The sequence below is a fragment of the Oncorhynchus mykiss genome, chromosome 31 (genome assembly GCF_013265735.2).
Source record: "Oncorhynchus mykiss isolate Arlee chromosome 31, USDA_OmykA_1.1, whole genome shotgun sequence".
NCBI lineage: Eukaryota > Metazoa > Chordata > Actinopteri > Salmoniformes > Salmonidae > Oncorhynchus > Oncorhynchus mykiss.
In genome coordinates this window covers 8,089,769-8,233,947 of record NC_050571.1, presented here as the reverse complement: position 1 = coordinate 8,233,947, position 144,179 = coordinate 8,089,769, and the positions used below count along the sequence as shown (strand labels likewise).

At 43.7% G+C, this 144,179-nt stretch overlaps 7 protein-coding genes and 1 long non-coding RNA gene across 13 annotated transcripts; 2 read left to right on the top strand and 6 right to left on the bottom strand.

Annotated features, from left to right (window-relative positions):
- The first annotated feature begins 9,395 nt into the window (after nt 1–9,395).
- Nucleotides 9,396–60,727, top strand: LOC110504516 (complexin-2). Its single transcript, XM_021583273.2, has 4 exons — nt 9,396–9,505; nt 45,352–45,502; nt 56,912–57,099; nt 59,107–60,727. Exons 2-4 carry the CDS (start codon nt 45,472–45,474, stop codon nt 59,302–59,304), a joined length of 417 nt encoding a protein of 138 aa, XP_021438948.1. The 5' UTR covers nt 9,396–9,505; nt 45,352–45,471; the 3' UTR covers nt 59,305–60,727.
- LOC118945996 (histidine-rich glycoprotein-like) lies at nt 16,324–40,602 on the bottom strand. Its single transcript, XM_036969662.1, has 3 exons — nt 40,585–40,602; nt 17,491–17,930; nt 16,324–17,035 (listed from the first exon to the last, which is right to left on the bottom strand). Exons 1-3 carry the CDS (start codon nt 40,600–40,602, stop codon nt 16,324–16,326), a joined length of 1,170 nt encoding a protein of 389 aa, XP_036825557.1.
- Nucleotides 60,728–76,401: 15,674 nt separating the features above from the next.
- LOC110504515 (THO complex subunit 3) lies at nt 76,402–80,040 on the bottom strand. Of its 2 annotated transcripts, XM_036969985.1 has the most exons (7): nt 79,830–80,040; nt 79,344–79,500; nt 78,901–79,105; nt 78,432–78,593; nt 78,152–78,252; nt 77,139–77,264; nt 76,402–77,083 (listed from the first exon to the last, which is right to left on the bottom strand). In XM_036969985.1, exons 1-7 carry the CDS (start codon nt 80,007–80,009, stop codon nt 77,046–77,048), a joined length of 969 nt encoding a protein of 322 aa, XP_036825880.1. In that variant the 5' UTR covers nt 80,010–80,040; the 3' UTR covers nt 76,402–77,045. The 2 variants fall into 2 exon arrangements, with proteins under 2 accessions (XP_036825880.1, XP_021438945.2); XM_021583270.2 differs by having other exon boundaries at nt 76,402–77,264.
- Nucleotides 80,041–82,154: 2,114 nt separating this feature from the next.
- LOC110504513 (shootin-1) lies at nt 82,155–109,291 on the bottom strand. 5 transcript variants are annotated; one of them, XM_036970195.1, is made up of 17 exons: nt 109,005–109,291; nt 107,455–107,515; nt 99,580–99,674; nt 99,031–99,193; nt 97,654–97,751; nt 96,349–96,430; nt 95,211–95,305; nt 88,254–88,400; nt 86,665–86,818; nt 86,319–86,478; nt 86,132–86,205; nt 85,892–86,004; nt 85,729–85,743; nt 85,157–85,222; nt 84,878–85,013; nt 84,018–84,333; nt 82,155–83,640 (listed from the first exon to the last, which is right to left on the bottom strand). In XM_036970195.1, the coding sequence occupies exons 1-17, from the start codon at nt 109,080–109,082 to the stop codon at nt 83,463–83,465; spliced, it is 2,031 nt and encodes a 676-aa protein (XP_036826090.1). In that variant the 5' UTR covers nt 109,083–109,291; the 3' UTR covers nt 82,155–83,462. The 5 variants fall into 5 exon arrangements, with proteins under 5 accessions (XP_036826090.1, XP_036826091.1, XP_036826092.1 ...); XM_036970196.1 differs by having other exon boundaries at nt 84,878–85,010; XM_036970197.1 differs by having other exon boundaries at nt 99,037–99,193.
- Nucleotides 109,292–110,212: 921 nt separating this feature from the next.
- On the bottom strand, nt 110,213–111,561 carry LOC110504512. The gene is made up of 2 exons (XR_002470608.2): nt 111,118–111,561; nt 110,213–110,272 (listed from the first exon to the last, which is right to left on the bottom strand). It is a non-coding gene; the product is annotated as an uncharacterized LOC110504512 (long non-coding RNA).
- Nucleotides 111,562–114,947: 3,386 nt separating this feature from the next.
- LOC110504510 (matrin-3) lies at nt 114,948–119,481 on the bottom strand. Its single transcript, XM_036970058.1, has 8 exons — nt 119,151–119,481; nt 118,291–118,372; nt 118,128–118,171; nt 117,808–117,951; nt 117,557–117,687; nt 116,859–117,343; nt 115,766–115,887; nt 114,948–115,336 (listed from the first exon to the last, which is right to left on the bottom strand). Exons 5-8 carry the CDS (start codon nt 117,673–117,675, stop codon nt 115,304–115,306), a joined length of 759 nt encoding a protein of 252 aa, XP_036825953.1. The 5' UTR covers nt 117,676–117,687; nt 117,808–117,951; nt 118,128–118,171; nt 118,291–118,372; nt 119,151–119,481; the 3' UTR covers nt 114,948–115,303.
- A 7,320-nt stretch (nt 119,482–126,801) lies between these two features.
- LOC110504511 (polyadenylate-binding protein-interacting protein 2) lies at nt 126,802–129,255 on the bottom strand. The gene is made up of 4 exons (XM_021583266.2): nt 129,117–129,255; nt 128,500–128,642; nt 128,140–128,316; nt 126,802–127,582 (listed from the first exon to the last, which is right to left on the bottom strand). Exons 2-4 carry the CDS (start codon nt 128,635–128,637, stop codon nt 127,526–127,528), a joined length of 372 nt encoding a protein of 123 aa, XP_021438941.1. The 5' UTR covers nt 128,638–128,642; nt 129,117–129,255; the 3' UTR covers nt 126,802–127,525.
- LOC110504508 (matrin-3) lies at nt 129,203–142,914 on the top strand. The gene is made up of 20 exons (XM_021583263.2): nt 129,203–129,329; nt 130,363–131,367; nt 131,754–131,815; nt 132,039–132,077; nt 133,026–133,135; nt 133,607–133,671; nt 133,839–133,955; nt 134,889–135,014; nt 135,199–135,381; nt 135,855–135,979; nt 136,098–136,731; nt 138,476–138,602; nt 138,799–138,941; nt 139,043–139,171; nt 139,250–139,372; nt 139,486–139,616; nt 139,771–140,092; nt 140,332–140,491; nt 142,019–142,134; nt 142,292–142,914. The coding sequence occupies exons 2-20, from the start codon at nt 130,579–130,581 to the stop codon at nt 142,352–142,354; spliced, it is 3,564 nt and encodes a 1,187-aa protein (XP_021438938.2). The 5' UTR covers nt 129,203–129,329; nt 130,363–130,578; the 3' UTR covers nt 142,355–142,914.
- Nucleotides 142,915–144,179: the final 1,265 nt, after the last annotated feature.

The window sequence follows — 144,179 nt, the reverse complement described above, 5'->3', positions numbered from 1 at the left end:
ACTGTAGTTTCAACTGTCAAAACAACTGTTGGGCCAGTGGACCCCAAACATACTGTAGTTTCAACTGTCAAAACAACTGTTGGGCCAGTGGACCCCAAACATACTGTAGTTTCAACTGTCAAAACAACTGTTGGACCAGTGGACCCCAAACATACTGTAGTTTCAACTGTCAAAACAACTGTTGGGCCAGTGGACCCCAAACATACTGTAGTTTCAACTGTCAAAACAACTGTTGGACCAGTGGACCCCAAACATACTGTAGTTTCAACTGTCAAAACAACTGTTGGGCCAGTGGACCCCAAACATACTGTAGTTTCAACTGTCAAAACAACAACTGTTGGGCCAGTGGACCCCAAACATACTGTAGTTTCAACTGTCAAAACAACTGTTGGGCCAGTGGACCCCAAACATACTGTAGTTTCAACTGTCAAAACAACTGTTGGGCCAGTGGACCCCAAACATACTGTAGTTTCAACTGTCAAAACAACTGTTGGGCCCCAAACATACTGTAGTTTCAACTGTCAAAACAACTGTTGGGCCAGTGGACCCCAAACATACTGTAGTTTCAACTGTCAAAACAACTGTTGGGCCAGTGGGCCCCAAACATACTGTAGTTTCAACTGTCAAAACAACAACTGTTGGACCAGTGGACCCCAAACATACTGTAGTTTCAACTGTCAAAACAACAACTGTTGGGCCAGTGGACCCCAAACATACTGTAGTTTCAACTGTCAAAACAACTGTTGGGCCAGTGGGCCCCAAACATACTGTAGTTTCAACTGTCAAAACAACTGTTGGGCCCCAAACATACTGTAGTTTCAACTGTCAAAACAACTGTTGGGCCAGTGGACCCCAAACATACTGTAGTTTCAACTGTCAAAACAACAACTGTTGGACCAGTGGACCCCAAACATACTGTAGTTTCAACTGTCAAAACAACAACTCTTTGGCCAGTGGACCCCAAACATACTGTAGTTTCAACTGTCAAAACAACAACAACTGTTGGGCCCCAAACATACTGTAGTTTCAACTGTCAAAACAACAACTGTTGGACCAGTGGACCCCAAACATACTGTAGTTTCAACTGTCAAAACAACAACTGTCGGACCAGTGGACCCTAAACATACTGTAGTTTCAACTGTCAAAACAACAACTCTTTGGCCAGTGGACCCCAAACATACTGTAGTTTCAACTGTCAAAACAACAACAACTGTTGGACCAGTGGACCCCAAACATACTGTAGTTTCAACTGTCAAAACAACAACTGTTGGGCCAGTGGACCCCAAACATACTGTAGTTTCAACTGTCAAAACAACTGTTGGGCCAGTGGACCCCAAACATACTGTAGTTTCAACTGTCAAAACAACAACTGTTGGGCCAGTGGACCCCAAACATACTGTAGTTTCAACTGTCAAAACAACTGTTGGGCCAGTGGACCCCAAACATACTGTAGTTTCAACTGTCAAAACAACAACTGTTGGACCAGTGGACCCCAAACATACTGTAGTTTCAACTGTCAAAACAACTGTTGGACCAGTGGACCCCAAACATACTGTAGTTTCAACTGTCAAAACAACTGTTGGGCCAGTGGACCCCAAACATACTGTAGTTTCAACTGTCAAAACAACTGTTGGGCCCCAAACATACTGTAGTTTCAACTGTCAAAACAACTGTTGGGCCAGTGGACCCCAAACATACTGTAGTTTCAACTGTCAAAACAACTGTTGGGCCAGTGGGCCCCAAACATACTGTAGTTTCAACTGTCAAAACAACAACTGTTGGACCAGTGGACCCCAAACATACTGTAGTTTCAACTGTCAAAACAACAACTGTTGGGCCAGTGGACCCCAAACATACTGTAGTTTCAACTGTCAAAACAACTGTTGGGCCAGTGGGCCCCAAACATACTGTAGTTTCAACTGTCAAAACAACTGTTGGGCCCCAAACATACTGTAGTTTCAACTGTCAAAACAACTGTTGGGCCAGTGGACCCCAAACATACTGTAGTTTCAACTGTCAAAACAACAACTGTTGGACCAGTGGACCCCAAACATACTGTAGTTTCAACTGTCAAAACAACAACTCTTTGGCCAGTGGACCCCAAACATACTGTAGTTTCAACTGTCAAAACAACAACAACTGTTGGGCCCCAAACATACTGTAGTTCAACTGTCAAAACAACAACTGTTGGACCAGTGGACCCCAAACATACTGTAGTTTCAACTGTCAAAACAACAACTGTCGGACCAGTGGACCCTAAACATACTGTAGTTTCAACTGTCAAAACAACAACTCTTTGGCCAGTGGACCCCAAACATACTGTAGTTTCAACTGTCAAAACAACTGTTGGGCCAGTGGACCCCAAACATACTGTAGTTTCAACTGTCAAAACAACAACTGTTGGACCCCAAACATACTGTAGTTTCAACTGTCAAAACAACAACAACTGTTGGACCAGTGGACCCCAAACATACTGTAGTTTCAACTGTCAAAACAACAACAACTGTTGGGCCCCAAACATACTGTAGTTTCAACTGTCAAAACAACTGTTGGGCCAGTGGACCCCAAACATACTGTAGTTTCAACTGTCAAAACAACTGTTGGGCCAGTGGACCCCAAACATACTGTAGTTTCAACTGTCAAAACAACTGTTGGACCAGTGGACCCCAAACATACTGTAGTTTCAACTGTCAAAACAACTGTTGGGCCAGTGGACCCCAAACATACTGTAGTTTCAACTGTCAAAACAACTGTTGGACCAGTGGACCCCAAACATACTGTAGTTTCAACTGTCAAAACAACTGTTGGGCCAGTGGACCCCAAACATACTGTAGTTTCAACTGTCAAAACAACTGTTGGGCCCCAAACATACTGTAGTTTCAACTGTCAAAACAACTGTTGGGCCAGTGGACCCCAAACATACTGTAGTTTCAACTGTCAAAACAACTGTTGGGCCAGTGGGCCCCAAACATACTGTAGTTTCAACTGTCAAAACAACAACTGTTGGACCAGTGGACCCCAAACATACTGTAGTTTCAACTGTCAAAACAACAACTGTCGGACCAGTGGACCCTAAACATACTGTAGTTTCAACTGTCAAAACAACAACTCTTTGGCCAGTGGACCCCAAACATACTGTAGTTTCAACTGTCAAAACAACTGTTGGGCCAGTGGACCCCAAACATACTGTAGTTTCAACTGTCAAAACAACAACTGTTGGACCCCAAACATACTGTAGTTTCAACTGTCAAAACAACAACAACTGTTGGACCAGTGGACCCCAAACATACTGTAGTTTCAACTGTCAAAACAACAACAACTGTTGGGCCCCAAACATACTGTAGTTTCAACTGTCAAAACAACTGTTGGGCCAGTGGACCCCAAACATACTGTAGTTTCAACTGTCAAAACAACTGTTGGGCCAGTGGACCCCAAACATACTGTAGTTTCAACTGTCAAAACAACTGTTGGACCAGTGGACCCCAAACATACTGTAGTTTCAACTGTCAAAACAACTGTTGGGCCAGTGGACCCCAAACATACTGTAGTTTCAACTGTCAAAACAACTGTTGGACCAGTGGACCCCAAACATACTGTAGTTTCAACTGTCAAAACAACTGTTGGGCCAGTGGACCCCAAACATACTGTAGTTTCAACTGTCAAAACAACTGTTGGGCCCCAAACATACTGTAGTTTCAACTGTCAAAACAACTGTTGGGCCAGTGGACCCCAAACATACTGTAGTTTCAACTGTCAAAACAACTGTTGGGCCAGTGGGCCCCAAACATACTGTAGTTTCAACTGTCAAAACAACAACTGTTGGACCAGTGGACCCCAAACATACTGTAGTTTCAACTGTCAAAACAACAACTGTTGGGCCAGTGGACCCCAAACATACTGTAGTTTCAACTGTCAAAACAACTGTTGGGCCAGTGGGCCCCAAACATACTGTAGTTTCAACTGTCAAAACAACTGTTGGGCCCCAAACATACTGTAGTTTCAACTGTCAAAACAACTGTTGGGCCAGTGGACCCCAAACATACTGTAGTTTCAACTGTCAAAACAACAACTGTTGGACCAGTGGACCCCAAACATACTGTAGTTTCAACTGTCAAAACAACAACTCTTTGGCCAGTGGACCCCAAACATACTGTAGTTTCAACTGTCAAAACAACAACAACTGTTGGGCCCCAAACATACTGTAGTTTCAACTGTCAAAACAACAACTGTTGGACCAGTGGACCCCAAACATACTGTAGTTTCAACTGTCAAAACAACAACTGTCGGACCAGTGGACCCTAAACATACTGTAGTTTCAACTGTCAAAACAACAACTCTTTGGCCAGTGGACCCCAAACATACTGTAGTTTCAACTGTCAAAACAACTGTTGGGCCAGTGGACCCCAAACATACTGTAGTTTCAACTGTCAAAACAACTGTTGGGCCAGTGGACCCCAAACATACTGTAGTTTCAACTGTCAAAACAACAACTGTTGGACCCCAAACATACTGTAGTTTCAACTGTCAAAACAACAACAACTGTTGGACCAGTGGACCCCAAACATACTGTAGTTTCAACTGTCAAAACAACAACTGTTGGGCCAGTGGACCCCAAACATACTGTAGTTTCAACTGTCAAAACAACTGTTGGGCCAGTGGACCCCAAACATACTGTAGTTTCAACTGTCAAAACAACAACTGTTGGGCCAGTGGACCCCAAACATACTGTAGTTTCAACTGTCAAAACAACTGTTGGGCCAGTGGACCCCAAACATACTGTAGTTTCAACTGTCAAAACAACAACTGTTGGGCCAGTGGACCCCAAACATACTGTAGTTTCAACTGTCAAAACAACAACTGTTGGGCCAGTGGACCCCAAACATACTGTAGTTTCAACTGTCAAAACAACTGTTGGTTCAGTGGACCCCAAACATACTGTAGTTTCAACTGTCAAAACAACAACTGTTGGACCCCAAACATACTGTAGTTTCAACTGTCAAAACAACAACAACTGTTGGACCAGTGGACCCCAAACATACTGTAGTTTCAACTGTCAAAACAACAACAACTGTTGGACCCCAAACATACTGTAGTTTCAACTGTCAAAACAACAACAACTGTTGGACCAGTGGACCCCAAACATACTGTAGTTTCAACTGTCAAAACAACAACAACTGTTGGGCCCCAAACATATTGTAGTTTCAACTGTCAAAACAACAACAACTGTTGGACCCCAAACATACTGTAGTTTCAACTGTCAAAACAACAACTGTTGGGCCAGTGGACCCCAAACATACTGTAGTTTCAACTGTCAAAACAACAACTGTTGGGCCCCAAACATATTGTAGTTTCAACTGTCAAAACAACAACTGTTGGGCCAGTGGGCCCCAAACATACTGTAGTTTCAACTGTCAAAACAACAACTGTTGGGCCCCAAACATATTGTAGTTTCAACTGTCAAAACAACAACTGTTGGGCCAGTGGGCCCCAAACATACTGTAGTTTCAACTGTCAAAACAACAACTGTTGGGCCCCAAACATATTGTAGTTTCAACTGTCAAAACAACAACTGTTGGGCCAGTGGGCCCCAAACATACTGTAGTTTCAACTGTCAAAACAACTGTTGGGCCAGTGGGCCCCAACCATACTGTAGTTTCAACTGTCAAAACAACTATTGGGCCCCAAACATACTGTAGTTTCAACTGTCAAAACAACTGTTGGGCCAGTGGGCCCCAAACATACTGTAGTTTCAACTGTCAAAACAACAACTGTTGGGCCCCAAACTTATTGTAGTTTCAACTGTCAAAACAACAACTCTGGGCCAGTGGGCCCCAAACATATTGTAGTTTCAACTACCAAAACAACAACTGTTGGGCCCCAAACATATTGTAGTTTCAACTGTCAAAACAACTTTTGGGCCTCAAACATATTGTAGTTTCAACTACCAAAACAACAACTGTTGGACCCCAAACATACTGTAGTTTCAACTGTCAAAACAACAACTGTTGGGCCAGTGGGCCCCAAACATACTGTAGTTTCAACTGTCAAAACAACAACTGTTGGGCCCCAAACATATTGTAGTTTCAACTGTCAAAACAACAACTGTTGGGCCAGTGGGCCCCAAACATACTGTAGTTTCAACTGTCAAAACAACTGTTGGGCCAGTGGGCCCCAAACATACTGTAGTTTCAACTGTCAAAACAACTGTTGGGCCCCAAACATACTGTAGTTTCAACTGTCAAAACAACTGTTGGGCCAGTGGGCCCCAAACATACTGTAGTTTCAACTGTCAAAACAACAACTGTTGGGCCCCAAACATATTGTAGTTTCAACTGTCAAAACAACAACTCTGGGCCAGTGGGCCCCAAACATATTGTAGTTTCAACTACCAAAACAACAACTGTTGGGCCCCAAACATATTGTAGTTTCAACTGTCAAAACAACTGTTGGGCCTCAAACATATTGTAGTTTCAACTACCAAAACAACAACTGTTGGGCCCCAAACATATTGTAGTTTCAACTGTCAAAACAACTGTTGGGCCTCAAACATATTGTAGTTTCAACTACCAAAACAACAACTGTTGGGCCCCAAACATATTTTAGTTTCAACTACCAAAACAACAAAAAACAAACAAATACACACTCTGTACACTGACGCGTCCAAATCACATATTTATCCTTTTTGGAGCAGGATATTTTTGCTATTTAAAGGCACTGTGATGGACTAATGTAATTACATCAAGATGCTGTTGTGACACGTAACAGAGGGTCTGGGCTGCTTGTAATATTCTCCTCCACATTAGATCTGCTGCAGTCCACTGTACTGTCCCCTCTCCCCTCCTGCGGCGATAGTGTGTACATCCCAAATGGCACCCTATTCCTTATATAGTGCACTAATTTTGACTAGAGCATTATGGGAAAATTGTCCCATTTGGGATGAGTCCAGTGTCTTCAGTGGGAAGGAAGGAACTTTTCTTCAGGCTCTGGAAATGTCCGCAATTATTTTTACCTCTTCAGGTTCTCTCTCTCTCTCTCTCTGTCTCGCTCGTTCTCTCTCTCTCCGCACTAAAATCCATTAATACTTTGATTTAAATTTGCTCTGTGTGTAATTAATTAAAATATTACTAAATTAGAATATTCTGTCCTGCTGGAATACATCTCAAGAAGATATTATCAGATATTTGGATTGCACTGGATAACTTGGCAAAGATGAGAAAACGTACTCAAGTTACCCTTATATTGCCGTAGCAATTTCTCAGCACATATCAGGTTATAGTTAGAATTACACATTAACACCACTGCATTATTTATTACAATATGTTAATATCATATTGATTAAGATTGATATAGGTTCTTCAACTCATTACAGAAAAAAGGTAACCGAGTGGGAGGTAGTGGTAACTCCAGAGGGATTTTGACAAGTCATTCATTATGAGTTCAATAGTAAATAGCTGAAATCCACTTTCGGTCAACATTGTGTCTTCGTACTTATATGAAATGATGTCCGTAAATTGTAAAAGTATATCCCTTTAATGGAATTCATTTAATTCAAGTACATTTCTAGATTCAAAGTGAGCAGATATTTACATATTAACCCCCGAATGAGATGTGAAATTACTGGGATGACGTGGGTTCCATAATAAACAGGTGTGTAATCAGGAGAATAGGAGAGAGTTAGAGACCATCCAAAGGGAACTACCATTCCTTGACACTTTGTCTCTGAGCTCTGAATACGGTTGATGGTTGGTTCACTCACTGGTTACGACAACACTGTAGTCAATCTCATTTAACCCCCTCTAAACTAGGTTCATCATTTACATTAGCTACGTTCATGATTTCAACTAGCCTCTACAGGGGCATGATGTCATGAGGTTTCTATCTATTCACTGACCCTTTACTCTATTGGCTCCATTTCATACGGAATACATGTGAAATAGGAGACCTCCCAGACTGAGATACAACACATCATGTGAAATAGGAGACCTCCCAGACTGAGATACAACACATCATGTGAAATAGGAGACCTCCCAGACTGGGATACAACACATCATGTGAAATAGGAGACCTCCCAGACTGAGATACAACACATCATGTGAAATAGGAGACCTCCCAGACTGAGATACAACACATCATGTGAAATAGGAGACCTCCCAGACTGAGATACAACACATCATGTGAAATAGGAGACCTCATGGCTATGTGAGTTTGTCGTGTTTAATCTCCCCACTAATGTTCTCTCTTGTTGTATGTGAGTGTTGTATTACCTCAGCAGAACACCTGCTATGGGCTTGATGTAGGAGTTCTGCAATAACAGACAGACAATGGATTCCTTGGTTACACATGCCCTGCAGCCTCACACACCTCGCAGCCTCACAACAGAGGCTTGGTTACACACTGTCACACCCTGATCTGTTTCACCTGTCTTCGTGATTGTCTCCACCCCCCTCCAGGTGTCACTCATCGTCCCCATCCCCCCCTGTGTATTTATACCTGTGTTCTCTATCTGTCTGTTGCCAGTCCGTCTTGTTTGTTCAAGTCAACCAGTGGGTTTTTCTATCAGCTCTTGCTTTTCCCCATCTCTCTCTTTTCTCATCCTCCTGGTTTTCCCCATCTCTCTCCTTTCTCGTCCTCCTGGTTTTCCCCATCTCTCTCTTTTCTCGTCCTCCTGGTTTTCCCCATCTCTCTCTTTTCTCATCCTCCTGGTTTTCCCCATCTCTCTCTTTTCTCGTCCTCCTGGTTTTGGTGCAACATCAGTGCTCCCAAATCCCTTGGCTTCAATCTGATCAGTGCTCCTACAGTACCATTGGCTTCAATCTGATCAGTGCTCCTACAGTACCATTGGCTTCAATCTGATCAGTGCTCCTACAGTACCATTGGCTTCAATCTGATCAGTGCTCCTACAGTACCATTGGCTTCAATCTGATCAGTGCTCCTAAAGTACCATTGGCTTCAATCTGATCAGTGCTCCTACCCTTGGCATCTACAATATCAATTTAATGCATGTATCTATGTGTCACCGAAATCAATAATAAATTATATTGAATATCTCTTAATACCTCTTTGTTGTCACCCCGTAGTGTATTGTAGGCCTATAAGTTCTCTACTCAAGTCTGCCAAAAAGCATAATGGGTTCTAAATAACAATATAACAGCACATTGTAGACAATCTTTATCCATGAAAAGTATTTTACAATAAGTAATATACATTACCAGAAATAACCATTTGGTGTCCATGAAATCTACTAAATCCGGACTATATAAAGTTGACTTGAACTATTCTAGGGGATACAAAAATGCGAACCGTGTATGTTGTGATATTTTCAGTATCTTTCTTTGGAGAAGCTTGAAGTGGTAGTATGAATAGTGAAGGGGGCGGTAGGGAGAGGAAAATAGACGAGACTGAGGGCGTGCGATACTACTGGAGCATTTACCGGTGGAGGATACAGACAGACTGGTTGGTTGGGGACCGAGAGAGCCGCTGCCTGACTTTCTCCAGTCGTTCTAAGGTTTGTAAAACTACCGATCAATTCATTCTGAGGAACAACAATTTACCATAGCTGGAACACGTTTTGACTCTCCACTTGACTGGTACTGAAACCAGCTAGGGCTACTGGTAGTGCGAACTGAAGTCGAAGATGGAGAAAGGGTTGGGCACGCGATGGTTTCAAGGCGTGTTGAGCTGTTAGTTTCAGCACCGTGTTGTTGGAAGAAGACAAGAGTGCTCATGGTTGTTGCCTATTTTGACACCATAATCTCGCCGTAGGTGAGGGGGAATTTGTGTCCACCTCAAAGCTATTGAGCGCGGTTGAGAAAGGAGAGATGCGTGTGTGTAACGCTGATGTTTTTCCCGGAATGGGCAGTTGTTGTGCATGCATTAGATAGTCTATTGAGATGCTCTATTCGATGAGCGAATGGTTTGAACAAAATATTGACATGTCTATTGTGTTGTTTAAGTTGTACATGCATGTTATATGTTGTATGCGTAGACCAGCGTGTTTTTGTTGACGGTGTAGGTTACCAGTCTGTTGAAATGAGCCACATTCAGGTTATGGACACATTAAATATTTGATGTGATGCTAAATTGATTAGCCAATATATGCATGCTATATGCACTCACAACGTGTGTGTGTGTGTGTGTGTGTGTGTGTGTGTGTGAGAGAGAGAGAGAGAGAGAGAGAGAGAGAATGTAAACATAAGTATACAGACTACAGAAACATCTAGTACACTGGTACACCAATTAGACCATGTTAAAACCCTTGTTGTTGAGAACTGAAGGATGAGTTCAACATTTACAGTCAGTGTCAGTGTTTCACCATTAGCCTACCAATGGTAATACTTTTGACAGTTGCTTATAGCTGAAAGCAACATCCTCCAGCCATGTAAGTACAGTAGCCTATCAGAGCTTGGAGGCAGCCAACCCTACAGTTCATTCATGCAACCCTCATTCATGTTAAGTGCGAGAACCTTTTGGACAAAGATGTCATAATATGCAGTGAGGTCATATAGATTGCTTTGTTTGCATCCAATACTAAAATGTTCAAGTAAAACACCTACAGTGTATGTTGTGACAATTGTATAGCTGTAATATTAGCCTACAGCCTCCAGCAGCTGCTGAGGAGGAAATGCCACACAGGCTTGCCTGTCACCTAGTTGGAAAGAGATTAATTGTCTTGTCAGTAGTGGGCTGACGATGACAGATGTGGAGATGGAGAGTTTGATGATTCCTGTTCGAGTTCTATTCTGTTAGCAGAGGAGATAGAGGGGGAGAGAGTGAGAGAGGGGAGAAGGAGAGAGATGGGGGGGAGAAGGGGGGAGAGAAAGAAAGAGAGAGGGGTGAGAGAGAGAGAGAGAGAAAGAGAGGTGGAGAGAGATATAGAAAGAGGGAGGGGGAGAGAGAGAAAAGAGAGGGGGAGAGAGAGATAGAAAGAGGGAGGGGGAGAGAGAGAAAAGAGAGGGGGAGAGAGAGATAAAAAGAGAGGGGAGAGAGAGATAGGGAGGGGGAGAGAAAAAAGAGAGGGGGAGAGAGAGATAGAAAGAGGGAGGGGGAGAGAGAAAAAAGAGAGGGGGAGAGAGTGAGAGAGGAGAGAAGGAGAGAGAGGGGGGAGAAGGGGGAGAGAGAGGGGGGAGAGAAAGAAAGAGAGGGGTGAGAGAGAGAAAGAGAGGTGGAGAGAGATATAGAAAGAGGGAGGGGGAGAGAGAAAAGAGAGGGGGAGAGAGAGATAGAAAGAGGGAGGGGGAGAGAGAGAAAAGAGGGGGAGAGAGAGATAAAAAGAGAGGGGAGAGAGAGATAGGGAGGGGAGAGAAAAAAGAGAGGGGGAGAGAGAGATAGGGAGGGGGAGAGAGAAAAGAGAGAGGGAGAGAGAGATAGAAAGAGGGAGGGGGAGAGAGAAAAAGAGAGGGGGAGAGAGAGATAGAAAGAGGGAGGGGGAGAGAGAGAAAAGAGTGGGAGAGAGAGATAGAAAGAGGGAGGGGGAGAGAGAAAAGAGAGGGGAGAGAGAGAGATAGAAAGAGGGAGGGGGAGAGAGAGAAAAGAGAGAGGGAGAGAGAGATAGAAAGAGGGAGGGGGAGAGAGAGAAAAGAGAGGGGGAGAGAGAGATAAAAAGAGAGGGGAGAGAGAGATAGGGAGGGGGAGAGAAAAAGAGAGGGGGAGAGAGAGATAGGGAGGGGGAGAGAGAAAAGAGAGAGGGAGAGAGAGATAGAAAGAGGGAGGGGAGAGAGAAAAAAGAGAGGGGGAGAGAGAGATAGAAAGAGGGAGGGGGAGAGAGAGAAAAGAGAGGGAGAGAGAGATAGAAAGAGGGAGGGGGAGAGAGAGAAAAGAGAGGGGGAGAGAGAGATAGAAAGAGGGAGGGTGAGAGAGAGAAAAGAGAGAGGGAGAGAGAGATAGAAAGAGGGAATGGGAGAGAGAGAAAAGAGAGGGGAGAGAGAGCTAGAAAGAGGGTGGGGGAGAGAGAGAGAGAGATGAGGCCAGCTGCAGGCAGGGACTGAGCTGCTGAACCACAGAGGACTCAAACTGATGAATTATTAATACAATCTCCCACAGAAATAAACCTCAATCAAGATGTTGTGAGATGTTTATAATGCAATAATGAAAACAATAAAAAACTACTGTTACAATTACCTGGACAAATTGTCCCTGTGATGAGGATGTTACCATGCTGGTTCAAAGGATTTGCCTCGATCTGTATTTCCGTAGCCAGTAGACATAGTGTTTGCCAAATGGCACCTTATTCCCTATATAGTGCACTACTTTTTACCAGTGTCCCAAATGGCACCTTATTCCCTATATAGTGCACTACTTTTTACCAGTGTCCCAAATGGCACCTTATTCCCTATATAGTGCACTACTTTTGACCAGAGGAGCTGATTGTAATTGAATAGAGCTTCTAGAACTGAAATGAAACCAGGTAAATGATAATGATTCTAATCTATAGTTGAAATGGTATGCTGATGGTCCCTAAGACCTTCATGGATAGAGCTTCTAATCCATCTGAAATGGTATGCTGATGGTCCCTAAGACCTTCATGGATAGAGATTCTAATCTATCTGAAATGGTATGCTGATGGTCCCCAAGAACTTCATGGATAGAGCTTCTAATCTATCTGAAATGGTATGCTGATGGTCCCCAAGAACTTCATGGATAGAGCTTCTAATCCATCTGAAATGGTATGCTGATGGTCCCCAAGAACTTCATGGATAGAGCTTCTAATCCATCTGAAATGGTATGCTGATGGTCCCCAAGAACTTCATGGATAGAGCTTCTAATCCATCTGAAATGGTATGCTGATGGTCCCCAAGAACTTCATGGATAGAGCTTCTAATCCATCTGAAATGGTATGCTGATGGTCCCTAAAAACTTCATGCCTGCTCAAAGGATGTTATCTGTGGGCTTATCTTTCCTTGCCAGACTTGTGTTGCTGTAAAGTGCCTAGACCCGTGGTACATATATTTGAAAATAAAAATGCACGCACGGAGGTGTACACACACACACACACACACACACACACACACAGCACAGTAACACACACAGTAGTGAAATCATATACACGTGCAGACCAGGTGAGATATACAGTTTTGATGATGGGTGGTTCAACGATTGTATCCATAAGTAGTTAGCAGCACCTCGCTACGCCCACAGTAACATCTGCTAAACGCGTGTATACGACCAATGACATCTGCTAAACGCGTGTATACGACCAATGACATCTGCTAAACGCGTGTATACGACCAATGACATCTGCTAAACGCGTGTATACGACCAATGACATCTGCTAAACGCGTGTATACGACCAATGACATCTGCTAAACGCGTGTATACGACCAATGACATCTGCTAAACGCGTGTATACGACCAATGACATCTGCTAAACGCGTGTATACGACCAATGACATCTGCTAAACGCGTGTATACGACCAATGACATCTGCTAAACGCGTGTATACGACCAATGACATCTGCTAAACGCGTGTATACGACCAATGACATCTGCTAAACGCGTGTATACGACCAATGACATCTGCTAAACGCGTGTATACGACCAATGACATCTGCTAAACGCGTGTATACGACCAATGACATCTGCTAAACGCGTGTATACGACCAATGACATCTGCTAAACGCGTGTATACGACCAATGACATCTGTTAAACACGTGTATACGACCAGTAAATATTTGATTTGACCTCACTAATATTTGCCCTTTTAGTGTTTACAGTAGCCTAACAGTACAGAACAACACTGCTGTTGTTGTTGTTACACTAGGTTTTGCAGATGAGGACGATGAATCGTTTTGACGGAGGCTAATTAGACCCCACAGTGTAGAGGAGGGGGGGGGGGGTTCCCCAGGTGCCTCTCAGCAGGGGGTCAATAAGACAAGACCCCGCAGGAGGGGGGGGGGGGGGTTGTTCAATGAGCTGAAACATTCACATTCTTCACAACCTTGCAGATAGAATTGTATTGAATAGAACAGCTGACATGATGATTCCCCAATTATTATTACTTTTATCCGTTATTTAAACTAGGCAAGTCAGAACAAAAAAGAACAAATTCTTATTTACAATGACATCCTAACCCAGCCAAAACCCTAGGTTGCTGGCTAGCGGAGTAGAACACCTATTAAGACGAGGTGCTGGCTAGCGGAGTAGAACACCTATTAAGACGAGGTGCTGGCTAGCGGAGTAGAACACCTATTTAGACGAGGTGCTGGCTAGCGGAGTAGAACACCTATTAAGACGAGGTGCTGGCTAGCGGAGTAGAACACCCATTAAGACGAGGTGCTGGCTAGCGGAGTAGAACACCTATTTAGGCGAGGTGCTGGCTAGCGGAGTAGAACACCTATTTAGACGAGGTGCTGGCTAGCGGAGTAGAACACCTATTTAGGCGAGGTGCTGGCTAGCGGAGTAGAACACCTATTAAGACGAGGTGCTGGCTAGCGGAGTAGAACACCTATTTAGGCGAGGTGCTGGCTAGCGGAGTAGAACACCTATTTAGACGAGGTGCTGGCTAGCGGAGTAGAACACCTATTTAGGCGAGGTGCTGGCTAGCGGAGTAGAACACCTATTAAGACGAGGTGCTGGCTAGCGGAGTAGAACACCTATTTAGACGAGGTGCTGGCTAGCGGAGTAGAACACCTATTTAGACGAGGTGCTGGCTAGCGGAGTAGAACACCTATTTAGACGAGGTGCTGGCTAGCGGAGTAGAACACCCATTAAGACGAGGTGCTGGCTAGCGGAGTAGAACACCTATTAAGACCAGGTGCTGGCTAACGGAGTAGAACACCTATTTAGACGAGGTGCTGGCTAGCGGAGTAGAACACCCATTAAGACGAGGTGCTGGCTAGCGGAGTAGAACACCTATTTAGGCGAGGTGCTGGCTAGCGGAGTAGAACACCTATTTAGACGAGGTGCTGGCTAGCGGAGTAGAACACCTGTTAAGACGAGGTGCTGGCTAACGGAGTAGAACACCTATTTAGACGAGGTGCTGGCTAGCGGAGTAGAACACCTATTAAGACGAGGTGCTGGCTGGCGGAGTAGACAACTTGAAAATAAAGGAGAGCCGCACACTCTAGGAGCTCAGATGCAAAAATGTCAAATCCAAAGTTTCGACAGGCAAGCTGTCTTCATCAGAGTATAATGAGGCTGGAATCAAACCAGGGTCTGTAGTGACGCCTCTAGCACTGAGATGCAGTGCCTTTAGATTGCTGCTCCACTTGGGAGCCCCTAAATCTGTCTCTTCATTTCTGTCTGATTATTCTGTCATGTTGCCCCCTCCCCAACAGACCCCGGGAACCTGGTTCTATGGTCACTGATAGGCCACTAACAGACCCCGGGAACCTGGTTCTGTGGTCACTGATAGGCCACTAACAGACCCCAGGAACCTGGTTCTGTGGTCACTGATAGGCCACTAACAGACCCCAGGAACCTGGTTCTGTGGTCACTGATAGGCCACTAACAGACCCCGGGAACCTGGTTCTGTGGTCACTGAATGACCACTAACAGACCCCAGGAACCTGGTTCTGAGGTCACTGATAGGCCACTAACAGACCCCAGGAACCTGGTTCTGTGGTCACTGATAGGCCACTTACCGGTCAGCAGCACTTCGCTTTCTCTCTTCTATTTCACTAGAGGAGGAGGGAACCCCTCGTGGGCTCATTGAACCACTCCCGACAAACAAATTAGCGCCACAGTACAGTACCAGACAGATGACTGAGGGATGTTTTTGAGACCGCTCTAAACATAATTTCTGCTCTTATGCAGAGTAACGCTCCCCTCTAGTCCACAACCATTGTAGAAGCACTGATGTAAAGCAGCTGTTCAACATTTAAAAGTTCACTCTTAAGAAGGAAATAGAAAAACAGTGCCAAGTCAGTACGTGCCTACTAAGAGTCTGCCCAGTCAGATTAATGTAAACCCCTGAGTGAATCATGTGTTTGTATCACAATGTGTGTTGCTGATACTGACAAAAGGCCTCGCTAGGATGGGTCTCGCTAGGATGGGCCTCGCTAGGATGGGCCTCGCTAGGATGGGTCTCGCTAGGATGGGCCTCGCTAGGATGGAATTTGCTAGGATGGGCCTCACTCTGATGGGCCTCGCTAGGATGGGTCTCGCTAGGATGGGCCTCACTCTGATGGGCCTCGCTTGGATGGGCCTAGCTAGGATGGGTTTCACTAGGATGGGCCTCTCTAGGATAGGCCTCGCTAGGATGGGTCTCGCTAGGATGGGCCTCGCTAGGATGGGCCTCACTCTGATGGGTCTCGCTAGGATGGGCCTCACTCTGATGGGACTCGCTAGGATGGGCCTCACTCTGATAGTTTTTGCGAGGATGGGCCTTACTCTGATTTATGGGTCTCGCTAGGATGGGCCTCACTCTGATGGGCCTTGCTAGGATGGGCCTCGCTAGGATGCGTTTCGCTAGGATGGGCCTCGCTAGGATGGGCCTCGCTAGGATGGGCCTCGCTAGGATGGCTCTCGCTTGGATGGGCCTCGCTAGGATGGGTTTCGCTAGGATGGGCCTCGCTAGGATGGGTTTCGCTAGGATGGGCCTCACTCTGATGGGTCTCGCTAGCATGGGCCTCACTCTGATGGGTCTCGCTAGGATGGGGCTCGCTACGATAGGCATCACTCTGATGGGTCTCGCTAGCATGGGTCTCACTCTGATGGGCCTCGCTAGGATGGGCCTCGCTAGGATGGCTCTTGCTTGGATGGGCCTCGCTAGGATGAGTTTCGCTATGATGGGACTCGCTAGGATGGGCCTCGCTAGGATGGGTTTCGCTAGGATGGGCCTCACTCTGATGGGTCTCGCTAGGATGGGCCTCACTCTGATGGGTCTCGTTAGGATGGGGCTCGCTACGATAGGCCTCACTCTGATGGGTCTCGCTAGCATGGGCCTCACTCTGATGGGCCTCGCTAGGATGGGTTTCACTCTGATGGGCCTCGCAAGGATGGGCCTCGCTAGGATGAGCCTCGCTAGGATGGGCCTCGCTAGGATGGGCCTCGCTAGGATGAGCCTCGCTAGGATGGGCCTCGCTAGGATGGGCCTCACTAGGATGGGTTTCGCTAGGATGGGCCTCACTCTAATGGGCCTCGCTAGGATGGGCCTCGCTAGGATAGGTTTCACTCTGATGGGCCTCGCAAGGATGGGCCTCGCTAGGATGGGCCTCGCTAGGATGGCTCTCGCTAGGATGGGCCTCGCTAGGATGGGACTCGCTAGGATGGGCCTCGCTTGGATGGGTTTCGCTAGGATGGGCCTCACTCTGATGGGTCTCGCTAGGATGGGCCTCGCTAGGATGGGCCTCACTCTGATGGGTCTCGCTAGGATGGGCCTCGCTAGGATGGGACTCGCTACGATGGGCCTCGCTACGATGGGCCTCGCTACGATTGGCCTCACTCTGATGGGCCTCGCTACGATGGGCCTTACGTGAGATCTAACAACTGCTGAGTCATATCCTCATCTGGCTGTTTGGACAACCAGGGAGGGAGTTCTCTGATGGCGTGACCAGCTGGTGCTAGGATGGGCCTCGCTAGGATGGGCCTCACTAGGATGGGTCTCGCTAGGATGGGCCTCACTCTGATGGGCCTCGCTAGGATGGGCCTCGCTAGGATGGGTTTCACTCTGATGGGCCTCGCAAGGATGGGCCTTGCTAGGATGGGCCTCGCTAGGATGGGCCTCACTAGGATGGGTCTCGCTAGGATGGGCCTCACTAGGATGGCTCTCGCTAGGATGGGCCTCGCTAGGATGGGACTCGGTAGGATGGGCCTCGCTTGGATGGGTTTCGCTAGGATGGGCCTCACTCTGATGGGTCTCGCTAGGATGGGCCTCGCTAGGATGGGACTCGCTACGATGGGCCTCGCTAGGATGGGACTCGCTACGATGGGCCTCGCTACGATGGGCCTCGCTAGGATGGGCCTCACTCTGATGGGCCTCGCTACGATGGGCCTTACGTGAGATCTAACAACTGCTGAGGCATATCCTCATCTGGCTGGTTGGACAACCAGGGGTGATGGGGTGACCAGCTGGTGCCGATTCGCTCCCTTATCTTCCCGTTGGCCCCTTTCACCCCCCCGATCCATGTTAGCAGACCTGAAGGGCCTGAATATACACTGTATAAGTTCTGACAGGGTGACTGGTAATAGAGATGTACTTCTCCTGTTCCTCCTGCAGCCAGGACACCCACACTCTCACTGCCTCTAGTTGATGTAAGAAGTGGTTGTCCTGGTTACAACCCCTTAGACCTGTTGCTATGAAGCTAAACAGAGTGCTGTAGGAGGGAAGACAGCTAGGAAGACAGTTTGGAGCTCTGCACTGAACACAGTTCCTGGCACAGGTGCTGTATCCATTGTTTCTCCCTAAATATTGTCACTAGAGTCGTCACCCTTTAAAGGAGCATTGCTGAAGACAAGGTGTGGTACAATAAAATTACATCAGCTTCTGTTTGTAAAGAGGGGCAAAGTAACAAGCTCTGAAACACTAAACCATCCAACCTCCTTGTATCATTGTAGTGTTTTCATTTATTTATTTTTTAACCAGGAAAGTCAGTTAAAGAACAAATTCTTATTTACAATGACGGCCTACCCCAGGTCAATTGTGCGCCGGCTTATGGGACTCCCAATCACAGCCTGGATTTGAACCAGGGACTGTAGTGACGCCTCTCTTGCACTGAGATGCAGTGCCTTAGACCGCTGCGCCACTCGGGAGCGCAATATATGTCCAAGTTATGGATATTCATGAAGGGAATATTCTCATCCACCAGCTTGCTCTCTCTCTCTCTCTAGCAGTTGGTCCTGGGGACGACGCTAGTAGACAAGAGACAAGGAACCTTTTGTCATACATATTTATTAGACTACGCAACCTAGCCTGGTCCCAGATCTGTTGTACTGTCTTGCCACTTAGCTTGCCAATAGGAGTTTTCCTCTCTACACTGTTTCTTCCATAACCTCGTTTCCTCTCTATCCAGTTTCCCCCTTACCCAAACCTGGGTCAATTGTGCATCGCCCTATGGGACTCCCAATCACGACCGGATGTGACGCAGCCTGGATTTGAACCAGGAGATGCAGTGCCTTAGATCACTGCGCCACTCGGGAGCCTAACGTAAAAAAATAACTCCAGACAGGTTGTGTTCAGGACAGAGACAATTCACTTTCTGTCAGTTAGATGTTAATAGTTTTGTTTATTTGACAGGGACATTGACAATGTATTACAGATTGTAGCTACAGCTAATTATCATCTGTATAAACCTACCAAAACCAACAAACTATGAATTCATTCATATGGTTGCTCACAAATCTCACACATTGCACACGTCTGATGGAGTTTGCGTTGTGTTTTGCCTTTGTCACTGAAACATCTGTGGGCCTGGTTCAATGCACGACTGACAGGATATTTTCGATACAGCAATAGTTCAACCATCATTCTGCTATGAATTTTGTTTGAAGCCAATTTAGTCTAATTTGCTGTTTTGTATGCTCTGCTCTAAACATTTATGCACATCCGATTCATCAGGAAATCATAGACTGGAAATAGGTCAGACAATTAATTTCACACACTGCACTTTTATGCAGAATATAAATAAATATGTATTTTTATCTTATTTATGGATAGGCCTTCATATTCTTCAACATGGAGGTGTGCCATGTTGTCACATCATACACCCTATTGTGGCTAAGACCGGGCAGGACAGGACAGGGCAGGACAGGGTTGGACAAGGTAGGACAGGACAGGACAGGACAGGGTTGGAAAGGGAAGGACAGGACAGGACAGGGCAGGACAGAGCAGGACAGGGTTGGACAAGGTAGGACAGGACAGGACAGGGCTGGACAGAGCAGGACAGGGTTGGAAAGGGAAGGACAGGACACGACAGGGCAGGACAGAGCAGGGCAGGGTTGGACAGGACACGACAGGGCAGGACAGAGCAGGACAGGGTAGGACAGGACACGACAGGGCAGGACAGAGCAGGACAGGGTCGGACAGGGTAGGATAGGACATGGCAGGGCAGGACAGGGTTGGAAAGGGTAGGACAGGACACAACAGGGCAGGACAGAGCAGGACAGGGTTGGACAGGGTAGGATAGGACATGGCAGGGCAGGACATGGTCGGACAGGGTAGGATAGGACATGGCAGGGCAGGACAGAGCAGGACAGGGTTGGAAAGGGTAGGACAGGACACAGCAGGGCAGGACAGGGCAGGAAAGAGCAAGACAGGGTAGGACAGGACAGGACAGGGTATGGTAGAACGGGGATATATCCACGTCCAATAGGGAGGGCAGAGCAGGACAGGGTAGAGCAGTGTAGGACAGGACAGGGTAGAACAGGACAGGGTAGGACAAGGTAGGGCAGGGTAGAACCGGACTGGGTAGGACAGGGATATCTCCACACCCGATAGGGAGGGGAGGGCAGGACAGGGTAGGGCAGGGTAGGACAGGGTAGGACTGGACTGGGTAGGACAGGGATATCTCCACATCCGATAGGGAGGGCAGAGCCCTGAGTTTGAATCAATTGTAGATGATGTCAGATCCACTTTGTAAACCAGGGAGGGCTATTTTGAGTGTAACCTAATTACCCCCTTCCATTTCCCCTTACACACACACACACACACACACACACACACACACACACACACACACACACACACACACACACACACACACACACACACACACACACACACACACACAGTAAGGCAAGGTCTCCACACCTTTAACCCAGATGTTGCCAGAGACACAGATTCACTGATGCCACTAATTCACTGATGGCACTTATGATAAAATAAAATAAATAACAATAACAATAATAATAATATGTTTCATTTGCGACATTTAAGATACCCAAGATATTCATGAAGGTACCCAAATACCAGATACCCAAATCAAATAGCAAATATAAACATGACAATACTAAAAGCAAAGTGAATTACACCTTGGTTGATACGCTGTCAATAATGGCAATGGGTTACAGTCCAGTACTGTTACTAATGGGATACAGTCCAGTACTGTTACTAATGGGATACAGTCCAGTACTGTTACTAATGGGATACAGTCCAGTACTGTTACTAATGGGATACAGTCCAGTACTGTTACTAATGGGATACAGTCCAGTACTGTTACTAATGGGATACAGTCCAGTACTGTTACTAATGGGATACAGTCTAGTCCAGTACTGTTACTAATGGGATACAGTCCAAGACTGTTACTAATGGGATACAGTCCAGTACTGTTACTAATGGGATACAGTCCAGTCCAGTACTGTTACTAATGGGATACAGTCCAGTACTGTTACTAATGGGTTACAGTCCAGTACTGTTACTAATGGGATACAGTCCAGTACTGTTACTAATGGGATACAGTCCAGTACTGTTACTAATGGGATACAGTCCAGTACTGTTACTAATGGGATACAGTCCAGTACTGTTACTAATGGGATACAGTCCAGTACTGTTACTAATGGGATACAGTCCAGTCCAGTACTGTTACTAATGGGATACAGTCCAGTACTGTTACTAATGGGTTACAGTCCAGTACTGTTACTAATGGGTTACAGTCCAGTACTGTTACTAATGGGTTACAGTCCAGTACTGTTACTGATGGGATACAGTCCAGTCCAGTACTGTTACTAATGGGTTACAGTCCAGTCCAGTACTGTTACTAATGGGTTACAGTCCAGTCCAGTACTGTTACTAATGGGTTACAGTCCAGTACTGTTACTAATGGGATACAGTCCAGTCCAGTACTGTTACTAATGGGATACAGTCCAGTACTGTTACTGATGGGATACAGTCCAGTCCAGTACTGTTACTAATGGGATACAGTCCAGTACTGTTACTAATGGGTTACAGTCCAGTACTGTTACTGATGGGATACAGTCCAGTCCAGTACTGTTACTAATGGGATACAGTCCAGTACTGTTACTAATGGGTTACAGTCCAGTACTGTTACTAATGGGTTACAGTCCAGTACTGTTACTAATGGGTTACAGTCCAGTACTGTTACTAATGGGATACAGTCCAGTCCAGTACTGTTACTAATGGGATACAGTCCAGTCCAGTACTGTTACTAATGGGTTACAGTCCAGTCCAGTACTGTTACTAATGGGATACAGTCCAGTACTGTTACTAATGGGTTACAGTCCAGTACTGTTACTAATGGGATACAGTCCAGTACTGTTACTAATGGGATACAGTCCAGTACTGTTACTAATGGGATACAGTCCAGTCCAGTACTGTTACTAATGGGATACGGTCCAGTCCAGTACTGTTACTAATGGGATACAGTCCAGTACTGTTACTAATGGGTTACAGTCCAGTCCAGTACTGTTACTAATGGGTTACAGTCCAGTACTGTTACTAATGGGTTACAGTCCAGTACTGTTACTGATGGGATACAGTCCAGTCCAGTACTGTTACTAATGGGTTACAGTCCAGTACTGTTACTGATGGTATACAGTCCAGTCCAGTACTGTTACTAATGGGATACAGTCCAGTACTGTTACTGATGGGATACAGTCCAGTCCAGTACTGTTACTAATGGGATACAGTCCAGTACTGTTACTGATGGGATACAGTCCAGTCCAGTACTGTTACTAATGGGATACAGTCCAGTCCAGTACTGTTACTAATAGGATACAGTCCAGTACTGTTACTAATGGGATACAGTCCAGTACTGTTACTAATGGGATACAGTCCAGTTCAGTACTGTTACTAATGGGATACAGCCCAGTACTGTTACTAATGGGATACAGTCCAGTCCAGTACTGTTACTAATGGGATACAGTCCAGTACTGTTACTAATGGGATACAGTCCAGTCCAGTACTGTTACTAATGGGATACAGTCCAGTACTGTTACTAATGGGATACAGTCCAGTACTGTTACTAATGGGATACAGTCCAGTACTGATACTAATGGGATACAGTCCAGTACTGTTACTAATGGGATACAGTCCAGTACTGTTACTAATGGGATACAGTCCAGTACTGTTACTAATGGGATACGGTCCAGTACTGTTACTAATGGGATACAGTCCAGTACTGTTACTAATGGGATACAGTCCAGTCCTGTACTGTTACTAATGGGTTACAGTCCAGTCCAGTACTGTTACTAATGGGATACAGTCCAGTACTGTTACTAATGGGTTACAGTCCAGTCCAGTACTGTTACTAATGGGTTACAGTCCAGTACTGTTACTAATGGGTTACAGTCCAGTACTGTTACTAATGGGTTACAGTCCAGTCCAGTACTGTTACTAATGGGTTACAGTCCAGTCCAGTACTGTTACTAATGGGTTACAGTCCAGTACTGTTACTAATGTGATACAGTCCAGTACTGTTACTAATGGGTTACAGTCCAGTACTGTTACTAATGGGTTACACTCCAATCCAGTACTGTTACTAATGGGATACAGTCCAGTACTGTTACTAATGGGATACAGTCCAGTACTGTTACTAGTGGGATACAGTCCAGTCCAGTACTGTTACTAATGGGTTACAGTCCAGTACTGTTACTAATGGGATACAGTCCAGTACTGTTACTAATGGGATACAGTCCAGTACTGTTACTAATGGGATACAGTCCAGTCCAGTACTGTTACTAATAGGTTACAGTCCAGTACTGTTACTAATGGGTTACAGTCCAGTACTGTTACTAATGGGATACAGTCCAGTCCAGTACTGTTACTAATGGGATACGGTCCAGTCCAGTACTGTTACTAATGGGATACAGTCCAGTACTGTTACTAATGGGATACAGTCCAGTACTGTTACTAATGGGATACAGTCCAGTACTGTTACTAATGGGTTACAGTCCAGTACTGTTACTAATGGGATACAGTCCAGTACTGTTACTAATGGGATACAGTCCAGTCCAGTACTGTTACTAATGGGTTACAGTCCAGTACTGTTACTAATGGGATACAGTCCAGTACTGTTACTAATGGGATACAGTCCAGTCCAGTACTGTTACTAATGGGTTACAGTCCAGTACTGTTACTAATGGGATACAGTCCTGTACTGTTACTAATGGGATACAGTCCAGTCCAGTACTGTTACTAATGGGTTACAGTCCAGTACTGTTACTAATGGGTTACAGTCCAGTACTGTTACTAATGGGATACAGTCCAGTACTGTTACTAATGGGTTACAGTCCAGTCCAGTACTGTTACTAATGGGTTACAGTCCAGTCCAGTACTGTTACTAATGGGATACAGTCCAGTACTGTTACTAATGGGATACAGTCCAGTACTGTTACTAATGGGATACAGTCCAGTACTGTTACTAATGGGATACAGTCCAGTACTGTTACTAATGGGATACAGTCCAGTCCAGTACTGTTACTAATGGGATACAGTCCAGTACTGTTACTAATGGGATACAGTCCAGTCCAGTACTGTTACTAATGGGATACAGTCCAGTACTGTTACTAATGGGATACAGTCCAGTACTGTTACTAATGGGATACAGTCCAGTACTGTTACTAATGGGATACAGTCCAGTACTGTTACTAATGGGATACAGTCCAGTACTGTTACTAATGGGTTACAGTCCAGTCCAGTACTGTTACTAATGGGTTACAGTCCAGTACTGTTACTAATGGGATACAGTCCAGTACTCTTACTAATGGGTTACATTCCAGTACTGTTACTAATGGGATACAGTCCAGTACTGTTACTAATGGGATACAGTCCAGTCCAGTACTGTTACTAATGGGTTACAGTCCAGTACTGTTACTAATGGGATACAGTCCAGTACTGTTACTAATGGGATACAGTCCAGTACTGTTACTAATGGGATACAGTCCAGTACTGTTACTAATGGGATACAGTCCAGTCCAGTACTGTTACTAATGGGTTACAGTCCAGTACTGTTACTAATGGGATACAGTCCAGTACTGTTGCTAATGGGTTACAGTCCAGTCCAGTACTGTTACTAATGGGTTACAGTCCAGTCCAGTACTGTTACTAATGGGATACAGTCCAGTACTGTTACTAATGGGATACAGTCCAGTACTGTTACTAATGGGATACAGTCCAGTACTGTTACTAATGGGATACAGTCCAGTACTGTTACTAATGGGATACGGTCCAGTCCAGTACTGTTACTAATGGGATACAGTCCAGTACTGTTACTAATGGGATACAGTCCAGTCCAGTACTGTTACTAATGGGATACAGTACAGTACTGTTACTAATGGGATACAGTCCAGTACTGTTACTAATGGGATACAGTCCAGTACTGTTACTAATGGGATACAGTCCAGTACTGTTACTAATGGGATACAGTCCAGTCCAGTACTGTTACTAATGGGTTACAGTCCAGTACTGTTACTAATGGGATACAGTCCAGTACTGTTACTAATGGGTTACAGTCCATTACTGTTACTAATGGGATACAGTCCAGTACTGTTACTAATGGGATACAGTCCAGTCCAGTACTGTTACTAATGGGTTACAGTCCAGTACTGTTACTAATGGGATACAGTCCAGTACTGTTACTAATGGGATACAGTCCAGTACTGTTACTAATGGGATACAGTCCAGTACTGTTACTAATGGGTTACAGTCCAGTACTGTTACTAATGGGTTACAGTCCATTACTGTTACTAATGGGATACAGTCCAGTCCAGTACTGTTACTAATGGGATACAGTCCAGTACTGTTACTAATGGGTTACAGTCCAGTCCAGTACTGTTACTAATGGGTTACAGTCCAGTACTGTTACTAATGGGATACAGTCCAGTACTGTTACTAATGGGTTACAGTCCAGTACTGTTACAAATGGGATACATTCCAGCACTGTTACTAATGGGATACAGTCCAGTACTGTTACTAATGGGTTACAGTCCAGTCCAGTACTGTTACTAATGGGATACAGTCCAGTACTGTTACTAAGGGGTTACAGTCCAGTCCAGTACTGTTACTAATGGGATACAGTCCAGTACTGTTACTAATGGGTTACAGTCCAGTACTGTTACTAATGGGATACAGTCCAGTACTGATACTAATGGGTTACAGTCCAGTACTGTTACTAATGGGTTACAGTCCAGTACTGTTACTAATGGGTTACAGTCCAGTACTGTTACTAATGGGTTACAGTCCAGTACTGTTACTAATGGGTTACAGTCCAGTACTGTTACTAATGGGTTACAGTCCAGTACTGTTACTAATGGGTTACAGTCCAGTACTGTTACTAATGGGTTACAGTCCAGTCCTGTACTGTTACTAATGGGATACAGTCCAGTACTGTTACTAATGGGTTACAGTCCAGTCCAGTACTGTTACTAATGGGATACAGTCCAGTACTGTTACTAATGGGTTACAGTCCAGTCCAGTACTGTTACTAATGGGTTACAGTCCATTACTGTTACTAATGGGATACAGTCCAGTCCAGTACTGTTACTAATGGGATACAGTCCAGTCCAGTATTGTTACTAATGGGATACAGTCCAGTACTGTTACTAATGGGTTACAGTCCAGTACTGTTACTAATGGGTTACAGTCCAGTCCAGTACTGTTACTAAGGGGTTACAGTCCAGTCCAGTACTGTTACTAATGGGTTACAGTCCAGTACTGTTACTAATGGGATACAGTCCAGTCCAGTACTGTTACTAATGGGTTACAGTCCAATACTGTTACTAATGGGTTACAGTCCAGTCCAGTACTGTTACTAATGGGATACAGTCCAGTACTGTTACTGATGGGATACAGTCCAGTACTGTTACTAATGGGATACAGTCCAGTACTGTTACTAATGGGTTACAGTCCAGTCCAGTACTGTTACTAATGAGATACAATGTGTAGAGGTGCTGACTAATGGTAGTGAACTGTATAGTGTGTAGAGGTGCTGACTAACAGTAGAGTGATGACTAATGGTAGTGAACTGTATAGTGTGTAGAGGTGCTGACTAATGGTAGTGAACTGTATAATGTGTGTAGAGGTGCTGACTAACAGTAGAGTGATGACTAATGGTAGTGAACTGTATAGTGTGTAGAGGTGCTGACTAATGGTAGAGTGATGACTAATGGTAGTGAACTGTATAGTGTGTAGAGGTGCTGACTAATGGTAGTGAACTGTATAATGTGTGTAGAGGTGCTGACTAATGGTAGTGAACTGTATAATGTGTGTAGAGGTGCTGACTAATGGTAGTGAACTGTATAATGTGTAGAGTGATGACTAATGGTAGTGAACTGTATAATGTGTAGAGTGATGACTAATGGTAGTGAACTGTATAATGTGTGTAGAGGTGCTGACTAATGGTAGTGAACTGTATAATGTGTGTAGAGGTGCTGACTAATGGTAGTGAACTGTATAATGTGTAGAGTGATGACTAATGGTAGTGAACTGTATAATGTGTAGAGGTGCTGACTAATGGTAGTGAACTGTATAATGTGTGTAGAGGTGCTGACTAATGGTAGTGAACTGTATAATGTGTGTAGAGGTGCTGACTAACAGTAGAGTGATGACTAATGGTAGTGAACTGTATAATGTGTGTAGAGGTGCTGACTAATGGTAGTGAACTGTATAATGTGTGTAGAGGTGATGACTAATGGTAGTGAACTGTATAATGTGTAGAGTGATGACTAATGGTAGTGAACTGTATAATGTGTGTAGAGGTGCTGACTAATGGTAGTGAACTGTATAATGTGTAGAGGTGCTGACTAATGGTAGTGAACTGTATAATGTGTGTAGAGGTGCTGACTAATGGTAGTGAACTGTATAATGTGTAGAGGTGATGACTAACAGTAGAGTGATGACTAATGGTAGTGAACTGTATAATGTGTAGAGTGATGACTAATGGTAGTGAACTGTATAATGTGTGTAGAGGTGCTGACTAATGGTAGTGAACTGTATAATGTGTAGAGTGTTGACTAACAGTAGAGTGATGACTAATGGTAGTGAACTGTATAATGTGTGTAGAGGTGCTGACTAATGGTAGTGAACTGTATAATGTGTGTAGAGGTGCTGACTAACAGTAGAGTGATGACTAATGGTAGTGAACTGTATAATGTGTGTAGAGGTGCTGACTAATGGTAGTGAACTGTATAATGTGTAGAGTGATGACTAATGGTAGTGAACTGTATAATGTGTGTAGAGGTGCTGACTAATGGTAGTGAACTGTATAATGTGTGTAGAGGTGCTGACTAATGGTAGTGAACTGTATAATGTGTGTAGAGGTGCTGACTAATGGTAGTGAACTGTATAATGTGTAGAGTGTTGACTAATGGTAGTGAACTGTATAATGTGTGTAGAGGTGCTGACTAATGGTAGTGAACTGTATAATGTGTAGAGTGATGACTAATGGTAGTGAACTGTATAATGTGTGTAGAGGTGTTGACTAATGGTAGTGAACTGTATAATGTGTGTAGAGGTGCTGACTAATGGTAGTGAACTGTATAATGTGTGTAGAGGTGCTGACTAATGGTAGTGAACTGTATAATGTGTGTAGAGGTGCTGACTAATGGTAGTGAACTGTATAATGTGTAGAGTGATGACTAATGGTAGTGAACTGTATAATGTGTGTAGAGGTGCTGACTAATGGTAGTGAACTGTATAATGTGTGTAGAGGTGTTGACTAATGGTAGTGAACTGTATAATGTGTGTAGAGGTGATGACTAATGGTAGTGAACTGTATAATGTGTGTAGAGGTGCTGACTAACAGTAGAGTGATGACTAATGGTAGTGAACTGTATAATGTGTGTAGAGGTGCTGACTAATGGTAGTGAACTGTATAATGTGTGTAGAGGTGATGACTAATGGTAGTGAACTGTATAATGTGTGTAGAGGTGATGACTAACAGTAGAGTGATGACTAATGGTAGTGAACTGTATAATGTGTGTAGAGGTGCTGACTAATGGTAGTGAACTGTATAATGTGTAGAGTGATGACTAATGGTAGTGAACTGTATAATGTGTGTAGAGGTGATGACTAATGGTAGTGAACTGTATAATGTGTAGAGTGATGACTAATGGTAGTGAACTGTATAATGTGTGTAGAGGTGATGACTAATGGTAGAGTGATGACTAATGGTAGTGAACTGTATAATGTGTGTAGAGTGATGACTAATGGTAGTGAACTGTATAATGTGTGTAGAGGTGATGACTAACAGTAGAGTGATGACTAATGGTAGTGAACTGTATAATGTGTGTAGAGGTGCTGACTAATGGTAGTGAACTGTATAATGTGTAGAGTGATGACTAATGGTAGTGAACTGTATAATGTGTGTAGAGGTGATGACTAATGGTAGTGAACTGTATAATGTGTGTAGAGGTGATGACTAATGGTAGTGAACTGTATAATGTGTGTAGAGGTGATGACTAACAGTAGAGTGATGACTAATGGTAGTGAACTGTATAATGTGTAGAGTGATGACTAATGGTAGTGAACTGTATAATGTGTAGAGTGATGACTAATGGTAGTGAACTGTATAATGTGTGTAGAGGTGATGACTAATGGTAGTGAACTGTATAATGTGTGTAGAGGTGATGACTGTACACTGTGTACAAAACATTAGAAACACCCGCTCTTTCCATGACAGACTGACAAGGTGAATCCAGGTGAAATCTATGATCCCTTATTGATGCCACCTGTTAAATCCACTTCAATCAGTGTAGATGAAGGGGAGGAGACGGGTTTAAGAAGGATTTGTAAATCCTTGAGACGATTGGGACATAGATTATATATGTGTGCCATACAGAGGGTGAATGGGATAGACAAAGTATTTAAGTGCCTTTGAACGGGGTATTGCAGTAGGTGCCACGCGCACCGGTTTTGTGTGTGTCAAGAAATGGGTTTTTCAAGCTCAACAGTTTCACGTGTCCATCAAGAATGGTCCACCACCCAATGGACGTCCAGCCATCTTGGAATAAATATGGGAAGCATTGGAGTCAACATGGGCCAGCATCCCTGTGGAACGCTTTCGACACCTTGTAGAGACCATGCCCCGACCAATTGCGGTTGATCTGAAGGCAAAAGGTGGTGCAACTCAATATTAGGAAGGTGTTCTTAATGTTTTGTACACTCTGTGTATTTCCTCTTGACATTAATGGACGATATAAACTGAGAAAAAACAAGCAGCAGTGAAATGTCAGTGAGCATTTCTACCGTCTCCGTTACAGTGTATTGTATCACGTGCCATTGGCATCCAGGGTGGCACCAAAGACTGTACATTATGAAGATGGGCAGAAACAGCCGCTCCAATAGAAATCCATTGGCATCCAGGGTGGCACCAAAGACTGTACATTATGAAGATGGGCAGAAACAGCCGCTCCAATAGAAATCCATTGGCATCCAGGGTGGCACCAAAGACTGTACATTATGAAGATGGGCAGAAACAGCCGCTCCAATAGAAATCCATTGGCATCCAGGGTGGCACCAAAGACTGTACATTATGAAGATGGGCAGAAACAGCCGCTCCAATAGAAATCCCCGATCATGCTTGAAGACAACGTCATGACGACGTTAGCTAGCTAAGCTCATGTGCAGAAACACTTCATTGGTCGTAATGGTTCGTGTCGCTCCGAACTGCACATGTGCAGACACACTTCATTGGTCGTAATGGTTCGTGTCGCTCCGAACTGCACATGTGCAAACACACTTCATTGGTCGTAATGGTTCGTGTCGCTCCGAACTGCACATGTGCAGAAACACTTCATTGGTCGTAATGGTTCGTGTCGCTCCGAACTGCACATGTGCAGACACACTTCATTGGTCGTAATGGTTCGTGTCGCTCCGAACTGCACATGTTCAGGACGTCAAAACAAAGGCATTTCTTACGATATGAAGTTGTTTTTGAGAAGAAGAAAAAAAATGAATTGTGTCAGATTATCACTTTCACAAGGTTGCAGTAAATGTCAGTTTCAGCTACTTGAGACATTGGCTCGAATCTAGGTTTTTCCTTTAGATTTAGAGAATTTACAACTAAAGGACACATTTTTCACAAATCTCATTGGCTTGCCAAACCCCAGTCTGGTATGCCCAGTGTGCTACGCAAGCGTTCCTGGAAGTCTTGTGATGTTGGGCCTCTGGGTTTAGAAACTCTGCTGTGGAACAAGTCAGCAATCTTTTCCAAGGGCTCTTTGTGTGAAATTTATTGTATTTCATTTTTTTTCAAAAGTAGAAGCAAAGCATGTTTTTCTCCATAATGTCGTTGTTGGCGACCAGATGGTACTTCACAGGAAACGGTAATAGATATGTCTTGTATGTCTGCTGATGCCCTCATCCATTAATTACACAACTCTGTGCAATCTGCTTTTAGTAAATGTCATCTTTCATCCGTCGTCTCAATGCTCCTTGAGCAAGAAGTTCGTCCCGTCCCCTCCCTGCAGCTAGCCATGGTGTTCGTCCCGAATGGCACCCTCTTCCCTATATACTGCACTATTTTTATCCCCTACCTTATAGACCTAGTCAAAAGTAGTGCACTACATAGGGAATAGTGTAGCATTTCAGATTCAGGCGATGTCTTTCAGTCCTGTCTTCACCTAGACATGTACTTTAGACTGTTGATGGAGGTGGACAGTGTTGTTGTTGTTGTTGTTGAGGATGTTCTTTATCTGTGTGCGTCTCAAAGCACTATGTGCCCTGGTCAAAAGTAGTGCACTACTACCAGAGCAGCCTTGGTCAAAAGTAGTGCACTATAAAGGGAATAGGGTGCCATTTGGGACACTTTCTCTATGATCTGGCTGAGAGATACTGTACTGGTCTGAACGGATTCAGTACAGTAGGACAGCGTGGATACATTTTCTCTTGACAGCTCACAGTCTCCGTAAACCTATAGAGCAGGGATCAAATCTAATGTGTGGTCCTGTCTGATGATACCACCCGAACGGGGTCAACCAGACAGGAAAAAACCCCACCCACTTTGCCAAAGCACAGCCCCCCACACCATTAGAGGGATATCAACAGACGACCAACTTATTACCCTGAGACAAGGATCAGTATAGCCCATGAAAGATCTCCTCAACCAATCAACAGTGGTGTAAAGTACTTAAGTAAAAGTACTTTAAAGTACTACTGAAGTAGTTTTTGGGGGGGTATCTGTACTTTACTTTACTATTTAGATTTGTTTACTACTTTTCCTTTTGCTTCACTACATTCCTCAAGAAAAGCATGTAGTTCATACTCCATACATTTTTCCCTGACACTCAAAAGTATTTGTTACATTTTTAATGGTTAGCAGGACAGAAACATTGTCTAATTCACACACTTATCAAGAGAACATCCCTGGTCATCTCTACTGCCTCTGATCTGGCGGACTCACTAAACACATGATTCCTTTGTAAATTATGTCTGAGTGTTGGAGTGTGCCCCCAGGCTATCTGTAAATTAAAAATACATTTAAAATGGTGCTGCCTGGTTTGCTTAATATAAGGAATTTGAAAATATACTTAAACTTTTGATGCTTAAGTATATTTTAGCAATTACATTTACTTTTGATACTTAAGTATATTTAAAATCAAATACTTTAACTTTTACTCAAGTAGTATTTTACTGGGTGACTTTCACTTGAGTCATTTTCTATTAAGGTATCTTTACTTTTACTCAAGTCTGACAATTGGTTACTTTTTCCACCACTGACCGCACGACCCCGAGGGGGGCGCAAAGCCGGACAGTAAGATCACATCAGTGACTCAACCCAGTCAATTGATGCACCCCTCTTAGGGACGGCATGGAAGAGCACTAGTAAGCCAGCGACTCAGCCCCCGTAACAGGGTCACTCCAGTGCCTTGCCTTTCAGCTTCGAACACCTGGGCCAGACTACACTCAATCATAGGACCTACTGAAGAGATGAGTCTTCAGTAGGACTTAAGGTTAGGGTTAGGGTTAGGGTTAGGGTTCAACAGGTTAAAGGTTGAGACCGAGTCTGCGTCTCTCACATGGATAGGATATAGGAGAAAGCCCTGCCTCCAGCTTTTTGCTTAGAAATTCTAGGGACAATAAGGAGGCCTGTGTCTTGTGACCGTAGTGTACGTGTAGGTATGTACGGCAGGACCAAATCGGAGAGATAGGTAGAAGCAAGTCCATGCTTTGTAGGTTAACAGTAAAACCTTGAAGTCAGCCCTAGCCTTCACAGAGGCTAGCACTGTAGTAATATGATCAAATTGTTTGGTTCTCGTCAAGATTCTAGCAGCCGTGTTTAGCACTAACGGATGTTAAATTAGTGCTTTATCCGGGTAGCCATAGAGTAGAGCATTGCAGTAGTCTAATCTGGAAGTGACAAAAGCATGGATTAGCTTTTCTGCATCATTTTTGGACAAAACGTTTCTGTTACGAATGTTACCAAGATGGAAAAAAGCTGCCCTTGAGATATTCTTGATATGTTCGTCAAATGAGAGATCAGGGTCCAGAGTAACGCCGAGGTCCTTCACCGTTTTATTTGAGACGACTGTACAACCATCAAGATTAATTGTCAGATCAAACAGCAGATCTCTTTGTTTCTTGGGACCTAGAACTAGCATCTCTGTTTTGTCCAAGTTCAAATGTAAAAAATGTGCCGCCATCCACTTCCTTATGTCTGAAACACATGCTTACAAGGAAGGAAATGTTGGGGCTTCACCATGTTTCATCGAAATGTACAGCTGTGTGTAGTCCGCCTTAGCCGTGAATGTTCACATTGTGTTTCCGAATGATATCACAAAGAGGTAGAATATATATTGAAAATAATAGTGGTCCTAAAATGGAACCTTGAGGAACACCAAAACGTGCCATTGATTTGTCAGAGGACAAACCATCCACCGAGACAAACTTTTGATATATTTCTGACAGAAAATATCTAAACCAAGCAATATCTTGTCCGTGTAGACCAGTTAGGGTTTCCAATCTCTCCAAAAAATATGGTGATCGAGGGCGTCAAAAGCGGCACTAAAGTCTAGGAGCACCCGGACAGATGCATAGCCTTGGTCTGACGCCATTAAAAGGTAATTTCCCACCTTCACAATTGCAGTCTCAGTACTATGATGAGGTTTTAAAACCAGACTGGGGTGTTTCGTATACAACTTTGTCTTCAACAGCTTTTTTGAAACAAATTGAGAGGAATGGGAGATCCGATAAGGATGATAGTTTTGGAAATGTTCTGGGTCAAAGTTTGACTTTTTCAAGAGAGGCTTTATTACTACCACTTTTAGTGAGTTTGGTACACATCTGGAGGATAGGGTGCAGTTTATTATGTTCAACATAGGAGGGCCAAGGAGGGGGTCTAGGAGGGCCAAGGAGGGGGTCTAGGAGGGCCAAGGAGGGGGTCTAGGAGGGCCAAGGAGGGGGTCTAGAAGGGCCAAGGAGGGGGTCTGGGAGGGCCAAGGAGGGAGTCTGGAAGGGCGTCTTGGAATCTTTGGGTTGGTCGGAGAATTTATGGTGTGGCTTTTGATTATCCTTTGTTTGGGTCTGAGCCGATTATTTGTTGCGATTGCAAACATAATTAGATAGTGGTCCGATAGTTCAGGATTATTAGGAAAAACAATTAGATCCACAATATTTATTCCACGGGAACTATATCCAGGTTATGACTGTGGCAATGTGTAACGGTTTTCTTCTGGTGAAATAGAGGCGGACCAAAATGCAGCGTGGTTATTTTTGTACATCTTTAATAAAGATGAAAATACAACAATCTACAAAAACAAGAAACGTGAAAAAACCGAAACAGTCCTATCTAGTGCCACAAACACAAAGACAGGAACAATCACCCACAAAACCCAACACAAAACAGGCTACCTAAATATGGTTCCCAATCAGAGACAATGACCAACACCTGCCTCTGATTGAGAACCATATCAGGCCAAACATAGAAATAGACTAACCAGACACACAACATAGAATGCCCACCCAGCTCACGTCCTGACCAACACTAAAACAAGGAAAACACACAAGAACGATGGTCAGAACGTGACACAATGCGTAAGGCTGGAGACATTTTGGACAAAACCCAATGAGTCGATGATGGCGCCGAAAGCCTTTTGGAGTGGGTCTGTTGGACTTTTCCATGTGAATATTGAAGTCACTAAAAAGTAGAATATTATCTGTCATGACTACGAGGTCCGATAGGAATTCAGGGAACTCAGTGAGAAACTCAGTGAGAAACGCTGTATATGGCCCAGGAGGCCTGTAAACAGCAGCTATAAAAAGTGTTTGAGTAGGCTGCATAGATTTCAAGGCTAGAAGCTCAAAAGACGAAAACACAGTCTTTTTTTCCTCCATCAATTGAAATTCGCTATCGTAAATGTTAGCAACACCTCTGCCTTTGTGGGATGCAGTGGGGCTATGGTCACTAGTGTAACCAGGAGGAGAGGCCTCATTTAAACAGTAAATTCATCAGGCTTGAGCCATGTTTCAGTCAGGCCAATCACATTACGGTTATGATTAGTTAATTGATTATGACTACCTTGGCAGTGAGGGATCTAACATTAAGTAGGTCTATTTTGAGATGTGAGATATTATCACAATCTCTTCAATAATGACAGGAATGGAGGAGGTCTTGATTGAAGTGAGATTGCTAAATCGAACACAGCCATGTTTAGTTTTGCCCGACCTAAATCGAGCCACAGACATGCTCTCAATGGGGATAGCAGAGCTGACTACACTGACTGTGCTAGTGGCAGACTCCACTAAACTGGCAGGCAGTTTTCAACCAGTGATTGAGTTGTGAGACTCTGCTGTAGAGCTCATCACTCCCCCTAACTGGGAGGGGGCCTGAGACAATTACTCGATGCCGACACATCTTTCTAGATGATTTACAGGCAGAAGTTATGTTGCGCTTGGTGACCTCTGACTGTTTCATCCTAACATTGTTGGTGCCGACGTGGATAACAATATCCCCGTTCCATCTACACACCAACTTGGGCAACATTGAATGGGGTTGGAGACCACAAAAAAAAAAACAGAACTCATCATGAGGGGCCGCAGTGGCTTGTGGGTCTGCGTACCATCATCCATTCCCTCCTGGTATACATAAGAGAGCAGAGACCTTTCTTCCTTTCTTCTATTTCTGTCGTTACTTATGTTATGAAAGGGAGCAATATTGACACAGGGAGCAATTTAGTAAAAATACAGTTTACCCGACATGACATTTACGTACACTTACAAACGCTGCATCGATTCCGTGTCCTAAATGTTTTGTTGAAGCCAATTACATTTCATGTTTGGAAAATGGAAATTCTATCTGCATTGAAAGAGCCCAATGCACAATTTTACTTGAATTAAATTGAATATTTGGTGCAGAATTTAATTACTATCAGCTCCTTCTATGGTGAATAGAAACTCATATGAACAGATGCCCTATTCATATCGTAATAGCCCCAGAATGACATAGAACGCAGAATTATAGGATCTCTATGGTAAAAATATGCTTAATTAATTTAGAATGCAGTGCCTATTACTTTACTTGAAATAATTTAATAAATCACATATTTTATTAACATGCTGTACGTTTTCTACATTCTGAGTCGCCCCCAAATGAGACCGTAATATCCCAGGCTGATTATCTCCAAAGAAAAATGTAATGGAACCATGTAATCTTCTCCTACCAGTTAGAGGCTGAGGGCATCATTTATCACCATAGACCCCATATGAATAATTCCTGGGAAAAGTGTCAACGAAAGGGATGGGGATGTTGAGAGCAGAGCTGGACTCCATACTAGCTTTAATTAGGGTTTCACAGCAAAGCTATTGTTCTTCTTAGGCCTAGATTCAATCAGATCACCCGCATAGCTGATGTTTTGGCGGTGTCGGAGGTGTAACTGTGTTGGGAGCTGTCAAATCAATGAGCAGCTGCTCTTGTGACAAGAACCAAAAAATGTGATCATATTACTCCAGTGCTAGCCTCCCTACACTGGCTTCCTGTCATGGCTAGGGCTGATTTCAAGGTTTTACTGCTAGCCTACAAAGCATTGCATGGGCTTGCTCCTACCTATCTCTCTGATTTGGTCCTGCCGTACATACCTACACGTACGCTACGGTCACAAGACTCAGGCCTCTTTATTGTTCCTAGAATTTCTAAGTAAACAGCTGGAAGCAGGGCTTTCTCCTATAGAGCTCAATTTTTATGGAATGGTCTGCCTACCCATGTGAGAGACGCAAACTCGGTCTCAACCTTTAAGTCTTTATTTTAGACTCATCTCTTCAGTGGGTCATATGATTGAGTGTAGTCTGGCCCAGGAGTGTGAAGGTGAACGGAAAGGCTCTGGAGCAATGAACCACCCTTGTTGTCTCTGCCTAGCCGGTTCCCCTCTCTCCACTGGGATTCTCTGCCTCTAACCCTATTACAGGGGCTGAGTCACTGGCTTACTGGTGCTCTTTCATGCCGTCCCTAGGAGGGGTGCATCACTTGAGTGGGTTGAGTCTCTGACGTGATCTTCCTGTCCGGGTTGGCACCCCCCTCGGGTTTGTGCCATGGGGAGGTCTTCGTGGGTTATATTTGGCCGTGTCTCAGGGTAGTAAGTTGGTGGTTGAAGATATCCCTCTAGTGGTGTGGGGGCTGTGCTTTGGCAAAGTGGGTGGGGTTATATTCTGCCTGGTTGGCCCTGTCCGGGGATATAGTCAGACGGTGTCTCCTGACCCCTCCCGTCTCAGCCTCCAGTATTTATGCTGCAATAGTTTGTGTCGGGGGGCTAGGGTCAGTCTGTTATATCTGGAGTACTTCTCCTGTCTTATCCGGTATCCTGTGTGAATTTAAGTATGCTCCCTCCAATTCTCTCTCTCTTTCGTTTCTCTCAGAGGACCTAGGACCATGCCTCAGGACTACCTGGCCTGATGACTCCTTGTTGTCCCCAGTCCACCTAGTCGTGCTACTGCACCAGTTTCAACTGTTCTGTCTGCGGCTATGGAACCCTGACCTGTTTACTGGACGTCCTACCTTGTCCCGAGACCTGCTGTTTTCAACTCGCTCTCTACCGCACCTGCTGTCTCTAACTCTGAATGATCGGCTATGAAAAGCCAACTGACATTTACTCCTGAGGTGCTGACCTGTTGCACCCTCTACAACCACTGTGATTATTATTATCTGATCATGTTGGTCATCTATGAACGTTTGAACATCTTGGCCATGTTCTGTTATAATCTCCACCCGGCACAGCCAGAAGAGGACTGGCCACTCCTCAGAGCCCGGTTCCTCGCTAGGTTTCTTCCTAAGGTTTCCTAGTCACCGTGCTTCTACATCTGCATTGCTTACTGTTTGGGGTTTCAGTCTGGGTTTCTGTATAGCACTTTGAGATATCAGCTGATGTAAAAAGGGCTTCATAAATACATTTGATTGAATTTGATTGATTGTGAACATTGTCACGAAGCCAAACCCATCCCACTAGCACATAGAAACTAGAGGCCAAGAGTAAATTAGTCCCGCTAAATGACACCGATTGGCTTATAGGTGACGCTGTCATAGGTAGTCTCACAGCCTATAAACCTTAATATCCTCCACCCCGTTTCACCTAGACATGGTATTTGGTATTTGTACTTTTTCAGTAAGGGACTCCATTCCCATTCCCCCAGAATTACACACAAACCCATCTAATGACACAACCTTTAAATCAGTCAATTTAGATTTTTTTTCATTAACAAATAACTTTCAATTAATTTTCCTATTTTTTTATCAGTAACAGTAACATTTTATTTGTCTAATTATCTCAAAAACTTTTATAGATTGTCCATTTCAATAATCTGTACTCTTACTTTTTTGTTCCTAAATAAAATATATACACTACATGGCCAGAAGTATGTGGATACCATGGGCATTAATATGGTGCTATAACCACTCCACTCTTCTGGGAAGGCTTTTCACTAGAAACTTTACAAATTGCTGAGGGAACTTGCTTCCATTTAGCCACTAGAACATTAGTGAGGTCGGGCATTGATTTTGGGCGATTAGGCCTGGCTCACAGTCGGCGTTCCAATTCATCCCAAAGGTATTCAATGAGGTTTATGCATGGGGCAGGAAATGGCCTTCCCCAAACTGTTGCCACAAAGTTGGAAGCACAGAATCGTCTATAATGTCATCATTATATGCTGTAGCATTAGGATTTCCCATCACTGGAACTAAGGGGCCTAGCCCGAACCATGAAAAACATCCCCAGACCATTATTCCTCCACCAAACTTTACACTATGCATTCAGGCAGGTAGCGTCCTCCTGGCATCCCCCAAACCCAGATTCATCCATCAGACTGCCAGAAGGTGAAGCGTGATTCATCACGCAAGAGAACGCATTTCCACTGCTCTCTCCACTACGCTTGGCATTGTGCATGGTGATCTTAGGCTTGTGTGCAGCTGCTCGGCCATGGAAACCCATTTCATGAAGCTCCTGATGAACAGTTATTGTGCTGACGTTACTTCCAGAGGCAGTTTGGAACTTGGTAGTGAGTGTTTCAACCGAGGACAGACCATTTTTACGTGCTGCGCACTTCAGCACTCGGGGGTCCCGTTCTGTGAGCTTGTGTGGCCTACCACTTCGCAGCTGAGCCGTTGTTGCTCCTAGACGTTTCCACTTTACAATAACAGCACTTACAGTTGCCCAGGGAAGCTCTAGCAGGGCAGAAATTTGACAAACTGACTTGTTGGAAAGGTGGCACCCTATGATGGTGCCACATTGAAAGTCACTGAGCTCTTCAGTACATGCCATTCTACTTTCAATGATTTTCCAGGGAGATTGCATGATTGTTTGCTCGATTTTATACACCTGTCAACAACGAGTGTTGTTTAAATAGCCAAAACCACTAATTTGAAGGGGTGTCCACATACTTTTGTATATACAGTGTATATACTGTATTTTACAACCCCACTGCAGTTCCTCTTCGACCCCTGACTTTGAACACCACCAATAGACTTAAAACGTTGTATGTAGGTGTCTTTCCTCATGCTGAACAGATTTGCCTCAAGAACCCATACGGTCCATTAGGATAGATTTTCCTCCATCTTGGTTATTTAAAAAAATAAAAATAAAAATACGTATTTTCATGAACCATAAGTTCAAATTGATACCAACGCTAAGGGATTGGTTTAAGAGATGACTGAGTTATTGATAAATCAACCAATCAAATTTTACGTGTCCATTTAAATCCTTTGTAAATCCACTTCACAAGGGCCTATCAACGTGAAACATTTTAGAGTCATCAAGTTTGGCATTGATATATATTTATATATATATATATATATATATATATATATATATATTTTATTTTTTAAAATAAGGAAACTATTAATATGGTCTGGATTAACTTCCTGGGGTTGTACAGTCAACAACCATCTACACTTGCATAGAGTTCTACTCTATATCAACAAGCAAGGAGAACATGAAAAGCCCTCTATTCTAATGTAGTTGGCTGTTGGCACTACATTAATTATAACATTTTTCTGTTGACTGCTCCTTTTAAGGAGATACCTTGTCCAGATGACTAGTAGCAGGGGCTAATGCAGTGAAAGCACTCAGCTCAGTGCTGATGCCCTATAGAATATGGTTACTTCCCAAATGGCATCCTATTCCCTACATAGTGCACTACTTTTGATCAGAGCCCTAACAGTAGTGCACTGTATAGGGAATGAGGTTCCATTTGGGACGCAAGCCTACATCTCTACATCTATTGCCTGGAGCTAATCAAGACAACTGTGTGTTTATGGACATGAGGCTCTTCTCTTTACCCCCTGGGTCTCAAGCATCCTTAACCCCCTGGGTCTCAAACACCCTTAACCCCCCTGGGTCTCAAGCACACTTAACCCCCCTGGGTCTCAAGCACACTTATCCCCCCTGGGTCTCAAGCACACTTAACCCCCCTGGGTCTCAAGCACCCTTAACCCCCCTGGGTCTCAAGCACACTTAACCCCCCTGGGTCTCAAGCACACTTAACCCCCCTGGGTCTCAAGCACCCTTAACCCCCCTGGGTCTCAAGCACCCTTAACCCCCCTGGGTCTCAAGCACCCTTAACCCCCCTGGGTCTCAAGCACCCTAACCCCCCTGGGTCTCAAGCACCCTTAACCCCCCTGGGTCTCAAGCACCCTTAACTCCCTGGGTCTCATGCACACTTAACCCCCCTGGGTCTCAAGCACACCTAACTCCCCTGGGTCTCAAGCACCCTTAAACCCCCTGGGTCTCAAGCACCCTTAACCCCCCTGGGTCTCAAGCACACTTAACCCCCCTGGGTCTCAAGCACCCTTACCCCCCTGGGTCTCAAGCACCCTTAACCCCCCTGGGTCTCAAGCACCCTTAACCCCCCTGGGTCTTAAGCACCCTTACCCCCCTGGGTCTCAAGCACCCTTAACCCCTCTGGGTCTCAAGCACCCTTAACCCCCCTGGGTCTCAAGCACCCTAAACCCCCTGGGTCTCAAGCACCCTTAACCCCCTGGGTCTCAAGCACCCTTAACCCCCCTGGGTCTCAAGCACACGTAACCCCCCTGGGTCTCAAGCACCCTTAACCCCCTGGGTCTCAAGCACCCTTAACCCCCCTGGGTCTCAAGCACCCTTAACCCCCCTGGGTCTCAAGCACCCTTAACTCCCTGGGTCTCATGCACCCTTAACCCCCCTGGGTCTCAAGCACCCTTAACCCCTCTGGGTCACAAGCACCCTTAACCCCCCTGGGTCTCAAGCACCCTTACCCCCCTGGGTCTCAAGCACCCTTAAGCCCCTGGGTCTCAAACACCCTTAACCCCCCTGGGTCTCAAGCACACTTAACCCCCCTGGGTCTCAAGCACACTTACCCCCCCTGGGTCTCAAGCACACTTAACCCCCCTGGGTCTCAAGCACCCTTAACCCCCCTGGGTCTCAAGCACACTTAACCCCCCTGGGTCTCAAGCACCCTTAACCCCCCTGGGTCTCAAGCACCCTTAACCCCCCTGGGTCTCAAGCACCCTTAACCCCCCTGGGTCTCAAGCACCCTAACCCCCCTGGGTCTCAAGCACCCTTAACCCCCCTGGGTCTCAAGCACCCTTAACTCCTTGGGTCTCATGCACACTTAACCCCCCTGGGTCTCAAGCACACCTAATCCCCCTGGGTCTCAAGCACCCTTAAACCCCCTGGGTCTCAAGCACCCTTAACCCCCCTGGGTCTCAAGCACACTTAACCCCCCTAGGTCTCAAGCACCCTTACCCCCCTGGGTCTCAAGCACCCTTAACCCCCCTGGGTCTCAAGCACCCTTAACCCCCCTGGGTCTTACGCACCCTTACCCCCCTGGGTCTCAAGCACCCTTAACCCCTCTGGGCCTCAAGCACCCTTAACCCCCCTGGGTCTCAAGCACCCTAAACCCCCTGGGTCTCAAGCACCCTTAACCCCCTGGGTCTCAAGCACCCTTAACCCCCCTGGGTCTCAAGCACACGTAACCCCCCTGGGTCTCAAGCACCCTTAACCCCCTGGGTCTCAAGCACCCTTAACCCCCCTGGGTCTCAAGCACCCTTAACCCCCCTGGGTCTCAAGCACCCTTAACTCCCTGGGTCTCATGCACCCTTAACCCCCCTGGGTCTCAAGCACCCTTAACCCCTCTGGGTCACAAGCACCCTTAACCCCCCTGGGTCTCAAGCACCCTTACCCCCCTGGGTCTCAAGCACCCTTAAGCCCCTGGGTCTCAAACATAGAGTATTCTTTAGTATTTTAACACAGGAGAGTACCTTAGTATTGATCCTGGCTGTTCTGGGGAATGGGATTGTCTTTCAAAGGGGGGACCAGAGGGACATCTAGGAGGGGAAATATCCAGCAGCACCAATGGTTTACTGTAGCAGGAAATCTACTCTGTTCTAATAGAGCTCAGTGATGAGATACTGTAGCAGGAAATCTACTCTGTTCTAATAGAGCTCAGTGATGAGATACGGTAGCAGGAAATCTACTCTGTTCTAATAGAGCTCAGTGATGAGATACTGTAGCAGGAAATCTACTCTGTTCTAATAGAGCTCAGTGATGAGATACGGTAGCAGGAAATCTACTCTGTTCTAATAGAGCTCAGTGATGAGATACTGTAGCAGGAAATCTATTCTGTTCTAATAGAGCTCAGTGATGAGATACTGTAGCAGGAAATCTACTCTGTTCTAATAGAGCTCAGTGATGAGATACTGTAGCAGGAAATCTACTCTGTTCTAATAGAGCTCAGTGATGAGATACTGTAGCAGGAAATCTATTCTGTTCTAATAGAGCTCAGTGATGAGATACTGTAGCAGGAAATCTACTCTGTTCTAATAGAGCTCAGTGATGAGATACTGTAGCAGGAAATCTACTCTGTTCTAATAGAGCTCAGTGATGAGATACGGTAGCAGGAAATCTACTCTGTTCTAATAGAGCTCAGTGATGAGATACGGTAGCAGGAAATCTACTCTGTTCTAATAGAGCTCAGTGATGAGATACTGTAGCCGGAAATCTACTCTGTTCTAATAGAGCTCAGTGATGAGATACTGTAGCAGGAAATCTATTCTGTTCTAATAGAGCTCAGTGATGAGATACTGTAGCAGGAAATCTACTCTGTTCTAATAGAGCTCAGTGATGAGATACTGTAGCAGGAAATCTACTCTTTTCTAATAGAGCTCAGTGATGAGATACTGTAGCAGGAAATCTACTCTTTTCTAATAGAGCTCAGTGATGAGATACTGTAGCAGGAAATCTACTCTTTTCTAATAGAGCTCAGTGATGAGATACTGTAGCAGGAAATCTACTCTGTTCTAATAGAGCTCAGTGATGAGATACGGTAGCAGGAAATCTACTCTGTTCTAATAGAGCTCAGTGATGAGATACGGTAGCAGGAAATCTACTCTGTTCTAATAGAGCTCAGTGATGAGATACTGTAGCAGGAAATCTACTCTGTTCTAATAGAGCTCAGTGATGAGATACGGTAGCAGGAAATCTACTCTGTTCTAATAGAGCTCAGTGATGAGATACTGTAGCAGGAAATCTACTCTGTTCTAATAGAGCTCAGTGATGAGATACGGTAGCAGGAAATCTACTCTGTTCTAATAGAGCTCAGTGATGAGATACTGTAGCAGGAAATCTATTCTGTTCTAATAGAGCTCAGTGATGAGATACTGTAGCAGGAAATCTACTCTGTTCTAATAGAGCTCAGTGATGAGATACTGTAGCAGGAAATCTACTCTTTTCTAATAGAGCTCAGTGATGAGATACTGTAGCAGGAAATCTACTCTTTTCTAATAGAGCTCAGTGATGAGATACTGTAGCAGGAAATCTACTCTTTTCTAATAGAGCTCAGTGATGAGATACTGTAGCAGGAAATCTACTCTGTTCTAATAGAGCTCAGTGATGAGATACGGTAGCAGGAAATCTACTCTGTTCTAATAGAGCTCAGTGATGAGATACGGTAGCAGGAAATCTACTCTGTTCTAATAGAGCTCAGTGATGAGATACTGTAGCAGGAAATCTACTCTGTTCTAATAGAGCTCAGTGATGAGATACGGTAGCAGGAAATCTACTCTGTTCTAATAGAGCTCAGTGATGAGATACTGTAGCAGGAAATCTACTCTGTTCTAATAGAGCTCAGTGATGAGATACGGTAGCAGGAAATCTACTCTGTTCTAATAGAGCTCAGTGATGAGATACTGTAGCAGGAAATCTACTCTGTTCTAATAGAGCTCAGTGATGAGATACTGTAGCAGGAAATCTACTCTGTTCTAATAGAGCTCAGTGATGAGATACGGTAGCAGGAAATCTACTCTGTTCTAATAGAGCTCAGTGATGAGATACGGTAGCAGGAAATCTACTCTGTTCTAATAGAGCGCCGTGATGAGATACTGTAGCAGGAAATCTACTCTGTTCTACATAGATGTAGACTCCACAACATAGAGATTGATACATCTTTATGCTCTACAACCACACACCCGCACACACACACACACACACACACACACATACACACACCCTACCGCCTCAACCATACATAGCCACTCTCCATATCCTTTGTTAACATCTTCCAGTAAACTGTTTTGTCTTTCATTGTTCCTTTCTCTCCTTTCTCTCCTCTCACTCCTCTCTCTCCTTTATTCTCCTTTCTCTATCCTCTCTCTCCACTCTCTCCTTTCTCTCTCCACTCTCTCCTTTCTCTCTCCTCTCTCTCCTTTCTCTCTCCTCTCTCTCCTTTCTCTCCTTCTCTCTCCTCTCTCCTTCCCTCTCCTCTCTCTCCTTTCTTCTCCTTTCTCTATCCTCTCTCTCCTTTCTCTCTCCTCTCTCTCCTTTCTCTCTCCTCTCTCTCCTTTCTCTCTCCTCTCTCTCCTTCTTTGTCCTCTCTCCTTTCCTCTCCTCTCTCCTTTCCTCTCCTCTCTCCTTTCCTCTCCTTCCCTCTCCTCTCTCCTTTCTCTCTCCTTCCCTCTCCTCTCTCCTTTCTCTCTCCTTCCCTCTCCTATCTCCTTTCTCTCTCCTTCCCTCTCCTCTATCCTCTCTCTCCTCTCCTCTCTCTCCTATCTCTCCTCTCTCTCTTCTCTCCACAGCTTAGATCAAGAGGTAAACCCTCACACAGACTGAGGAAGGCAACAGAGAGCTGGTAAAGAAGGGGCGTCTACATGCACAGTTGTGTTTGTCTGTAGAAGACCAGAGTATCAGAAGGAACCATGAATTTTGTGATGAAGCAAGCCTTAGGTGGTAAGTACTGTATACGCTGCTATATGAACGTGTCAATATTATGGACTGAACATCTGTTTGCCATGCGATCTGATGTTTGTACTCAGGGGAACACGTACCTCTTGACATCTTGATCTTTGTATTAAAGTACAAATGTATTGCTCTAGAAAATACAAACTGAATTTGGATTTGGAAGAACTGCTAAACTATAAACAAATCAAACAAGCTGCCTGGTAAACTTATTGTAGACAATATATTATAATGTAAAGCAATGATCACTATCAAGGAATTAAACGGTCACGATTTATGACCAGTTTCTGGTTTTAGGTCTCAGAGGGAAGCAATAGTCAACTCAACCTATAGACTCAGATACTCCTCCATCATTTATATTTATAGTCATCTCAACCTCCGATACAGCTCCATCGTTTATATCTATATGCTGTGTAGATTAACTTGTCACTGTGGATGAACTCTGGCTAAAGGTCAATGCATTGTTAAAATCAACATCCTGATTGGGATTAATTGGTGGGATGACTATGGGTAGTCAAATTAAAAGTATACCTCGTCTGTCAATCCTAATCCCCCCTCTCCTCTGACAGGCTTGGAGCAAATTGCCTTTCTGGAAGAGGCTGTGGCCATGCGGTGACCTTTCATTTGGTTGGTCTGGCCTGGGTGCAGAATGTAATTTCATTGGGTTGGGAATGGGGGATTGATGGGGGCCTGAGGTTGCAGCTGGGGTCTGGGGGGGATGGGGGACTGGTGGGCCGGGGGACTGGGTGGCTGGGGTTGTGCTGGAGGTCTGGGAGACTGGGGGGACTGGGAGACTGGTGGGCCAGGGGACTGAGGGGCTTGGGGACTGGGGGGATGGGGGACTGGTGGACCGGGGGACTGGGTGGCTGGGGTTGTGCTGGGGGGCTGGAGGTCTGGGGGATTGGGAGACTGGGGGGCCAGGGGACTGAGGGGCTTGGGGACTGGGGGGGATGGGGGACTGGTGGGCCGGGGGACTGGGTGGCTGGGGTTGTGCTGGGGGGCTGGAGGTCTGGGGGATTGGGAGACTGGGGGGCCAGGGGACTGAGGGGCTTGGGGACTGGGGGGGATGGGGGACTGGTGGGCCGGGGGACTGGATGGCTGGGGTTGTGCTGGGGGTCTGGAGGTCTGGGGGACTGGGGTGCCGGGAGACTGGGGGGCTTTCTTCAGATAAGACTTGAAAATGTTCTAAATGGAGAGTTACAGTGCCTTGCGAAAGTATTCGCCCCCCTTGAACTTTGCGACCTTTTGCCACATTTCAGGCTTCAAACATAAAGATATAAAACTGTATCTTTTTGTGAAGAATCAACAACAAGTGGGACACAATCATGAAGTGGAATGACATTTATTGGATATTTCAAACTTTTTTAACAAATCAAAAACTGAAAAATTGGGCGTGCAAAATTATTCAGCCCCCTTAAGTTAATACTTTGTAGCGCCACCTTTTGCTGCGATTACAGCTGTAAGTCGCTTGGGGTATGTCTCTATCAGTTTTGCACATCGAGAGACTAAATTTTTTTCCCATTCCTCCTTGCAAAACAGCTCGAGCTCAGTGAGGTTGGATGGAGAGCATTTGTGAACAGCAGTTTTCAGTTCTTTCCACAGATTCTCGATTGGATTCAGGTCTGGACTTTGACTTGGCCATTCTAACACCTGGATATGTTTATTTTTGAACCATTCCATTGTAGATTTTGCTTTATGTTTTGGATCATTGTCTTGTTGGAAGACAAATCTCCGTCCCAGTCTCAGGTCTTTTGCAGACTCCATCAGGTTTTCTTCCAGAATGGTCCTGTATTTGGCTCCATCCATCTTCCCATCAATTTTAACCATCTTCCCTGTCCCTGCTGAAGAAAAGCAGGCCCAAACCATGATGCTGCCACCACCATGTTTGACAGTGGGGATGGTGTGTTCAGCTGTGTTGCTTTTACGCCAAACATAACGTTTTGCATTGTTGCCAAAAAGTTCAATTTTGGTTTAATCTGACCAGAGCACCTTCTTCCACATGTTTGGTGTGTCTCCCAGGTGGCTTGTGGCAAACTTTAAACTACACTTTTTATGGATATCTTTAAGAAATGGCTTTCTTCTTGCCGCTCTTCCATAAAGGCCAGATTTGTGCAATATACGACTGATTGTTGTCCTATGGACAGAGTCTCCCACCTCAGCTGTAGATCTCTGCAGTTCATCCAGAGTGATCATGGGCCTCTTGGCTGCATCTCTGATCAGTATTCTCCTTGTATGAGCTGAAAGTTTAGAGGGACAGCCAGGTCTTGGTAGATTTGCAGTGGTTTGATACTCCTTCCATTTCAATATTATCGCTTGCACAGTGCTCCTTGGGATGTTTAAAGCTTGGGAAATCTTTTTGTATCCAAATCCGGCTTTAAACTTCTTCACAACAGTATCTCGGACCTGCCTGGTGTGTTCCTTGTTCTTCATGATGCTCTCTGCGCTTTTAACGGACCTCTGAGACTAGATCTCAATGTCAAAATAGTACATTCTAAATAGTACATTCTAAATAGTACATTCTAAATAGTACATTCTAAATAGTACATTCTAAATAGTACATTCTAAATAGTACATTCTAAATAGTACATTCTGAGCAATAACATAAAGTCCTATTTTCCCACTTCTCTATCACATTTAGCTTTGACTGATATCATTGGAAATAAACTGGATGTTATGTGTTGCTTGCATCCACCATCTCACACAGATCTCCGTATGGATCCTAGCCTCTGGCATGGGATTGCTTTGCATCGCTGCATAGTTAATTAGATATTGGTTCATCGGGCTCTCTGACTGACCACAATAGATTAGCAGGGAGTGCTATTTGCGTGCCTGTTTCAATCAGTCTCCAGACAGACAGACAGACAGGCGGCCGAGCAGTAACTACAGCAGGTCATAACATGGAGAGAAGACTAAAGCCCTGTTTATACCTGGGTCTAACATGCATCCTTTGTCCTGAACTCATCCACATTCTGATTGTGGACACATTTTCAGACAGGTGTAGATGTTTAAAAGATGCATTATGATCTGATTGTGATCAGATCTTCCTGACCACCTCTGGAGGTGAAAACCTTTAAATCATCATTATCTAAAATCACTGGTGGCACCATTGACTTATGGCATCAATATGTGTCTTCAAATAAATAAATAATTCCCGTTTGCTATGAGACTCGAAATTAAGCTCAGGTGAATCCTGTTTCTATTGATCATCCTTGAGATGTTTGTACAACTTGATTAGAGCCCACCTGTGGTAATTCAATTGATTGGACATGATTTGGAAAGGCACACACCTGTCTATATAAAGGTCCCACAGTTGACAGTGCATGTCAGAGCACTGGATAGTGTCGAGGCACAGATCTGGGGAAGGGTACCAAAAACATTCTGCAGCATTGAAGGTCCCCAAAGAACACAGTGGCCATCATTCTTAAATGGAAGAAGTTTGGAACCACCAAGACTCTTCCTAGAGCTGGTCGCCCGGCCAAACTGAGCAATCAGGGGAGAAGGGCCTTGGTCCAGGAGGTGACCAAGAACCTGATGGTCAATCTGACAGTGCTCCAAAGTTCCTCTGTGGAGATGGGAGAATCTTCCAGAAGGACAACCATCTCTGCTGCACTCCACCAATCAGGCCTTGGAGTTTGCCAAGAGGCACCTAAAGACTTTCAGACAATGAGAAACAAGATTCTCTGGGCTGATGAAACCAAGATTGAACTATTTGGCCTGAATGCCAAGTGTCACGTCTGGATGAAACCTGGCACCATTGCTACGGTGAAGCATGGTGGTGGCAGCATCATGCTGTGGGGATGTTTTTCAGCGGCAGGGACTGAGAGACTAGTCAGGATTGAGGGAAAATATGAATGGAGCAAAGTACAGAGATCCTTGATGAAAACCTGCTCCAGAGCGCTCAGGACCTCCGGACCTCAGACTGGGGCAAATGTTCACCTTCCAACAGGACAACGACCCCAAGCACACAACCAAGACAACGCAGGAGTGGCTTCGGGACAAGTCCATGAATGTCCTTGAGTGGCCCAGCCAGAGCCTTGAACCCGATCTAACATCTCTGGAGAGACTTAAAAATAGCTGTGCAGCGACGCTCCACATCCAACTTGACAGAGTTTGAGAGGATCTACAGAGAGCAATGGAAGAAACTCCCCAAATTCAGGTGTGCCAAGCTTGTTGCGTCATACCCAAGAAGACACAAGGCTGTAAGCGCTGCTAAAGTTGCTTCAACAAAGTACTAAGTAAAGGGTCTGAATATCTCTACTTTTGTACATTTGCAACCATTTCTAAACCTGTTTTCGCTTTTTCATTATGGGGCATTGTGATGTCATTATGGGGCATTGTGATGTCATTATGGGGCATTGTTTGTAGATTGAGCTTTTTTAAATTTTTATTTAATCCATTTTAGAATAAGGCTGTAACGTAACAAACTGTGGAGAAAGTCAAGGGGTCTGAACTCTTTCTGAGGGCACTGTAGGTGTCCCAGATGGAACCCTATTCCCTATATAGTGCACTACTTTTGACCAGGTCTCATAAGTCTCTGGTCAAAAGAAGTGCACTATGTAAGAAATAGGGTGCCCCTAACTACAGTACATCTTCGTGAGCTCTTCGTGATACTGGTGATAATTTTTTAAAGTTCATCCCAAAGTGTCCAACATTTAAGTTTACTTTTGACATACGAGAGCATGATTTACCAATGAGGGCCATCCATTATTCAAATGAGTTCCATTCCTCATCCCCCCCCCCCCCCCCCCCCCCAATCCCTAACAAATTATTCAGCAGCGTCAGTGTTCCGACTAGCAGACTGTGGAAGCCGATGGGCCATGTTCCCTGTTCTCTCTCTCTCTCTCTCTCTCTCTCTCTCTCTCTCTGTGTCTCTCTCTCTTTCTGTGTCTCTCTCTCTCTGTGTCTCTCTCTCTCTGTCTCTCTCTCTCTGTCTCTGTGTCTCTCTCTCTCTCTCTCTCTCTCTGTGTCTCTCTCTCTCTCTGTGTCTCTCTCTCTCTCTGTGTCTCTCTCTCTCTCTGTGTCTCTCTCTCTCTGTGTCTCTCTCTCTCTCTCTCTGTCTCTCTCTCTCTCTCTCTCTGTGTCTCTCTCTCTCTCTGTGTCTCTCTCTGTGTCTCTCTCTGTGTCTCTCTCTGTGTCTCTCTCTGTGTCTCTCTCTCTCTCTCTCTCTCTCTCTCTCTGTGTCTCTCTCTCTCTGTGTCTCTGTCTCTCACTAGACTAGACAAAACACGTTGTTGTGCCATGCAGTCTAAGGGTTACTTATGGTGATTCATAAGAGGTGACATCCAGTCTGGGACAAACCATCCTCTGAATGTATCAAACAAGAGCTTTGTGAGATTATATAATAAAGGAATGACCATCAAGAGCAAAGAGTGTATGAAGGGAGGCCACTCTAGCTCCAAAAAATGCATTATTTGTGTGCAAGGAAAATGAGTGACCAATTACTAATGTAATGTTGTAGGACAAGCTGTACACATGGGACGGGGGAGATGACACATGACAGTGATATCCAACGGAGAGAGACTGTCTCTCTTAACAGGCTAATTTAATGATAACATGTTTACATTAGGACTCCCGAGTGGCGCAGCAGTTTAAGGCACTGGATCTCAGTGCTTGAGGCGTCACTACAGACACCATGGTTCGAAATCCAAGCTGTATCACAACCGGCCGTAATTGGGAGTCCCAAGGGAGGCGCACAAGTGGCCCAGCGTCGTCCGGGGTAGGCCGTCGTTGAAAATAAGAATTTGTTCTTAATTGACTTGCCTAGTTAAATAAAGGTTCAAATAAAAGTACATTTGACATACCCATGTAGCACCACAGCTACACCTTTATCTAAAGGCCCAATACAGCCGTTTTAATCTCAATATCAAATTATTTCTGGGTAACAGTGATGAACCTTACTGTGATTATTTTCAAATAAAATGGTCAAAAATAAACAAAAATAGCTTCTTAGCAGAAAGCAATTTCTCAAGCAATTATTTTGCTAGGACTGTCTGGGAGTGGTCTGAGTGAGGAGGGTAAAACTGAAAACTAGCTGTTATTGGCAGAGAAGTTTTGAACTCTCTTTCTGATTGGTCTATTAACTAAATTTACCGACTGGTGATGTCACCCGACAGGCCAAAACTTCATCCCACCAAAAAAGGTGCACTGAAAGGGCATTATCATCCTTTTCACAATTTCACAGTATCATTCCAACCTTATAGTGTGGAATTATACACTGCTCAAAAAAATAAAGGGAACACTTAAACAACACAATGTAACTCCAAGTCAATCACACTTCTGTGAAATCAAACTGTCCACTTAGGAAGCAACACTGATTGACAATAACATGCTGTTGTGCAAATGGGATAGACAACAGTTGGAAAGTATAGGCAATTAGTAAGACACCCCCAATAAAGGAGTGGTTCTGCAGGTGATAACCACAGACCACTTCTCAGTTCCTATGCTAACTGGCTGATGTTTTGGTCACTTTTGAATGCTGGCGGTGCTTTCACTCTAGTGGTAGCATGAGACGGAGTCTATATAGGGGAGGTAATCAGGAAGGGGATGGAGTCCAGGTGAGTGTCATGAGGCACAGGTGCACGTAACGATAGTGACAGGTATGCGTAATAATGAGAGAACTGGTGACAACGAGCACCAGAGAGGGGGAGAGGGAGTAGACGTGACAGTTGTTTACATTTATCATGGGGTAGTAGTGCCATAGTCCGTGGGGGCTATAGATTTGAAAGCAGTTGGGCGCTAACAGTGCGCAGAGTGACCTTTAACCATGTTCTCCAGGTGCTCCAGAGTGACCTTTAACCCTGCTCTCCAGGTGCTCCAGAGTGACCTTTAACCCTGCTCTCCAGGTGCTCCAGAGTGACCTTTAACCCTGCTCTCCAGGTGCTCCAGAGTGACCTTTAACCCTGCTCTCCAGGTGCTACAGAGTGACCTTTAACCCTGTTCTCCAGGGGCTCCAGAGTGACCTTTAACCCTGCTCTCCAGGTGCTCCAGAGTGACCTTTAACCCTGTACTCCAGGGGCTCCAGAGTGATCTTTAACCCGGCTCTCCAGGTGCTCCAGAGTGACCTTTAACCCTGTACTCCAGGGGGTCCAAGAGTGATCTTTAACCCTGCTCCCAGGGGCTCCAGAGTGACCTTTAACCCTGCTCTCCAGGGGGATCTATTGGCTCCTGGTGGCCAGTAACTTCCTGTGTCAGTAGTAACTTGGCCTGCAGCCAGCCTCTTCCTGTTTCAGAGCAGTAACTTGGCCTGCGGCCAGCCTCTTCCTGTGTCAGAGCAGTAACTTGGCCTGCAGCCAGCCTCTTCCTGTGTCAGAGCAGTAACTTGGCCTGCGGCCAGCCTCTTCCTATGTCAGAGCAGTAACTTGGCCTGCGGCCAGCCTCTTCCTGTGTCAGAGCAGTAACTTGGCCTGCGGCCAGCCTCTTCCTGTGTCAGAGCAGTAACTTGGCCTGCGGCCAGCCTCTTCCTGTGTCAGAGCAGTAACTTGGCCTGCGGCCAGCCTCTTCCTGTGTCAGAGCAGTAACTTGGCCTGCGGCCAGCCTCTTCCTATGTCAGAGCAGTAACTTGGCCTGCGGCCAGCCTCTTCCTGTGTCAGAGCAGTAACTTGGCCTGCAGCCAGCCTCTTCCTGTGTCAGAGTAGTAACTTGGCCTGCGGCCAGCCTCTTCCTGTGTCAGAGCAGTAACTTGGCCTGCGGCCAGCCTCTTCCTGTTTCAGAGCAGTAACTTGGCCTGCGGCCAGCCTCTTCCTGTTTTAGAGCAGTAACTTGGCCTGCGGCCAGCCTCTTCCTGTTTCAGAGCAGTAGATCAATTCCAGGATAAAGTTGTAACTCTGCTGTTATATACATCATTCATAGTCACTCAGGTGATGCTCTGTTTATTATTGATCTGACTCTGGTAACAACAACAATATCGATACGCTGGGAGAAATCGTTGTGTTATAGTCACTAGAGAGCTGCCACGTGCTACGAGTCAGGACATTTCAGTCATTACTGATTACAAGATGACATAGACCTTTTAAACTGGACTGGCTGGTCCACACACTAGTTTTACAACTGAAGTCTATGCACCATTATTTTATCCCTAGCAAGTTTATATTATTGTAATTGGGAATCTCTCTATATTTCATCCTTACTCTACTGTACTCTACTGGAACTTTACAGACCCACAGTTGCTGATACGGTATGTCATATAGACCAGTGAGACAGGTTGCTGATACAGTATGTCATATAGACCAGTGAGACAGGTTGCTGATACAGTATGTCACATAGATCAGTGAGACAGGTTGCTGATACAGTATGTCACATAGATCAGTGAGACAGGTTGCTGATACAGTATGTCATATAGACCAGTGAGACAGGTTGCTGATACAGTATGTCACATAGATCAGTGAGACAGGTTGCTGATACAGTATGTCATATAGACCAGTGAGACAGGTTGCTGATACAGTATGTCACATAGATCAGTGAGACAGGTTGCTGATACAGTATGTCAAATAGACCAGTGAGACAGGTTGGGCTGCTGATACAGTATGTCATATAGACCAGTGAGACAGGTTGCTGATACGGTATGTCATATAGACCAGTGAGACAGGTTGCTGATACAGTATGTCAAATAGACCAGTGAGACAGGTTGCTGATACAGTATGTCATATAGACCAGTGAGACAGGTTGCTGATACAGTATGTCACATAGATCAGTGAGACAGGTTGCTGATACAGTATGTCATATAGACCAGTGAGACAGGTTGCTGATACAGTATGTCACATAGATCAGTGAGACAGGTTGCTGATACAGTATGTCATATAGACCAGTGAGACAGGTTGCTAATACAGTATGTCAAATAGACCAGTGAGACAGGTTGCTGATACAGTATGTCATATAGACCAGTGAGACAGGTTGCTGATACGGTATGTCAGTTAGACCAGTGAGACAGGTTGGGTTGCTGATACAGTATGTCATATAGACCAGTGAGACAGGTTGCTGATACAGTATGTCATATAGACCAGTGAGACAGGTTGCTGATACGGTATGTCAGTTAGACCAGTGAGACAGGTTGCTGAAACAGAATGTCATATAGACCAATGAGACAGGTTGGGTTGCTGATACAGTATATCATATAGATCAGTGAGACAGGTTGGGCTGCTGATACAGTATGTCATATAGATCAGTGAGACAGGTTGCTGATACGGTATGTCATATAGACCAGTGAGACATGTTGCTGATACAGTATATCATATAGATCAGTGAGACAGGTTGCTGATACAGTATGTCATATAGATCAGTGAGACAGGTTGCTGATACAGTATGTCATATAGACCAGTGAGACAGGTTGCTGATATGGTATGTCAGTTAGACCAGTGAGACAGGTTGCTGATACAGTATGTCATATAGATCAGTGAGACAGGTTGGGCTGCTGATACAGTATATCATATAGATCAGTGAGACAGGTTGCTGATACAGTATGTCATATAGATCAGTGAGACAGGTTGCTGATACAGTATGTCATATAGACCAGTGAGACAGGTTGCTGATACAGTATGTCACATAGATCAGTGAGACAGGTTGCTGATACAGTATGTCATATAGATCAGTGAGACAGGTTGGGCTGCTGATACAGTATATCATATAGATCAGTGAGACAGGTTGGGCTGCTGATACAGTATATCATATAGATCAGTGAGACAGGTTGGGCTGCTGATACAGTATGTCATATAGATCAGTGAGACAGGTTGCTGATACAGTATGTCATATAGACCAGTGAGACAGGTTGCTGATACAGTATGTCATATAGATCAGTGAGACAGGTTGCTGATACAGTATGTCATATAGACCAGTGAGACAGGTTGCTGATACAGTATGTCATATAGATCAGTGAGACAGGTTGCTGATACAGTATGTCATATAGACCAGTGAGACAGGTTGCTGATACGGTATGTCAGTTAGACCAGTGAGACAGGTTGGGTTGCTGATACAGTATGTCATATAGACCAGTGAGACAGGTTGCTGATACAGTATGTCATATAGACCAGTGAGACAGGTTGCTGATACGGTATGTCAGTTAGACCAGTGAGACAGGTTGGGTTGCTGATACAGTATGTCATATAGACCAGTGAGACAGGTTGGGTTGCTGATACAGTATGTCATAGATCAGTGAGACAGGTTGCTGAAACAGAATGTCATATAGACCAGTGAGACAGGTTGGGTTGCTGATACAGCATATCATATAGATCAGTGAGACAGGTTGGGCTGCTGATACAGTATATCATATAGATCAGTGAGACAGGTTGGGCTGCTGATACAGTATGTCATATAGATCAGTGAGACAGGTTGCTGATACAGTATGTCACAGATCAGTGAGACAGGTTGCTGATACAGTATGTCATATAGATCAGTGAGACAGGTTGGGCTGCTGATACAGTATGTCATATAGATCAGTGAGACAGGTTGCTGATACAGTATGTCACAGATCAGTGAGACAGGTTGCTGATACAGTATGTCATATAGATCAGTGAGACAGGTTGGGTTGCTGATACAGTATGTCATATAGATCAGTGAGACAGGTTGCTGATACAGTATGTCACATAGATCAGTGAGACAGGTTGCTGATACAGTATGTCATATAGATCAGTGAGACAGGTTGGGCTGCTGATACAGTATATCATATAGACCAGTGAGACAGGTTGGGCTGCTGATACAGTATATCATATAGACCAGTGAGACAGGTTGGGTTGCTGATACAGTATATCATATAGACCAGTGAGACAGGTTGGGTTGCTGATACAGTATGTTATATAGACCAGTGAGACAGGTTGGGTTGCTGATACAGTATGTCATATAGATCAATGAGACAGGTTGCTGATACAGTATGTCACATAGATCAGTGAGACAGGTTGCTGATACAGTATGTTATATAGACCAGTGAGACAGGTTGGGTTGCTGATACAGTATATCATATAGATCAGTGAGACAGGTTGCTGATACAGTATGTCATATAGATCAGTGAGACAGTTTGGGCTGCTGATACAGTATGTCATATAGATCAGTGAGACAGGTTGCTGATACAGTATATCATATAGACCAGTGAGACAGGTTGGGCTGCTGATACAGTATATCATATAGACCAGTGAGACAGGTTGCTGATACAGTATGTCATAGATCAGTGAGACAGGTTGCTGATACAGTATGTCATATAGATCAGTGAGACAGGTTGGGCTGCTGATACAGTATATCATATAGACCAGTGAGACAGGTTGGGCTGCTGATACAGTATATCATATAGACCAGTGAGACAGGTGGCAGGTTGTGGCTGTAGGATTTGGGTTGGTAGCAGATGGACAAATAGAAGTGTATTGTATTGTATTTTAACTGAATGACTTCAGGCTCTGTGTGTGTGCCTGCTTCCTCCAGGGGCCACTAAAGACATGGGGAAAATGTTAGGCGGAGAGGAGGAGAAGGATCCAGAGGCCGCAAAGAAGAAGAAGGAGGAAGAGGAGGAGAGACAGGAGGCACTGAGACAACAGGAGGAGGAGAGGAAGGATAAGCACCGGAAAATGGAGGCAGAAAGAGAAGTCGTACGACAGTCCATCAGGGACAAGGTGAGCACTGCAGCAGTCCACAAATGACTCAGAAACTATTTTACATTCAATGTACCTCGTTATAAAACCATTACATTACTCCAGCCCCAACCTTCAGCTGTATACTACACCTTAAAAAGTACTTTGTATAGTTCTTTGAATCCCAGATTGCCCTTTTAATGTAAACTATAAATAATATACAGTTAGTTCAGAAAGTATTCACACCCCTTGACTTGTTCCACATTTTGTTGTGCTACAGCCTGAATTCAAAATAGATTCAATCGATTTTTTTCCCCTCACCCATCTACACATGATACCCCATAATGACACATTTTAAAATGTTAGCAAATTTATTGAAAATTAAATACAAAAATATACCCCTGAGTCAATACTTTGTAGAAGCACTTTTGGCAGTGATTACAGCTGTGAGTCTTTCTGGGTAAGGTTCTAAGAGCTTTCCACACCTGGATTGTACAATATTTGCCCACTTGTTATTTTCAAAATTCTTCAAGCTCTGTCAAATTGGTTGTTGCTAGACAACCATTTTCAGGTCTTGCCATAGATTTTCAAGTAGATTTACGTCCAAGCTGTAGCTCCGAACACTCTCCTTGGTAAGCAACTCCAGTGTGTATATGACCTTGTGTTTTAGGTTATTGTCCTGCTGAAAGGTGAATACATTTCCCAGTGTCTGGTGGAAAGCAGACTGAACCAGGTTTTCCTCTAGGATTTTGCCTGTGCTTAGTTCCATTCCGTTTTATTTTTTATCCTGAAGAAGTCCCCATTCCTTCTCGATTACAAGCATACCCATAACATGATGCAGCCACCACCTGGCTTTAAAATATGGAGAGTGGTACTCAGTAATGTGTTGTATTGCCCCAAATATAAAACGTTGTATTCAGGACGAAAGGTTAATTACTCTTACACATTTTTTTGCAGTGGTGTCTTGTTGCAAACAGGATGCATGTTTTGGAATATTTGTATTCTGTACAGGCTTCCTTCTTTTCACTCTGTCAATTTAGTATTGGGAGTAACTACAATGTTGTTGATCCATCCTCAGTTTTCTCCCATCACAGCCATTAAACTCTGTTTTAAATTGGCCTCATTGTGAGCGGTTTCATTGCTCTCCGGCAACTGAATTTAGGAAGGACGCCTGTATCTTTGTAGTGACTTTAAGTTTAATTAACAACTTCACCATTCTCAAAGGGATATTCAATGGCTGCTTTTTAAAATGTTTACCCATCTACCAATAGGTGCCCTTCTTTGCAAGGCATTGGAAAACCTCCCTGGTCTTTGTGGTTGAATCTGTGTTTGAAATTCACTGCTCGACTGAGGGACCTTACAGATGTGTGGGGTACAGAGGTGAGGTAGTCATTCAAAAATCCTGTTAAACACTAATATACAGAGTGAGTCCAGGCAACTTATTGTGACTTTTTAAGCACATTTTTACTCCTGGATTTATTTAGGTTGCCATGGCAAAGGGGTTGAAAACGTATTGACTCAAGACATCATTTTAAATTAATTTGTTTTAAAAAATAATCTAAAAACATAATTCCACTTTGACATTATGGCTATTTTGTGTAGGCCAGTGAGAGAGAAGAAATCTAGATTTTATCCATTTGAAATTCAGGCTGTATCAAATCATATTTTATTTGTCACATGCGCCAAATATTCAACAGGTGTAGATCTTACAGTAAAATGTTTACTTTACAAGCCAATAATCAACAATGCTTTAAGAAGTAAAATAATTTCTAACAACAACAAAAAAAATCGAAAATCGAAAATAAAAATAACTAATAATTAAACAGCAGCAGTAAAATAACAATATTTAACAATATTTAATAACAAACGGTAACATAACAAAATGTGGATAAAGCCAAGGGGTGTGAATATTTTCTGAAGGCACTGTAAGTGCAAGAATCAAGCCTTGTGGAACACCATTTGATCTCAAGATGGGAGGTGTGGGGGTGCTACTCCTTATGAAAGTGACATCCTCATATATTGTTATCACTGTGCCCTTTATCCACGCAGTATGGCTTGAAGAAGAAGGAGGAGAAGGAGGCGGAGGAGAAGGCAGCCATGGAGCAGGCCTGTGAGGGGTCTCTGACGCGCGCCAAGAAGGCCATCCCAGCCGGGTGCGGAGACGAGGAAGACGAGGATGAGGAGAGCATTCTGGACACCGTCCTCAAGTTCCTCCCTGGACCTCTAAAGGACATGTTCAAGAAGTAAAGAACACATCGACAACAACAACACATGGTTCGGTCCAGCCAGGGGGAGGGGGAGGAGAGATCTGGGACTGGGGATTTGGGTAGAAGGGGTTCTTGCCAAACGGCCATTCACTGCCTTTACAGAAGTATTTGTTGTTTTCTTACTCTGACTAGACACAATGTGGTTATATATCTACCCACAGCTTCTCGTCGGTCTCTCAACTGCCGACTGAGTTTATGTTTGGTTTTTATCCCCCACTTATCTAACATTCCAACATTGGTATATAGATTCACCGCACCAGGTAGATGCATTTGGATTGGTTGGCCATTGGTATTATACTGGGGTAAGGAGTTTCTGTCCAGCCATGCATTAGAGAGCAGGGTTCAATCCACCGTACCAATGGACACTTCAATGGGCAATTCCTGCTCATGTGGTTGAAAAGCACTGCCAACACCTATCTGAAGATGGATTGCTTTTTCTTTTTTTCATTCGCTGGCTTTTTCTATTTTTATAGTAAGTAAGCTACTGTAACTGTATGGGAAGGGGATATTCTATTCGCGGTCTTTTTGAGATCAGCAGTTTAGTTAGTTTTAGACTGTGCCTTGGTAGGACTTCCTCCCAACAGAGGAACTGTTAATGAGGGTCTTTTTGAAGTCGTTTGATGATATCATTTAACTTTGTTTGTCTTCAAAGGATGCAGACATGCCACATTATGACGGATGTATTTAATGTTAGTCTGGCTGTACGAATAGAGCTGATCCAATGCCTTCTTAATGCTATGAAACAACTAAGGCAAGTGGAATACTTGATTTCCCTTTAAATTCCTGACTAATAATAAAACAACTCTCATGCTCCCAGATTAAATATAGGAGATTATCAACCTGACAGACGGCATTTTGTGAGAGAAACCATTTTTGCTCAAACAAAGGTCACCCCGTCAACATTAGACACTCAGATTATCCATAGAATACAACAGATTCACATTCAACATTAAACACTCAGATTATCCATAGAATACAACAGATTCACATCCAACATTAAACACTCAGATTATCCATAGAATACAACAGATTCACCCCGTCAACATTAAACACTCAGATTATCCATAGAATACAACAGATTCACATTCAACATTATACACTCAGATTATTCATAGAATACAACACATTCACATTCAACATTAAACACTCAGATTATCCATAGAATACAACAGATTCACATTCAACATTAAACACTCAGATTATCCATAGAATGCACAAGATTCACATTCAACATTAAACACTCAGATTATCCATAGAATACAACAGATTCACATTCAACATTAAACACTCAGATTATCCATAGAATACAACACATTCACATTCAACATTAAACACTCAGATTATCCATAGAATGCACAAGATTCACATTCAACATTAAACACTCAGATTATCCATAGAATACACTAGATTCACATTCAACATTTAAACACTCAGATTATCCATAGAATACAACATATTCACATTCAACTTTATACACTCAGATTATCCATAGAATGCACAAGATTCACATTCAACATTAAACACTCAGATTATCCATAGAATACAACAGATTCACATTCAAAATTAAACACTCAGATTATCCATAGAATGCACAAGATTCACATTCAACATTAAACACTCAGATTATCCATAGAATACACAAGATTCACATTCAACATTAAACACTCAGATTATCCATAGAATACACAAGATTCACATTCAAAATTAAACACTCAGATTATCCATAGAATATAAAAGATTCACATTCAGTGTAGAGAAGAAGAAAAACACGCACAGTTCTATGAAAATGATTTAGTCAACATCATATTTAACAGTTGGTGGTTAGTGCAGTCCAAAGACAATCAAACATGAGCACTGCATTACAGTGAAGGAAGCCGATACTGCGTATGTCGTCCTTTCACTACCCACCTCCCACCTCCCACCTCCCACCTCCCACTACCCACCTCCCACTACCCACCTCCCACTACCCACCTCCCACTACCCACCTCCCACCTCCCACCTCCCATCTCCCACTACCCACCTCCCACTACCCACCTCCCACCTCCCACTACCCACCTCCCACCTCCCACCTCCCACTACCCACCTCCCACCTCCCACTACCCACCTCCCACCTCCCACTACCCACCTCCCACTACCCACCTCCCACCTCCCACTACCCACCTCCCACCTCCCACTACCCACCTCCCACCTCCCACTACCCACCTCCCACTACCCACCTCCCACCTCCCACTACCCACCTCCCACTACCCACCTCCCACTACCCACCTCCCACCTCCCACTACCCACCTCCCACCTCCCACCTCCCATACCACATGTCTGTTTTACACAAGGTACTTGTTTAACTCATTCTTTTGGAGGCTATTATGAAACAGTAAGCCATGTTAAATGGAATTTCATTTATTTAATAGTTAATAAATTGACCTAAATAAATTCCTTCATAAATTCCATGTTATCCTGAGAGACAATCGCATTGGTAGTGTTTGAATCATTAATATCCAAAGATACTGAAAAAACACCATCATTTATTTTGTCCCCACTAACTAAGGAAATTGTCCAGAACTAAGGAAGTGGTCCAGTCTTGTTGATATCAGTAGGAATAGGCTGGCAACATATAGTTTTTATGTCGACATTGATGTCATTTTGGGATACACTTTCCAAAGACCAAACCCTGTGAAGCTTTAATTGTCAGAAATTCTCATATTTTTCATATAACGTACATGGCTACATGACATTGAAGATTGATACATTCGAGAAAAAAAAACTAAACTAAAAATTTAAATAATCACATGTTATGAATAAACATTTTCTCTTTTTTTTTTTTAGGTCTGATAGGGTTTTTTCACTAGGTAAAAGCATATGGTTTAGACTGTAATAATCACACACACACAAAAAAAAAACTATAACAATTATAATTCAATGTTGAATTATTTTTTTTCCTGTAAAAAAAAAAGTGTAGTTCCGTTACACTATCTACCTATTTGTCTAAACCCTTCTCACCAACTGTATCCTAATGTGTACAATATACAAGTGTATGCGCAAACAAAAGACGAGGAGAAAACAATGAAGTCATTGTAATGATGTCTATGTACTACCACAGTACATGTACTGTATGTATGTTTGTATGTTTATACAGTATCTGTGTCTTTCTATAGTGACGTGATATATCATGTTTATACAGTCCCTGTTTATAAGTGTCTATGAATCCTGTGTGCACAAACTCTAACCAGGCTCGAATTGGTTGTGCCATATGTCTAAAGAAATACTTAACACATTCCTTTCACATCGCCATAGGAACATAGGGGGGGGGGGGGGGGGGAATTCACACCAAATACTACAACACAAACAATGGCCTGTTTATGTTGTAGTCTCCCGGCAACAGAATCTGTTTTACTAGATTCAGAAGTTTGGGTTGTTGTAGATTCTCAGCTCTGTGATGGCCTGTGTCGATCACATACAGAATAAGAGTTTGTTGATGACAGACTGAATTGTTATAACACCCCTGGCCCTATAACATCCTACTGCTATAACACCAGGCCCTATAACATCCGCAGATGCTATTCATTCTGACCTGCCCTCTCATGTGATGATGCAATTCATTTCATGACAAAAACAACAGGTGGCTTTAACTCTACCTTTACTGAGACTTTTATAAACAATCAGAATTATATAATTCATATTCAACAACACTGTATGTTAACCCCAAACTGGGGACACAACAGTTATGTGTTGACTTATTAACATGCTGCCTCTAACGGTGATTGTCGACAGGTTTCTCCTATATTTTACCTTTATTTAACCAGGCAAGTCAGTTAAGAACAAATTCTTATTTTCAATGGCGGCCTAGGAACAGTGGGTTAACTGCCTTGTTCAGGGGCAGAACGGGGATATGAACTTGCAACTGGTTACGAGTCCAACGCTCTAACCACTAGGCTACCCTGCCGCCCCATATATATCCTCTCATATCCTGAACTATATAACACACGTCACAGAGATAGTGTGCCACTGCCCGAGTAAAGTCCAGACAGGATGTGTTGCCATACAGATTTGCTCTCCTTATTACAGACCATTTTAACAATGTGTTTCCATTTTGGTCAAAGAAGCTGTTGAGGTTTTTGTTGTTGTCTTCATCCCAATACCCAATATAGTTCAGATACATATATGTTTCCTCGACATATTCTGCTGGGGACGTACTATATGCAGTAAATCAAACATCTGTGTATATTGATGATAGCATGTATTCCAAGCAGCATACAGCTCATACCTCTGCCCCAGTTGTAAACAGACTCTTGTAATTGCGGTGATGTATGTATGAACATGTATGAGTGGTTCCAATTTGGCTTTACAATTATAATGCATATTTCTCTGTCTTGCTGCTGCATATTAGTGATATATGATGGTTGGGTGATTGTCCCTGGCTGGGATAGGGGCATAAATCTGTGTCCAAACTTCAACTGCGATACTCACACTTTCCTCCTGTAATTGTTTAGAGTAGGGTTTGTCAAACAGGAAAAATAGCCATATTTCATCCGTCTATTATCCTCTCTCTCTCGCTTTTATCTCTCTATATATCTCTTTCTCTCTCTCTCTTCCTCTCTCCCTCTCTCTCTCTCTCTTTCTCTCTCTCTATATCTCTTTCTCTCTCTCTCTTCCTCTCTCTCTCTCTATATATATATATCTTTCTCTCTCTCTCCCCACTCTCTCTCTCCCCTTTCTCTCTCTCTTCCTCTCTTTCTCTCTATATATATATATTTCTCTCTCTCTCCCCTCTCTCTCTCTCCCCTTTCTCTCTCTCTCCCTCTCTCTCTCTCTCTTCCTCTCTCTCTCTTCCTCCCTCTCTCTCTCTTCCTCCCTCTCTCCCCTTTCTCTCTCTCTCTCTCTTCCTCCCTCTCTCTCTCTTCCTCCCTCTCTCTCCTCCCTCTTTCCACTCTCTATCTCTCTCTCTCTCTCTCTCTCTCTCTCTCTCCTTTCTCTCTCTCCTCTTTCCCCCCTCTCTCCTCTCTCCCCCCCCCTCTCTCTCTCTTCCTCTCTCTCTCTGACATATTCTCAAGGCACCACAGCATGATGTGAACTGCCTTTTTGCAAAGGGCTATTATCATTTAATTTTCACATAGATGAGTACATTTGTCACAAACAATGCTTGTTCTGGTAATGTTTACTAGGCATTTCATTATTTTGGTTGCATGAAATGGTGTGGAAATAATATTTATTATTGTCCTTCTGACCTATAATATTAGCAAGGCCAGGAACACAAGACTCATTAATGAAGCTCTCAGATGGAGTGATTTAACAATATAGATATGTGTCCTCTGGTATTACACAAGAACATTCCTATTTTTGAAATGGAATTGAGCCCCGCCCTGGTGAAATGTTCGATTGCATTAATTTAACTTGAAAAGGTGGAAAAACAGCAGAATTCTAACTTTTCTCCTGTATATTACTTGCACCTTGACAGTAGTCTTTGGATTAGGGTTCAGGATGACTCCCTCAGAATTGAAGGAAAATACAAACAATATCAGGTCTGAGGTAACAAAGGTCTGATATTGAAAGACTGGATTGTTTAGTCAATTTCAAAATAAATGGGATGCCCACATCCCAAAACCTTAACTGTCATGGGCGCACTTTGTCCAAAGACAGAATGAGTGTTTTACTTGACATCATGTTTATGTCAAAACGATGAACATGGGTATGGTGATATTTAAAAAAATAAAGTGATCATTTTTAAAACTAATATAAAATGTATAATTCGTGTCAGAGAGATACATCATTGTTTGAAAGATAGATTTAAAAAAGATATATATATATATAATAATTGTAAAAAATTGAGAGATGTTCATGCAATCATATGGGGAGATTTCTAGTGTGGTCAGGTTTTAAGATCAGATCACACATCCTGTTTCAGAATAAACCTTTCAAATAGTGCACTCCTATCAACGCTATTGTCTGTCAAACTGTAGCCGTTATTGAGATTGATGTGTGACTTTTGTTTGAATGACTGGACTGCTGTTACATCTCTCTGATGTTGCTTAACACCTGTCAGCTATTTTGTAACGAGCCACACTGTTGTCCTGCCGAATACGGGTGTGAAACAAAGCACGGAAAGAATCCCACCATGCATGCGGTCCAGTCTTGAGAAAATGGCCCCTGCCTGTTAGTGCTATGGTACCCTATTACTGGTCAAAAGTGGGGCCCTACGCTCTTCGTAAAAAGGGTTCCCAAAAGGGTTCTTCGGCTGTCCACATAAAATAAACCTTTTTGGTTCCAGGTAGAACCCTTTAGGGTTCCAAGTAGAACCCTCTGGTAAAAAAGGGTTCTACATGGAACCCAAACACATTTTTATCTGCAACCAAAAGGGGTTATTCAAAGGGTTCTCGTATGGGGAGAGGCGTAAAAACCCTTTTAGGTTCTAGATAGCACCAAGCGATTCTAGGGTTCCATTTCAGCCATATTTCCAGTTGTATTTCCGATCTGCCTGACTGAGGATGTACAACTAACGCTAGTGTGAACGGGTGACCGAACGCTAAACCTTAAATACATTCCAATGTTTTGATATTTGCACTAAAATATATCTTCTAACTTTCCCTGTGGAGAGAAACTGTTGTGGGATCGGTCATTGTGTCACCCTGTCTTTAAGAACATTCTCTATGTGGCTCATCGTTGTCGTACTGTTTCAATGTGACTGCCATTGATGTTCTAAATAAGGGAAATAAAAATCATGATCATTTTTGTCCGTTTGAGGATTTTTTTTCCTTCTCAATACTACATTCAGGATGAGAATGTAAAACATTATAATGTCCTTCTCTGCATGTCATATACTCTTTTATGTGGAACCACATCGCTATAGACTCATCATTGGGAAATTAAAATGCATAACAAATAAAAGCATTTCAAAAATAAACTTCTTGGATGATTTTGAAGATTCTTCTCATTACGAGCAAACAGAATTTGTAGATGTGCCAGTCACTCATTTACATTTTATGTGAAACCTTTAATTAACCAGGCAAGTCAGAACTAGGCAAGTTAAGAACAAACTCTTATTTACAACGATGGCCTACTGGGGAACTATCTTGTTTGGGGGCAGAATGACAGATTTTTACCTTGTCAGCTCGGGGATTCGATCCAACAACCTTTCGGTTACTGGCCCAACGTGCTAACCACTAGGCTACCCTGGGTAGAGCGGACCTGTACACTCAGTGTATATTCTACCTATTTACTTGCTACCTATCCCCCCCTGCTTAGAGTCTGATGAAGGAGGACAACAGTACTTTATCAGTTGAAGACAGATTTAAAGGAGAGATTCAGAGGGATTTGTTATGTTCTTACAGTCATTTCCACTCCATTCACATATATATATGAGGTTGGAATAATACTGTGAAATTGTGAAAATTAGGATAATGTCCTTTTATTATAAGATGTGATTGAAAGGACAGCCTTGAAATTCAGCCTGTTTTGGTGGGATGGAGTTCTGGCCTGCCTGGTGACATCACCAGGTGGCAAATGAGCTAATAAGACCAATAAGAGAGTTCCAAACGTCTCTGCCAATAACACTTCGTTTTCAGCTTTCCCTTCCTCACTCAGACCTAGCAAACTTCTAGCTTCAGAAATTGCTATTTTAATTGATGACAATCATAGTAAGGTACTTAATTGTTAGACGGAACTGAATTGATATTCAGAAAAGGTTCTGCAATAATGAAATGTTAAATATGGAGATTAATTTAGCCACAAGCCAGTTCATTTTTACTTAATTTCTAGAGAGTGCCAACAGTTACTCATTAATTACATACAATTAAAATACAAAATCCCTGCAATTAATGTGATGGTACAGAAGCTGTTGATTTTAACATCCAGCACCATCCAGCATTAGAAACGTACAGTGCATTCGGAAAGTATTCAGACCCCTTCCCTTTTGCAAAAATGTCTAAAAACCTGTTTTTTGCTTTGTCATTATGGGGTATTGTCATGTCATTATGGGGTATTGTGACTTCATTATGGGGTATTGTGATGTCATTATGGGGTATTGTGATGTCATTATTGTCACAATCGTGACAGTCCCCAGTCCGGGGTCTCCAGCGACGGTCCCTAGTGACAGTACCCCCCCCAAAGGTGCGGACTCCCGGCCGCAAACCTGAACCTATTGGGGAGGGTCCAGGTGGGCACCTACCCTCGGTGAAGGCTCTGGTTCAGGACGCAGCCCTCCTTACGCTGATTCCTCCGCTTCTGTCGAACCGGACCATGGATCATCGCCGGAGGCCCCGGACTGGGGACCGTCGCTGGAGGTTCCGGACTGTGGACCGTCGTTGGAGGTTCCGGACTGTGGACCATCGTTGGAAGCTCTGGACTGGGAACTGTCGCCGGAAGCTCTGGTCTGTGGAGGCGCACTAGAGACCTGATGCGTGGGACAGGTACTGGTGGCACCGGGCTAAAGACATGCACCTCAGGGTGAGTGCGTGGAGAAGGCACAGGACGTACTGGACAGTGGAGGCGCACTGGAGATGTGGAGCGTAAAGCAGGCACAACACGTCCTGGCTGGATGTTTATTTTCGCCCCGCCCCACAGGACGCACTGGGCTCTGCAGACGCACTGGAGACACTGTGCGCAGAGCCGGCACAGGATATCCTGGTCCAGGGAGGCGTACTGGAGGCCAGGAGCCGTCCGTCCTGGCTGGATGCTCATTCTAGCCCAGCCAATGCGGGGAGCTGGAATAGAGCGCACCAAGCTATGAATGCGCACTGGAGACACCGTGCGCATCACTGCGTAACACGGTAAGCATGGGGAGTTGGCTCAGGTCTAACCCCTGACTCTGCCAATCTCCCCTTGTGTCCCCCCCCCCCCCAATTTTTTTGTTGTTGATATTACCGTTTTTTGGAGCTTATACGTGACCCCTCGTGTCATCGCCGTTCCTCTTTCGCTGCCTCCATCTGCTTCCATGGCAGGGTCTTGTCCCCTGCCATAACTTCCTCCCATGTCCATGATGTCCTCCACTCGCCTTTCACCCGAGCCCAGGATATCCGCTCCTCTTGGACACTCTGCTTGGCCTTTTATGTGGTGGGATCTTCTATCACGATCCGTCGTATGAGTGAGACCAAGGCACAGCGTGGTATACGTACATTCTCTTTATTCAAAGAATGAACAAACCAACAAAAATAACAAGCTATACAATATAGTGCTGACAGGCAACTACACATAGTCAAGATCCCACATCAGAAAGTGGGAAAAATGGATACCTAAATATGATCCTCAATCAGAGACAACGATAAACAGCTGTCTCTGATTGGGAACCATATCAGACCAACAAAGAAATACAAAAGCCCTAGACATACAAAAAACGCTAGACATAAATAAAAATAAATAAAAAACTAGAGTACCCACCCTAGTCACACCCTGACCTAACCAAAATATATAGAAAACAGAGATATCTAAGGTCAGGGCATGACAATTATGGGGTATTGTGATGTCATTATGGGGTATTGTGATGTCATTATGGGGTATTGTGATGTCATTATGGGGTATTGTGTGTAGATTGCTGAGGAATTTTTTTTACTTACCCCATTTTAGAATAAGACTGTAACGTAACAAAATGTTGAAAAATACAAGGGGTCAGAACACTTTCCGAATGATCTGTATACATGGATTAGTGTCTGTATTGTGTTCAGCAACCAACATCCTTCCTTGTTTTACAGCTTTGAATGATGGACAGTTGAAAGTGGCTTAACAAATTAATTTATCATAATAAAACCATACATACAAGGCATTAGCATAGTAATTAATAAGGGCCTTCAGCCAAATAACTAAGAAATCCTTATGCCTATATTTTCTTGCAGGAAAATAGCAATAGCGGTATAAAGTATAGAGAGGTTGCATAAGGGTTTGCTGTAACTACCTCGTCCAGATCGTCGTAACTTCTACTGTTACTGTGAATCTGCTGCTCATGGATGTAACACTCAAGTCCATCATTTTGGGCACATTGATAAAGACGAGAAAAAAATACTGTATAAAAAAATAATTCAAATGCTGATCTATATTGCATGCTCAAAAACATGGGGGAATTATATTATTTTAATACTAATATAATTGCTCAGAGAAATAGATTTAGTTTAACAAGCAAATACATTTTTTTTTTAAATACTCAAAAAGATAAGTGCCAATGTTTGGCATCCCTGTTTTCAGTATTTCAGCACCCTACCCTTGTGAGGATAACGACACTGAGCCTTTTTCCAAAATATTTTATGAGATTGGAGAACACATTGGGAGGGATCGTAAACCGTTCCTTCACACAGAATCTTTCCAGATCCTTGATATCATTCGTCTGCGTTTATGGACTGGCTCTCTTCAATTCAAACCACAGGTTTTCAATGGGGTTCAAGTCCGGAGAATGAGATGGCCATTGCAGAATGTTGATTTTGTGGTCTATTAACCATTTATCTGTGTGTTTGGGGTTATTGTCTTGTTGAAAGATCCACGTTCTCAGAACATTTACCGGTCAGGAAACGTGTGGCTTTGTTCCCATAACCAATGGGAAACCAAAAAACGTACGTTCCCACAACTTCAAAGGAACCACATGTGCTAGCTGGGAAGATGGAGGAAAACAGTCAGTGCTCAGTAATCATCCAATTCAACTGCTGTTAAAGAAGGTTTTTGGGTTGAAAAATGTACTGTTAAAGAAGGTTTTTGGGGTTGAAAAATGTACTGTTAAAGAAGGTTTTTGGGGTTGAAAAATGTGCTGTTAAAGAAGGTTTTTGGGTTGAAAAATGTACTGTTAAAGAAGGTTTTTGGGGTTGAAAAATGTACTGTTAAAGAAGGTTTTTGGGGTTGAAAAATGTACTGTTAAAGAAGGTTTTTGGGTTGAAAAATGTACTGTTAAAGAAGCATAGGGCCGGTTTTCTGAATCCAGATTAGGCCTATTCCCGGACTGAAAAGCATGATGCTCAATGGAGACACACATTTCCAGTAAAACATCAGTTCCAAGTACACAACACCGTCATGCTCTGTCACATCATCTTGAATGCCTGTTACCTGATGTATTGATCGAAGCAGACCACCTGGCTCACACCATATATTTAAATGTATACACACGCGTCTAAACAAAACCAATATCTATCTAACCTCCAGATGCTATTTAGAATGTACAAAGGTCATTCTGTTTTCTTCCAATCATATTACTGGAATCAATCATCGTCCATCTTGAGAGCAGACCAAAGGCTTTATTTGGTAATTGTGTCGTGTCTGGAAGGGTTGAGGAGGCTGGGGGTTGTGAGTTATATTTCGATTTATCATGATTAGTAGCTAGTGAGAGAATGGGGAATCGGGGGTGGGGGTAGTTTAGTCTGGCGGAGCTTTTCCTTTCAAATGTTGTTTTGTGAAGAGCATGGTGTCCAAGGCTACGCTGAGGGTATTAGATAACCCTAACTATCAGAAATCAGTGGGTAGTCGTCGTGAGTTGCATGGTTGGGGTCAATTACATTTCAATTCCGGTCAATTCAGATCCTACAGTGCCTTCAGAGTAGTCACCACTCTTGACCTTTTCCACATGTTGTTGTGTTACAGCCTGAATTTAAAATTTATCAAATGTAGATTTGTTTTGTCATTGGTCTACACACAATACCCCATAATGTCAAAGTGGAATTATTATTATTAATATTTGTTTTAAATGTTTACAATTTAATTTAAAAAAGGAAAAACTGAAATGTCTTGAGCCAATAGGTATTCTCTTGGGGTGGCAGTGTAGCCTAGTGGTTAGAGCATTGGACTAGTAACTGGAAGGTTGCAAGTTCAAATTCCTGAGCTGACAAGGTACAAATCTGTTGTTCTGCCCCTGAACAGCACTAGGCTGTCATTGAAAATAAGAATTTGTTCTTAACTGACTTGCCTAGTTAAATAAAGGTAAAATAAACCCCTTTGCAAGCCTAAATAAGTTCATGAGTAAACATTGGCTTAACAAGTCACATAATTAGTTGCATGGACTCTCTGCACAATAATAGTGTTCAACATGATTTTTTAATGACTTATCTCTACTTGTTGTGTATATGTGTAACTGACACACACACACATTCTCCATGACTGGTAGCACCGTCTCACAATAGACTGATCAGCATTCATATCTATGGCCATCATGCTGACATGGAGGTAGCGAGCCGTTCCTGCTGACCTTGCTAGTGATGTTTAGACACCTGGCCCTGTTCATCAGACATAAGAAAAGACCTTGAGGGAACGATACACAGCTTTGATTTAAACGCTGGCAGCTCCTCTTTAACCAACAGCTTGAGATCACCACATCCATGTATATAAAAGACATGTCTCAAATTTTGTGAAGTTGTTTATCAAAACCGTTATGTGGCCTTTGTACGGGTTTCTAGTTATCTTACAGAAATTCACTTCTAATACTCTCTGCAAAAAACAAAACAAAAATATGAAGTGTACTGTAACTAAATAATGAAAGCAATGCAATGTTGATCAGACGTTATGAATTGAACATGTTTTTTCAAAAGGACATCGGTGTAGCAGATGGTAGATCAATACGTATGCATATGTCATGCTCTGTGATCTGAGCTCATCAAACAGAGGAACAATGATTTTTTTTTAGTGGCATGGTGATTTACCCAGAGGAACAATTGAAAGACATCAACCCTGTTGTCCTCTAAAGGGGATTTCACATCAAATTGGTTTTTCCCCTTAAGCCCAGCCCACTAAATAACAATAGTCATTTATTAACATATGATTGATGATGGCTGACAATGCAAAACATTTTCTTACAATGGAAGTACAATATGAAAACTGTGCATTTGTTAATGACAGGAAGGAGAGAGAAACATACAGTAGCTAACAATGTTGTGATCTGCAGATTTTTAGATCCTTTGTTGTTTTGGCTGTAAAAAAAAACAGAAACAGGATGCCAGGATATAAATGAAATTAGGGAGTGGTCAGGGGATGCCTGTTCCATCCCTGCTACGAATAGGAAGCTGCAAAATGAGATATCCTGGAGCCCGCTGCTCAGAAGCATCAGAGATGGGAGAGGACAGCTGTCACCAGCCCAGTCAGGAGTTTCCTGATCTGGGCACCGAGACAACTTTCGCTGGGAAGAGGAACGAGGAATGGACACCATGTCTAATCTCTAGTCACACGGGGTGATTCCCGAGAGGGAGTGTGACTGGCCTCACACTCCCTCACTCCCAATCTCAAGACAACTGTTGTTTTCTTTCCAACCCATTGCTCACCTTCTCCTTTGTTATCAGACACGAGGAAACTGTTCCATTCTGGAAGCATCCTGGTGTTCTTAGAACCATATGAAAAAACAGGCTGTGCTTCCATCTAAACAAACTGTGTGCTCTCCCACCTCCTCCTCAGCTATGGCAGCCACGCTACAGAAGCTGTTGTCTTATACAATAATCACTCATCATGATAAGCGCTTAGTTGGAAGATATAAGTTAATCACTTATCATATATTAACCACTTCGTCGTAACTTCACTATGACATGACTGCAAACATACGTGCACATTACATGCATTCATATGAAACCCTTACAGCCATGTACAGTCAGATCCAAAATGATTAGCACTCATGCTAAAGATGAGGGGGAAAAAGACTGTATAAAATCAATATAAATACTGAGCTATAGCGTGTTCCAAAACACACTATATTCCAAAAAAGTATATTATTTTATACAAATGGAAAGAAAAGAGTTTAAGTAATAAAACTTTAACCTTTTAATACCTTTTAATATCTGTCAATACCTTTTAATATCTGTCAATACCTTTTAATACCTTTTAATATCTGTCAATACCTTTTAATATCTGTCAATACCTTTTAATATCTGTCAATACCTTTTAATACCTTTTAATATCTGTCAATACCTTTTAATATCTGTCAATACCTTTTAATACCTTTTAATATCTGTCAATACCTTTTAATATCTGTCAATACCTTTTAATACCTTTTAATATCTGTCAATACCTTTTAATATCTGTCAATACCTTTTAATACCTTTTAATATCTGTCAATACCTTTTAATATCTGTCAATACCTTTTAACATCTGTCAATACCTTTTAATACCTTTTAATATCTGTCAATACCTTTTAATATCTGTCAATACCATTTAATATCTGTCAATACCTTTTAATATCTGTCAATACCTTTTAATATCTGTCAATACCTTTTAATATCTGTCAATACCTTTTAACATCTGTCAATACCTTTTAACATCTGTCAATACCTTTTAATATCTGTCAATACCATTTAACATCTGTCAATACCTTTTAACATCTGTCAATACCTTTTAATATATGTCAATACCATTTAATATCTGTCAATACCTTTTAATATCTGTCAATACCTTTTAATATCTGTCAATACCTTTTAACATCTGTCAATACCTTTTAACATCTGTCAATACCTTTTAATATATGTCAATACCATTTAATATCTGTCAATACCTTTTAATATCTGTCAATACCTTTTAATATCTGTCAATACCATTTAATATATGTCAATACCTTTTAATATCTGTCAATACCTTTTAATATCTGTCAATACCATTTAATATCTGTCAATACCTTTTAATATCTGTCAATACCTTTTAATATCTGTCAATACCTTTTAATATATTTCAATACCTTTTCATATCTGTCAATACCTTTTAATATCTTTCAATACCTGTCAATGCCTTTCAATACTTTTCAATACCGACACTGAGCCTTCTTTTGGAAAAAGTTGTATCAGATTGGAGAACATCTTAGAAGGGTTAATAGACTATTCCTCCAAACAGAATCTTTCCAGACTGTTGATATCCTTTATCTGCACTCATGGATTGCCCTATAACTCAAACCGCAGGTTTACAATTGTTTAATTTAATTTAAATGTAACCTTTAACTAGGCAAGTAAGTTAAGAAGAAATTGTTATTTACAATGACGGCCTACCCCGGCCAAACCTGGATGACGCTGGGGCCAATTGTGCACCGCCCTACGGGAGTCCCAATGTGATACAGCCTGGGGTGTCTGGAGATTGAAATGGCCATTACAAAATGTTAGTTTTGTGGTTAATAAACCATTTCTTAATAAACCATTACTACATTCGATTCCTCTTTTCAACACCATATTTTACAGTAAGTGTGGGGTTCTTTACTACATTCGATTCCTCTTTTCAACACCATATTTTACAGTAAGTGTGGGGTTCTTTACTACATTCGATTCCTCTTTTCAACACCATATTTTACAGTAAGTGTGGGGTTCTTTACTACATTCGATTCCTCTTTTCAACACCATATTTTACAGTAAGTGTGGGGTTCTTTACTACATTCGATTCCTCTTTTCAACACCATATTTTACAGTAAGTGTGGGGTTCTTTACTACATTCGATTCCTCTTTTCAACACCATATTTTACAGTAAGTGTGGGGTTCTTTACTACATTCGATTCCTCTTTTCAACACCATATTTTACAGTAAGTGTGGGGTTCTTTATTACATTCGATTCCTCTTTTCAACATCATATTTTACAGTAAGTGTGGGGTTCTTTACTACATTCGATTCCTCTTTTCAACACCATATTTTACAGTAAGTGTGGGGTTCTTTACTACATTCGATTCCTCTTTTCAACACCATATTTTACAGTAAGTGTGGGGTTCTTTACTACATTCGATTCCTCTTTTCACCACCATATTTTACAGTAAGTGTGGGGTTCTTTACTACATTCGATTCCTCTTTTCAACACCATATTTTACAGTAAGTGTGGGGTTCTTTACTACATTCGATTCCTCTTTTCAACACCATATTTTACAGTAAGTGTGGGGTTCTTTACTACATTCGATTCCTCTTTTCAACACCATATTTTACAGTAAGTGTGGGGTTCTTTACTACATTCGATTCCTCTTTTCAACACCATATTTTACAGTAAGTGTGGGGTTCTTTACTACATTCGATTCCTCTTTTCAACACCATATTTTACAGTAAGTGTGGGGTTCTTTACTACATTCGATTCCTCTTTTCAACACCATATTTTACAGTAAGTGTGGGGTTCTTTACTACATTCGATTCCTCTTTTCAACACCATATTTTACAGTAAGTGTGGGGTTCTTTACTACATTCGATTCCTCTTTTCAACACCATATTTTACAGTAAGTGTGGGGTTCTTTACTACATTCGATTCCTCTTTTCAACACCATATTTTACAGTAAGTGTGGGGTTCTTTACTACATTCGATTCCTCTTTTCAACACCATATTTTACAGTAAGTGTGGGGTTCTTTACTACATTCGATTCCTCTTTTCAACACCAAACCCACCACTGGTGTGCGTGGCCAAGGAGCTCTATTTTCATGTCATCAGATCAGTTCCAATCCAAGTGCAAACGCCTGCCGTTTTCATTTGTTGGATGACATTAAAATAAATAGAGCTCTTTGGCCACGCACACAAATACTTGAGCCCCTAATTTATTTATTTGTAAGTATTACTTGTTAAACAAAATCTCTTCCTCCTTCTCTGTATTAGTATAAAATAATATAATTTCATATTTTTTTTTGTTGCATGCAATATAGCTCAGCGTTGTATTATTGATTTTACAGTATTTTTTGCTCATCTTTATCAATAGTGTCAATAATGTTGGACCTGACTGTATACTGTACTTAGTTGGCAGGGCGTCATATTCACACACTTAACATAATATGTTCTTGTGGTGGTTGGTGTGTGGGAGCTGTGCTACAGAGGGCAGGCAGGTCTACCATATCAAGTCCAAAATCTCACATATCCTCACTTCTTGTATACATTACATAGTTGCACATCATCTTAATAATGCCGTAGCCTGCAATGAATCACCATTTTCTGGCTGAGATACTGAGATATTGTGTTATTGACTGTGCGTTTGTTTATGTGTAACTTCTGTGTTGCTGTTTTTTGTCGCACTGCTTTGCTTTATCTTGGCCAGGTCGCAGTTGTAAATGAGAACTTGTTCTCAACTGGCCTACCTGGTTAAATAAAGGTGACATCATTTTTTAAATTAAAAACGTATTGAAATAACCCACTAAAATCTAGACAGACGGCATACCCTGCACTGTGTCCGTTTTACACCTTGATATGTCCAACCAAGACAAATAAGTAAACAAGACTGTTCTTTTAATATAAAAAAAAAAATCAATTTAAAGTTAACAAAAATATGGTACTGCACTGTGTGTAATGCAAACCGTACGGAGAAACTGTACAAGAAACACATGTTGATAATTAGGATGCAGTGCCATCTGGTGGTTGTAAAGAGAAAGAACTGTTGAGTGTTTTTTCCCCTCACTACGGAGAGTAAATCTTGTTTTATCCCAATCCTTAAAGACAACTCTAGAGTCGCTGTTAAGCATCTCATTTTACATCTAAGACGGCACATTTTCTATAAACAAAAACAGTAGAAGAAAGTTGAGCATACGACTTAAGACAGATATCGGTTTACATGATATAGCCATTTAAACAGGTTTCCCTTTCTGGCAATGTTTAATGGACCAAAAGACAAGGATGTTGTATTGAACATATAGAGAAGAAATGATACAGCACAGGGATAGGTAACATGACTCCACGAAGTAGGGCCAATCATCCGTATAAACTCGGGTTTAAAGAGTGAATCAAAATACAGTGTGTTAGATCCCACTCAGGAATCATTAGGTAATCCAAACAGTTTGACTGTGCCTGCCTTGCTATCCCACTCAGGAATCATTAGGTAATCCAAACAGTTTGACTGTGCCTGCCTTGCTATCCCACTCAGGAATCATTAGGTAATCCAAACAGTTTGACTGTGCCTGCCTTGCTATCCCACTCAGGAATCATTAGGTAATCCAAACAGTTTGACTGTGCCAGACTCTCTATTGTTGTCGTACTTCCCTTCCTTGTCATCACATGCGTAGGCCAGCAGCGGTCTCTTAGGATGCCAGGCTACTGTGAACGTAGGAGACTCACACTGGACCTCCCACAGCTTCTCTCCTGCAAAAACACGAAACAGAAGATACTCTGAATGATGAACTGAAATTAATGAGGACTATATTCTTGCCAAGGACTATGCGGCATAGTGTGGGCTTGTTTTGTAGGCCGTAAGGTCCACGGGGAGTGGGGGGAGTGGGTTATTCTTGCACATTCAATTCTTTTAACTATTTTGTGGTTTTGCTAATTGTGTTTCTTATGTGTTAACAAAAAGTTTGTGTGACTTTTTTTTTTCTCCAACTAACCTGTTTCAACCTCTGCTATGTCTATGAAGTGGTTCCAACTAACCTGTTTCAACCTCTGCTATGTCTATGAAGTGGTTCCAACTAACCTGTTTCAACCTCTGCTATGTCTATGAAGTGGTTCCAACTAACCTGTTTCAACCTCTGCTATGTCTATGAAGTGGTTCCAACTAACCTGTTTCAACCTCTGCTATGTCTATGAAGTGGTTCCAACTAACCTGTTTCAATCTCTGCTATGTCTATGAAGTGGTTCCAACTAACCTGTTTCAACCTCTGCTATGTCTATGAAGTGGTTCCAACTAACCTGTTTCAACCTCTGCTATGTCTATGAAGTGGTTCCAACTAACCTGTTTCAACCTCTGCTATGTCTATGAAGTGGTTCCAACTAACCTGTTTCAACCTCTGCTATGTCTATGAAGTGGTTCCAACTAACCTGTTTCAACCTCTGCTATGTCTATGAAGTGGTTCCAACTAACCTGTTTCAACCTCTGCTATGTCTATGAAGTGGTTCCAACTAACCTGTTTCAACCTCTGCTATGTCTATTAAGTGGTTCCAACTAACCTGTTTCAACCTCTGCTATGTCTATGAAGTGGTTCCGACTAACCTGTTTCAACCTCTGCTATGTCTATGAAGTGGTTCCAACTAACCTGTTTCAACCTCTGCTATGTCTATGAAGTGGTCCTCGGAGGCTGAAGCCAGCATCTTCCCATCATGGCTGAAACTCAATGTTCTCACTGGCCAGTCCAACCTGAAACGCAAGACAATCAGACTCAATGTATGTATACATTGCAAAAGCATGAATGTCAAGTGATACAAATACGGATCATTGTTTGGGTGCTTAATGGGCTACTAGGGTTAGCTGATGATGGTGATGAGGGATATGCACCATCTGTCCATATGGACTGTTTTCAATGTAGACTCACTAACCTGGAGAAACAGCGAACACAGACCAGTTCTTCAACGGTCCACAGACTGACCAGGGCATCTGCACTTCCTGTGGCAAAGTACTTCCCCGTGGGGTCAAACTTGATGCAGATGCAGTTGGAGGGGTGGGCGTTGATCGACTGGATGGGCTTCAGCTCGGGGTAACTGAAAACAACATGTCAAAGTCAGGGAGCCCGTAACTTAGGCTAATTATGAACCTATCTACTACTTCAAGTCATATCCATTTTCATGTGCAGCAGCAATAGGCATAGGCTACATCACAGGACATAAGCTACACATTCTAGTTTGGACAGGATTGTGAATACTTGAGTAACGGGGTATGGGGGAAATGACACCCTATTCCCTAAATAGTGCACTGGTTTATACCAGCACTATATGGGTTCTAGCCAAAAGTAGTGCACTAAATAGGGAATAACCTAGGGTTCTATTTTGGAAGGGACCAAGGTCTTACCTCAAGATGTTGATGCACCCGTTTCCATTGGTGAGAAAGAACATGTTGTTGTCATTAATCCACGAGATCTCGTTGACTTCAAACTTAAACTGCTCCTCAGCTCGTGACCGGTGTGATTTGACGTCGATGAAGGTAACCACATCATCCTTGTTCCCAACGGCTATCGTTTGGCCGTCGGGACTCCAGCAGATGTTGATGTTTTCCCCTGCAAACAAACACAGCAGGTAGATCATGCACTTTTGGGTCGGCACAGATCAGAATGAATGCAACAGGACACATTACTGTAATGGCACATACTGTAAAGTCTTGCACTTCAGTACAATGCTAATGTATTGTTTTTGGCTTAAGACACAGCAGATGTATCGCTTGCATCGCTGTACAAAATGGGTTTTACTTTAGTGTTGACAGTAGCCGTGCACGTTGTTGATCTAATTGGAATGTACCTTTAGTGTTGACAGTAGCCGTGCACTTCGTTGTTCTGACGTCCCAGATGCGTATGGTCTTGTCCCCCGATGCAGTGACAAACACGTCTGGGTTGGTAGGATGCCAACACAACTGATCAACACTGTCTCCGTGGCCTCTGTAGTTGTTCTCCTTCACCTGTAAGGGGTAGAAATAGGTCAAAACAACAAGATAGCTAGCTGTGTGCTAAAGTGGAGGTTGCTACTACAAATAGTAACTAACTAGCCAGTTGTCTCGGCTAGCTGGTTCAGCACATAACATAGCATCTAGCTAGTTAGCAGGCTCTTCCCGATCTGATCATGGTTAACAAATTAATAGATATCTGCTAGATATAAAAGTAAGTGTATAATTTGGTGTGCCTGAATGTTACAATATAAGACTTGAGAGTTGTGTTATGAGCCTTGCACTAGCATGCGTGGTTCATTTATGCAATGTTAGCTTGCGTCTATAACATGCTAGCAACGTACCAAACGGTCTTTTTCCAAAACAAATACGCTTGCTGTTTTATCAAAAGACCCAGATGCCAACCTCCTGCCGTCGCAACTCCATGCTACTGAATGGACTTTAGCACTATGCGCAGGGAATTCCCTGCTTTTGTTGTTATTTCTAAAACTCTCTTGCATCTCTTGATAATATTTGGACGCCATTTTGGAAGATACTACCGCGTTATGTCGCTACAGGGGGGGGGGGGGGGGGGGGTCATCTTCTTCTTCTTCTTCTTTGGAGTTTAACGGCGGTTGGCATCCAATATGTTGCATTACCGCCCCCAACTGGACTATGATGTAAATCCATTATACTTTGTGATAACAAAAAAAATATAAAGAAATAAACCCCCTTCGACTAACGCTATAGCCATTAAAAACCCACTACCCCATTCCACTACTTTGCCCCTATCTCCTCCTGCACCATGCCAACAGCCTTGGAAGACCAGACACCACCACTCAACACACCCTGTAACTCTTCTGAAGTCAAATCTCATATACCCAAATACTTCTCTGCAGCTGCCACAACAACATCTATTTTCTGTGATTTACATTCCATTTCTGTGATACAGTTGATAACCATTGCTATGAACGCTAAGAAGACAACCTTGCTGAAGCATATATCACTCATTGGCCTATCCTTCTGTGCTGGCACAGATCTATTACTCACAGGGATACTCTCAGGATCCTTCACCCTCGACCCATTCACCTCTACTTTCTTCACTGCCTCAGCATATGACACCTTCTGCACTGCTCCCAGCAACATGGACCCCCCTTACAGTTGACACAGACAACTTTATTCACCAAAACTACACAATCCTCTATCCCATGCCCTCCTGCACACATCCCACATCTTGGAATCTCTCTCCTACAAACAGCTACGACATGACCATAAATGTTGCACCTGACTCAGTGCAGTGGATTCGGCACAAAACCTCTAACAGGATAACTGATATATCCTGACATGATTTTGTCTGGTAGAGACTCTGACCCAAAACTCAAGAGGACCATGCTCACCACCAGGTCTGATTTACACCAAACAACGGGCATCACAAACACCAGGAATCTTCAACTTCAATTGCTCACGCGCCAGCTCCCTCTGGTCAGAAGAAACACAAACAAATATCACAAGTCCAGTACAGGTTACCTTCACTGATTCAACTGTACCCAACTCCTTTCCTACCCACCCTGAAATCACAAATGGATCCGCCAAAAGGCAAGGGTCCACTTTCTCCAAAAATGTCACTCCTACTCGCTCTTCTTCCTCTTTCCTCTCCATTCCTCTTCAGAAATCCACCTTTCTGTGTCCCTGGCCTGTCCTGATATTCCTGCTCTCCTGACTCCAACACATAATTGTTCTGCTCACCTTGGAAAACGTGTCGTCTCCAGGCGGCAACATTTTGAGAGCATGAGAAGTAGCCACACACAGAAAAAACGACCACCAAACTCAACTGTGTTTTATTCCCCGTCGCAGTGGAAAACCTTGAGCTTTCTCTTGGTACACTCTGATAGCGCCTTGTGCTCTAGTTCACTTGGCATTGGCCCAAAGCACCAAAGTGGCTGGTTGACAACACAGCCAAAAACTTGTTAGCCCCGATTACACATTGCTTGCCTTCCAATGTCTTGAGGGGTGGGATCTAGCTACAGTCCTGTATTATGTTTTTTGTATTATCACGGATAAATCGTGGATTATAAAAGATTATAAACTGGGTGGTTCAAACCCTGAATGCTGATTGGCTGACAGCCATGGTATATCAGACTGCATACCACGGGTATGACGAAACATTTATTTTTACTCTCCTAATTACGTTGGTAAACAGTTTATAATAGCAATAAGGCACCTCGGGGGTTTGTGATACATGGCCAATATACCACGGCTAAGGGCTGTATCCAAGCACTCCACGTTGCGTCGTGCATAAGAACAGCCCTTAGCCGTGGTATATTGTCCATATACCACACCTCCTCAGGCCTTATTGCTTGAATATATCATCATTGTCTAAATAGTTAAATGGTTTTGAATTATTTATAATCTTTTTTTTTTTTTACTTTTATTGAACAAAATGGGCATTAAAGTGAAGCAATCCATTTAAACGCTGTCTAACTTTATTGATTCAACACTCTTAACAATTACACACCTTACATTGAGGTATTAAAGGCTCAGTCAAGCACAGCCCAGTACAACACTCTGTGGTTCAGTTTCTATGCCAATAATGCCATCTCAGGTTATGTTTGAAATGGAGTTCAGTTCAGCAATAATGGTCTAACATTAGTCATATACTACACACACAAAGATGGAAAAATAGATGCAAGTACAAGTCTTGTTGTTTTTATTGGGTCATTTTATTTCATACAATTGAAAAATGAATATCAATGTAAATGTTAAAAAAAAAATAAAAAAAAAACATAACACTTCATTTTTCAAATCCCAAACACACACAATATCAAGATTCACACAAACTCAGTCCAGTTATTTCCTTGTTCGTCAGCTGCTTGCCTAATAAATAAAAATGGAATTGAGAAAATGGTGACAGGTTTAAGACTTAGTCAACGATCTGGAAAACATGAAAGAAGGCGTCATTGAAATGACTTAAAATAGAGACAATGCTCTCAATGTTGTTTCTATATTTTTAAGAAAAAATGTACAATGTCATAACGTGAGAGTGACTGTCCTATGAGCCTTCAAATGTATTTATTTCTTAGATTAAGTTGCTGTATCAGTTAAGTTTGCATACCGTTTAATCCAGTTGTTTTAGGTTGTACTAGATATCTGAAAGCATGACCTACTAACATAATACAGGTGGGATAATACACACAGGATGAAATCAGGTTACAGCCGTAATGAAACAATGGGAGTATCCCAGCAAATATGAACAAAGCACCTTATACAGCTTGGGAATGTAGGTGGAAGTCATTTACAAATGTTGTGCCATTGCTAGGATAGTCAAGAGGCAAGTGTGTCTAATACGAGGTAGACTGAGTACACAAGCACCTAATTCCTCACGGACGGTAGGCTATTTTTGATTGAAACATGTGCACGGCTTTCATTTGCATCCCTACGCTGTAGTTGCATCGATTACACATTAAAGATAGTTCACAAACTGAAACAGTTTGAAGTAGCAAAAGTACCTTCGTAATGTGCAATGTCTGTATCCTATTTGCTAATGATGACCCAGATGGTAAACATACTTCTGTATTGATGTTTAGGTGGTGGTTCTACTGCACAAAGTAAGCAGTGACTGTACTGAAAGTCTTACGGTAGTCGGATAGAGTCTTCTTTAGATTCAGGAAAAGTAAGGGAGAAGCAGAACTTGCATCAAATAAGCTTGTGCTATACTGTAGATTAGAAGTATCATTCAATTCCTGTACACTATAACAGGGTGTGCAGAAGAAGAGAAAGAACTGATCAAAAAAGGTTGGATTCTAAAACAGTGCATTTCATCAGATGGTGACACAAAGACACATCCGATTGAGATCGTTTGCGCATCAAATAAAATAACCTAACACTTTTTTATAATGAAGTGTCTCTTAACTGCAGATAACTGAGATTCTGTGCAAATTGTGCAGCTTTCCTCAGCACGCCTGCCTTCCTGGTTGCCCAGGGACCTCTGGAGCCGACCTTCAACACTCTGCATCTGTACTCCCATTCCCGCTGAGTGGGTTGGGCACAGCGGAGAGGCTGGGAGACAGTGTGGCATGCGTGTCCGTCTCCACAGTCAGACTAGGGTTAAGGTGGCTGATTCCGTTGGCCTGTGGTGGTGCCCATTTCTCAGGCTTCTCCTTCTCAGGCTCCTCCCCACTGTTGGAACGCAACAACAAGGGTGAGTACTCTTTCAAAAGTCCTTCTTATTTTCAAACATGTATTTAATAGAATAATTTTGTTTGAAAAAAAAAAAAACGTTTAAAAAAACTTTAAAAAAATATATATATGTTTTATTGTTACACACCGGATAGGTGCAGTGAAATGTGTTGTTTATAAGGGTCTGCCACAGTAGTCCTGCGTCCCTGGAGCAAATTTGGGTTAAGTGCCTTGCTCAAGGGCACATCAACAGGTGTTTCACTTTGTCGGCTAGGGTATTCAAACCAGAGACATTTCGTAGTTGTGCCTATGATATGTGAGCCAATTTAGCTGAAATAATTAACATGATGATAGTCACCATAATGGATGTACATTACCTGACAATGCATCCATTGGTTACCGGCGCCTCGGAGTAGGCCTCTTTCTCAGACAAAGAAGTACGGGACCTCCTGTCCTGCCAGGACCCTGCTTGGGGCTCTTGGCCAGAGTCTGACCTGCGCCTGGCTGCTACGGCTGGGCCAGGGCCCCTTCCGCTGGGGGAGGCTGGCTCTCTGGGGCTCTGCCCAGGCCCTGGTCCTGTAGGCCCCTCTGGCTCTTTGCCTGAGCTGTCGGAGCTGTGGGAGCTCTGGCTGTGCCTCCCGTTCAGGCTGTCAGAGGACGAAACCTTGCTTATTTGTCCGTCCCTGCTCTCATCTGAGGGAGCGAGACAAAGGGGTTAGTAGGGACATGATGTAAGAGAACAGCATGTTCACTCTCTCTGTGGGTTATTATCTGCACTAGATTACTATATGATCTAGGAGCATAAACAATAACATATTTTGACTGGCATTTTACAAAGTAAACAGTGATGCAGATTTTTTACCAACCACACTGTAGGCCTGACATCTAAACTGGTTCATGATACTTGGTTGTCCCTGGACAATAATCAAAAGACAAAGATAACACACTGTTGATTGGCTAAGAACTGGTTACAAAGACTACACTGTATAATTATTATTGAATTCACAACACGTGAATGTGGCTCACCCCTAATGAATAGTGACATCATGCATGCCCTGGTCTATAGTTTAACGATTAGAGTACTGTATCCAAATGATCACGACAGAGTGTATTGAGCCCTCTGGTGGGGATATGTAGAATAGTCACGGCTATTTCAGCACACCACTCAAATAGTCTATTCATAGCTATTTTAGGAGAATGAAAGAAATTTAAACAAACAGACGAATGGTGGTGCTACCTCCATCTCTGGAGTCACAGGCTTGTTTACGTCTCCTCCTAAGGATGACCTCCAGCTCACTGCTGACAGGGCTCTTCCCTGGGGGGGGCGGGACCGACTCCTGAGACCCCCGACTGGGACTCTTCTTCACCGTCTCCTGGGGGGGGGGGGGGGGGGGGGGGGGGAGCCAGAAACACATACAACATGTTTTACTGTTAGTAACAGATATATAGGTTGTTGTCACTTATTAAAAGCATATATGAGCTTTTATAATGTCTTTATAAAAAATAAATAACATACCAGAATGCCTTTCAGTTCTTCCATGGCACTCTCCTGTGGCAACTTTTCTTCCATTACTGGAGGTTGCTAGGGGTTGAGAGAATGCTATTAATACATCAACTAAGTTAATAAACAGGACAGAACACACATGTTACTTATGTGCTGACGCAGCTGGTGTTAGCTTTTATCACATAGCTGGTCTATATTTGAAAGCTGGAGGCCATTTTTTTTTTATAGATTTTTCTCCTCATAGCCCCTCGGAGCCTGCAAGTTGTCATGGTGATTGTGTCAATCAATAGAATATACCGGTAAATGACATGAAAGCGGCAGCCATGTTGTGTCTGTCAGTCTACACTGTGAGGTAATCCACGGACAATGTTACACAAAGAGAAAGAGCCCCATGCCAAAAGCCAAACATGAAGACTGGTTTTAGTGAGAGATTAATAACAGAACTGCTATAATCCATCTCACTCTAGTACCATATGATGTGGATTATCCCTGTGATGTGGGGGTTAGCATGCTGTTTTGTTGTGATTTTAGGATCCCGGGAGACTTCCCTTTCACAAAATTGATGTAAATGTCAATATACTCACTTTTACGGCAACTCTCTTTGGGGAGACAGTCAGTTGATTAAAAAACATGACATGATTGGAGAAATAAGGGGGTAATCAGTTTGAGAACATCAAGTAGAGTTTATATTTCCACACTTTTCCAAGACAATTATTTAAACAAAACATGAACTGTTGACCTCTTCACCTTAGTATCTCCTCCCTTGACAGGCCTCAGAACCACTCCATGTTTAATCCTCTCCATCATCTCGTTGACTGCCTTCACTTTGACATCATCTGTACCTCCTTCTGCACCTCCTTCTACAAGACAAGGAGAGATGGATAATATTGTGAAGATGTGTGATTTTAAAATAAGAAATTCCTCAATTATGAATGATTATTTGAACCATATTCTCTATGTTCTATATTATTCTGATTTCAAACCTACCAGGAGTTTGTTCCAACTTCGGGGATCCCCCCTTTGAACCCTTGGATGATTTCCTCATGATGGCAATCAGTGAGCTATTGAATGAAAAGAGTCAATTAAACTCAGTATGATTAGACAGATTGGTGGTCGGAGCATTCATCCCTCCATGCAAGCCTGTACACGACATAATAATAGCCTATTGTCTTACCTGAGGGGGTTGCATCGCGATGGGGGAGGGGGTGGAGGAGGAGGAGGGGGTGGTGGTGGGGGTGGAGGGGGCTGGGGAACAGGGGCGGGGGGTGGGGCGATCCCTGGTTCAGGGCCTGGTGAGGGCTCAGTGCTCTTCTGGACCTGCAGCAGCTCTTGCACTAAAGATGTAAAAGACAGATGTGTTAGATGAAGCCTGGGTCACCAGTCTTTTAACATGAGAAGATGGACAACCAGTTATTCTACTGGTACTGCTGGAGACGTATTCGTTCACAAAGCTGTAGGAATAAAATCTGTGGGTAACCCACAGTGTGATGTGATTGACAGCCCGTAGGTGTCCTCCTCACCTCTTTTCTCTAGGTCACGGTTCTTCTTCTCTACTTCCTGCAGACATCCCTCTGTCTCTCTCTTCTCCTCCTCCATCAGTTCCAGCTGGCTCTGCAGCTCTGCTATCTGCTGTTTCAGAGAGTACTCCTGTAGCTCAGCCTCCAGAGCCTTCACCTACATGGATATGAATGGAGATCCAGATTGACTATATTTCAGTTGGACTGCGCAGAATCACTGATTTACAAAATCACCTTGCACTACTCATTATGTGTTCAAGATGAGCAATTCTGCTCTTTGCCTTGCTAAAACTACACTGAAGAAAAGTATAAACGCAACAGCAGCAGAAAGGCTGGTAAAACAGAAACAATCAAGGTTTATGGTGCTTCAACACGACTGAGAATATAATACACTGAACAAAAATATAAACACAACATGTAAAGTGTTGGTCCCATGTTTCATGAGCTGAAATAATCCCAGACATTTTCCATATACAAAAAAAGCTTGTCTCTCAAATATTGTGCACAATGGGATGTGTTTACATCCCTGTTAGTGAGCATTTCTCCTTTGCCAAGATAATCCATCCACCTGACAGGTGTGGCATATCAAGAAGCTGACTTAACAGCATGATCATTACACAGGTGCACCTTGTGCTGGGGACAATAAAAGGCCACTTTAAAATGTCCAATTTTGTCACACAACACAATGCCACTGAGAGAGCATGCAATTGGCATGCTGACTGCAGGAATGCCGACCAGAGCTGTTGCCATAGAATTTAACGTTAATTTCTACACTATAAGCCCAGGACTTCCATATCTGTCTTCTTCACCTGCGGAATGGTCTGAGGGGGAGTGCCGAGGACTGTTTCTGTTTGTAATAAAGATCAGCTTGTCTACATGGTGCTGAGAAAGATCAGTTACAGAAGCTAGATCTGTCAGACATATGTCTGTAATGTAGCCTGCTGTCTGTCGGTCGGTCGGTCGGTCTGTAGGAAAATATAATATACTGTCAGAGAGGGGAAGATGGTAGTTTATGATTGCTGCCAGATTAATTAGGGAGGAATCCTGTGGGCTGGACAGCTTCAAACAGACACCCATCATAGCCCCATGTCATATGTTGTGGGTACTGGGGGTGGAGATCTGAGAGGTGATGACTTTGCAGGTTTGGCCACAGCTGCAGTACAGCAACTGCTGCATGGGAAACCAGTGTGGGTAGTCAGACCATAGAGATATATACTGTATCTATCTAGGAGTCAGACTGGGACTGTGAGGCTTACCTTCTGGTGATGCTACCTATAACTGTAGTAGTCCTCTGAGGGAGGGAGGGAGGGAGGGAGGGAAGGAAGGAAGGAAGGAAGGAAGGAGGGAGGGAGGGAGGGAGGGAGGGAGGGAGGGAGGGAGGGAGGGAGGGAGGGAGGGAGTCAGTCAGACAGACAGACAGACAGACAGACAGACCGTCCATGACCTAGACCTACCTTCTGGTGATGCTGCAGTCTCTCCTGCTCCAGAGTCTTGGTAACATTAGATATATACTGTATCTATCTCTATGAGTGAGTCAGGGACTCATAGTGGGGGTAGGATAGTCATACTGCGACAGTGGGACCTAGACCTACCTTCTGGTGATGCTGCAGTCTCTCCTGCTCCAGAGTCTTGGTAACATTAGCCACGTCCTCTAGAGCCTTGATCAGCTGCAGGCTGGGGTCAGCGTTCTGCAGCAGGATCATACTCTGTCTGTTAGCCTCTTTCTGCTTCACCAACATCTTGAGGAGGAGAGAGAAGGAGGGGAGGAGGGAGGGGAGGGGAGAGGAGGGGAGGGATGGAGGAAGGGAGGAGGGGAGGGAGTGAGGAAGTGAGGAAGGGAGGAGGGGAGGGAGTGAGGAGGGGAGGGAGTGAGGAAGGGAGTAGGGAGGAGGGTAGGGAGTGAGGAAGGGAGGGAGGGGGAGGAGGGGGAGGGAGGAAGGGAGGAGGGGGGAGAGTAAGGACCGGAGGAGGGGAGGGAGTGAGGAAGGGAGGGAGGGGGAGGAGGGGGGAGGGAGGAGGGGAGGAGGGGAGGAGGGGAGGAGGGGAGAGAGTGAGGAAGGGAGGATGGGAGGGAGTGAGGAAGGGAGGAGGGGATGGAGTGAGGGAATGAGCAGGTGTTTGAAAGACAACAGACCCAGGTTCTCTGGATATGGAAGCATTAGACTGTAGCATGAAGCAGGATATGGAAGAGTTAGACTGTAGCATGAAGCAGGATATGGAAGAGTTAGACTGTAGCATGAAGCAGGATATGGAAGAGTTAGACTGTAGCATGAAGCAGGATATGGAAGAGTTAGACTGTAGCATGAAGCAGGATATAGAAGCATTAGACTGTAGCATGAAGCAGGATATAGAAGCATTAGACTGTAGCATGAAGCAGGATATAGAAGCATTAGACTGTGGCATGAAGCAGGATATGGAAGCATTAGACTGTAGCATGAAGCAGGATATAGAAGCATTAGACTGTAGCATGAAGCAGGATATAGAAGCATTAGACTGTAGCATGAAGCAGGATATGGAAGAGTTAGACTGTAGCATGAAGCATGATATGGAAGAGTTAGACTGTAGCATGAAGCAGGATATGGAAGAGTTAGACTGTAGCATGAAGCAGGATATAGAAGCATTAGACTGTAGCATGAAGCAGGATATAGAAGCATTAGACTGTAGCATGAAGCAGGATATGGAAGCATTAGACTGTGGCATGAAGCAGGATATGGAAGCATTATACTGTAGCATGAAGCAGGATATGGAAGCATTAGACTGTAGCATGAAACAGGATATGGAAGCATTAGACTGTAGCATGAAGCAGGATATGGAAGCATTAGACTGTAGCATGAAACAGGATATGGAAGCATTAGACTGTAGCATGAAGCAGGATATGGAAGCATTAGACTGTAGCATGAAGCAGGAAGTAGGAAGTAAGCATGTGTTGTTTTTATATAAATGGTCAACAACCACAGCCAGCATTCTCCAGAGAACCCCCCTCTCCAGCCTCAGGCCAAGCAGTGTAACAGTACACACCACTACTGTGGCTGTGGTTCCCACAAGCAAATGTGTGCCCTTCAAAGCATTGCTGAGTCTGTGCTGCTGCTGTCAGTCCCCAGACTAGGACTAATACTGTTGATGCTCCTCTGTCCCCAGACTAGGACTAGTACTGTTGCTGCTGTCAGTCCCCAGACTAGGACTAATACTGTTGATGCTCCTCTGTCCCCAGACTATGACTAATACTGTTGCTGCTGTCAGTCCCCAGACTAGGACTAATACTGTTGCTGCTGTCAGTCCCTAGACTAGGACTAATACTGTTGCTGCTGTCAGTCCCCAGACTAGGACTAATACTGTTGCTGCTGTCAGTCCCCAGACTAGGACTAATACTGTTGCTGCTGTCAGTCCCTAGACTAGGACTAATACTGTTGCTGCTGTCAGTCCCTAGACTAGGACTAATACTGTTGCTGCTGTCAGTCCCCAGACTAGAACTAATACTGTTGCTGCTGTCAGTCCCCAGACTAGGACTAATACTGTTGCTGCTGTCAGTCCCCAGACTAGGACTAATACTGTTGCTGCTGTCAGTCCCTAGACTAGGACTAATACTGTTGCTGCTGTCAGTCCCCAGACTAGGACTAATACTGTTGCTGCTGTCAGTCCCTAGACTAGGACTAATACTGTTGCTGCTGTCAGTCCCTAGACTAGGACTAATACTGTTGCTGCTGTCAGTCCCCAGACTAGGACTAATACTGTTGCTGCTGTCAGTCCCCAGACTAGAACTAGTACTGTTGCTGCTGTCAGTCCCCAGACTAGGACTAATACTGTTGATGCTCCTCTGTCCCCAGACTAGGACTAGTACTGTTGCTGCTGTCAGTCCCCAGACTAGAACTAATACTGTTGCTGCTGTCAGTCCCCAGACTAGAACTAGTACAGTTGCTGCTGTCAGTCCCCAGACTAGAACTAGTACTGTTGCTGCTGTCAGTCCCCAGACTAGAACTAGTACTGTTGCTGCTGTCAGTCCCTAGACTAGGACTAATACTATTGCTGCTGTCAGTCCCCAGACTAGGACTAATACTGTTGCTGCTGTCAGTCCCCAGACTAGGACTAATACTGTTGCTGCTGTCAGTCCCCAGACTAGAACTAGTACTGTTGCTGCTGTCAGTCCCTAGACTAGGACTAATACTGTTGCTGCTGTCAGTCCCCAGACTATAACTAATACTGTTGCTGCTGTCAGACCCCAGACTAGGACTAATACTGTTGCTGCTGTCAGTCCCCAGACTAGGACTAATACTGTTGCTGTTGTCAGTCCCCAGACTAGGACTAATACTGTTGCTGCTGTCAGTCCCCAGACTAGGACTAATACTGTTGCTGCTGTCAGTCCCCAGACTAGGACTAATACTGTTGCTGCTGTCAGTCCCCAGACTAGGACTAATACTGTTGCTGCTGTCAGTCCCCAGACTAGGACTAGTACTGTTGCTGCTGTCAGTCCCCAGACTAGGACTAATACTGTTGCTGCTGTCAGTCCCTAGACTAGGACTAATACTGTTGCTGCTCCTCAGTCCCCAGACTAGGACTAATACTGTTGCTGCTGTCAGTCCCCAGACTAGGACTAATACTGTTGCTGCTGTCAGTCCCCAGACTAGGACTAATACTGTTGCTGCTGTCAGTCCCCAGACTAGGACTAATACTGTTGCTGCTGTCAGTCCCTAGACTAGGACTAATACTGTTGCTGCTGTCAGTCCCCAGACTAGGACTAATACTGTTGCTGCTGTCAGTCCCTAGACTAGGACTAATACTGTTGCTGCTGTCAGTCCCTAGACTAGGACTAATACTGTTGCTGCTGTCAGTCCCCAGACTAGGACTAATACTGTTGCTGCTGTCAGTCCCCAGACTAGGACTGGTACTGTTGCTGCTGTCAGTCCCCAGACTAGAACTAGTACTGTTGCTGCTGTCAGTCCCCAGACTAGAACTAGTACTGTTGCTGCTGTCAGTCCCCAGACTAGGACTAATACTGTTGCTGCTGTCAGTCCCCAGACTAGGACTAGTACTGTTGCTGCTGTCAGTCCCCAGACTAGAACTAGTACTGTTGCTGCTGTCAGTCCCCAGACTAGGACTAATACTGTTGCTGCTGTCAGTCCCCAGACTAGGACTAATACTGTTGCTGCTGTCAGTCCCCAGACTAGGACTAATACTGTTGCTGCTGTCAGTCCCCAGACTAGGACTAATACTGTTGCTGCTGTCAGTCCCCAGACTAGGACTAATACTGTTGCTGCTGTCAGTCCCTAGACTAGGACTAATACTGTTGCTGCTGTCAGTCCCCAGACTAGGACTAATACTGTTGCTGCTGTCAGTCCCTAGACTAGGACTAATACTGTTGCTGCTGTCAGTCCCTAGACTAGGACTAATACTGTTGCTGCTGTCAGTCCCCAGACTAGGACTAATACTGTTGCTGCTGTCAGTCCCCAGACTAGGACTAGTACTGTTGCTGCTGTCAGTCCCCAGACTAGAACTAGTACTGTTGCTGCTGTCAGTCCCCAGACTAGAACTAGTACTGTTGCTGCTGTAGGTCCCCAGACTAGGACTAATACTGTTGCTGCTGTCAGTCCCCAGACTAGGACTAGTACTGTTGCTGCTGTCAGTCCCCAGACTAGAACTAGTACTGTTGCTGCTGTCAGTCCCCAGACTAGGACTAATACTGTTGCTGCTGTCAGTCCCCAGACTAGGACTAATACTGTTGCTGCTGTCAGTCCCTAGACTAGGACTAATACTGTTGCTGCTGTCAGTCCCCAGACTAGGACTAATACTGTTGCTGCTGTCAGTCCCCAGACTAGAACTAGTACTGTTGCTGCTGTCAGTCCCTAGACTAGGACTAATACTGTTGCTGCTCCTCAGTCCCCAGACTAGGACTAATACTGTTGCTGCTGTCAGTCCCCAGACTAGGACTAATACCTTTGCTGCTGTCAGTCCCCAGACTAGGACTAATACTGTTGCTGCTGTCAGTCCCCAGACTAGGACTAATACTGTTGCTGCTGTCAGTCCCCAGACTAGGACTAATACTGTTGCTGCTGTCAGTCCCTAGACTAGGACTAATACTGTTGCTGCTGTCAGTCCCCAGACTAGGACTAATACTGTTGCTGCTGTCAGTCCCTAGACTAGGACTAATACTGTTGCTGCTGTCAGTCCCTAGACTAGGACTAATACTGTTGCTGCTGTCAGTCCCCAGACTAGGACTAATACTGTTGCTGCTGTCAGTCCCCAGACTAGGACTAGTACTGTTGCTGCTGTCAGTCCCCAGACTAGAACTAGTACTGTTGCTGCTGTCAGTCCCCAGACTAGAACTAGTACTGTTGCTGCTGTCAGTCCCCAGACTAGGACTAATACTGTTGCTGCTGTCAGTCCCCAGACTAGGACTAGTACTGTTGCTGCTGTCAGTCCCCAGACTAGAACTAGTACTGTTGCTGCTGTCAGTCCCCAGACTAGGACTAGTACTGTTGCTGCTGTCAGTCCCCAGACTAGGACTAATACTGTTGCTGCTGTCAGTCCCTAGACTAGGACTAATACTGTTGCTGCTGTCAGTCCCCAGACTAGGTCTAATACTGTTGCTGCTGTCAGTCCCCAGACTAGGACTAATACTGTTGCTGCTGTCAGTCCCTAGACTAGGTCTAATACTGTTGCTGCTGTCAGTCCCCAGACTAGGTCTAATACTGTTGCTGCTGTCAGTCCCTAGACTAGGACTAATACTGTTGCTGCTGTCAGTCCCTAGACTAGGACTAATGCTGTTGCTGCTGTCAGTCCCTAGACCAGGACTAGTACTGTTGCTGCTGTCAGTCCCCAGACTAGGACTAATACTGTTGCTGCTGTCAGTCCCCAGACTAGGACTAATACTGTTGCTGCTGTCAGTCCCCAGACTAGGACTAATACTGTTGCTGCTGTCAGTCCCCAGACTAGGACTAATACTGTTGCTGCTGTCAGTCCCCAGACTAGGACTAGTACTGTTGCTGCTGTCAGTCCCCAGACTAGGACTAATACTGTTGCTGCTCCTCAGTCCCCAGACTAGGACTAATACTGTTGCTGCTGTCAGTCCCCAGACTAGGACTAATACTGTTGCTGCTCCTCAGTCCCCAGACTAGGACTAGTACTGTTGCTGCTGTCAGTCCCCAGACTAGGACTAATACTGTTGCTGCTGTCAGTCCCCAGACTAGGACTAATACTGTTGCTGCTGTCAGTCCCCAGACTAGGACTAATACTGTTGCTGCTGTCAGTCCCCAGACTAGGACTAATACTGTTGCTGCTCCTCAGTCCCCAGACTAGGACTAATACTGTTGCTGCTGTCAGTCCCCAGACTAGGACTAGTACTGTTGCTGCTGTCAGTCCCTAGACAAGGTCTAATACTGTTGCTGCTGTCAGTCCCTAGACTAGGTCTAATACTGTTGCTGCTGTCAGTCCCCAGACTAGGACTAATACTGTTGCTGCTGTCAGTCCCCAGACTAGGACTAATACTGTTGCTGCTGTCAGTCCCTAGACTAGAACTAGTACTGTTGCTGCTGTCAGTCCCCAGACTAGGACTAGTACTGTTGCTGCTGTCAGTCCCTAGACTAGAACTAGTACTGTTGCTGCTGTCAGTCCCCAGACTAGAACTAGTACTGTTGCTGCTGTCAGTCCCTAGACTAGGACTAATACTGTTGCTGCTGTCAGTCCCTAGACTAGAACTAGTACTGTTGCTGCTGTCAGTCCCCAGACTAGGACTAGTACTGTTGCTGCTGTCAGTCCCTAGACTAGAACTAGTACTGTTGCTGCTGTCAGTCCCCAGACTAGGACTAGTACTGTTGCTGCTGTCAGTCCCTAGACTAGAACTAGTACTGTTGCTGCTGTCAGTCCCCAGACTAGAACTAGTACTGTTGCTGCTGTCAGTCCCCAGACTAGGACTAATACTGTTACTGCTGTCAGTCCCCAGACTAGGACTAATACTGTTACTGCTGTCAGTCCCTAGACTAGGACTAATACTGTTACTGCTGTCAGTCCCTAGACTAGAACTAGTACTGTTGCTGCTGTCAGTCCCTAGACTAGGACTAATACTGTTGCTGCTGTCAGTCCCCAGACTAGGACTAGTACTGTTGCTGCTGTCAGTCCCTAGACTAGGACTAATACTGTTGCTGCTGTCAGTCCCCAGACTAGGACTAATACTGTTGGATCTGGACGGTTTCTGTTATTGGAGGTCAGTAAACATGCATTCAGGATAATCTATACGCACCATTCCGCAACACAAAATTATTATGAATAACTAATTACAGTGAGAATATAGGTCTATGTTTATTTAACATAGTAATTTGAACATTAGGAGAAAAAAAAGTAAAGTTATAAAACATTTGGAGATGTTAGCTATCACACGTAGCTAAAGACAACAAACATTTGGAGATGTTGCTTGTCTGCCTGCCTGCCTGCCTGCCTGCCTGCCCGTCCGCCCGCCCGCCCGCCCGCCCGTCCGTCCGTCCGGCCGCCCGCCCGTCTGTCTGCCTGCCTGCTTGCCTGCCTGCCTGTCTGTCTGTCTGTCTGTCTGTCTGTCTGTCTACCTCGTGGGCATACGTCTCAGCCTTCACCCTCAGGCTCTGCTCCAAATCCAGCTGCTCCTTCATCTCCTCATACTCTGTAGTAGCCATCACAGACACTGAAGAGAGAGAGAGAGAGATGAGAGGAGAGAGATGAGAGAGAGAACTATGGATTAAAGCATAACCACAGTAAAACAATAAAACATAGCCACTCAGGGAGGATGGTCTAATTGAAAGCCTGAAGCTGTTTCCAGATCACTGTAATATAGTAACAGCAGAGGAGAAAGAAGAGGGCCATCTGCTGTGTAGCCCCCTCTCTACCAGGATGAAGTCTCTGAGGGGGAGACCGTGGAGCAGTAGCATGCCCTCGACAGTTGATTAAGGATGGTGAGCAGTGTGTGTGTGTGTGTGTGTGTGTGTGTGTGTGTGTGTGTGTGTGTGTGTGTGTGTGTGTGTGTGTGTGTGTATGTGTGTGTGTGTGTGTGTGTGTGTGTTGGGAGGGCCTGGTCTTTACAGGAAGACAGCCAGCTGCCAGCTACACAGCCACCCCCACATATATTACCTTATAGAAAGCTGACAGGAGTTTAGTACAGCTCTTGTGGCAGTGCCTCACTGATGCATATAAATCAATGCACACATTATATCTCTCTATATACAGTATAACTGGTATTAAATGTAACTGTCCCGAAGGCTACTACACCACATTCCCTGGTCTATACATTCTGCACTACATATGATGAACAGTAGCCAACCAGAAACATATGAACACAGTGGGTCGTGTATAGACTGTCATGTACTGATATGAACACAGTGGGTCGTGTATAGACTGTCATGTACTGATATGAACACAGTGGGTCGTGTATAGACTGTCATGTACTGATGTGAACACAGTGGGTCGTGAGCAGACTGTCATGTACTGATATGAACACAGTGGGTCGTGTATAGACTGTCATGTACTGATATGAACACAGTGGGTCGTGTATAGACTGCCATGGACTGATATGAACACAGTGGGTCGTGTATAGACTGTCATGTACTGATATGAACACAGTGGGTCGTGTATAGACTGTCATGTACTGATATGAACACAGTGGGTCGTGGGTAGACTGTCATGTACTGATACGAACACAGTGGGTCGTGGGTAGACTGTCATGTAACTCACCTCTATTGAACCTCTTGATGGTCTTGCTTTGCTGCTCCATGGTTTTGTGAAGCTCCTTCATTTCAGCCTGCTCCTTCTCAGTCTACAAAAACATTCAGAGTGAAGCAGAAAGGCTGGTCAAACAGAAACAATCCAGGTTTATGGTGCTTCAACACGACTGAGAATATAATACACTGAACAAAAATATAAACACAACATGTAAAGTGTTGGTCCCATGTTTCATGAGCTGAAATAAAATATCCCAGAAATGTTCCATACTGCACAAAAAGCTTATTTCTCTCAAATGTTGTACACACATTTGTTTACATCCCTGTTAGTGAGCATTTTTCTCCTTTGCGAAGATAATCAATCCACCTGACTTCAAGAAATGGATTAAACAGCATGATCATTACACAGGTGCACCTTGTGCTCTGGACAATAAAAGGCTACTCTAAAATGTGCTGTTTTGTCACACAACAATGCCACAGATGTCTCAAGATCTGAGGGAGCGTGCAATTGGCATGCTGACTAAAAGAATGTCCACCAGAGCTGTTGACAGATAATTCAATGTTAATTTCTCTACCATAAGCCGCCTACAATGTCGTTTTAGAGAATTTGGCAGTACGTCCAACCGGCCTCACAACCGCAGACCACGTGTAACCAAATCAGTCCAGGACCTCCACATCCGGCTTCGTCACCTGCGGGATGGTCTGACACGAGCCACCCGGACAGCTGATGAAACTGTGGGTTTGCATTTTACTCACCAGACATGTCACCCATTGAGCATGTTTGGGATGCTCTGGATCGACGTGTACGACAGCGTGTTCCAGTTCCCGCCAATATCCAGCAACTTTGCACAGCCATTGAAGAGGAGTGGGACAACATTCCACAGGCCACAATCAACAGCCTGATCAGCTCTACGTGAAGGAGATGTGTCACGCTGCTTGAGGCAAATGGTGGTCACACCAGATACTGACTGGTTTTCTGATCCACACTCCTACCTTTTATTTTAATGTGTCTGTGACCAACAGATGCATATCTGTATTCCCAGTCATGTAAAATCCATACATTAAGCCCCAAATAATGTATTTCAATTGACTGATTTCCTTATATGAACTGTAACTCATTTATATTTTTGTTCAGTGTACATATCAAAACTATGAAAAATCTAGACAGATATTCTGCATTCAAACTTACATAGTATAATACAAGCCCTCTCAGCAGCCCTCAGAATCCCGCCCCAAGCAGACAGAGACACTTTCTGTGCCTGTCTGAGACTGTCCTCCTGTGAGGTATTGATTTCCAGGCCTGGTAGTGGATACTCACCAGGGCTGTTAGCTCTTCAATCTGCCTCTGCTGCTCTTGAAGCTGACAGGCGAGCCACTTCTTCTCCTCCAGCAGAGTGCTCACTGTCTCCTGCAGCTCTGGAGGGGAAGAAAGAGGTTCCTGGGTGACACGACGTGATGACATCTCTTCACTACATCTAATATTCTGACATATAGCTCTGTTACTTTAACATTTTCAACATGGTTTATCTTGCTACTGGAAATACCATTAGAAAAAAACAACAGAAAGACGAAACCTAATATGCTGTACAGGCACAACGTTATTTCACTGCAGTCAGTCCATTACCCCGTCAAGACACATTTAGACAAAGGGTCTGATATAGTGTTGACCTGCTGTTGGTATTGGCTGTACTGGTCTGGGCTGGTGTCCTGTGTTCCGGTCTGTGTACTGGTCTGATATAGTGTTGACCTGCTGTTGGTATTGGCTGTACGGGTCAGGACTGGTGTCCTGTGTTCCGGTCTGTGTACGGGTCAGGGCTGGTGTCCTGTGTTCCGGTCTGTGTACGGGTCAGGGCTGGTGTCCTGTGTTCCGGTCTGTGTACGGGTCTGGGCTGGTGTCCTGTGTTCCGGTCTGTGTACGGGTCAGGGCTGGTGTCCTGTGTTCCGGTCTTTGTACGGGTCAGGGCTGGTGTCCTGTGTTCCGGTCTGTGTACTGGTCTGGTAGGTACCCAGTACTGTCTGTGTACTGGTCTGGTAGCTACCCGGTACTGTCTGTGTACGGGTCTGGTAGCTACCCGGTACTGTCTGTGTACTGGTCTGGTAGCTACCCGGTACTGTCTGTGTACTGGTCTGGTAGCTACCCGGTACTGTCTGTGTACGGGTCTGGTAGGTACCCGGTACTGTCTGTGTACGGGTCTGGTAGGTACCCGGTACTGTCTGTGTACTGGTCTGGTAGCTACCCGGTACTGTCTGTGTACTGGTCTGGTAGCTACCCGGTACTGTCTGTGTACTGGTCTGGTAGCTACCCGGTACTGTCTGTGTACGGGTCTGGTAGCTACCCGGTACTGTCTGTGTACTGGTCTGGTAGCTACCCGGTACTGTCTGTGTACTGGTCTGGTAGCTACCCGGTACTGTCTGTGTACGGGTCTGGTAGGTACCCGGTACTGTCTGTGTACGGGTCTGGTAGGTACCCGGTACTGTCTGTGTACTGGTCTGGTAGCTACCCGGTACTGTCTGTGTACTGGTCTGGTAGCTACCCGGTACTGTCTGTGTACTGGTCTGGTAGCTACCCGGTACTGTCTGTGTACTGGTCTGGTAGCTACCCGGTACTGTCTGTGTACTGGTCTGGTAGCTACCCGGTACTGTCTCTGTACTGGTCTGGTAGGTACCCGGTACTGTCTGTGTACGGGTCTGGTACCTTTACCCTGCTGTTGGTTCTGGCTGTACGGATCAGGGCTGATGTCCTGTGTTTCCGTCTCCTCCTCAAGGGGCATGCAGTCTGTGATGCTAGGTAGCATCTCATCCAGACAGGGTCGAGACGACAGGCTCAGATACTTCAGCTTCCTGTTCTCACTGTTCAACTGTGGGACAAACAACACACACTGGATTATATATGATAAAGACAAATTATGTACAGATGATAACAGAGGCCAATAGCACATAGAAACATACACTGATTTGGCATGTTGACTGTAATATTGTAAGATATGTATGTACTGTAGCCTACACGTCAATGGCTTATGGAAATAAACATTATACCTACAAACGTGTAAAAATGCTTGTCTTTTTGAATCACCACCTCTTGGTATAATTAAGTAATGGTATACCACTACTTAATTACTAAGTCAAGCAGTGTCAGTCTCTTACCTTGGTGGTAAGGGCCTCAACTACTAAGTCAAGCAGTGTCAGTCTCTTACCTTGGTGGCAAGGGCCTCAACTACTAAGCCAAGCAGTGTCAGTATCTTACCTTGGTGGCAAGGGCCTCAGCATTTTCTCTGCAGGATTTTTCTATCTCCAGCTGCGTCTGCAGAACGCTCACCTCCTCGATCACCATTTGGGAAACTGGAATACAAAAAACATTACATTGCAGTTAGTTTTATTGTTTTATGGTACGATTTGACTCCTATTTAAAATAATGAATGACTGACTGAATAAATGACTGACTGAATGAGAGGAAACATGTCTATTGTGTTACTCTATTTCCCCTTCTCCCTATTGAGCTATTCAGTTGCCCTCTATTTCCCCTTCTCCCTATTGAGCTATTTAGTTTCCATCTATTTCCCCTTCTCCCTATTGAGCTATTCAGTTTCCCTCTATTTCCCCTTCTCCCTATTGAGCTATTCATTTTCCCTCTGTCGACAGACAGAACTGTAACAGGGTCCATGTGACATGCTAATGTAGCCAGATCGTGTTGCATTGGAGACCAGGAAGGCTCAGGCTCTTTTTTCATTGTAAATCATTAGTATTTCCTCTGGCTACTAACTACTCTAAATCAGATTAACTAAGGTCCATGTGGTTCCATTGACAATGTAAGCTTATTCTGCATTTGTGCCAGTGGTAATTTTAGTTTCAAAACAAAGGCGACAGTGCTTAAAATGCTCTTAGATTTGTTTTGGGGGGGTTGCTGTTGTTGTCAGGAAAAGAGGTGCAATCATTCTCCCATATGCACATACACATTGCATATTGGCACACCCAGAACACCCATATGTCCATAATTTGTTATCTATTGAAATGCTCCTTAGTTTACAGTGTCTATACTACTACAGTACAACTGGCCCCTCAAGGGAGAATCTGGTTTCATCCGCTTCATCGTGACACCAATCCAACTAGGGATACAACAGCCTACCTACTCTCCTACCTAGTCTGCTACCTAGTCTGCTGCCTAGTCTGCTACCTAGTCTGCTGCCTAGTCTGCTACCTAGTCTGCTACCTAGTCTGCTGCCTAGTCTGCTGCCTAGTCTGCTACATAGTCTGCTACCTAGTCTGCTACCTAGTCTGCTAGCTAGTCTGCTACCTAGTCTGCTAGCTAGTCTGCTGCCTAGTCTGCTACCTAGTCTGCTGCCTAGTCTGCTACCTAGTCTGCTACCTAGTCTGCTCCCTAGTCTGCTACCTAGTCTGCTGCCTAGTCTGCTGCCTAGTCTGCTACCTACTCTTCTACCTAGTCTGCTCCCTAGTCTGCTACCTAGTCTGCTACCTAGTCTGCTGCCTAGTCTGCTACCTAGTCTGCTACCTACTCTTCTACCTAGTCTGCTCCCTAGTCTGCTACCTAGTCTGCTGCCTAGTCTGCTGCCTAGTCTGCTACCTAGTCTGCTAGCTAGTCTGCTAGCTAGTCTGCTGCCTAGTCTGCTGCCTAGTCTGCTACCTAGTCTGCTAGCTAGTCTGCTACCTAGTCTGCTAGCTAGTCTGCTACCTAGTCTGCTAGCTAGTCTGCTGCCTAGTCTGCTACCTAGTCTGCTGCCTAGTCTGCTACCTAGTCTGCTGCCTAGTCTGCTACCTAGTCTGCTGCCTAGTCTGCTACCTAGTCTGCTACCTAGTCTGCGACCTAGTCTGCTAGCTAGTCTGCTACCTAGTCTGCTAGCTAGTCTGCTACCTACTCTTCTACCTAGTCTGCTCCCTAGTCTGCTACCTAGTCTGCTAGCTAGTCTGCTACCTAGTCTGCTAGCTAGTCTGCTACCTAGTCTGCTACCTACTCTGCTACATAGTCTGCTACCTAGTCTTCTACCTAGTCTGCTAGCTAGTCTGCTACCTAGTCCGCTAGCTAGTCCGCTACCTAGTCCGCTACCTAGTCCGCTACCTAGTCCGCTAGCTAGTCCGCTACCGAGTCCGCTACCTTCTCTGCTACCTAGTCTGCTACCTAGTCTGCTACCTAGTCCGCTACCTAGTACGCTACCTACTCCGCTACCTAGTCCGCTAGCTAGTCCGCTACCTAGTCCGCTACCTAGTCTCCTACCTAGTCTGCTACCTAGTCTGCTGCCTAGTCTGCTACCTAGTCTGCTGCCTAGTCTCCTGCCTAGTCTGCTACCTAGTCTGCTACCTAGTCTGCTACCTAGTCTGCTGCCTAGTCTGCTACCTAGTCTGCTACCTAGTCTGCTACCTAGTCTGCTACCTAGTCTGCTGCCTAGTCTGCTGCCTAGTCTGCTACCTAGTCTGCTGCCTAGTCTGCTACCTAGTCTCCTACCTAGTCCGCTACCTAGTTCCCTACCTAGTACCCTACCTAGTCCGCTGCCTAGTCCCCTACCTAGTCCGCTACCTAGTCCGCTACCTAGTCCGCTACCTAGTCCGCTACCTAGTCCCCTAGCTAGTCCGCTACCGAGTCCGCTACCTAGTCCGCTACCTAGTCCCCTACCTAGTCCCCTAGCTAGTCCGCTACCTAGTCCGCTACCTAGTCCGCTGCCTAGTCTGCTGCCTAGTCCGCTACCTAGTCCGCTGCCTAGTCCGCTACCTAGTCCCCTAGCTAGTCCGCTACCTAGTCCGCTACCTAGTCCGCTGCCTACTCCGCTGCCTAGTCCGCTGCCTAGTCCGCTACCTACTCCGCTACCTAGTCCGCTACCTACTCCGCTACCTAGTCCGCTACCTAGTCCCCTACCTAGTCTCCTACCTAGTCCCCTAGCTAGTCCGCTACCTAGTCCGCTACCTAGTCTGCTAAACTCCCCCTCTGTGTTCTGCTTAAGCAACCACTGTGTTTATTCATGTAGAATATTGTTCCGTTGCAAAAAACACAACATCTTAACGCAATATTCAAAATGTTCATTCATTTTATTTTTTCTACCTAGTCCGCTACCTAGTCCGCTACCTAGTCTGCTAGCTAGTCCTCTACCTAGTCCGCTACCTAGTCCGCTACCTAGTCTGCTAGCTAGTCCTCTACCTAGTCCGCTACCTAGTCCTCTACCTAGTCCGCTGCCTAGTCTGCTAGCTAGTCCTCTACCTAGTCCGCTACCTAGTCCGCTACCTAGTCTGCTAGCTAGTCCTCTACCTAGTCCGCTACCTAGTCCTCTACCTAGTCCGCTGCCTAGTCTGCTAGCTAGTCTGCTACCTAGTCTGCTAGCTAGTCTGCTACCTAGTCTGCTAGCTAGTCTGCTACCTAGTCTGCTACCTAGTCCGCTACCTAGTCTGCTAGCTAGTCTGCTACCTAGTCCGCTACCTAGTCTGCTAGCTAGTCCTCTACCTAGTCCGCTACCTAGTCCGCTACCTAGTCTGCTAGCTAGTCCTCTACCTAGTCCGCTACCTAGTCCTCTACCTAGTCCGCTGCCTAGTCTGCTAGCTAGTCTGCTACCTAGTCTGCTAGCTAGTCTGCTACCTAGTCTGCTAGCTAGTCTGCTACCTAGTCTGCTACCTAGTCCGCTACCTAGTCTGCTAGCTAGTCTGCTACCTAGTCCGCTACCTAGTCCGCTACCTAGTCTGCTACCTAGTCTGCTAGCTAGTCTGCTACCTAGTCTGCTAGCTAGTCTGCTACCTAGTCTGCTAGCTAGTCTGCTACCTAGTCTGCTACCTAGTCTCCTACCTAGTCTGCTAGCTAGTCTGCTACCTAGTCTGCTACCTAGTCTGCTGCCTAGTCTGCTACCTAGTCTCCTACCTAGTCCGCTACCTAGTTCCCTACCTAGTCCCCTACCTAGTCCGCTACCTAGTCCGCTACCGAGTCCGCTACCTAGTCCCCTAGCTAGTCCGCTACCGAGTCCGCTACCTAGTCCGCTACCTAGTCCGCTACCTAGTCCGCTACCTAGTCCCCTACCTAGTCCCCTAGCTAGTCCGCTACCTAGTCCGCTACCTAGTCCGCTGCCTAGTCCGCTGCCTAGTCCGCTACCTAGTCCGCTGCCTAGTCCGCTACCTAGTCCGCTACCTAGTCCGCTGCCTAGTCCGCTGCCTAGTCCGCTACCTACTCCGCTACCTACTCCGCTACCTAGTCCGCTACCTAGTCCCCTACCTAGTCTCCTACCTAGTCCCCTAGCTAGTCCGCTACCTACTCCGCTACCTACTCCGCTACCTAGTCCGCTACCTAGTCCCCTACCTCGTCTCCTACCTAGTCCGCTACCTAGTCTGCTAAACTCCCCCTCTGTGTTCTGCTTAAGCAACCACTGTGTTTATTCATGTAGAATATTGTTCCGTTGCAAAAAACACAACATCTTAACGCAATATTCAAAATGTTCATTCATTTTATTTTTTAACCTTTATTTAACCTTTATTTAACCTTTATTTAACCTTTATTTAACTAGGCAAGTCAGTTAAGAACAAATTCTTATTTTCAATGACGGCCTAGTAACAGTGGGTTAACTGCCTTGTTCAGGGGCAGAACGACAGATTTGTACCTTGTCAGCTCAGGGATTTGAACTTGCAACCTTCCGGTTACAAGTCCACCGCTCTAACCATTTGCTCTAATGCCTTCTGAACACACATGCCTCTGCATATTATCCCCAGCTTGATTACACCATATTTGCAAAGCAGTAGGTCGATCCTAACCCTGATGTCTGACACTGAGTCCCTGAGAATTCTGGGAAAGGGGATCGAAGATTCTGCTTGTTATCACGCTTAGGAGCAGTAGGAAAGTTCTGCAGCACACACACATGACGACAGGCTGATCTCTATAGCTGTCCTGCGGTTAAACTACTCCTCTCTGACTCCCTGGATAGTCTCCACGTCCAGTAATTCTGTAATGAGACTAGAGGAAGAGCAGAGCTGGAGGGGCTGTGTGTCTGTATTGTGGTAGAGATTCTAGGTCAATAACTCCTCTATGCTTAATGCTCCATGAACTGAATGTTGACTCCAAAAACCTGCCTTTAACATGGTGTCATATACTCTGTGGAGGAGCGCTGAGCAAGTCATTGTGTCCCAAAGGGTACCCTATTCCCTACTTAGAGCAACTACTTTAGATAGGGCCCTATTCCCTACATAGAGCACCTACTTTAGATAGGGCCCTATTCCCTACTTAGAGCAACTACTTTAGATAGGGCCCTATTCCCCACATAGAGCACTACTTTAGATAGGGCCCTATTCCCTACTTAGAGCAACTACTTTAGATAGGGCCCTATTCCCCACATAGAGCACTACTTTAGATAGGGCCCTATTCCCTACATAGAGCACTACTTTAGATAGGGCCCTATTCCCCACATAGAGCACTACTTTAGATAGGGCCCTATTCCCTACTTAGAGCAACTACTTTAGATAGGGCCCTATTCCCTACATAGAGCACCTACTTTAGATAGGGCCCTATTCCCCACATAGAGCAACTACTTTAGATAGGGCCCTATTCCCTACTTAGAGCACCTACTTTAGATAGGGCCCTATTCCCTACATAGAGCACCTACTTTAGATAGGGCCCTATTCCCTACTTAGAGCAACTACTTTAGATAGGGCCCTATTCCCTACATAGAGCACCTACTTTAGATAGGGCCCTATTCCCTACTTAGAGCAACTACTTTAGATAGGGCCCTATTCCCTACATAGAGCACTACTTTAGATAGGGCCCTTTTCCCTACATAGAGCACTACTTTAGATAGGGCCCTATTCCCTACATAGAGCAACTACTTTAGATAGGGCCCTATTCCCTACATAGAGCACTACTTCAGATAGGGCCCTATTCCCTACATAGAGCACTACTTTAGATAGGGCCCTATTCCCTACATAGAGCAACTACTTTAGATAGGGCCCTATTCCCTACATAGAGCAACTACTTTAGATAGGGCCCTATTCCCTACATAGAGCAACTACTTTAGATAGGGCCCTATTCCCTACATAGTGCCCTACTTTTGATCAGGACCCTGGGAATAGAATGCCATTTGGGACACAGACAGTGACTGACTCAAGAGCTTCTCTACAGAGGGAACGGAATCTTATCTTAGACATTGTACTGTAGGGGAAATATGAGCCTGCTTCCTGTTTCCCCTACAGACACCAAGCACTTACCGCTGTCAGGTGGGAGAGGAGGTAAAAGCTAGGCCAATCAGCAGGGACATTTGCAGCTAATGCTGGCTCGCTGCGTCAGATAAGTACAGTACCAACGCTGCAGGCCTGAGTCTGCTTGTTTGTCAGCGACGAGGTCTTGTAAGTATTATTGTTGTTTGAACGTAATCAGACAACTTTTAGTCCTAGCAAAGCAAATAGCTATAGCCTGTACTTTCAGGACTATAGAACATAATCTCAATCTTCAGAGATTATATAGCCAATGGTAATTGCATGATAAATTGTAGTTACTAATATCTCTTGTTTTGAGTGCGTGTCAACTTGAAATTATATTTGAAAAGCTTATTTCCCCATATCATATTGACTTGAGTATAATGTACCTATAAAATATACAGTATCACTCTGAGTGAAGGGCCACAATAGAATAGATGCCAGACTGGAACACAGGAGCAGCCCCTCTCTTTCTCTAGTAATGAATCATTCATAATGGAGGATTTGAATAATGCAGTGAAATAACACGAGGTGTTGGCGTGGCGACTTGTGGTTCTCATCGGAGATGAATGAATGCCGACCACAGCAGGGGACAGGGGAGAGACACAGTCCCCCTGATGATTATAATAAGACCTGGTAATAACACGAGGTGTTGGCGTGGCGACTTGTGGTTCTCATCGGAGATGAATGAATGCCGACCACAGCAGGGGACAGGGGAGAGACACAGTCCCCCTGATGATTATAATAAGACCTGGTAATAACACGTTTTAGACACTATTGTTCTCTTGGCCCTGCCTGAAGGCTCCTATGGTGTCTAGGTGTGTACAGTCATAATTCAGAGCAACCTGTCTTTGATGACCTATTGTTTAGGTTAAAGGTCAGCAAAACGAAATGGGTTACCTCTCTGTTTAAAGTCTGTCTGTACCTGTCTGGGAAGCTGAAACTGGTCAGCGGAATTGGTCCCAGCTTGGTTGAGGAGAGAGACAAACATCTAACTTTATTAGGTTATGTAAAAAAAATGATTTAATGCAGCACATCAAAAGGTAAACATTTCTCACATGATTTACCTCTCCTGCGAGAGAATCAAGCAGAAGCATTTCAGGAACTTGACTGGTAAAGATCCAGCCAAGCATCTGAACAAAAATGCCGATGACGTAGCCTATAATACGACATTGCCAAAAAAGACAGCTAGCTGAAAGCTGTGATGAAAGTAGCACAACAACCCCTGTCGTACTAATGCTACACTTTAAACCCTACAGTATACTGTAGCTGTGAACGTTGAACGATTATTATCTTTCTTACCTCGCATAATGAAATCAGGCGGTCTGTCAGCGCTCCAGAACTCAACCCTGTAACCTTGTTCCTTACCAAATCAATTGTTAATGGAGCTACTGTGGTATTTTATTACATGTTGCTAGGAAGAACTGGGCAGGGTCGCCAAAACACAAATCCATGACTATGGTTGGCCGAAGGTCTGAGTAGTCATGGAAACTGAGATACCTTCTTACACACACCCATTCAGGAGCCGGGTTTGGAGAGGCGGTCATCACCAGAGGGGTGTGTAGAGAGGTGTGAGGAAGGGTAATGTGTGTAACAGTCTTACCCCCCCTCCCCACTCCATCTCTTACACCACTGCTACTCTCTGTTGTTATCATCTATGCATAGTCACTTTAATAACTCTACCTACATGTACATATTACTTCAACTAACCGGTGCCTGCGCACATTGACTCTGTACCGGTAGCCCCCTGTATATAGTCTCGCTATTGTTATTTACTGCTGCTCTTTAATTACTTGTTACTTTTATTTCTTATCTGTATTTTTTTAAACTGCGTTGTTGGTTAGGGGCTCGTAAGTAAACATTTCACTGTAAGGTTTTGTATCCAGTGCATGTCACTAATAAAATGTTATTTGATCAAATGTGTGTGTGTGTGTGTGTGTTAGTGTCTGGAACTCACCTCTCTTGATGTGTTTCAGCTGGCTCTCTGCTTCGTCTCTCTCTTCAGTCAGTTTCATGCACTGAGGAAACAGGAAGGAATGGGTTCACGTTCTACAATACAATCATATGCAGGTCACAAATAAACCTGCAAGCACAATCCATTTAAGTGTAGTGAATTGATGACAGTAATCCATGGTCCTTCGTTGTTGTAGGGTATGAAAGGATAGGACACTGGGCTCACTACACTAAGACAGTTTCCGTCAGTCAACACACTGTTCCAACACAGATGTTACTCATTTAGAATACACTGTCATACAGAGCAACCTAGACAGTATTGAGTGCATACATTCTCATAATGGTCCCCCATGGGAATTGAACTCACAACCCTGGCGTTGCAAGAGCTGTGCTCTACCAACTAAGACACACGGGACTCCTATGATCTGCTATAGGACTATCTCCTCATAGTTTCAGTCTCTATGATCTGCTGTGGGACTATCTCCCTATAGTTTCAGTCTCCTATGATCTGCTGTGGGAATATCTCCCTATAGTTTCAGTCTCTTATGATCTGCTGTGGGACTATCTCCTCATAGTTTCAGTCTCTATGATCTGCTGTGGGACTATCTCCCTATAGTTTCAGTCTCCTATGATCTGCTGTGGGACTATCTCCCCATAGTTTCAGTCTCCTATGATCTGCTATATGACTATCTCCCCATAGTTTCAGTTTGTTGGACAGACAAGGGAGATGCTTCTACATGGTTTATTATATTGGTAATAGCGTACATGGAAAACAATGGTCCATCTACAATTCAGAGTACATTCAATAGGTATTATGTGGCCTATATTGGGTCATTATCCGTTAGGGCAGGATAGACTTACATTTTCTTACCAATTATTCTATAACGGCTACAGGAAGCTCTTCCCTGACATCCGTGCAATGCCAGGGACGTTCTGATCTGAAATTGCCTTGACTAGCCTATTGTTAAAGCACGTGTCCCACTTTCACCCACTTTCTTTCTACCTGCTCTCTGCCAAAGAGAAACAAAAAACAACAGTCCCACTGTTTTAAACAGTGTCATCTTGCTTGAAATAATAGATAATAATAGATATTTAAAAATATGCTAAGGTTTATGAAATCGGCCTACTTGGTGGGACCCTTTAGTCAAGGCCTGATTTTATTAATTTATAGTGCATAGATTATTGAATTTCTAGAAACAACGTAGCGCTGAAATAAATACAAAAAAGTGACAAAATGACATATACAATCTAAGATGACGTACCAGATAACCAAACCTCTAAATCAGGTTTGTTCAACTGAGATCCAATCATTATTTTAGCTGCCAAAATCTCACCGAACCTGGGCTTTCCTATCAATGGCAAGAATAGCGAGATTTTGGGAGGGGTCGGCCCTTTGATTTCACACAGCATAGCCTACCTACACCAAAACCGGCCGGCACAAATATGTGCAGGGAAAAAATAAAAACGTCTCACCTTGACCTCGTTATGTCTACTATGTTACTTCTGTAATCGTTGAAAAAGGTCTCAAATATGTAACGGAAGAGCATCTATTACCTGCATTTTTTGGGTATCTCGCGCCTCCGCCCCACATCCTTCCATCTGCACCAGCCCCGATGATGAAGACGGTAGCATTATGACCCCGGTCGATAACTAAACTAATATCTTGGACTTTATAATATCGTATTATAGAAATAAAATAAATACATAGGCTACTTCTAGCAACTGGCAAGTCCGCTGAGATGTCTTAGAAAAAGCATTTCATGTCTATATGGAATGGATAAGACCGCTACTTCTATTCAGGCACAGTGAATCCTTTCGCTGACAGCATCGCCAGCCCCGGCCCCCCCCCCCTCCCTTCGCCCCACTACTCAGGGTTTATTGCGCATGCATCCTCATCTCGTATTCGTCTACATTTGCTGATGAGCATGAAAGCTCCACCCGTTCAGTTTGATTGTGCATTGTAATTAGGCTAAAATGTTTAATTCAAAGTCTTCACTGCTAAATGTAAAAACATTTATTATAATAACAATACATAATAATAATAATAATTGCCCATCTCTCTGCAGACTGACACTCATTTCACATCTTTGCTTAGAATGCTCAACAACACAGATTTGGTCAATAGCCCTGTTGTATGGAATTAGGATCTGAGTTTAACCATAGGCAGCTGGTGGGATTCAGCAAATCAGAAATATATATTACGCTTGTGGAAAAAAGTTATATGGTGAATGAATAAGGATTTGTTTTAATTAAGAAAATCATTAAATACAGTGTTCTGAATCCCCCACACACACAAAACCATACAAATATATTCCATTATCAAGTACAGCAGATTGAATACCCTCATAAGACAATTCCATTAGTCCTACTAGAAACACACAAAGTAACACACAAGATTGACAGTTGACACAAACACAAATAAAAAAAGCTAACATTTCATCATTACAAAAATATAAATTAGGCTCTTAACAGATCATATAAAAACAATATCAATATCATATCAATAACAATATCATGTGGGATTAAAATATGTTCACAGAACAATCCCAGTAAAAAAAAAAATTAAAATTCATTCCTCTTGAAACGATGTGGAACATTGCAGCATTCCTCTTGAAACGATGTGGAACATTGCAGCATTCCTCTTGAAACGGTGTGGAACATTGCAGCATTCCTCTTGAAACGATGTGGAACATTGCAGCATTCCTCTTGAAACGATGTGGAACATTGCAGCATTCCTCTTGAAACGATGTGGAACATTGCAGCATTCCTCTTGAAACGATGTGGAACATTGCAGCATTCCTCTTCCTCAGTACACATTTGACCTGGCCAGCAAAATGGAGGAAAAACTGATGAGAATGAAACACTGAGCAGATCAGGTCACATCCAGCATCACTGATATAGGATCTTTACAGTGAAACGTTACGCAAGGTCACATCCAGCATCCCTGATATAGGACCTTTACAGTGAAACGTTACGCAAGGTCACATCCAGCATCACTGATATAGAACCTTTACAGTGAAATGTTACGCAAGGTCACATCCAGCATCACTGATATAGGACCTTTACAGTGAAATGTTACACAAGGTCACATCCAGCATCACTGATATAGGACCTTTACAGTGAAACGTTACGCAAGGTCACATCCAGCATCACTGATATAGGATCTTTACAGTGAAATGTTACGCAAGGTCACATCCAGCATCACTGATATAGGACCTTTACATTGAAACGTTATGCAAGGCCACAGTTTAAGAGCAAAGCATAATATGTTAATTAATCAATAATCAACAATTGATGAGGCCTAAAACCAAGGAATCTCCCCAGTCCAGAAAGAAGAGCACGTCATGCCTAGCCTGGGGGCCAGTCTCTTTCTCCAGTAGGAGAAACATGTCATGCCTAGCCTGGATGCCAGTTTGTTTCTTCTCTCTTGTCAACCCTTTAAATGTAAATTCCATAAGTAGTTGTCAAGAGAGCAGAAAGACACTGGTACCCAGGCTATGTCATGTCATGTTTATCCTACCGGAGAAAGAGACTGGTAGCCAGGCTATGTCATGTGATGTTTATCCTACTAGAGAAAGACACTGGTACCCAGGCTATGTCATGTCATGTTTCTCCTACTGGAGAAAGACACTGGTACCCAGGCTATGCCATGAGATGTTTCTCCTACCTGGAGAAAGCAGATATGGACATGATTCCCAGCAGCATCTCCAGACTGTAGAAGCAGAGTAACACAGCATTAAGGATGAACTCCAGGAGCAGGACGAAGGACTGCAGCATCAGGTAATACACAGACAGCACTGTGCACGGCACCAGGACCAGCACACTCACTTAAATGGCCACAGAACGCTCTGTTAAGTTCCCCTTCCAACCTGGAACAAGTGTGGACGGAAAAAGGAAGGACAAATAGCATAGGCCTACAGTAGGTGCCAAATAGAACTAACAGATGCCATAAAGGCCATAAATATTAGAAATTATAAGCACAATGTAGGCTACATAATGTGAAGACTCTTATTTTCATTAACACATGTATCATTCTACATCATGTGATGATGCAGAGGCATACTGGTAGCCCAGAATACAGCTTAACAAAACACAAACAGTAAAATATTCAGAGGGACTCCAGGGCCAAGGAAAACCAGTAGTAGCCCAACGTCCAACGTGAGACTAGCGTGTGGATGGAAATACAAAGGCATACTTAGAAATCAATAGTTTTGCTTTCAGCCTGACACTGGGTTTGCAAAAACATCAGGCAGTGAGCGATTGATTAAACATGAGTTTATGTCCCATTGTGTGGTCATTTGAGTAGACTACAAACCTTTGTAAACAAACATCAGACCCTCAGCAAGGAAGCAGGCTGCAAAATACCAGCCGGTAGAACAGGACTTTCAGTGGTGTGGAGGACAACTGAGATGTGTCGTTAAGGTCATTTCTAAGACTTGCAAATGGTAGCCCGCTGGCAGATGATATACCCATGGGTCTATGACATGAGTAGGCAGGGAAAAGCCGTTTTGGTGATTTCTGGTAGCCTATTTCGTCATAAATCAATCACAGCACATTTTTTGACTCATTCAACAGTTTTTACCTAATTAAGTCCAATACCATTGGAAATTAATTATGAAAGTTACATTTATATTCCTAAAACTCAATTGAAAACCTAAACATAAAATGTATTATTTACACAAATGTGCAACAATAGTAATAAATTGCACCCGCACCAAAAACCCTGCTGTTTTGACGATAAATCACTCGTATCGATTAGTGTGTGTGTGTGGGGGGGGGGGGGGGGGGGGATCAGGTTGAATGCCTGAATCAGGTTGAACCCTAACCCTAACTCAAAAACCACACGGAAGCAGGAGATCATTTTCCGTCACCGGTTAGAGAACAATCTGCAGAAGACAGTAAGCTACATTTTGGAATGTTGCATTTTGATACGGGGGGGGGGGGGGGGGGGGGGGTCATCAACAGAAAGAGAAACGCAACGCGGTTTTGGCAATCACTCCTATCGATTATCTGGTTGAAATCAATAGCTCGACGCGGGAGACGTGGTTGCACGTCCTGTTAAAACTAACAGCTCAAATCCCACATGGAATAATATGTACATCACTGGTTATAGAAGACACCTAGCTACATTTTGGAATGTTGCATTTTGATACGGGGGGTCATCAACAGAAAGAGAAACGCAACACGGTTTTGTCAATCACTCGTATCGATTATCAGGTTGAAATCAATAGCTCGGCGCGGGAGACGTGGTTGCACGTCCTGTTAAAACTAACAGCTCAAATCCCACATGGAATAATATGTACATCACCGGTTAGTGGATAACTTATAGAAGACACCTAGCTACATTTTTAAGTGTTGTATTTTGATTCAAGTGGGTCGACAACGCGGCAAATGTAATGCAATTCATTTTGTTTTTATAACTTCCATCTATATCACGTGGAAATCAGTAGAACAAGGTGCAAACGTTTGAGGTGTACACACTGTTTAAACTAACACTATTCAAAGGCCACACGGAATCGGAGATATATATTTTTTATTTATTTATTTTTTTACATCACTTCAAGTGCTGTCGCAAAAACCATCAAGCTCTATGATGAAACTGGCTCTCATGAGGACAACCACAGGGAAGGAACCTTGGCTTTGACGTCTCTAATATTGTGTCCCAAATTGTTACCCTATTCCCTATAGTGCATTACTTTTGACCAGGAAGCATAGGGCTCCGGTCAGATGTAGTGCGAATTGCAAAAATCTCTGAAGTTGGAATCTTATATCTCCCTCTCTAACTTTAAGCATCAGCTGTCAGAGCAGCTCGACCACTGTACCTGTACACAGCCAATCTGTAAATAGCACACGCAACTACCTCATCCCCAAATTATTACTTACCCTCTTGCATCCCAGTATCTCTACTTGCACATCATCATCTGCACATCTATGACTCCAGTGTTAATGCTACATTGTAATTATTTTAACCCCTATGTCCTATTTATTGCATACCTTATAGAGGCCACATAGAGGCCTCTAGCACATATTATAGAGGCCTCTAGCACATATTATAGAGGCCTCTAGCACAGATCATAGAGGCCTCTAGCACATATTACAGAGGCCTCTAACACAGATTATAGAGGACTCTAGCACAGATTTTAGAGGACTCTAGCACAGATTATAGAGGCCTCTAGCACAGATTATAGAGTACTCTAGTGCCCAAAAGCATGTTTTAGCATGGCAGCGCCATACTCCCAGTTGGTATTACATTAGGGTGACCAGACCCGTTTTTCATTTCAGAAATCTGGTCATTTTATATTACATAGCATGTCACGGCCCAGGCCGTCTGTAAAGGAAAACAACCTGTGGTTACCCCCATTGCCTCACAGCACAAACTTGACCTTTTTCAAAAGACGCATTTTCTTGTGGTCTGTTTGTTTTAGTCAATTGCTAAACTATATTTAAAGAAAAGTACAACATATCTAAAGATTACTTGTCAGCGTTGCCTGCTCCCGTGCGTTCTCGTTACTTGTAGGGCTCCCTCACGCCAGGAAATAAGGGTTAAATAAAAACATTTTTTTTAAATGCCCTTTTCATGAGGGTGCTAGCGGCCACATGAGTGAGCGCTAGCTAGCTACCAACTAGAACATTAAGCTAACACAAACAATTTAACTACACAACTATAAGTAGTAAGTAGAGTTACAAACTGACTAAACTAAACAAGGTTAAATGGATTTTCTGTGATTAAATGTTTTCCACACACATAGCTACTGTGGTAGCCTATTTCCCAAAGTGGGAGCATTGCAAACCATAGGTCAGGATGTTTGACCTGGTTACATGTACATTGAATAACACAGCAGGTTTTCGGCATGTTTTGTTATTTCTTTATAACAACAAATCCACTACAAAGTTGGCTCTTTTACACTGGGGGTCAAAAGGAAAGAATGTTTGTTTCCCCCCCAATTTGTGGGTGTGGTCAAGGAGATTTCCTTATTACATGAATAACTGAATTATAATTTCTCTACCATACGCCGCCTCTGTCATCTTAGAGAATGTGTCAGTACCAGCCTCACAACCGCAGACCACAAGTAACCACGAAAGCCACACCCAGACCAGCCACCTGGACAGCTGGTGAAACAGAAGTATTTCCGTTTGTAATAAAGCCCTTTTGTGGGGTAAAACAAATTCTGATTGGTTGAGCCTTGGTCCACAATGGGTGGGCTTGGCTCCCAAGTGGGTTGGTCTATGCCTTCCCATGACTGCGCCCCCCCCCCCCCCCCAATCATGTGAAATCCATAAATTAGGGCCAAATGAATGTATTTAATTCGACTGATTTCCTTATATGAACTGTAACTCAGTAAAATTGTTGCATGTTGCCTTCATATTTTTGTTCAGTATATGTGGTGATGTTATCGTGCTTGAATTATGTTAAAATTACAAAAAATTAATGCATGTTAATTAACATAATATTTTAGAATTAAATTCTATTTCAACTCATCTTGAAAACAAACGAGATAGGGTTTTCTAATAGCTTTAATTCCAAGCATAGGACAAACAAACCAAGTTACCGGAAGTAGATCTGAGCTATTACAACACAAACATAACAATATATATATAGGTAGGTGCTGTACATTTGTTCAAATAAACCAATACAGATTAACATAATCTGCAATCCCATTTATTGTTCTAGGATGAGTTTCACAAAGAGCCTCTTTTGTGGATTAGGTAAAACCTGTGGCTTTCTTCTGAGCGTTTAAGACATGGCAAAATCCCAAATTCTTCACACTCCTCCAGAAGAGCTTGTTAACACTTCCTGTTAAATTGGGTCTAAGACTGTCATCTTGTCAACTTCCTCCAGAGATGGACATCTTTTAGCTAGAGGCTGTGTCTTTAGCTGAATGTTCCTGTGAGATAACAAATCATACAGCTCAGTAACCGTCCAGGTAAACATGTAACGTACACAGCAAATAACTGCACAGAAATGGTGGCTGAATAATAATAAAGAATACCCGCAATGATCTTTACTTTTTTCAAACCCAAATCACCTGTGATTTACATTATATGGTAAAGAGCAGTGAGCAAACCATTGTTTCTATGCTTATGGTAAAGATGCATAGAAAACTCTTTTAAGTTTTTATTTCTTTATTTAACCAGACCAAGTCAGTTAAGAACAAATTCTTATTTTACAATGACGTGATTTTTACCTTGTCAACTCGGGGGATTCGATCCAGCAACCTTTCGGTTACCGGCCCAACACTATAACCACTAAGGCTACTTGCCGCCTCAAAAGTGAGATGATTCTGATGAGATTCAACAGGATTCTGGTGACTTACCATAAACTTCAGATAGTGACGGAGGCTGCTGCAGTGTTGGTTCTTTGCTTCGTCCTCATTGACATAGACTACTTGACACAGGTTGCAGAAATAGCCCATGACAGGTGTAATGAATTCCCTTCCTGTAAAAAAACAACAACATTTGTTAGAACACATAGTACTGTACTTCATAAAGACAATGCTTCTTACTACGGTTAATTGCTGTACTTGGTAGTGTTTTCATAGCAAACAAATAAAAATTGGTTCAGTGATGAAAGTGGTCCAGACAAGTCTAAAAAGGTCATTTAGTAATTATTCTTGAAAGGGGCCAAGACAGTAGCCAGGGTGCCTGTTGGTTTCTACTCTCTTGCCAACTGTTTATGGGATTGTCATGCCATGAAGTTGACAAGAGCACAAACAGACCAGGCTATAGCAGGAGATATCAGATCTGGGACCAGGCTATAGAAGGAAACAACAGATCTGGGAACAGGCTATAGAAGGAGACAACAGATCTGGGAACAGGCTATAGAAGGAGACAACAGATCTGGGACCAGGCTATAGCAGGAGATATCAGATCTGGGACCAGGCTATAGCAGGAGATAACAGATCTGGGACCAGGCTATAGAAGGAGACAACAGATCTGGGAACAGGCTATAGAAGGAGACAACAGATCTGGGACCAGGCTATAGAAGGAGACAACAGATCTGGGACCAGGCTAATTGAGGAGACAACAGATCTGGGACCTGGATATAGAAGGAGATATCAGATCTGGGACCAGGCTATAAAAGGAGACAATAGATCTGGGACCAGGCTAATTGAGGAGACAACAGATCTGGGACCTGGATATAGAAGGAGACAATAGATCTGGGACCAGGCTATAAAAGGAGACAATAGATCTGGGACCAGGCTATAGAAGGAGCCAATAGATCTGGGACCACGCTATAAAAGGAGACAATAGATCTGGGACCAGGCTATAGAAGGAGCCAATAGATCTGGGACCAGGCCATAGAAGGAGCCAATAGATCTGGGACCAGGCTATAAAAGGAGACAATAGATCTGGGACCAGGCTACCATGAGAATGCAGTGAGGCTATAAATCACATCAAAACACTTACCCACTGGGTTGTTGGGCTGGAATGATGACTCCATACCAGTCTTCACGTAATCTGGTCCTCTTTCCACATTATCCTCCATCTTGGTTTCTACATTGTCCTCGGTGCTACCGGCCCGCTTCTCATCCTCAGCAGCAGAGACAGGGGCATTGTTTTGGTCTTCACTGTTGGAGAATTTGTCAGTATTCAATTTAGACGCTCCTCTGTCCATGTGAAAGTGTTTGGCTGGATCAGACGATTGTTTACTACGCTGTTCGGAGTGTACTTGTCGTGCCGTCTCCTCGTCCTCCTCTTTCGTCTCCTCGTCCTCCTCTTTCGTCTCCTCGTCCTCCTCTTTCGTCTCCTCGTCCTCCTCTTTCGTCTCCTTGTCCTTAGCTGCTGACTTTGAGTGACTGCTGATCCGTCTCCTTATCCTGCTGCTGCTTCTACTATTCCTGTGATCTTTCTTCTGATCACTTTTAGAATCATAGTCTGATTCAGGTTTCCACCTGACAAAACAAGATCATTCCTTTTTAGTCCAGAACTATAAGTTTAGAAACATTTACCTTTAAGACAGATAGGCAGAATTCACTGTACATAAAATATGATCAGACGGGGGATATTTTCTATCAGAAGAGACAAAGAAACATCAATTATCAGTGGCTCCCACACGGGTTGGGACGGAGTGTGTTATACGTCTGTTTAGCAGAGCAGACACCAACCCTGTTGTTAGTCTTTTGTATTTCTGAGACCGCAGGACGATCACCCTCTGGCCGTATAATTTACAGCTATCATAACGCAGCTCTCTTAAAGCCTTTGTCACATCAGAAGACCTCTCCATCTCAATGAAGCCCTGAGAGATTGATGAGAGAGGAGAGAGAGACCAGGGTTACTGAAACAACAAATGTGATCAGACTTGTAGTACATCATTAGGATCGACTCCATTTTAGATTTCCTTCTGTGAGAAACATACTTCTTCACCATTGCGATGGAGGTAATAGCGATGCACTCTCCCGAAGCCTTTAACAATCTTCAGGAAGTCACTATCTGTATAGCAGCCTCTGGGAAGGTTTTTGACGTAGATCACTCTACCAGGTGTCTGATCACATCCTGAGGGCTGAAATAAATATATATTTTACAAACGTGTGGTTGTGACAACCTTACAGATAATATATGGTGCTAGACTGACCGTTTGCTTTAAACCAGTCTTATATCACGAGGTTCAATAAACACATTCTAACTGACTCACAGAACACATCAATAACAAGAATTGAAAAAATACAATTTGCTCACCTTTCTCTTGGACCTTCTCTTGGGCTCATCTATTGACTGGTTATCTGCAATGTAAGACAAACATACAATTAATGACCTTCATAGCAATCTAACTCTTTCTTTGAAAGTGCTGAAGTTTGAATGTAATCTGTGGTCCAGTAGCTAGGTGCTGAGTAGTAATCACCTTGGCCATCAGCTGATGAATCCTGCTCTAGGGCACCCAAAGTGATATGGTTCTCATGGCCCTCTGGGAAATCATGCTCCTCCTGTGCGACAATGAGGGGAACAAACATCTAAACATAAGGATTTAGGATTTACTGAAACACACAACACGTATTAAACATGACACCTTGTATTTTACAAATTGTAACTATGTTATTTGACTTATTAAATAGCTGAACAACATGTTAAAGACCTGACAGATCATGTATAGATGAGCTACATGTTAAAGACCTGACAGATCATGTATAGATGAGCTACATGTTAAAGACCTGACAGATCATGTATAGATGAGCTACATGTTAAAGACCTGACAGATCATGTATAGATGAGCTACATGTTAAAGACCTGACAGATCATGTATAGATGAGCTACATGTTAAAGACCTGACAGATCATGTATAGATGAGCTACATGTTAAAGACCTGACAGATCATGTATAGATGAGCTACATGTTAAAGACCTGACAGATCATGTATAGATGAGCTACATGTTAAAGACCTGACAGATCATGTATAGATGAGCTACATGTTAAAGACCTGACAGATCATGTATAGATGAGCTACATGTTAAAGACCTGACAGATCATGTATAGATGAGCTACATGTTAAAGACCTGACAGATCATGTATAGATGAGCTACATGTTAAAGACCTGACAGATCATGTATAGATGAACTACATGTTAAAGACCTGACAGATCATGTATAGATGAGCTACATGTTAAAGACCTGACAGAGCATGTATAGATGAGCTACATGTTAAAGACCTGACAGATCATGTATAGATGAGCTACATGTTAAAGACCTGACAGATCATGAACTTTACCTCATCAACATATGAAGCATCTGCTTTCTGGTCTTCACCATCTCTCTTTTCCCCCTGTTCTGACCCGGTAGCTGAGAACGCTTTGCCCTGTTCTGACCCGGTAGCTGAGAGCTCTTGGACTAAGTCCTCAGCACTCTCCTGCTGTTTCTCTCCCTCCTCTTCCTCCCCTACCTCTTCCTCCCCTACTTGCTCCTCTTCCTGTTTCTCCCCTACCTCTCCCTCCTCCTCACTCTCTTCCTCCTCTACCTCTTCCTCCTCTACCTCTTCCTCCTCTACCTCTTCCTCCTCTACCTCTTCCTCCTCTACCTCTTCCTCCTCTACCTCTTCCTCCTCTACCTCTTCCTCCTCTACCTCTTCCTCCTCTACCTCTTCCTCCTCTACCTCCACTAATTCTTCCTCCTCCTCTCCCTCCACTACCTCTCCCTCTTTCTCCCCTACTTGCCCCTCTTCCTCTTCCTCCTCTCCCATGTCAGAGTTCTCCTCCCCATCCTCCCCATACACGGCCATGCCCTCGATGTCACTGTCCATATCACAGGCCTCCGTGGCTCCATCCTCCTGAGTCTCAGTTGTTATCTTGCTCTGGTCAGTCGTGTCGACAGCCTCTTCAGACTTCTCCATCACATTGGAGGACAGGGATGGGGTCTTATCCTTGGTGGGAGGTTGTGAGCGAGTGGAAGTGGGAGATACCTTGTCCTTCTTGGGGTCTGTTTTACCAGAACCTGGGTTCTTCATCTCACTGGAGACCCTCTCTTTAGTATGGGAGCGAGGGCTTCTGGAGTTCCGGCCGGAGATCTGTTTGCTGGGGGACCTTGGCCTGCGAGGACTTCTGGAGTTCCGGCTGGAGATCTGTTTGCTGGGGGACCTTGGACTGCGAGGACTTCTGGAGTTCCGGCTGGAGATCTGTTTGCTGGGGGACCTTGGACTGCCTTTACCCCCACTGTTTGATTTCACTCGTTCTTTGTGACGGTCGCTATCCCTCTCTCTACTCCTCCTCCTCTTTGAGGAGATTGGGGAATCTCTCCTGGGGCCGAGGTTCCGCCTTCTGGGGCTTGGGGTTCTCTTCCTCTTAGATCTATCTTCAGACTTCCTGCTCCTGTCTGAAGACTTCCTGTCAGATATGGTCCTGCATGATGGGATGGAAAGAAAGTTCACATATAACACTTTTATTCCCACGTTTCTGGCTTTTACAGAGTCTAAATGAACTATTTCTCCTTCAATAACAATGGTTATAATGGTGACAGTGTCTGACAGTCTGAACTCAGAAGCCATAATCAATGAAAACAAAAGGTAATGGCACAACAAGGGGGACGCATCAACTTACGGAAGTGTATTATACTCTGACGAGAAGGCCACTTTAATATGAATCTCATCTATTTTCAGGTGTTTGGATGTATGGTGTCCAACCAGCTTCTGTGCATCCAGTGCATTTGTCATTTCCACAAATGCCTACCAAAGGACAGAACATTGTAAGCAAATTATAATAGACTATAACACAGACCAACAAAAAAACAATTCAAAGCAAAATGCAGTTAAATACCTGCGTAGGTAAGAACAGAGAGTGCTCCACAGGTCCAAATCTTTTAGCTGCGGCCAGCAACTGTCTCTTCCACGCGGCAGACTCTTTACCAGGAGGCACCGGGGAAAAACGCAACACCCGGGAACTCTATACGGACGTAAATGGATTTATTTAACTCATTGAATAATATTCTGTGTGTGTGTGTGGTTGTTTTAGAGAAAATCCCTTTTAAACAATTACCCTTTTAAACAAACTTAACTATAATGATGCCAATTAATTTATCTTGTAAAAATGTACCTGCAGGAAGTTAAATGTTGACGAGACAGAGAAGGTGACTTGTCCTCCTTTCACCATCACTGGGTTACTGAGGTAGTATGTCACAATATCGGCGGCCTGGTCAGTTGAGCCCATCTCCACAAAAGCCTGAAAATGCAGCGTTACAAGAACCATAAAAACATTACTACTAGAATGGATATCCCGATTGGTCAATGAGGCCATGATGGGTGGTCGATTCTACTTCTATACTTACAACATTCCTTTTAATCACTAGAAGATTTGTATTATTGTAATTCAGTCAATGCCTATTTCATAGGAATTGAAAACACATATTAGCTATTTCTATAGATGGCAGGATGAATAAATAGGCCTACTAGTCTTCTTACCAAAGCAGGGAACATGATGACTTTCACAACTTCCCCAAACGGATTAATCAGATCCTTCAAACCATCTTCGTTGAGACACCGGGGGGTAAATTTGGCACAAACCACTTTGCCACTCCCCTGGAAAACAAAAAGGCAAGTAAAACAGACATTGTGAAAACTTTTTGTTCACTTTTTGTTCACCAGAACAGCAGGAAAGAACAACAATACCGTACTAACCTTTGTCTTAGGGTATATGCTTTCTCTAGAGCCGCTACTTGACGGTTTACCTACAGGACAATAGAAAAGCTAAGTTAATGGCACGTTATAATAATAATCATTAAAAATCACATATAAATCACAGCAAATGGTCCTGTGTGGATTAGTTAGTAGAGTATGGCGCTAACAATGCCAGAGTTGTGGGTTCAATTCAAAATAAGAAAAATGTATGAAAAGAGTCTGCTAAATATACGGTGCCTTCAGAAAGTATTCACACCCCTTGACTTTTTCCACATTTTGTTGTGTCTTGTCACTGGCCTATACACAATAAAGCCCCACAGGGAAGGTGTTATAATACCTGTAAAACCTTGGGGTCGCCAGGGTAGCCTAGTGGTTAGAGCGTTGGACTGGTAACCGAAAGGTTGCAAGTTCAAATCCCTGAGCTGACAAGGTACAAACCTGTCGTTCTGCCCCTGAACAGGCAGTTAACTAACCCACTGTTCCTAGGCCGTCACTGAAAATAAGAATTTGTTCTTAACTGACTTGCCTAGTTAAATAAAGGTCAAATATATATATATATAATATATAAAAAAAAGCAAACTGGGAAATGGTTCCAATTGTTTTTCCACCTAAATTTCCCATGGGCGATTTTCACCTAAAATAAGGACTGTGTTACCCTGGCGTGACATTTGTTCATTTGTTATTCTAAAATTGATTAAATAAAAATCCTCAATCTACACACAATACCCCATAATGACATCACAATACCCCATAATGACAAAGCGAAAACAAATAAAAAACAGAAAAACCTTATTTACATAAGTATTCATACCCTTTGCCTTGAGACTCGAAATGGAGTTCAGGTGCATCCTGTTTCCATTGATCATCCTTGAGATGTTTCTACAACTTGATTGGAGTCCACCTGTGGTAAATTAAATTGATTGGACATGATTTGGAAAGGCACACACCTTTCTATATAAAGGTCCCACAGTTGACAGTGCATGTCAGAGCACTGGATAGTGTCGAGGCACAGATCTGGGGAAGGGTACCAAAAACATTCTGCAGCATTGAAGGTCCCCAAAGAACACAGTGGCCATCATTCTTAAATGGAAGAAGTTTGGAACCACCAAGACTCTTCCCAGAGCTGGTCGCCCGGCCAAACTGAGCAATCAGGGGAGATGGGCCTTGTTCAGGGAGGTGACCAAGAATTCAATGGTCATTCTGACAGAGCTCCAGAGTTCCTCTGTGGAGATGGGAGAACCTTCCATAAGGACCACCATCTCTGCAGCACTTCACCAATCAGGCCTTTATGGTAGAGTGGCCAGACGGAAGCCACTCCTCAGTAGAAGGCACTTGGAGCCTGCTTGGAGTTTGCCTAACGGCACCTTAAGGACTCTCAGACCATGAGAAACAAGATGTTCTGGTCTGATGAAACCAAGATTGAACTCATTGAGTTCCAAGTTCCAAGAATGCCAACATCTGGAGGAAACCTGGCACCATCCCTACGGTGAAGCATGGTGGTGGCAGCATCATGCTGCGGGGATGTTTTTCAGCTGCAGAGACTTAGGAGACAAGTCAGGATCGAGGGAAATATGAACGGAGCAAAGTACACAGAGGTCCTTGATGAAAACCTGCTCCAGAGAGCTCAGGATCTCAGACTGGGGCGAAGGTTCCCCTTCCAACAGGACAATGACCCTAAGCACACAGCCAAGACAATGCAGGAGTGGCTTCAAGATAAGTCTCTGAATATCCTTGAGTGGCCCAGCCAGAGCCCAGACTTGAATCTGATCGAACATCTCAGAGGATACCTGAAAATAGCCGTGCAGTGTCGCTCCACATCCAACCTGACAGAGATTGAGAGGATCTGCAGAGAAGAATGGGAGAAACTCGCCAAATACAGGTGTGCCAAGCTTGAAGAATCATACCCAAGAAGACTCGAGGCTGTAATCGTTGCCAAAGGTGCTTACACAAAGTACTGAGTAAAGGGTCTGAATACTTATGTAAATGTTATTTAAAAAATCTAATAAAAATAGCAACATAAAAATAAACAGTTTTTGCTTTGTCATTATGGGGTATTGTGTGTAAATGGATTAAATAGCCCCCACCCCCTTAAATTTTAGAATAAAGCTGTAAGGTAAATACATGGGGGAAAAAATCCAAGTCTGAATAATTTCCCAGTGCACCGTAATAGGCACACTAATGCAGTGAGTTTACCCAAGTAGTTAATCAACCTATGGGAAGGTCCACCAGTCTTCTCTTCAACGTTCGGTCTCTTTGTGTGGTCATCACCACTGAAGGGATTAAAAAGGCCTGTTGTTAAGATCTTTTCTACATTAATACTAAAGCACATACACTACCGTTCAAAAGTTTAGGGGTCACTTAGAAATGACATTTTTTTTCCATGAAAACATACATGAAATGAGTTGCAAAATGAATAGGAAATATAGTCAAGACATTGACAAGGTTATAAATAATGATTTTTAATTGAAATAATAGTTGTGTCCTTCAAACTTTGCTTTCATCAAAGAATCCTCCACTTGCAGCAATTACAGCGTTGCAGACCTTTGTCATTCAGTGAACGGTAGTGTAAACAAGGAGAGATGTGAACGGTAGTGTACACGCGGAGAGATGTGAACGGTAGTGTACACGCAGAGAGATGTGAACTGTAGTGTACACGCGGAGAGATGTGAACGGTAGTGTACACGCGGAGAGATTTGAACGGTAGTGTAAACAAGGAGAGATGTGAACGGTAGTGTACACGCAGAGAGATGTGAACGGTAGTGTACACGCAGAGAGATTTGAACGGTAGCGTACACGCGGAGAGATGTGAACGGTAGTGTACACGCGGAGAGATGTGAACGGTAGTGTACACGCGGAGAGATGTGAACGGTAGTGTACACGCGGAGAGATGTGAACGGTAGCGTACACGCGGAGAGATGTGCACTCACTTTCTGGTGGTCTGCATCCGGCAATCCCACTCAGGATACCTAAAACACAGGCACAGGAAGAAGAGATGGAGTGATAAAAAGCTGGACAATTTAGGAACTTAATCTATTTAAGCTAGGCCTATTACAATATCAATGCTGACAGTACGCGTTTGAAATGTCATGCTGGTAAAGTGGAAAACTGGAAAAACAACTTGAATATGTGATTACTCACATTTTAAGAAGTGTGAGCTGTCCATCTGCATGTTGAGTTCCATTGGCGTGTGTGAACCAGAACTGCAACAAAAAGCAAATCAATTTTTTTCTCTCGTTGTTCATATTTAAGATACTGCTACGCATGTTAAAACACAGCCTATGCATTAACTGTATATTATCAGTGGAACAAATAGGCGTAAGATTGATACACTTTGGACCTTTTCATACACATGAACCTACCAGAGATCCAGACAATGCAATACTCAGAAATAACAGGAAGTAAGCTACATACCTTTTCAGAGAGCACGGTAATATCACAGAGAGAGCAAGTATGAGGAAACGTTTGGGGGATTTCTCCATGGAAGTCAAGAGCAGAATTCTTGGTTGGAGTGTTGCCAGAGGTGGCCATCTTGATTGTGACAACTGGGACATCTTGGTCTGGGCGTGGTCTGTAGTCTGTAGTTGGTGGTGGTGGGTACCTGTAATCTACTGCTGGTTGGGACGAGTTGGGGGGTTTCCAGGTGTTGCTGCTTCCTCCTTGGGCCGTGTTGTAAGTGGACCTAGGAGTTTGGTAACTTCTGGGAGTTTCGTTACCATAGTGGTAGTCCACAACTTGGACAGGTACAGGTTCTAGGCGAGAGCATGTGTACTGCATCGAGTTGCCGTGCCGATCTAGTTGCCAGGGCTCAGCCTGTTCTGTGGGAAGAAGTTGGGAAGGGGGAAGAGAGGGGTGGATGTCTAATGGTTGAGAATGACTCCGGTCACCCTGTTCCCACACACAGCCACGAGATATGGCAGCAGGAGGGTAAGAGATCATAGCTGGATATGGTGACTGCTGTGTCGCCCTCTTCTTCTTGATCTCCAGGACCAGATGTGGTAGGTTCTCCACGGTGATGAGATCCTCAGGCATCTCGGCTAGTAGAGAGAAGTCTTTGGGCTTGAGCCCACAGCTGCTCAGGAGAGTTTGGTCTGACCTGTTTAGTGAGGAGGAGTAAGGTTCTGACCGGCTTAGTGAGGAGGAGTAAGGGGACTCGGTGGCAGCGGAGGCTCTGGATGAGGAGTATGGGTAGGATGGTATTGTGGAATGAGATGGTGACTCCTGGGACGATCTGTAAACATTCTGACTGTGGTCTCCAGGGTGCAGGTGATCTGGAGAGTCGAAAGAGCTGGGTCTTAGACCTTTAGCTGGTGGTGGTCGTCTGTAGGAGTAGTTGTGAGACATGCTGGAACGTAAACGTATCTAATCTCTGTTGAGAAAGTTGCCAGTGAAGAGATGATGGGTCAAAGAAGCAATCTAGGGAATATGGATTCAATATTAGGCTATTGGGAAAGGTCATCGAAATTATTAAAAGCATAACGTTGCTGTTTACATTTACTTGAAACGGACAGTGGCTGAGCTAGCAAAGCTAACGTCAACTAGCTAACTTCCTCTCTCACGTTAGCATTTTTTTTTAAAGATAATTTGTGAATACATACAAACATAAAATGTCGGCATATTCGTTAATTCGTTAAGTATCTTACTGAAACCTGTATCGAAGTAGCTAGCTAGCTTCCCAGGCGTCTAAACCGGAACCGGAAGTAACCACTTTTTTTTTAAGTAGTGTGTTTTCGTAAAAATGTATCTGCCTTTCCAGAGTGCGCTTTGGCCATTCGTAAATTCAGAGCGCTGTCAGGATGTCATTTCAGAGCGTACACTGGACGAGGAGTGGGGTTGAACCGAGCGGTCGGACCTCACAACCGCAGTCAAGCTAACTACTTCCAGACACAAATGAGAGAACACCTCACTGACTATTTTATTTGCCATAGCAGAGCTGTTTTCATGTTATCCAGAGCGCTGGTGGCTGTAACTGTGCTGCTGGCAACATTTTACTGACACCGACCATATTCTACCGGTGTTGAGCGTAAATTCACAAATCATTCTGCGTTCTGTCACTCTCAGACGAGAGTATTATGAAATCGGAGTATAGAGCCAGCGCGAATTTACGAACGCATCCATAAGAATCGAGTGCAGTTTGTTTGCTATAAATAAAACAAGAGTATGAATTGATCAGGGGCCATGATTTGTTGTGTGAAATCACAAAATATATAGTCCAACATTTATTTTCAAATACTTAAAGAAAAAAACATTTAGATTTTTGTACAATAGTTTTGGTAAGTTTTTATACAGTAGTTTTCCTTTTAGGTGCATTTAGAAAAAACTAAAGTCAACATCGACATGGCAGTAGGATTTCAAGCTCCAGGCTCTGAAAGATAATGTCAGGAAGAAGAGGTGCAATGAAAATAAAATCTAAAATAAGCCTGGCAATTCAGACTCTGAAGAGAAAGTAAAATGTAGAACACAAAAAAAAGAGACATATTATAAAGTAGGTAATCTAATTTATAACATCCAGCTTTAAACCCGGCTAAGATATTACATATTAATCTCATAGCAAACTGCATTTCAACAAAATGAGACTGTATACAGAAATATGTTCTCTGCACTTTCTTACTGAATTCATAACACAAACAAAGATCTAATTAAAAATACATCTTGTGATTGAGATGAACCACTAGTTTTGATTGAACAGAAAAGTATTATTTGATGGGGCAGGTATGTTAGAACAACTTACATAACATAGGCCTATAATATTCAAATAAGAAATACAAGTAAAAAGTATTCTGGTTCCTACCCTGTTTTTACATTCAGAAGAGTAACAACAAACATATGATTTATGTACACAACATTATTCAAAACGTTAAACATGCAGGGCTAGCTGGAAAACTTTGGCAACACATTAAGTGCAACAGAGTAACAGAACTCCAACAGATCTTCCTACGCTGGCTTCAGCGTGGACAGATGATTCGTTCATCAGAGGACTAGTCTCAGTGCTTCAACCCTGGTACGAATTCTTGTGCTTCAGGGTTCAAATTGCTGTTGATCTAAAGAGGGGAAAAAAAACATGAGGGAAAATGTAATCAAAGCTTACAGAGATGATTCAATCCAAACAAATGGAGATATTATAGGCCCATTCTTAGTAAAGTATGTTCCAACCTGTGTTGTCTTGCCAACTCCTCATGCCAAACAAGACAAAAATCATACTTTATACGTATGCTCAAAATGTTCTTCTATTCTACTGAGAAATATACTTTGTTTGTATTCTTATCTTTTATTATTGTTGTTGCATTGTCAAGAAGGAACATACAAGTAAACATTTCGTTGGACGGTGTATCCTTTGGAAATACGACTAATAAAACTTCAAATGTGGTGGCAAGAAAGCACATACATATCTGGGACTAGGCTAGCCTCAGAAACACAGGCTTTTCATGAGTCCAAGAGACAAGATTTTGAAGGATGGCCACATGAGACTAGCCTGGCAAGCCACCTGATCCTGAATGGTTCCCTACAAAATAATAGGACTAGGCCAAATAAAATGGCTACTTTCCACAGACTTTACTTTAAGGAAACCTGGACAAACAAAAATCACTGAAACATTTACCGCCAGGCCGTCGACGATGTCTGTGTCACAGAGGACCAGTAGGTTGAGTTGGTTCTGGAGTTGACCGAGGGTTAGAGGGAGATCTCTTGCTGGGATGAACCATTCGTTCTCCTCTTCCTCCAACATCTCCTGGAAACACTGCTCAATGAACTCCTCCTCCCACAGCTCCTCCTCAATCTGGGGACAAAGCATTCAAAATAATTTAGACACCCACTCTTCGCAAAACACTAAATTATTGAAATAATGATACATTGCTATTACAAAAACAGCTATTTCTTTGTATGTGGAATAGGCATTAAATATTAAATCAACTAGCTACCTAATCTAGTACCTGATAAATAGGCAGAATAAGTAGAGTACCTGTCTGTTGAATTCCTCCTCGTTCTCCATCCACATGTATTCAGCAAAAGGATTGTCATCATTGATGAACTGTCCGTGTAGGATAAGTTCGCTGTTGCTGAGGCTTGGGGTGTTGTTGATGCGACTTGGGTCTTTCATTTTGGCTGTAACAAAGATGAGGTAAGTTAGTTGTATCTTCAAAAATAGACCAACAGAGGAACAATTACAATATTTCAGAACACAGTAATAATAAGACACAGCAATAAACAATCCCGAGTTTCCGAGTAGCGCGGTCTAAGGCACTGCATCTCAGTGCTCGATGCGTCACTACAGACACCCTGGTTCGAATCCAGGCTGTAACACAACCGGCCGTGATTGGGAGTCCCATAGGCGCACAATTGGCCGAGCGTCGTCCGGGTTTGGGGTGTAGGCCGTCATTGTAAATAAGAATTTATTCTTAACCGACTTGCCTAGTTAAATAAAGGTTATATTTATTTAAAGAAACTTGTAGCGAGTCGTTCTTAAGACGACTCGCTATAAAGGCTTAAAGCAGCAACTAGGCACACACATTTCTGTTTTATATGGACCACATCAATGTTAATATAACGTTACGATATATTTCATAAAGGTCAACTTACCAGGTGAAGGTTCAAAGCTGTCCGTTGTTGCTTTTGTTTTGTTCTCCAACTCTTTATTTCCAAGACAAGTGAGCAATAATGGCCGCTGAGGCTGTTTACACGTTGAGCGTCAGCGATTGGACGAATCGTATGACCTTCCCATGTGACCAGGGCGCATCCTCCCTGCGACTCTCGTTATAGAGCTTCAACGCCGTGTGAGCCCACCCTGCGCAGGTAAGGACAATAAACCTCAGTTCCCTACATTCGGGAAATCTTCGTTTGACTGTAAAATAACTAACGTTACATATTACGAATATATCTTGTTTATATTGAGCTCCTTTAATTTTTTTTGTAGCATAATATTACACCTCATGATGAAAACATGCAAGCTCGTTGCCATCAAATTAGCTTCGTAAGCTAACTAGGCCAGAGGCCTTGCCTTTCACATCAAATATATGTTATGCTGCTGTTATCTATTAACATTTTAGTTGGCTACTATCATCTTCAAACTAAACGTTTTTAGTTATGTCTTGTACGCACAACATTCAACAAATATTCACATACTGAGTACATATGTTTTTGGCAGCACAGACAAAAAGCGGAAAAAATCAGCTCTTGCGGTTAACTGCATCTCGTGTTAGTTAGCAACTTGAATAGCTAATGTTGCGATACATTGTCTATACCGTTGTCTTTGCTATAGCAGGATCTAACAGTGTTCTGATCCAGAGACTGGATTCAAATTCCCTTTTTTTTTTTTAATTTTAAAAATCATTGTTACCTTGTAACTAAACATTTTTAAAAGCTCTTTTTCAAGTTGTGTCCAAACTGCAGTTAGGACAATTTGTTGGTCACTTGGTGCATTACCCTTTCTCTATGAAGATGAAACCATGTTTGATATATCTTCTCTTCTGGCTATGACATACAGTTAATGCTACTGTATATCTTCCTCTACTTTCGTATGAGGTCAATTCACGTCTGAATCTTTACTGTACATTTCCCTCCTTTTCTGTGAGTGGTCTCTCTTCAATGCTTTAATAAATGGTTCTTCCTGTTTCTTTCATATAAACCTAACATTCTGATTCTGAACACAGTTCAATTGACTATTTAAATTGGGCTGTTCTCTCTACACTTGCTCTATGTACATTGTAGGCTAACTGAACCTGGCTGCAGACAGTGTTGTTGGCACCTCCATATCCCCATGCTAACTGTGGAGGAGGGTGGCAGACAAGAACTTACACCCTACACTTTCACCATTATGTTTCTGCAGAAATATTCCATCAGATGAAGAGGAGAGTTTTCCTTTTTCCTCATCCACGTTGACTTGTTGCCACGTCGTTGTCAGTTTTTGAATTGACCGAATCTTCTCTTCGTTCAAAGACTTCTAAATTGGCCCTCGCTTTAGCTGCTTCCTTATTCTGTTTATTGTGCTGTGTAATCTCACATTGAGTTAGTTTAGAGCTCGTCAGCCATTTTGAGGATTGCCATGTCCCAGAAGATTCCATCTGATAGCTCTCAGAAAGGCTTTGCTGTGGGACGCGGGCTTCTGGCTGCTGCTGAGACCCTCAACTTCAGCATGAATGAACAGCGTTCAGACAGTCTCCATGGCTCAACCTCCAGACAGTTGCACGGCATGTCCTCGGCTATGGGTGGTGGTGAGTGTGACCCGCAGCTGTCCCGTCGTGGTGGCGGCGGCAGCCACATTGGCAACTCCATAAAGCTGTTTTCCAGCTTGGGCCTGTCGCCTGCTGACCTGGACGTGCTGGCACAGATCCCAGAAGACAACATTAGTGTGGAGACCTTGCCTCACCTTATAATGCAGCTTAAGAACCGGAAGGTGGAGTCTGACAGACGCATGGCAGGCAACTCTAGAGGGGACCTGTCCGGGCTCTCCTCTGAGCCCTCATACAGAGCCAGCAGAGACGACTGGGATGGCATGCGTGTTGGCAAACTGGGTGGTTCCATGGGGCAAGCTTCGGCCCACGCTCAGCAAGGAGACTTGGGCTACAATTCCATCCAAGACACTTCAGCTGGAAGGTACGAACTCGACTATGGCCACGGCAGTGGTGGAAGAGACCCAGGGTGGTATTCAGATCTTTCCCGTGATCGCTACAGCGGTATGGGCATGGGTCCCCCTTCAGCGGCAGACAGTGTCTTTATGACCAGGAGAATGGGATCCCCGTCCCAAGGCAAAGTGCAGGACTTCTTAGGAGTTATACCTCACATGTTTCCCCATGTGTGCTCTCTTTGTGATTTTGACGTGCACTCTACCATGGTGAGTATTAACTCCAATTCATTTTCCACTTTACCTGTCTATTTCACACCGTCTACTCTGATCTCAGTTTGATTGCTACTCTCATAAAGGCACGGACACTTTCAATTCAAGACCACTTTTTGAATTTTATAATCAAATCTTTTATTATATCTTTTGATTTATCAAGTGACGGAAAGCCAATCCTACAGTACACTAAGTAATGATTCAACAAGTCTGTTTTATGGTAGCATCATATCTCCACTTATTCAGCTTCTTTCTCCTTTTTTTTTGAAGAGCCGTAGTTGAATCACCCTTTTGCTTTCTAATTGGTGTGGGAGCCAATTAATGTATACAGTGTATGTCTTCAGTAAATCAGTCACTCATCCAGTGGTTGTCTTGGTCTGCAGGAGTGGAACCAGCACACTGATGGATTACGCCACACAGAAAACCAGAGGCTCCTCCTGCAAATGTAAGTTACATTTCCTCTTCAAACACACTACGTTATGTAAAGACCTTTTCGCAAAACAAGGTTGTTTTGACTAAAGTTTAGATACCCACTGAAACGTCTGTGTACAACTTTTACCCTGCCTACTTGAAAAAAAGCTTGAAGAGAGGGAAAAATAAATATTTTAAAATCAAATTGTGTGAACCATCAATGATTTTTGGCCAATGTTCTCCCATGACCATTATAGGTACCCAGAATGGGATCCACACATGGCCACAGGCAGAAGGTATGTGTCTCACTTTCCCGCACGTGCACACAGGCTCTCTCTCTCTTTCTCACACACGCTCTCGCTCTCTCTTTCTCTCACACACACGCTCTCGCTCTCTCTTTCTCACACACACACACGCCAGTTGTCATAACATGTTTGCAAATATTAGTCCCAAGAGTTGATAAAGAAGATAAACCAGTTAACAAGAAACCTTTCAGGTGTTTTGAATTTAAAGAGTAACTGCCCCTTTAAAAAAAAATACTTCTCATTTAGAAAACAGCCTATGTGGCATCTATGAGTGTGAAACATTTATTCTAATGTCAACATTGACTACAAAGTATAAATACGGTCATTTTGGTCATAAAACAACGTTTTTTTTTGTTTTTTTTTTGTTGAGGCTTGTGGCCCTTGACTGCATCACAACATAAACGAAGGCTGGCTTTTTTTTTTATCCTGCCAACAGCTGGCATCACACTAGAAATTATACATCCAGAGCTGCTCTCGACCCGATTGGAATCCCTTCTGTAAATTTGGGTTGACTTTGGATATCCCTATGGGGCTCATTAGGTACCATCGATAAAATGGGACAATATGTTGAAATTTCAGTGACTTAAACTCAAACCAACTATAAATTGTAGAAATTAATTTACAAATATTGAAAGCATTTATTGAGAACTAAAAAATAATGAGAATATTTTCTCCACCGTCGCATACCAGTCAGCTAAAGTTAATAGTCTAAATATATATTTTTTTAACTCTTGTCAACTGCGAACACACACACACACACACGAGACAACCACACCCCCAAAACCAACTCGAGTTTGAATTAAGTCATGGACAATAGCATTTCTTAATGAACCCAATATAAAACGAGGCCAAATCAGGAAGTGAAGTTGCACTTTAAAATACGTAGCTGAATCAGTCTTATGTAATTAGACTGAATCTCATGTTTGTCCCCTTTTCCAGCGGTGGGTCTCATCTACTGGAGACCACCAATCAATCAGTCGGTCTCCTGGGACCAATCCCCATGGCTGAAAGGCAGCAGGCTGGAGGAGGGCGCATGAGCTCCGGCTGGGGTAATGCTGTGTTTTTGTGAAAGATTGTGTCCGTGTCTGAAATGGAATCCGATTCCCTTTTAGTGCACTACTTTTGATTAGGGTTCCATAGGGCTCTGGCCAAAAGTAGTGCACTATATAGGGAATAGGGTGCTTTTTTTCCCCCCCGGATGCCGCCAATGTATACTTATTCCTGTCACTTACTGATTTAATTTCTGTGTTCATTACCATGTTATCATTGTCATTAAAGGGATAGGCCTAGTTCACCCAAATTACTAAATGACATATTGGCGTCCTGACCCTGTAATCAGTCTAGGGACAAAGGAAGACAGTAATCCATGTTTTGGTTAGCTGGCTACTGCCATGTTGTAATTTAAGTGACTGTGGCTCCTTGAAAAGCCATATGTTGTGTGTGTGTGTGTGTGTGTATGTATGTATGTATTTATATGTATGTATGTAAATAAATAAATATAACCTCTTATGTCTGTTTAGGTGGTGGTGCTGGATCTAATGTTGGATCAGGCAAGCCACATCAACACTCTATGGCACTTAAGCAGGTAATGTATTTTATTTGTCATGATATTATCTTGATCAAATACAATCTTTTTTACTGCAATGCAGTGACCCAGGTAACTCCTCATCAAAAACAAATGTATTTTTACTGGTATGTCTTAGGTGTGAAAGTCATGGATTCAACCTGTTTTGTAACTGTTCTCCTCATCAGATCAGAAGCAAAGTCGTGGTGGCCAAATATGACAGGAGTCCTCTGTCTAACAAAGCCCTGTTCGCCCTGGTTGAACCCTTTGGAACTCTCTGTGAACACCTGGTACTGAAGAACAAGGTAAAGCACGGCTCTTTGTGCCACCCTGCCAGGGGCATGTTCAATTCTGGGCGTACGTGGAGATTCTAGGATTTGCGTGCGCAACAAACTAATGGGATTTTTCAAACATCTTATTTTTTTCTTGATAAATCAGAGCCATACTGTATTTCTGCGCTCGTGAACAAGCGTTACAGCCCCACCTGGAAAACAGCCTCCGTTCATCCTTTTATGTAAACAATAAAAACACCCTCGTTTGCTGTGTGATTCCGAAATGCTAGAACTGGGTCATGATAGTTTTTTTTTTTTTTAAGCGCGATGGTAAATTTGATCACATTTCTGTAGAGGTGTGGGCAGAATGTTTTAATATTTTACAGTGACTTTAGAAATGCATCCGTCAATATAGTGCTATGCAATCTCCTTCCCCAACTGTAAATACATCTGTTTTCACACCAGACCTACATTCTGTTTTTTATTGGCCGACCATTATTAGAATTTTCGTGCCTCAAACACTTCAATTACCCCCCCTCCTCCCCCTAAAAAAATAACAATATTTGCTTGCAATGCAATTGGTCAACCACTAGTAGTTCTTTCCCCCTCAAGTTCAAACTTGAAACTGTCGCACGCGAGGTTGTCTTTTTTTGTTGTTGTTGTTTTTGTGCCCACACACACTTGAGAGAAGACGCCCCTAGTCGTTGACTGTAAAGATTCTTAATTGGAGTGTCCAGGAAACCACCCCTGTTGTGTTTTCACACCACTTTCCTCTTATTACAATGTATAAATCAATTCTGCTTTATTAACTAACGTATTACAGTACAACTGGAAACGTGTAGATCACAACGCAAACTCTTTCAAACACTTGACTTGCTCCTATTACCCATTTCAACGGTTGTATTAGACCACCCGACGACTGGTCCTGTAGCACAGGGTTCATGATGCGTATTCCTACTCCCACAGGCCTTTTTAGAAATGGAGACTCATAAGGAAGCTAGGGATGTGGTGAGCTACTACCAGCAGAACCCAGCGGTGTTGCACGGGAAACAAATCACCTTATATCTGTCCAAGGAACTCATGGTGATTCAGGTAATATTGGAATATTGTCCTTATTCGTCTATTTTTCATTAGTTTTTTACCTGTATCTGTTGTATCGAGGAAAATACCTCAAGTCACTCGGCTGCGTTTCTATCTTAGCTGACCGTTAACGACCCCCCCAGTGATCATGCACGCAAAACTAGTACACGTAACATGTTCCTCTCTCTGAATACAGAAAGACAGCAGAACTGAGAGAATCAACCGGGAGGCGAAACAAGGCAAAGATCCAGCGGTGGCGAACCAATCGCAGGTAGTCTTCTTCTCCAACTTGCCGCGTGAGAACGAGAAGAAGCAGGAACTCCTCACCATCGCGCGCCGCTTCGGCACCGTGGAGAAACACTTGTTTCTAACTGATGAGGTAAAAGTCCTATTTATTCTCTGTATAAAAAAAAATGTATACTAATGTTTGGATAAAAGCGTCTGCTAAATGGCGCATATTATTTGTTATTAAACTCAAGCAAAAAAAAAAAAAAAAAAAGCAACGTCCCTTTTTCAGGACCCCCGACTTTCAAAGATAATTTGTGTGAAGTTATTTGGATTTCAAGAGGTTCATTTGTAGAGGGTTTAAACACTGTTTCCCATGGTTGTTCAACGCAGCATAAACAATTAACAGCTTACAGACGGTAGGCAATTAAGGTCACAGTTATGAAAGCTTAGGACACTAAAGAGGCCTTTCTACTGACTCTGAAAAACACAAAAAGAAAGATGCCCAGGGTCCCTGCTCATCTGTGTGAATGTGCCTGAGGCATGAGGATATTTTTTAAATGTTATTATATTTTGGATCTGTCATGAAGGCTTAAAATGTATAAACGTTAGCGTTTGTCTTCCTAGTCTTTTGTTCAGCTGGGGTCTGCGGAGGATGCTGAGATGTTGGTGAAGTACTACACTCTGAATCCACTGACCATCCAGGGAAAGACTGTCCGTTTAAACATCTGTACCAAGTACAAGACCTTGAAGTAAGAATTCCCCAAGATTGATTCAGTGCTTCATTATCACATTAGAGGACTTAGTTGGCCTTTTTTTTTTTTACAGAGGTAGCTGTACTGATTGTGGATTGTTGTCTGTCTGTAACAGTGTGGGTAATCGCTCCAACAAACTGATGGATGATAAGAGAAGGAGAAGCAACAGTAGTACTGGGCCCAAAGACAGAAGTTCTTCCAGAAGTGGTAAATCTTCCTCTAGCAGCAAAGCCAAAGAGGACAAGAAGGAACCACCAAAAGGAGAGGACTGCAGTGCAGAGAGAAAGGGGGAGAGGTCAGGAGGAGAGGGGGAGGGGTCAGGTGATGAGGTGGCTGGTGTGATGGAGGGAGATGACGCTGAGGAGTGCAAAGGAGAGGGAGACCAAGGTTCACGTGATGATGGGTCGTCAGAGGACAAGGCTGAAGACGTGACGGAAGACCCAGAGCCCGCGGCCAACACCAGTCTGGAATCCCAGGAGGAGAAGGAACCTGCTCTGGACTCCGACGATGTTCCGAGCACTGCCAAGGTTCTGAGCAGTAGTGATGTCACAGAGAAGGCTGAGGCGTCAGAGGTGGAGGAGGGGACTGTGCCTGCTCCAGAGGAGAAAGCGGAGGGAGAGCCTGAGAGTGAACAGATGGAAACTGAAGCCACTACAGATGAGCCAGAGACCGAGGACAAGGATGACATGCCGTCGGCAGAGCCAGCAGAGAGCTCAGAGATGCATGAGGAACAACTACCTGCGGACCAGGTAGGTCAACAACAGAAAACATTTACAGTCCAAGAAAATATTTGTCTTGCTTACAAGTTGGCACTACTCTTGTGTTTTTGTTCTGTTGAGCACAGTGACATATCTCCCTTATATAATTTTTTAAAATATTGTTCATATTGTAAACATTTATTTATAATGTATAACCTAATATGTTGAATATGTAACTAATATGTTGACATACAGTACCAGTCTAAAGTTTGGACACCTACTCAGTCCAGGGTTTTTATTTTTACGATTTTCAAAATTGTAGAATAATAGTGAAGACATCAAAACTATTAAATAACACACAGAATCATGCACTAACCAAAAAAAGTGTTAATCAAATCTAAATAGATTTTGTTTGATTCTTCAAAGTAGCCATCCTTTGCCGTGACAGCTTTGCACAGTCTTGGCATTCTCTCAACCGGCTTCATGAGGTAGTCACCTGAAATGCATTTCAATTAACAGGTGTTCCTTGTTCAAAGTTAATTTGTGGAATTTCTTTCTGTCTTAATGTGTTTCAGCCAATCAGTTGTGTTGTGACAAGGTAGGGGTTGTATACAGGAGATACCCCTTTTTGGTAAAAGACCAAGACTATATTATGGCAAGAACAGCTCAAATACACAAAGATAAACAACGTGAAGGTCAGTCAATACAGAAAACATTTCAAGAACTTTGAAAGTTTCTTCAAGTGCCGTCGCAAAAAACCATCAAGAGCAATGATGAAACTGTCTCTCATGAGGACCGCCACAGGAAAGGAAGACCCAGAGTTACCTCTGCTGCAGAGGATAAGGTCATTAGAGTTACCAGCCTCAGAAATTGTAGCCCAAATAAATGTTTCGCCGAGTTCAAGTAACAGACATATCTCAACATCAACTGTTCAGAGGAGACTGTGTGAATCAGGCCTTCATGGTTGAATTGCTGCAAAGAAACCTCTACTAAAGGACACCAATAATAAGAAGAGACTTGCTTGGGCCAAGAAACACTAGAGATGGACACTAGACCGGTGGAAATCTGTCCTTTGGTCTGATGAGTACAAATGTGAGATTTTTGGTTCCAACCGCCGTGTCTTTGTTAGACGCTGAGTAGGTGAACGGAGGATCTCCGCGTGTGTAATTCCCCCCGTGAAGCATGGAGGAAGAGGTGTGGGAGTGATTTATTTAGAATTCAAGGCACATGTAACTCGCATGGCTACCACAGCATTCTGCAGCGATACGCCATCCCATCTGGTTTGGGCTTAGTTCCACTATCATTTGTTTTTCAACAGGACAATGACCTAAAACACACCTTCTGGCTGTGTAAGGGCTATTTGACCGAGAAGAAGAGTGATGGAGTGCTGCATCAGACCTAGTCACCCGACCTCAATCCAATAGAGATGGTTTGGGATGAGTTGGACCGCAGAGGGAAGGAAAAGCAGCCAATAAGTGCGAACTCCTTCAAGACTGTTGAAAAAGCATTCCAGGTGAAGCTGGTTGAGAGAATTGCCAAGAGTGTGCAGAGCTGTCATCAAGGCAAATGATGGCTATTTGAAGAATCTCAAATATAAAATATATTTTGATTTGTTTAATACTTTTTTGGGGTTACTACATGACTCCATGTGTAATTTCATAGTTGTGATGTCATCACTATTATTCTACAATGTAGAAAATAGTCAAAATAAAGGAAAAAACCCTTGAATGAGTCCAAACCTTTGACTGGTGCTTTATGTTGAATATGTAACTAACATGTTGTTCGTTTCCGCCAGGAGGAGGGCAGCATGGAGCAGGACTTCCCGGAAAACATGGATGACTTTGTGACTCTGGATGAGCTGGCAGAGGACGAGGACTTGGAGAGACAGGACTCCTCATCCAAAGAAAAGTACTCCTCTTCAGGTAAACAACATTAACTTCACCTCTTATCTAGCATGATGTATGATCATTTAATTTAGGATGATTGATTGATTGATAGCGTCTGTGGAATTGAAAACCATTGCTACAGTGTCGGCCCACGTGAAAAGTAAGCTACAGCAACTGTTGTTGGGTGAAAGTAAACAGTTGTGTAATTGTCGCTCTCATCCTCTCTTTGCAGGGAGCTCTAAGAAAATTGGGGGATTGAGAGTGGTCAACGTTGTGGGATTTAAACGAGCCTATGGTTTTCTGAACGAGATCTTGGCCCTGGCCAAACCCTTCGGTACTGTAGTTCAGCACCTGGTGCTTGACGTGAGACCTGAGGTAAAGTTGGTTGATAGATTAATTTGACAGTTAAAAAGCGAAGAAGAAAAAAAATAGTGAAGTTTAACTATTGTGTATATTTTATTTGTTGGTGGACCTAGGCCTTTCTGCAACTCAATTCGGAAGAAGAGGCCAAAGCAATGGTCAATTTCTACAGTGGGAATGTAACACCGACTGTGTGTGGGAAGTCTGTGAAAATCTACCATTCACAGACGTACGCTACCATTCAGGTGAGCTCCGTACCTGCAGATTGTTGGTCAGCCTTCTACTGTAGAAGTTGTTTGTAATGTTTGTTGTTCTTCTTGCAGAGTGGGAGAGTGGTATACGTGGGACAGATTCCCCACTTCAAATCCTCCGACGCCTCTCTTCTGAAAATCGCTGAACCGTTCGGCAAAGTGAGACGCTATTTCCTGAACAGATCTCGCAACGAGGTAATAAAATATTTTGTTCTCTCTTCGGCTCTCGGAGCTTCTTGGAAAGAGTGGGAAACGAAACAAATGTGGATTTCTATTGTTTGTTAATTATTTAATTATTTAATTTCTAGTGTTTCATTGAGATGGAACGTGGCGAGGACGCTGAGAGAATGTCTGAGACCTACAAGGACACGCCCCCTAAATTCGAAGGCAAGCGACTAACGGTGTACGTGAGCAGGAAGTACAAACAGCTCAAATACGGGTGAGTCAAATGAAACAACAGTTAATGTAATTGCTGTGAGCCATGTACATTTCAACTTATTTCTGTCACTACTAAGATGGCGACACTAAAGATGAAATGCTCTTTTGCGGCTCTTCCGCGACACTAAAGATGACATACTCTTTCCCCACACTAGACACCGACCACCTGCCCCTGACTCTGAGGAGAAGAAGAGGTCGTCGAAGAGGGAGCGATCAGGCAGTGAAACGAGCTCCGCCAAAAGCTCAGCCGCCAAAAGCTCAGCCAAACAGGATGAAGAACCTCCAGTCAAGAAGTCCAGAGAGGAGACGGCATCTTCATCAGCAGACGAGCCTGAGAAAGAAGACAAGGAGGAGATGGTGGAGGTGCCCACTGAGCAGAGTGAGGTAGAGGTTAGGAAGGAGGAGGAGGAGGAGGTACATGGAGAGCACAGTCAACCCTCTGAGACCTCAGCTGTACACAAGATTGACACTGACATGGTAAGTTTATCTGGCTTAGGTTGTTCTGAAAATGTCACCATATTCACTATAGTGTATTACTACGGATCACAGTCCTATGGGGCTTTGGTCAAACGTAGTTCGCTGTCATCATCAGCAATCCCTCTATGATGATCTGATGGGGAATATGACGCCATTCTGGGATGTAACCCCAGGCCGTTTTAGTTTGTCAACCAAAAGTAGTATCTAAGGAACTGACTCTCTATTGTCCTGTGCCGTAGAACATCAAAATGGAGGAAAACGAGACGGCCATTTCCATAGTGAGTGTGAGGAGCGTTGAGGAGAATGGAGAGACTGCCTGCACACCATCCCAGGCTGAGGGGAAGCTTTCATCAACCAGCCCGGTTCCTCTGGGGCCTTATGAGCCTAACAACCCAGTGGGTAAGGACATGCTCAGATTAATACTCGAGGGGGGAAATGGTTTTCTATGTGTTTTAGAAATATTAATAACATAAAGAATCATTTTATTTTTCTGTCAGACAACTTTTGTCTTGTCCAACACATTAAAAATATATACACTACATAGACGAGTATCTGGACACCCCTTTCATTTAGTGGATTCAGTCTATAAAATCAAGCAAACAGCAATGCAATCTACATAGACAAACATTGGCAGTAGAATGGCCTCACTGAAGAGCTCAGTGACTTTCAAAGTGGCACCGTCATAGGATGCCACCTTTCCAACAAGTCAGTTCGTCAAATGTATGCCCTGCTAGAGCTGCCCAGGTCAACTGTAAGTGTTGTTATTGTGAAGTGGAAACATCTAGGAGCAACAGCTTCTCAACCACAAAGTGGTAGGGCGCACAAGCTCACAGAACGGGGCCGCCGAGTTCGGAAGCATGTAGAAATTGTCTGTCCTCGGTTGTGAGTTCAAAATGGCCTCAGCACAGGAACTGTTCATCGGGAGCTCCTTGAAATGGGTTTCCATGGCCGAACAGCCTCACACGAGCCTAAGATCACCATGCGCTATAACAAGCGTCGGCTGGAGTGGTGTAAAGCTCACCGCCATTGGACTCTGGAGCAGTGGAAACGCGTTCTCTGGAGTGATGAATCACGCTTCACCATCTGGCAGTCCGACGGACGAATCTGGGTTGGGCGGATGCCAGGAGAACGCTACCTGCCCCAATGCATAGTGCCAACTGTAATGTTTGGTGGAGGAGGAGTAATGGTCTGGGGCTGTTTTTCATGGTTTGGCCTAGGCCCCTTAGTTCCAGTGAAGGGAGATCTTAACCTTACAGCATACAATGACATTCTAGACAATTCTGTGCTTCCAACTTTGAAGCAACAGTTTCGGGAAGGCCCTTTCCTGTTTCAGCATGACAATGCCCCATGTGCACAAAGCAAGGTCCATACAGAAATGGTTTGCAGAGATCAGTGTGGAAGAACTTGACTGGCCTGCACAGAGCCCTGACCTTAACCCCATCGAACACCTTTGGGATGAATTGGAACGCCGACTACGAGCCATGCCTAATCGGTGCCCGTCCTCACCAATGCTCTTGTGGCTGAATGGATGTTCCAACATCTAGTGGAAAGCCTTCCCAGAAGAGTGGAGGCTGTTATAGCAGCAATGTTCCTACATCTAGTGGAAAGCCTTCCCAGAAGAGTGGAGGCTGTTATAGCAGCAATGTTCCAACATCTAGTGGAAAGTCTTCCCAGAAGAGTGGAGGCTGTTATAGCAGCAATGTTCCAACATCTAGTGGAAAGCCTTCCCAGAAGAGTGGAGGCTGTTATAGCAGCGAAAGGAGGGCGGGGCAACTTTTATATTAATGCCCATGATTTTGGGAATGTTCAACGAGAAGGTGTCCACATACTTTTGACAATGTAGATATCATATTTCATACATCAAATCAAATGTTATTTGTCACATGCCCAACCAAACATCATAGTGACTCTGTTGTTTGATTGCAGGTGTTGAATATGTGAAGATGGGGTACTACTGTAGAGTCTGTTTCCTGTTCTATTCCAATGAGGAGACAGCCAAGAAAGTTCACTGCAGCAGTCAATCTCACTACCAAAAACTCAAGGTAAAAATGCATTATTTTAGTCAATTAGCAGATATACCAAAATATTTGAGCAGTCATTTAAAACTCTGACACAACACACCAATACGTCTCTCACTTTGTATCAAACCAAAAAAAAACATTTTTGTTCTGAAATCTAAATGCTGTCCTTTTTTTTCAGAAACATCTGGAAAAGGAGAAGGCCAAAGCTCAAAGTACCACAGGGACGAAGACTCCTGTTTAGGAATGATGACGAGTGTTGGAAATGTTTACGCTTGGATAGAGTTCGTTTGTAACGCAAGAGTGGATGTTTCAGCAATTCTTTTTTTTGTCTTTTCTTTTTTTTTTAAAGCTTTCGTGTTTAGTCATACAGTCTTGTAACTCTTTATTTTAACCAATGTACCGTACCAGGAGGAACCAACCATGAATGGGTCTGGAGAATGTAGGGAGTTTTGTATGCCTGGTTTTGTTTTTAAGATTTTCTGATAACTCGTCTTGCTAAATTGTTAAGTGCAAGAAACATTTTTGATTTGTGTTGAAGTCATAGGACGACATCCCTCTCAGATGCTGGTCTTTTGATTGGTTCCCCGACTGTTGTGATGCAGAGACGAGAAATAACGTAACCAATTATATTAGGGCAAGTGTCTAAAGAAAGGAGTTTGGTTGATCATTTTTAATAAATGCCTCCCATGCAGATGTTCAGATAATTGCATTGCTTGGATGTATAATGAACAAAAAATATAAATTCGACATGTCATGTGTTCCCACGTTTCATGAGTTGAAATAAAAGATCCCAGAAAAGTGTTTTGTGCATCTGAAAACATATTTCTTAAATGTTGTGAACAAATGTGTTTCCTTCCCAGTTAGTGATCATTTCTCCTTTACCAAGATAATCCATCCATCTGACAGATATGTCATATCAAGAAGCTGATTAAACAGCATGATCATTACACAGATGCACCTTGTGCTGGGGGGACCATAAAAGGCCACTAAAATGTGCTGTTTTGTCAAAACACAATGCCACAGATGTCTCAATTGGTATGCTGACTGCAGGAATGTCCGCCAGAGAATTGAATGTTAATTTCTCTACCGTAAGCTGCCTCTGTCATTTTTAGAGAATTTGGCAGTCTGTCCAACCAGCCTCACAACCGCAGACCACGTTGTAACCAGTCCAGCCCAAGACCTCTACATCCGGCTTCTTCACCTGCGGGATGATCTGAGAATATCCACCAGAGCTGTTGCCATATAATTGAATGTTAATTTCTCTACCATAAGCTGCCTCCAACGTCGTTTCAGAGAATTTGGCAGTACGTCCAACAGGCCTCACAACCGCAGACCGCGTGTAACCAGTCCAGGACCTCCACATCTGCCTCCCTGGCTGTATCGCAACCGGCCTGATTGAGACTCCCATAGGGCGGTGCACAATTGGCCAGGCGTCGATCCGGGTTTGGCCTGTGTGTGCCGTAAATGTAAGTAAGAATTTGTTCTTAACTGACTTGCCTAGTAAAATAAAAAAATCTTCACCTGCAGGGTCATCTGAGACCAGCCACCTGGACAGCTGATGAAACTGGATTTGCACAACCAAAGAATTTCTGCACACACTCAGAAACCGTCTCAGGGAAGCTCACCTGCGTGCTCTTCATCCTCACCATGCTCTTGACCCAACTGCAGTTTTGCGTCGTAACCAACTTCAGTGGGAAAATGTTCACCTTCGATGGCCACTGCCACGCTGGAGAAGTGTGCTCTTCGGGCAGATGGCAAACAACTTGTATGGCATCGTGTGGTTTGCTGATGTCAACGTTGTGAACAGAGTCCCCCTGGGTGATTATGGTATGGGCAGGCATAAACTACGGACAACGAACACAATTGCATTTTATCGATGGCAATTTGAATGCAGAGATACTGTGACGAGATCCTGAGGCCCATTGTGTCATTCATCTGCCGGCCATCACCTCATGTTTCAGCATGATAATGCACAGCCACATGTCTCAGTTATCTGTACACAATTCCTGGAAGCTGAAAATGTCCCAGTTCTTCCATGGCCTGCATACTCACCAGACATGTCACCC

Bases quoted from the DNA above. Each gene is read 5' to 3' on its own strand.
- LOC118945996 (XM_036969662.1), bottom strand. The intron at 17,036-17,490 runs GTCACGCCATCA...AACCCATCCTAG, and splicing joins GCCCATCCTAGCACCAGCTG to TGAGGCCCATCCTAGCGAGG.
- LOC110504516 (XM_021583273.2), top strand. From the start codon at position 45,472: ATGAATTTTGTGATGAAGCAAGCCTTAGGTG. The intron at 45,503-56,911 runs GTAAGTACTGTA...TGCTTCCTCCAG, and splicing joins GATGAAGCAAGCCTTAGGTG to GGGCCACTAAAGACATGGGG. The intron at 57,100-59,106 runs GTGAGCACTGCA...TTATCCACGCAG, and splicing joins GACAGTCCATCAGGGACAAG to TATGGCTTGAAGAAGAAGGA.
- LOC110504515 (XM_021583270.2), bottom strand. From the start codon at position 80,009: ATGGCGTCCAAATATTATCAAGAGATGCAAGAGAGTTTTAGAAATAAC. The intron at 79,501-79,829 runs GTACGTTGCTAG...TACCCCTTACAG, and splicing joins TTTTGGAAAAAGACCGTTTG to GTGAAGGAGAACAACTACAG. The intron at 77,265-78,151 runs GTTAGTTGGAAC...GTGTTTTTGCAG, and splicing joins CATAGCAGAGGTTGAAACAG to GAGAGAAGCTGTGGGAGGTC.
- LOC110504513 (XM_036970195.1), bottom strand. From the start codon at position 109,082: ATGCTACCGTCTTCATCATCGGGGCTGGTGCAGATGGAAGGATGTGGG. The intron at 86,819-88,253 runs GTAGGTCTAGGT...ATATCCATGTAG, and splicing joins GACTGCAGCATCACCAGAAG to GTGAAGGCTCTGGAGGCTGA. The intron at 83,641-84,017 runs GTAATGTACATC...GCGTTCCAACAG, and splicing joins ACCAATGGATGCATTGTCAG to TGGGGAGGAGCCTGAGAAGG.
- LOC110504510 (XM_036970058.1), bottom strand. From the start codon at position 117,675: ATGGAGAGGTCTTCTGATGTGACAAAGGCTTTAAGAGAGCTGCGTTAT. The intron at 117,344-117,556 runs GTTGGTGTCTGC...TTGTTTTGTCAG, and splicing joins TACAAAAGACTAACAACAGG to GTGGAAACCTGAATCAGACT. The intron at 115,888-116,858 runs GTAAGTGTTTTG...GTTTTTTTACAG, and splicing joins CCAGCCCAACAACCCAGTGG to GAAGGGAATTCATTACACCT.
- LOC110504511 (XM_021583266.2), bottom strand. From the start codon at position 128,637: ATGAAAGACCCAAGTCGCATCAACAACACCCCAAGCCTCAGCAACAGC. The intron at 128,317-128,499 runs GTACTCTACTTA...CTTTGTCCCCAG, and splicing joins AGGAGGAATTCAACAGACAG to ATTGAGGAGGAGCTGTGGGA. The intron at 127,583-128,139 runs GTAAATGTTTCA...TCCCCTCTTTAG, and splicing joins ACATCGTCGACGGCCTGGCG to ATCAACAGCAATTTGAACCC.
- LOC110504508 (XM_021583263.2), top strand. From the start codon at position 130,579: ATGTCCCAGAAGATTCCATCTGATAGCTCTCAGAAAGGCTTTGCTGTG. The intron at 139,172-139,249 runs GTGAGCTCCGTA...TTCTTCTTGCAG, and splicing joins AGACGTACGCTACCATTCAG to AGTGGGAGAGTGGTATACGT. The intron at 140,492-142,018 runs GTAAGGACATGC...GTTTGATTGCAG, and splicing joins TGAGCCTAACAACCCAGTGG to GTGTTGAATATGTGAAGATG.